This window comes from Pieris brassicae, chromosome 7 (genome assembly GCF_905147105.1).
Source record: "Pieris brassicae chromosome 7, ilPieBrab1.1, whole genome shotgun sequence".
Lineage (NCBI taxonomy): Eukaryota > Metazoa > Arthropoda > Insecta > Lepidoptera > Pieridae > Pieris > Pieris brassicae.
The window spans coordinates 20,071,704-20,186,856 of NC_059671.1; the positions used below are offsets into that span (position 1 = coordinate 20,071,704).

At 33.8% G+C, this 115,153-nt stretch overlaps 6 protein-coding genes across 8 annotated transcripts; all 6 read left to right on the top strand.

Moving 5' to 3' along the window:
* The first annotated feature begins 3,010 nt into the window (after window positions 1-3,010).
* Window positions 3,011-10,407, top strand: LOC123711918 (elongation of very long chain fatty acids protein AAEL008004-like). Its single transcript, XM_045664781.1, has 6 exons — window positions 3,011-3,108; window positions 6,664-6,854; window positions 7,970-8,050; window positions 9,131-9,293; window positions 9,584-9,720; window positions 10,178-10,407. The coding sequence occupies exons 1-6, from the start codon at window positions 3,060-3,062 to the stop codon at window positions 10,367-10,369; spliced, it is 813 nt and encodes a 270-aa protein (XP_045520737.1). The 5' UTR covers window positions 3,011-3,059; the 3' UTR covers window positions 10,370-10,407.
* A 5,237-nt stretch (window positions 10,408-15,644) lies between these two features.
* LOC123712524 (elongation of very long chain fatty acids protein 7-like) lies at window positions 15,645-23,069 on the top strand. The gene is made up of 6 exons (XM_045665656.1): window positions 15,645-15,822; window positions 15,909-16,099; window positions 17,537-17,674; window positions 18,218-18,323; window positions 20,056-20,192; window positions 21,772-23,069. The coding sequence occupies exons 1-6, from the start codon at window positions 15,762-15,764 to the stop codon at window positions 22,021-22,023; spliced, it is 885 nt and encodes a 294-aa protein (XP_045521612.1). The 5' UTR covers window positions 15,645-15,761; the 3' UTR covers window positions 22,024-23,069.
* Window positions 23,070-27,758: 4,689 nt separating this feature from the next.
* On the top strand, window positions 27,759-38,086 carry LOC123712554 (elongation of very long chain fatty acids protein AAEL008004-like). The gene is made up of 6 exons (XM_045665712.1): window positions 27,759-27,905; window positions 32,290-32,480; window positions 34,826-34,957; window positions 35,216-35,321; window positions 37,312-37,448; window positions 37,776-38,086. Exons 1-6 carry the CDS (start codon window positions 27,845-27,847, stop codon window positions 38,037-38,039), a joined length of 891 nt encoding a protein of 296 aa, XP_045521668.1. The 5' UTR covers window positions 27,759-27,844; the 3' UTR covers window positions 38,040-38,086.
* A 3,499-nt stretch (window positions 38,087-41,585) lies between these two features.
* LOC123712395 (elongation of very long chain fatty acids protein 7-like) lies at window positions 41,586-62,747 on the top strand. 3 transcript variants are annotated; one of them, XM_045665455.1, is made up of 7 exons: window positions 41,586-41,646; window positions 53,708-53,773; window positions 55,801-55,988; window positions 57,014-57,091; window positions 57,728-57,817; window positions 58,714-58,923; window positions 59,658-62,747. In XM_045665455.1, exons 2-7 carry the CDS (start codon window positions 53,719-53,721, stop codon window positions 60,000-60,002), a joined length of 966 nt encoding a protein of 321 aa, XP_045521411.1. In that variant the 5' UTR covers window positions 41,586-41,646; window positions 53,708-53,718; the 3' UTR covers window positions 60,003-62,747. The 3 variants fall into 3 exon arrangements, with proteins under 3 accessions (XP_045521411.1, XP_045521410.1, XP_045521412.1); XM_045665454.1 differs by having other exon boundaries at window positions 41,633-41,733; XM_045665456.1 differs by lacking the exon at window positions 41,586-41,646 and adding an exon at window positions 48,531-48,616.
* Window positions 62,748-66,161: 3,414 nt separating this feature from the next.
* Window positions 66,162-70,367, top strand: LOC123711857 (elongation of very long chain fatty acids protein AAEL008004-like). The gene is made up of 5 exons (XM_045664698.1): window positions 66,162-66,307; window positions 66,682-66,872; window positions 67,856-67,930; window positions 68,714-69,013; window positions 70,157-70,367. The coding sequence occupies exons 1-5, from the start codon at window positions 66,250-66,252 to the stop codon at window positions 70,343-70,345; spliced, it is 813 nt and encodes a 270-aa protein (XP_045520654.1). The 5' UTR covers window positions 66,162-66,249; the 3' UTR covers window positions 70,346-70,367.
* Window positions 70,368-76,721: 6,354 nt separating this feature from the next.
* LOC123712281 (elongation of very long chain fatty acids protein 4-like) lies at window positions 76,722-87,390 on the top strand. Its single transcript, XM_045665291.1, has 6 exons — window positions 76,722-76,808; window positions 78,867-78,931; window positions 80,485-80,729; window positions 82,544-82,618; window positions 85,708-86,007; window positions 86,887-87,390. The coding sequence occupies exons 1-6, from the start codon at window positions 76,774-76,776 to the stop codon at window positions 87,124-87,126; spliced, it is 960 nt and encodes a 319-aa protein (XP_045521247.1). The 5' UTR covers window positions 76,722-76,773; the 3' UTR covers window positions 87,127-87,390.
* Window positions 87,391-115,153: the final 27,763 nt, after the last annotated feature.

The following is a 115,153-nucleotide window of genomic DNA, read 5'->3' on the forward strand; positions in this document are numbered from 1 at the left end:
AAGTGGCTTCAGCGTGCGACTTTCATCCCTGAGGTAGTTGGTTGATTCTTCGGCTGTGTATCAATGGACTTTCTTATTATGTACGCATTTAACATTCGATCGAACGGTGAAAGAAAAAATCGTGAGGGAACCGGCTTGCTTTAGAACCAAAGTCGAAGGCGTGTTTCAGGCACACGAAGCTGATCTTTTTAGATTGATAAATGTTCTCGTGAATCACATCATGATCATTTATCAATCAAAAATCTGAAGCCGAGACCTAAAAGGTTTTAGTGTAGTGTTTTATTGTATGACCCTGGAAACCTAATTATTATCCATTGGAAAAGTACTATGTTTGTATATGTTTATTTAGGGCCAAGATGTAACCTTGTTTTTGTACTATTTTATGGTTATTTTCAACGGGAAGAGACATATGTCGGAGTAGACATGGGAACAAATTGGCTCTGCCAAAAAATATCTGGACGTGTATAAGAAAAACACCTTTTGTATGTAGATAATTAAATACAATTTAAAAAACTCTAGAAGGTATCTTCTACAGTTTTTTTAAATTGTCTTAATGTGTTATTCGATAAATGATTAAAACATATTAAACATACAAATAAATAATATTAATTTTATATTGTATAATAATAAATATGTATGACACAAATACTACAAGAATTGACTAATTGATATGACTCATAATATAACTTCTATGTAAAATTCCTTTTAATTGTAGAATATGCGAACTTTGGTAACATTTTTGTTCCATATTCTTGCAATTAGATTATTATTATTATTAAAAATAAAATAGATTAATAGTTACACCTTCATACACAAAAAAAGCCAGAAAAAAACATTGTTAATCATGTACGATTTACATCTTCGTGCGTTCGAATCTGGTTGTGTTAAATGTGGAACTGCGTCGTTCAAGTCTGCGCGAATGATTATTACATCTAATTGTCGAAATCATCTCAATCAACATCACATATTTTTACTATTATGTATAATTTCTATTATGTATAATTTCTATTATGTATAATTGATACAAATGTATTATTTCAATTTATGTACTAGAACAATTTTACAAGAACAAACCAAAATCAATATGTATATATGTCATTTGACGTCAATGTATTTTGCATTTACAGTCATTGGTATATTAAATAACTTAAACGCTAATTAGGTCGACTTTAGTACCGTATATTTGTTAGAAAATCTAATCCAATCTGTCTTTTTGTCGACGAGTATGAGTACAAACGTGTGTCTGAAGTCGAAACTTTACTACGTGGAGTCTCCGACTGGAGTAGACTAAACCTTGGCCAATTTAACCCCAAGAAGACATACGTTTGCGCGCTTCGCTTTGTTGCTACTCCTCTTTTCGAAGACATTCTTAAAGCCACGGCTAGCATCGGTATACTTTTGGTTGAGATATCGAACGACGTTCAGTTTCGCGGTCATTTGGAGGGAAAGGCTTGCTCGATAGGCTAGACGATTGCCGTTCCACAACTGAGCGTTTTTTAAGGCAGTTTTTGTCGCGCACCACCGCAATGTGGAACCGGCTGCCCACCGAAGTTTTTCCGAACTTAGGGTCCTACAATAAAAGAGCGTACCAATTGTTAAAAGGCTGGCAACGCATTCACGAGTCCTCTAGCATTGAGACTGTCCATGGGCGGCGGTATCACTTAAGACAAGGTGAGCCTCCTGCCCGTTTGGCCCCTGTTCAATAAAAACAAAAACATATTTTTTCCAATAAGTGTGCCGTATATACGTTTATTTACAAACTCGGTGTTACACTTTTTCTCTTAGAAAAATAATTCCGTGAACCTTCGAATTAATGGCATTGCATAACCTACTGTAAGCAATTATCAAGAATGTTAAAAAGTATTTCATAAATTATTAAAAAAAAAAAATTCAATAATAAGTTCTCTTACAAGAAATAAGGTACTTCTGAGTTTGACGCATATAACAAATTGTGCATAGATGGCGATCGGCTCGGGCGCACGACCACAGAGTCCGTAGTCGCGATCGCGTTGTACAATAATTTAGCAGATAAGTATTAGGATCTAAATTGAAAACTAAAACAGTTTTATTACACTGTTTAGTCTCTGTCCAATATAGAGCAAAGATAATTTGGTAGAAAATAATTAAGCTCTTTAGTTAATAGAGTGTAAGACTTAGTTTTATGAATGCATCCTTAGGCCGCTAACTCATAATCAGGAGTATGCAGTAATTAACCTTCTGTGCCTTACACACGAACACAGAAGATAGCGTTTGCGTCATTAGCCGCAGATAGCGACTGTGGCAAATATTACATAAGACAAACAAAAAAAAAACATTGACGTTTTGGCAATGTCGCCAATTTGGAAGCGCAGCCAGGACCAGATCCTGAACAACCTTTTTCTTCTTTTCGTTTTCCCTTTCTGGAACCTTCGCCAAGTGAGTGAACTGCTAAACATTTCAATACAAATTGTTTGGACATAGCCCGCACCTCGCCATGGCATCTCGGTGAGTTATCGGCTTAAGTGTTCGACTATTAGAGAGATCGGGAAGTCAATGTTTTCTTTTTCGTCTTTTGTATTCTACCGCAGCGCGGTAGATAACTATTGACGCAGACAACTTCTCTGTGCGTGTGTCAGGCACAGAAGGTTGAAGGCATAGCCTTATATGATTCGTGAAAAGGAAGAATTTCCAAAGCAATCATATCTCTGGTTAAGTGTAAATTAAGAAGGTATAAATCCTTCAAAAACATATTAGTAACTCCAATAAGCACTAAAAGGTATTTAAAATAACAATATTTCTTATGTATGTGGATTCGTCTTGTATACATTTAATCTATTAAATGTTACTTAATTTATTAATATCCCGTATATTAAACAAATTTTAATGAAATTTTAAATACGAAAGATTACAACAATTTGAATGTTAAGTTAATGAGTAAAAAGTATTTATTAATAATTCATGTACGCGATTTGTATTAATATGTAAATGTATGTATAGTATGTTTCAGCTACTATTATACTATATTATTTTGAGCGCATTGCTTGAAGGTGGTGCTTGTCTGACTTAATATCAGTTCAAATATGGATACTATAATCAGTGCTTATAAATATATTGACGAGGAACTGCCAAGTAAGTGTAAAGTAATAAATTGAAGAAAATAAAATGGTCCAACTAGTATTAAAAAAAAACTTATTTGGCCGTACAGGGTATGTTTTAGATTCAGAGACGAGATAGCGAATTATAACCGCCAAAACCTAATGCATTAAAAAAAGTACATAATTGCTAAAAGAATAACTTCAGAATTCGCCGAAAAGAAAGAAAATATGTTACAATCTATATTTACTGTTTTATTGACATAAATTCATACGTGAACGACTTATTCTTAGTCATAAACAAAATATTAAAGCCATAAAAATATATCATAAGATATCTCTATAAAGTTTTAAGGTTTGACCTTGAGAGGATCACAAAAGTTTCGCTAGTCCCGTACCTATCATTAATATCAGCTGTATGTGGCGTGTTATCATTTAGCCTACTTCTTAAATATCCCTAAGAATTGGTTTAAAATTTGACGAGTAATTATCAAAATAAGGCACTTAAATTTATTACTCGGAGACTAACTAGCGGAATGGTCGTTGCGTCACAGAATAAATAATAGCAACATTAATGACAGTTGACAAAAAACTTGACATGAGACACGTGAAAAAAATTGCGGGATCTGTCATATTTATCGGTTTTTATTTAAAATTATACAAAATTATACGAAATAATTTAACCCGGAGACTTATAATTATAAAAAAGTTCGTACGTGTTCGTACGTATGTACATGCGTTAGAAGTTATACTTCTTTGGCGTCACAAAATAAATAAAAAAATAAAAATAAAATATCTTTGGCCTTATCCTATTTGTAGAAAAAAATACTCTCATAATTTTTCCTTAAGGCGCCAAAAGAAGTAAATCTTAAAAAAAAAACTAAAATGTTCACTATAGCTAACGTCAGGGGTTTTGACAGTGTGCGCGCGCATCGTCAAAATTTACACTCATCATTTTTCCCTTACGTGCCAAAAGAAGAAAAACTTTAAAAAAAATCAGAGCCGAGCATTATAAATAATAGAAACAATCACGCACAGTTGTAATTTTACCTATAGGTGAAGCATTGCTAGTAGATTATTGAACCGAGGCATAAATACATACTAATATACTATTAAAATGTATACTAATCAATATAAATATGCATACTATTCAACAACAATTATTAAACAAGCGACCTGTGGCTTCGGACGGCAGGATTCTTTTTTAATATTTTGGATATTATATAAATGATTATAAATATGAATGTAGCAATCTAATGATAGAATATTGTTTAATCGATCCAGTAGTTTTTGCTGTTAGGTTTTGGAGTTTTTTGTACCGATGTTTTTATGTATACTGTCACTAAAGATAATAATTAATATTAACTTTATACTTGTGTAGTAATTAAATAGATTATAATAGATTTTTAATACTTTTTTTTACAGAACAAATTAAAGCAACATAAAAAGAGATTTTTCCGATTTTGCTACATTTTTAGTTAAGGTTTCTCTTTTATGTCATAGGCAAACGGGCAGGATATTAAGTGATACCGCCGCCCATGGACACTCACATTGCATATATATAAAAGTTTTGGCCCTTAATATCAGAGTACCTGTCAAAAATTTTGTATTTATTATAAGTTTAACACTTAGTTTTATAAACGATTAAAAATCACATTGTGTTAAAATGTTAATTAATAATAAAATGCTCCGTATTTTAATCGTAACGTTCTTTAACCCCTGTTCCAAAGTCCATACATATTTACTTCAATTTTCTTTAAACAGATTAACGATTCAGTGCTGTTTTATTTTTGTTATAATTTATATTAGAAGTAAATAATTCACTTGTAAATAATTCGACACTAGAATTATCGTAGATTAAGTCAATTCTCCAAACTTAAAGAACATAGTAGTAATGGACTAACTATGTTAAGCAAGTTCGACTTAACTATGTTAGACATTAAATGGTAGGTTGAAAATATATGTCCTAGTTCCCACTAAGGGTCAGTGTCCTTACTCTTTCTCTCAATAATGAAGTTAATAATTGGTTGGTGCATGGGTTTTCAGGATAATTCGAAACTGAAGACGCTCGTGTATAACAAGTTTTTTAGTCTAAGTATAGATGGCGCAATTTACAAATAAGAAATTAAAAATATAATAACATAACAAATAACTTAAAATAGTTTAAGAGTTTCTACTTTATACTCTTTATAGCTAAATTTGTTGAAAATAAATAGCATTTTTACACATTATTACAGTATTTATTTCTTATATTAGCGCCATCTATGATTCCCATTAGCTAACTTTAGAGATGTCGCCGTCTTTTCAAATTTAAAATACCAATGTTTAAGATATTGAATTCTGCTAATTATTAAGTTTATGTTTTGTTTTTTTACAACCGCCGAGAGGTTCACGTTACGGATAGGGATCACGTTCTCTAATCACGACTACATATATATATATATATATATAGAGCACTGTTCACTGTTGGCCTATTGGCTTTTGCGTGCGACTCTCATCTTAGGTCGTATTCGGTGCCGGCTGTACACTAGCGGACTTTCCCCACCACGCACTTGCCTATTAGATTGACAAATGATCATGAAACAGATTCAGAAATCTGAGGACCAGACCTAATAAAGCGCCACTGATTTTCTTACAATATAGCTTTAGGACTCGAGGATTCGTTGATCAGTTCTCTCATCGGGAATCAAACCTTGGTTTTTTCATTGTATTAACCACGGAGGCTGGAACTTTCCAGCAAGTAGCAGTATCATTGTAAAGCATGGGAGTTCATGATTTATTTCAATTAAGTTATTAAGAATATTTAAAAGAATGTCGTGTTAGCGGTAGTTGATCTAGTTCTTAGGGTAGGAAATTAAACACTTCAATGATGACTTAAATCACTATAATATACTTCACTGATTTTACGTGAACTGTATAACTTCAAACCTGCAAAGGAATAGCCCGTTCGCATGTGTCACAACCTCTTTTATAATCACAAATTCCCTACTCCGACTCGACCATCCAACTTCGAGGAAATGGTCGAGTCAATTCGTAACAATTCGTAAACAAACGAACGAGTCAAATGAATAACTATTGCACATGCGCACTTGTAGCAAGATTCTTAAGAATATGTTTCATAAAAATGTTTTGAATTTAATTAAATAAATATTAGAAGCTAACAATCGAGGCAGGATTTTCACTCAATGGTTTATACGGGAGTTGACAAATTATGAAGACGTTTATATTTTCCACCTTACTAAAGAGGATTTGAGTCAATATTTTAAGAATCGGGAGGACTGAATATATTTAGAGTAACAATTTAGGATTATCTTTAAATTATTAAGCATTCATTGTCGTTTGTATAAGGTTTAATATCAGTTTTGTTTTTTATCTATTACTGTACTTATGTTTTCTGCTTCATATATTATGTTGTTTATCAATGTAATCTGTTTTCCTTTTGTATATTGACTAAGAGTTTTCTTGTATAATATGTTTTTGTTAGATGATTTTTTTATAAATAAGTCAATCTCGAAGCGTACCCTTATAGTGGGCTAGTTTATCAACCGTGTTGTTGTGTATGACCGCAACGATTTATATGGTTTTGTTTCAGATCCTATCACAAAAGATTGGTTCCTCGCGTCCAGCTTATGGAGGGTGTTAGGCATTATACTGGTATACAACATTTTCGCAAGGAAACTCGGTCCATATTTAATGCGAAACAGAGAACCATACGACTTGAAGAATATTATCCAGCTTTACAATATAGCTCAAGTAGTTACTAGTGCATATTTAGTTTACCAGGTAAGGCTTGCATGGCATTTATACACCCAACAGCTGTAATCTGAGTAGTCTATTAAATTTAAGTATCTAAAGTACGTAATTCATTACGTAAAAAAACTGATAATTATATTATAACAATGATTTGTTAACGATTGCTTGCATTGATGAGAAGTTTTACATTGTTTACGTATAATATATAAAGACTGGATGTCTTTTCTATTAGTTTTATTTTTAATATAATGAAAAGTGGCAATCATTAACCGATCAATCATTAATCAGTATAATTTTAAAATAAAGTTTTTATTATGTATATACGGATATAATACTTATATTTACAATGAGTCAGTATGATTATTGTTTGGCTCACCAGTACTTGGGCCATGCCTTGCCTTTTGCAATTAAAAAACATTTGGGATGCAGTTCGCGTCGCTTGTCATCAGAAGATAAACGATACGTTCTGTGATAATTTAAATGGAAACGAACGTTGCGTGTGATTGTGATTGGATAACATAATGTATCGTTTCGCGTGATGACGTAGACTAAAGATGGTGATTCTTTTTTTGTTCAACAAAATTCCTATCACTTGGAATAGGAATGTGTAGCAGAAACGTGAGTTTCATTGGTTCATCTCTCGTCTCATCATAAACCACTAAATCCTTCTTTCCACTTTAGATTCCAATTACTCATGTGAACTTGGTTAATGAATCTTTAACGATTTTTACAATTCTTATATAGCATTCTATATCGAACAGACGAAAGCTACGTCAATGTAGTCTTGTGACGTTTGTTTGTGTGTTGTAAAAGCATATTTACTCGTTAGTGAGCGATAAAGTAGCATTCCAGAAACGAAAGAACTTTTGAAATCGTTAATTTTTGTATTATTTATTAGTTTAGATATTAAAATTGGATTTTATAATTTATATATATATGTGTAACGTAACTAATGTTAGGAAATATAACTCTCGTACTTTTTCCACAGGGAACAATCTTTTTAATTTGTTCTAATTTTCTTTTTGTTAGTATTACTTGGTAGGTTGTAAAAAATATTTATAGTAAATTAACAACAGTAATATAAAAAAGAATTTTACGCATTACGATATCAGCTATTCTTTGTTAATTAAATTGTCTTTTTTCAGGGTTATTTCTTCTTCTTTGTGAACAAATATAATTTTTTATGTCAAGGACTCGACGATTCTGATTTAGAAACGAGTGCGTGGGTATGTATACATTTGATTTTTTGTATCTTCTACCGCATTTAGCATCTAGTGTTCAGATTTAAACCTGCAGATGAGTTTCATAATCATTGAGGTAGAATGTATGCTTTGTGGAGCACACTTGCACCACCACTAAGTGAAACAAGCTGCCTAATAAACTATTTCCGAAACAATTCTACTTTAGGTCCTTCAAAATAAAATCGTATCAACTCTTAGGAGGCCAGCAACTGTGAGCCTTGTGGCAGAATGAGTGCCCATTAAGGGCCTATACAGTCGCCAAATTCCAAAAAAGCATTGTTTCTTTCCATTTTTTGTCATCGTTTCGTGAAGTATGGCGAAAAAATATATAGTGGAGTTGAGTAGTTTATGTATCCATTTTTAAAGATCGATACACGATTTAAATAACTTCGCTCGATAGAAAAGAAATCCAAACATAGCCAATTTTTGACACCTTAAATTTATTTTAGGACGAAAATGTATATCGAACATGATTTTGAAATTTACACGATATATATTTTATCGCAAGTCAAGTAATACATTTCAGAAAGAAAAAAAAACAGAAAGTAGTGCTGGGCCCTATCCCATAACATTTTTTTTAAATTCAACTTTTAACTGTGATGTGTGTTGTATTGTTTCATTAAGTTACTTTGATTATGAACCCCTTTTTTGAAATAACATAAAATATGTTCACTTTAAAATATATTGTACAATAGTACATATGCAGTTATAGATATATTGTGAATATAATATTTCAGTAATATTATTAAATATTATTTATTTTCACGTATGTTTTATTATTATATTAATATACGCATTTATACGTTTACATAATAATCATCTTAATTAAAGTAGCGAGTACATTTTAAGCACTACATTAAGTTAATTTAATGAAAAAAAAAAAAATAGAAACCTCATCAAATTAACCAATTGCAAGGAGCTGTAGTCATAAAATAAATTTTCTTAAACTCCATGTTTTTCGCTGACCACCATGGATACGCTTTAGAATAATATTATAAAATATAATGTAATAATATAAGTATAACAGTTTATATTTAAATTAATAGTGTATATAATTATTTCTAGATAGCGAGAAATGCATATGTTTACTACATGTTGAAGTATATTGAACTTCTCGACACGGTGTTCTTCGTACTTCGGAAGTCATTCAGACAAGTATCACCTCTCCACCTTCATCACCACAGTTTAATGCCAATCGTCTCATGGATTGCCATTAGATATATCCCTGGTACAAATCTTTATACATTTTCTTCTTTAGTATTTCTCAAAATTTTATTAAGTGTGGGTAATTAAGGCTGTATGATTTCTAATATTTTATATACAGCCCCATCCTTGTAAGTCTCTATTCAACATAGCGAATACACACTCGGACGGAACGAGAAAATAATTTTTTATGTTAGCTGTACAATAAGATTCATTTCTATATAGTCTTTGGAATAAAAGAGGCTACATGTATCTTTGTCACTTAACTAAAAATATTGTAAAATTTTGTTGTTTCATTATTAATATTATTTTCAGGTGGCCAGTGTGTTATGATTGGGGTGGTCAACAGCTTCGTTCACGTTATAATGTATGGTTACTACTTCGTCGCTGGCTTAGGTCCGCAATATAAAAAATATCTGTGGTGGAAGAAATATGTTACTGTACTACAGTTGGTATGTATTGTCACTAAGCACTAAAACGTCAACCAACTATATCGCTTGTCAAATTTATTTGTCAACTGTCAAGTCTAGTCTAGTGCATTTTATGAGCGCGTTTTTGTCTATCGCCTGATATTTTTCATTCTCATTTTCAATCCATAGTATTTTTATAATCGCTACATTGACACCTTCCATGAGCTTAGATCGGTGTTAAAAAATAGTGTCACACGTTTTTATTGCATTCAATGACGTTTTACATTGCTAAATATGTCAAACACGTATTACGTCTTATTGTCACTCAGCCCTGACGGATAGGAAATTGGCAGCGTGTGTAAACAGTCTACTTGCAACTGTACACTGCCGAGGGGGGTGTAGAGTTTGACATATGGGTGCTCGCGCTTAGAAAGCTCGTAGAAAGCTGCACGACAGAGGTGATTTTATGACATATACATATAACTTTGTTTTTTTTCAGATACAATTTACACTAATTGGTATCCACAGCGTCGTAAGTTTGTTTTTCCCCTGCTCTTATCCAGTTGTTTTCAAACTTCTAACAATTATCTATGCGTGTATATTCATAAACATGTTCGGTCAATTTTATTATAACAGCTATGTTAAAAGGAAACCCGAAAGTGGAACGGCAAATGGGAGTAAACGAAAATAAAAATGTATTATCTTAAGTAATATTATTAAAATTATTTATTGTAATTTGTCTTTATTTTCATGAGTATAACGGATATAATATATCATTTACGTAGTCCTTACTGCGTACACTGACTTCAACTTTGATTTATCTATCGGGTCCCAAGCGACCCGCCATGAGATCAGATAATTTAAGAACTCCAGTTACTCTGGAAGTACTGGTAGGTGACCTCTAAGAGGGGGTGAACAGGCAGGAGATTTATGATGTTAAGTGATACCACCCCGCTCATGGAAACTCTTAATCTCGGAGGGTTCGCGAGTGCGTTGCCGGGCTTTTAAGATTTTTTCTAAAAATTACTTCAGTGGGCAGCTGGTGGGCACATAGTGGGCGTGTGCGGCTAAAACTGCCTTAAAAAATGTTCAGATGTGGAATGACGGACGTCAAAGTATGAGTAATTTCGTATTCTGCCTTGACGTCCGATGATAACATTTGGCGGGGAGTTTCTCGCCAATGATCTCCCGATCTCCACCCTCGAAGCGAAGTAGTTTCGGAAGCGGTAGTAGCTGTAAATTTAGACCTTCCAATTACTTATTTGACGCCCAAAGTTTCCTTACCGACAGGAATCAATGAATTAAGTAACTCATAAAATGTGTTTTATTTTATCTACTAAACTAAAATCTAATTAGTTATTAATTTGCGGTAGAGGATTCGTCTGTTGTTTTCATGTAAATAGCTTGAAAATCAATTCTCTTTAAAAATGCACAGTGGAAAAACCAGTCTATTAAGAGTAACATACCTGTCGCTTTTATATTAATTTCTGTATATGTTTGAAAACCATCCGAATCAATCCGTACACTTATTTGACAAAACCAGTAACAAATCATTTTATATGTTTTCGTCCCATTTCCTTATTAATGTTAATCATCTCTATACATGTTGGAGCAATGTCATCACAAGCAACTGCCAGCGTCATCAGATGTCATACATCTCACATTACCCACCAACATTTCAAACAAATTAACCACTATTCGACAGTCAATAGTAATAGCGATTCCACCGTTATCATCATTATTAAATGCATTTTACTTTTTCAAAGCAATGGCGCCACTGTCAGCTGCCATTATCACCATGTCACGTAGCTCACAACTTCAAAGTCAAACCGTATCAAAATCGTTAATAGCTGTGGTTTATTTGATTGGTCAGTATTAATAGACCTACAACTCAACGACTATTTAAAGCATTGTATCTCGTCAAACCCTTGACACTCACACAAGGACAATCAAAGTTAAAGTCATAATTTGACACTTGCTGCAACGACCGCCATTAGACCCCATCGAGCATTATTATCTTTATTTATCCGCTGGTTCTGTTTTTAAAATTCATGTCGTGCTTTTTCGTTGTCGTTATGTTTCTCTTCATTGTACTCTTTGTCAGTTTTCCTCTTTTCCATCAATTGTCTTAATCAGTTACACTTACCTTCTATCATACATATTCACATTTTTCTACTGTATGCATGAAGTTATATTAAAGGAAGGACGTGCGCTAATAATGACTCTCGGTTTATTTTCAAAAGCAGACAGATCTTTACGACACTTAAAACAATACTTCGTACTTCTCGTGTTCTCTTTACATCAACTTTGGCCTATAAATATCTCGTTGAATCTTTCTTCGTAAGAATGATACATTCATCCAAACGATTTAAGAAATATCTTTTATATTTTGTCTAACTATCTTCTAGTTATCTCGCCACCGACTGAAATTTACGATCTGTGGCCTCTTTGTGAGATATACGTAAAAAATCATTTAGACTTTTCCCCTATTGAACTCTGGGGCCAAGTCACCACCTCGCTCTATTAGCCGTGAGCTTGCATTATTCATGCAAACGTCGTTCGCGTCGAATCACGTCATCTTACTGTGAGACTAGCTGGAAATGCGTAGTAGAATGCGTACGACTGCGCATAGCCTTGCTCCTACTGCATCGGGAAGCTGCTATAGTCTCCACCAATGAAATAACCATGAGTTTGACTACAGTATGCCTCGTCCCGAAAACATGTTACAACCTCGGACAATTGAAATTTGCGTTCTGTATGGGAAGAACAAAAATTAGGTCTTTTTAAAATATAACTTATTTAATTAATAAAAGTATGTACCATTGCTATCTATGCACTTTTGCCATCTTATTTTATCATCTTCCTAAGAATACCATTCGGACGGGAATCAATAAAATCTTTGCAGCCGGTTTCGACTGCCCCATAAGAGTTGATTTTTTTACATTGCAAGATGTTAACCTAATTTAGAAAAAAAATGGAAATCTGTTGTAGCAAGGTCCGGAAAGATATTCCAATTGAAGCTCCTCTAATTTGGTAGCAGCCCGTCGTGCTGTGTGTGATAGATCACACACCAGACCAGCCTTGGTTGTTTAGCAGCTAGCTTTTCCAAAATGGTGTGCAGTTGCTGACAATAGACATATCCCATAATCGACTGGCCAGATTAAAGAAAGTTATAGTGAACGACCCCGGCACTAGTCCACCTAATGCTCACAAGTAAGTCGTTTGGGGCACGATCAGCGCAGCGTCATAGAGAATGGCCTTTGCGTCAACTGCTCGCTTGAACTACTATAAAGGAATTTTGAATAAAGTTCTTACGGACAACGAACAATGCAATTTAGAAGCTGGTGAACGAAGCTGGCAGACAGATTCTAGGACAACAGATCCTAGGAAACGGTTGGCGGGTGCGCAGGTAGAGGATGGGTCAGCCAGTCCATTTTACCAGCGTGTAGTTTAGGCTTAGGTATAAGTTATTATTTGTATAGATTTATGCAGCCGTGCCGGACGGACGTAAGCGATAAGCTTGCTTCGACTTGTAATTTTGTTTGACCATCACTGACGTTCGATCAATAAACGGAACATTTACAACTCCCCTTCAAGATTCATTTCGAGAGTAGCGTCGGCGGTTCAGATCGATCCATCGTACGCTTTCAAAAGTTATGCTTATTATTTGAAGGTACGAAAATAATAGTCAACTGTGTGGGTAGCGGTGGAACGATCGTTATCATTGAAAATATTCATCGGAGATGTTAGAGCTGCATATAAGTTAATAAAAAGAAGCGTTTCACACTTCAGATGGTGCAAATTCTTACAGGACATGGAGCCTTTGCACATTACCTGGTTGGGTTTAGGTTAAAAATTAAGACAAGCCTAACACGTACCTGCAATAATGGCAAACAAACTGTAGAACATGTGCTTATACTTTGCCCTATACTCGCACCGTCCACGCACGACCTGGAGCAACAAAGACAGCTGATGACAGTAGACCGTAACGTCCAGGACAAAGCACAGACCGGTGGATCGGTTCTGCGACAAAATTATGAAATATTAGTATTGATTTTACATTATGTATATTTCCAGTAACAATATTACGATTATTAACCCTTTATTGCTGACATCCAGTATAATATATATTAGGTCCTTACATATGAAATTGGCGTTTTGTATGGGAGGAACGAAAAGTCGAATATTTTTAAATATAATATATTTAATTAATCAAAGTATGAACCATTGTTTTCTATGCACTTTTGCCATCTCATAGGTAGTTCATTGATCCCTTTACTAAAAAAAGCAGTCGGACGGGAATCAATAAAATCTGTGAAGGCGATTTGGACTGCCCCATCCGAGTTAAATTTTTTCCCTTGCAAGAAGTTGTCCAAATTTCGAAAAAAATGGTAATCTGTTGGAGCAAGGTCCGAGGAGTACGGAGGATGTTCTTGTCTAAGAAGACATTCCAATTGAAGCTCTTCTAATTTGGTAGCCGTCTGTTGTGCAGTGTGTGGTCTAGCGTTGTCGTGAACTAGCAGTGGCGTGGAGCGATTGACCAGCCTAGGTTGTTTAGCCGCTAGCTTTTCCATCATGGTTTGCAATTGCTGATAATAGACATCAGTCCGTAATAGTCAGAAAACTGCAATGAACAATACTGGCACTAGTCCACCAAACGCTTGCAAGTAACTTTTTTGGGGTTAATTTTCGCTTGGGGCAGAATTTGGCTGGCTGGCCAGGATCCAACCATTGCGCTGAGCGCTTCTGATTATCGTAAAGAATCCATTTTTCATCACAGGTAATGAATCGGTTTAAAATACCTTCATTATTGTGCCGGTTCAGTAATGTAACGCAGCAGTCGACGCGCGTTTGCCGGTTTGCTTCAGTCAATTCGTGAGGAACCCACCTTTCAAACTTTTTAATCTTCCTAATTTGCTTCAAGTGAATTAAAACAGTTTAATCACTAACACCGCAGCCTGCAGCTAACTCGGACGTGGTTTGCGATGGATCCGCTTCCACAATAGCCTTCAATACTTAATTATCAACTTGGGTCTCAGGCCGTCCACGGGGCTTGTTCTGCAGGTCGAAATTTCCAGAACGAAAACGTTGGAACCAAAAACGAACTGTGTTTTCTTTTGAAACATGACCGCCATACACATCATTCACCCTTCGAGTCGTTTCCGCAGCACTAGTGCCACGGCGGAACTCGTACTCGTAAATAATTCGATACTTTAAGTTTTACATTTTGTAAAATGAGTGACGCAAACAGAAAAAAACCGAAGAAAAAACAAATGAATGACGGTCATCGAAGCACAAATACATGAGTAAATAGCTGTACAAATTTGAATTTGGAATTCCTTACTAAAGAGGAGAACATCGTGATTAAAGTGGCCAGTACGAAATACGCCAATTTGATATGTAAGGACCTAATATAAACATCTGTTTTAGTTACATAACCTAAGTTAATCTAATACAACAGGTGATCAGCCTGTCCCATAGGTCTCTCCCAACAACTAACAATATTTTCTTTTCTTACCTCTTCCTTTTTGCAAACTGTAAGATCCATTGATAAATATTTCAATTGGAGTTATTTCGGATAGTATCATTAACTGCAATTTAGATGCAGTGATACTCAGCGTTATTTTTTAAGTTTTAAGGAGATAAAAACATAGATTCAATAGTAACTGATAAGCTAATAGATCAACTGTCTTGTATAGTAGAACAGAGCACTACAATTACAATATACAATTAAAAATTAATTTCTACAACTAAACAACATTTAAACAGGAATTTATTCTTAAGATACTAAAATATTGATTTTAAAGTTGTGTACATAAGCTGATCTGAATCTAAGCGATGTCTTTCACACGTGGAATACAACACCTAATAAAACCCCATTTATTGAAATTATTTAAAATGCAAATAAGTTATTATCAATTTAAATAAGGTGGCATGAAATGGGTATATCACTTGTAGTCCCTGTTTACAGTAGAATGGATGCCATGTTAATGATGGAAAATATATTCTAAAATTGTGATTAAGTTTATAATTAAAAAAATAGTGTTCGATTGTTATCAGTCTGTATAAAATTTTGGAAGAAAATGGCGACTCTAATAAGAACTATTTGGCGCGGGTATGGTTTTATCTTCGAAGAATTAGCAGGTATGATAAATTTTATAGTTTTTTATCTATAAACTCTTTATTAAGGTTTATTTTAAGCAGCGTCACTTGATAATTCAATTTTTCAGATCCAAGAACAAAATCATGGTTTCTAGTGGCGAAGCCGTATAAAGTTATGTTTGTACTCGGGCTATATCTGTTGTTTGTTCTAAAAATCGGACCGAATTGGATGAAAAACAGACAGCCATACAATATCGATAAACTTATGATAATACATAATCTTGTGCAAGTTTTGGCATGTGCTTATGTCTTTTATGAGGTGAGTAGGTCAAAGTTTGTTAGAACTTGTCTTCCTTACTATGAATAATCGATTGCAACCGATCGCCGACGCCACATCTTGGCTAGATCTTATCCATACCATATTTCTGCTTTATTCAACATATAAGCGGTTTTTTTTATATAAGTAATAAGTATGTTAAACCTGTATCATATGAGTTCAATCAATGTATATAATACATTTATTACCGTATACACATTATTTTTAAAATTCATACTACAATGTACGGTAGTACAAGCCTACCCATCTCACATTGTATATACATCCCATGGTTGGGTAATAAATCAGTATGCCCGTCAAACAATCTTTGTTTTGTGGAAGATTAAGCAATTTTATTTGCGACATTTTGTAATAGTTATTTTAATTATAAATAATACGTGTCGTTAATAGTAGTTCATAAATGAAGTTATCGAACTTATCGTTAAAAACGGGGACTCTGAGAGCTAAGTTTCGATTCTAAATCTTACACATATCGTAAGGTATGACTCCCATATGTTATATCTGACATCAATTAACTTAATAGACGACTCTGCGTAAGAAATATACCCGCAATCGGTAATATACCGTAAATAATCAAAGTCCTACCAATGACAACAGATCCTCCTTACAAGGGATTTTGTTTTTGTACAAATTCATTGCGTAGAAGATATGTTAGCCTGGTGGCTTCAGTGAGCGATTCTCATCTAGAGTCGTAGGTTGGATCCCCGGCTGTGCACCAATAGACTTTCCGTCTAAGTGAGCATTTAACTTTCGCTAGTACAGTGAATGAAAACATCGAGAGAAAATCAGCTTGCCTTGTTCAAAATGTCGACGACCTGTTGCAGTCACAGGCTGATCACCTTGCATATTGAAATAGACAAATATCTGAGGCCTAAAAGATTATGACGCCACTGGTATATAAAAATTCCAGGCCCGATTTGCCTTTCGATGGTTAAAAATCACACACCTACTGTACCTCAATTACTAAAATTAATAAATTAGTCGTCTAGTCTGTATTTCGATGAAAAAAATTAATATACAAACATAATGGAACTTGAACTCTGATCAGTTCAATTAGTTACAAATTCACATGTCATGCGCATAATTAAAATTCCTGATTGAAACGTCTTTATGTTCTATATTGTGTAATTTTTGTGATAGTTTTCCATAATGCCCAGTCATCGTTACGTTGTTGTTGGACAGAAAGCAACTGGCCTACCCATTTATTAATCACTAATGTTTAGTTAAATTATGCTTGATTCATTTCGGTGAAGGGAAACATCGTGAGGAAGCCAGCATGCCTAATATAAAGACTGCGTGAGTCACACACAGAAGACGATCAGCCTTACTTACCTACTTCTCTATTAGAAAAGTCATTACCTTTTGTTTTGAGGAATCCCAAGATTCGGGTTTTTTTTAAATTATGTTATTAAATTTTAGGCCATCATATACGCATGGGGCTGGAATTATAGATGGTTCTGCGAACCAATAGATTATAGCAATACTGAACAAGCGTTAAACGTGGCGGGAATGGTTTACCACTACTACATGCTGAAATATCTGGATTTACTTGACACGGTAATTATGTATCTTTTTTAATTTGTAATGTCCAAATGACTTTAAAGTACTAGAATAACTTACGGCGTACCATAATGGTTATATATCTAATTCATAATTATTATATGAAAATGGCTGAATGAATTAGGAAATATTTTCTCAAACATCCGTCTTTCAATAGATTTTTACAGATGTATGAAAAAATTTATGTTATTAGATTTAGTAGCTAGGGAGCTGGGGAATATGTATATGATTTTCTCGTATTTCGTATCGATAGGAATTAAATTCGGATCAATATGACAAAATTATTAGATACTTACATCTGTAGAAAAATCGATACTAAATCATCTGCTCGTGTCTGCCTCTGGGGTTAATCGTCAATCCCATTAAGATAACGAAGAAAATCCATAAGGCAGACATCCACGTCTCTGCAGTATCACAGGAGGTAGATATAAAAAAAAAATAGCTCTGCAATAGCAATGTAATTCTAGTTGAAAATGGGTCCATTCGATTTATAAGAACCGTTTATTGCTGATTATTTATACCACAATGTAATGTTTTCAGATATTCTTCGTTCTACGAAAGAAGTTCAACCAAATTTCATTTCTCCATGTTTACCACCACACAGGAATGGTGATACTGTCTTGGGGAGCATCAACATATTTCCCAGGTAATTTTAACCATATACTTGATAATGAAAATAAATGAATACGGAAATCGGGGGCTGGGCCAAATGAAAAATCACCCATCGTAGATTTGATTTTATCTAAGTGATGTTTGAATTAAGAACAATAAATACGTATTGATCCTTCACTATAATTTAACTGGTTGACTCTAATTAAAAACACAATATAAATTCCTCAATGCAAATAATCACAAAGTCACCTCTAACTTTTATATTATTTCGTTCGTATTATTGAATAATAATGTCAAGTATGGAGCCAAACAATATTATTTCATACAACAATGTTGCACATTAGTAAATATTGTATATTTCACGATTTAATGAAAAGCATTTCTTGAACTTCACTACGTTTGTTTCATTAGTCACTAGTGGGGATGAAGGGAGCGGACGGATACATTTTGCTACCCTCTACACGGGCTACAATTTTTCATAAAATATGTGGCTACATAATTGCCCACTATATCCCGAAAATACAAAAACATTTTAATACAACTAATGTCTGAAACATGAATATCTCGAAATTATTTCTCTTAAAGTATATGCCTCATTATTTTGTCTTTACACGGTCTACATACATGGCTTGGCTAGTACTTATAACCAGAATAAACAGTAACAAACACAAACGAACATAGCGCTACTCGAACGAATCGTGGCAAACTTCACGTAGCATCAAAAAGGGACGCACTTTGGCCGTATAGCGACAGGAATAATATGGCTGAGAAATATTGCAGTATTTTCGATTTCAAAGCGATCGTTTAGGCCATACCGCTGAGACACTAAACATTCATCGGACATATAAAAAACATTTAGCGATATATCTCAGCCATACTAAAAATATTACCGAGTAAATACTGGCTTATGCTACCAGCCACACCCTTCCAGCTATATATATTTGTGAACAGACGGTCTAGGTCTAGGAGCCCTTTAATGACGCCTCTGATTTTTTGTAGAATCATATATGAATTTCGGATTTTTTGAAGTGAAACTTCTTTAGCGGCGTTGTAAAAAAATTACCGTCACATTTGTCGATTACTCGTCACATTATTCCTACCACAGTTGAGTCAGTCGAAAGAGATTCGAAGCCATTAATAATAACAATCACGATAACAATGATAGTAATAACTCTATTACAATTTTTTTTTTTTTTTTTTTTTTATAAAATAGGGGGCAAACGGGCAAGAGGCTCACCTGATGTTAAGTGATACCGCCGCCCATGGACACTCTCAATGCCAGAGGGCTCGCGAGTGCGTTGCCGGCCTTTTAAGAATTTGTACGCTCTTTTCTTGAAGGACCCTAAGTCGAATTAATGAAAATTAATGAAACTCTGAATATATATGAGGTAAAATGAAATAATTGTACTATTTGTAATCATGTCTATGATAATAAAAGCCTTTTGTTAAACTTTATCTCATCTAACTTTATTTAACCAATTTCTGTGAAGTTGCATATAGTAGATCATTTGTCAAAAAATAAGGTCATAAAGAAGTTTCACTTCTTACGTGTGTACACTGGTACACGCACACATATTTTTTTAACATTTATCACTTCACAAAATATATAGATTTACTTTTCAGTTTATCGAATGCTAATAGAGTAATATACACTTACTTATGTAGAATAATTAATAAGTTCTATAAAAAACCAAATCAATTTAACATTGTTTACCTGATACCAATAACTAAATTCTCTTATCTGACACTGCTGTTTCTCATATTAGGTGGCCACGGAACTCTTATCGGCATGGTGAACTCCTTCGTGCACGTAGTAATGTATACCTACTACCTCCTGACCGTCGCGATGCCAAGTGTGAAACAGTCGTTGTGGTGGAAAAAACATATTACGCAAATACAAATTGTAAGTATGATAATATAATAGAAATTATTTTGTAAGGGGCTAATATTAGATTGTTTCCTCCAAATTCGATTTTGTTCCCTTTGGAGTAGAGACTCTTTGAGACCATAGGAAAATCCTCTGGGTTCTTTGGGACAGTCAGTGATTAGACTGGTCGACGAGGATCTATTTAGTTGAAGGAACAGTACACCATGCTTTCTCCACAAGTGATTATTGAAGTTATACTTGTCTTCGCGCGTTAGGGAAAAATTTTTAGAGTAAATTTTACGATGCGCGCGCACACCGTCACAGAAAACCTCTTAAGTTAATATGGTCAACATATTAAAATAAAAAATGTCAATTTCTTTAATTATGTAGAAATAGTTTTTTTTATATTTAAATAAACTTTATTTGACTAGATCCGTTATAATAAAACGTTCAATGTATTAAATACCTTTTTTCTATTGTTAGTGTCGTTTTTTCTGCAAACGTAGAATAAGGCGAAATATATATTTTTTTTTAAATTTTAACAGTAGGTATGTAACATTTAGATACCATTATATGCCAACCATTATAAACCAAAACATTATGAGGTTTTGGTTTGATGTGGTCAAGCGTGGTGACTTTTCGACACTGGTTAAAATTATCTGTATTATGTTATTAAGAGTATATTGATCTTGGATATTCTTAGATTTTTCAGTGCGTTTAACTGACATGGTATCAAAAACGGTTTCCTAACGGTGGTGTTTTGTCATATCCTATTTCTATACATATGTATGGCCTTTAACTATATTAGTTAATACACAAGGTGATCATAAAATACGTTTGTAATATCTAGTGACGCAGTCCGAGTGAAGTATACAGATCATTAGCAGGCTAGCTTTATACGCTTACCCTGAAACTATAAAATAAAAAATATGTTTATTATGGAATATAAGATACAGGTATCACTGATTCCACATCATTCAATTTGTATCGCAGACATACCTACTCATCGGCAGAAGACAGAGGATGTAGGCCGAGAGAAAAATCGGCGTAAAAAACTCTCGGTACTCTTTTAAAATAGCAAACACAACAATAACATTTTAAAACAAATATAGCAAAATAATTACAAGTAGCCTGTCTAGCTAGATAATCGTTAATGTTATAGTAAGGCTTTTTACACAGCTTTTCCTTCTAATACATTTCTTAAACTTATTAAAAGGCAGAGAAAAAACAGCCTCTGGGATTTTATTAAAGAAAAGTATCCCTCTTCCCAAAAATTATTACCAACTTTCGATAGTCTAGTACGCGAAAATTACAGCGTCTCTACCATTAAACGATTTTATCAGTGAAACTTTTTGTGGATATATCCAATTTGTTAATTTTATGTTTATTTTATACTTTAAGAGATGTATCCGTTTTGTTTCCTAAATGAATAAATAAATAAATAGATCGTTTATATATATTTGCTATACAATTGCTATTCAAAGCAATGGCGTTTTATATTTAGCTCCACCCAAGATTCTAACCCTAGAACTGATAATCTAATTTACTCAAAATCTAGGTAATTTCCACACGTATTCTACAGTTCATTCTTAACAATGCCATATCTTTGTTACAGATTCAGCTGGCCTGGTGCTGTTTCCATATGTTGTCCCTGGTCTTCAAGCAAGACTGCGGATACCCACGCTGGCTAGCCATTCCCTTCCTCCCTAACGATTTGTTTATGCTAACTTTATTCGTGGACTTTTACATACGTACCTATATAAAGAAACCAAAGGTCACACCTGTTCAGTCTGAAAGCAAAGAAAAGATCTTTCAAGAGTCGATCATAAGGCAACAGACTGTGGTAGACAGTCAAAAAGAATTATGATTTAAATAAATATATTTAATTGATACGGACATTTTAAATACTGTCTGTATCAATTCCATCTGATTATTAAAATCGGTCTAATTGTTTCAACTAAATACCGTATATAACTAAAGTACTACACGTCTCTTTTCCAGACCAGCCTAGATAATGTAACAGAAAGAGACGGAAGTATACTTCAATTAAAAGAGTATTTAAGGAGATATTATGAAAGATTTCTGAATAGTTATTTGGCATGATAGATTTTTAGCTGAATTCTTTTTAGTTTAAGTTTAAGTTATATTCTTCTTCTATTATATGTACGAAAAAAATAATATAATTATTTTATTTACATTACTTTGTTAATCTAACCTTTATCTAATGTATATGTCGCTGAAAACTAGCTTAATTAGCCGTTTAATTAACAGCCTTGCCGTTTGACTAGCGGCCTGAAAGACGGTCAGCCAGTTAATCGAACAGTTAGACAATTGACTTGAATCAATGACGTTTCATTACTTGCCTAGCCTGTTGACGGTTAATTTAAATTTAATTCCACGTTCAAACTCGTAACGAAACTCTTAACTTCTAACTGTCATTATGGCGTCGGTAAACCACAACTTTAATGGTGTTTTCCAATGTTTCATGAAAAACGACAAGTAAAATGGAAGAGTGTAGTGACAATAATAATGTGAATTTGACTTAAGCAAATTAATTTTAAAATAAATATTTTGTATTGTCATGTTTCATCTTGTTTATTTATGCCAAATTATTTATGTATCGTACGAATGGCCTTAACGTTAGCCAGTCCGTTTATTAAATGTTGTAACAAACGCTACGGCTGAATATGTTTCAGGCCGTTAGTTAAACGGCTTCGTTTAGTTAAAAGGCTAGACTGTTAATTGTACGGCTAATTAAGGTAGTTGATTGCGACATTTACGTGTTGTAATGTATGGCTTGTATTGGTTCTTAGTTATTTTTCAAAAACTTATGTAATAAATAATCAATGGAAATCAATCAAGTCTCATTTATTTATTATTTTATTTTTGGTTAGTCACGCACCCGCTTGTTGACTCCATAGTAATTTATATTATTTGTTTTTATTTTAATTTCTAAAACAATTTCAAAAAATAAAATTAATTATAAAAACCATATTTTTTTATTCCTCAACATTTGTTTATTATAATTTATTGCTTAAATATGTGAAGCATGTCGTAATGGTTACAAATACTTACACGGACTTTGTATAACTTGGCGATGAAAAACTGTTGAGAGATGTTGTTAGTTACTTTCGCTCTTGAATCGAGAGATGACCGTAAAAGTAAATTCAGAATAATTTATTTTTATCGACGGATCATTAGCACCTAACACTGGCTAACATCCTAAGGAAACCAACGTATCTTAAAAATGAGGAGACGATAAATCTTGATGCAATCTGAAGTCAAGAGCCATCCAGCGTTAAAGCATGCATTATTATCAAAGTTTATTATATTGTAATTTGATTTGAATGTAATAATCGTCCTACAGAATGTAATTTACGTATTACCATCACTTGCGTCTTCGAAAATGTGAGTGACAGTTAATAATAGCTACGGCATTTATGGTTGACGTAAATAATGTATTAGGTGATACGAGTCACGCCTATAATACTGAAATACAAATTTATTATTTTCAGAAATGGGCATGATAATAATTCGGTAACCGCCCGACGGTTTATCTTTGATTTATCATGCGATGATGAAATCCCTTTTGTAAAATACCGCCAAATTATGAATATAAAACGGTATGGTGTTCGTAATCATGTTTTTTTTTCAAGGTTCAAAAATGTTTCACACGGTAACCAAAACGTCAGCGCTGTATTATAATAATACTTTGGTTTAGACTTTCATAAATTATAGACCCGATAGTGTTCGCTGGATATATCGCAATGTTCTACAATCCATGAGAAAGGGCTCTTTAGGTATTGCTATTTCGGCTATCCCGTCGGAAAAACTTTAAACTTTTAACTTAACTCTAAATATAATTTAAAAAGCACACAAGGTGCTTACATTTGATCGTAGGCTATATATAAATAGAAATAGGTATGTTGTCGTCAGTCAACAGTAAGTTTAAATGTCATTACTTGTGGCGGCGTCCATGCGTCGGGTTGTCTCTCTCCCTAAAATATAGCCAGGGGGCTGATGGCTGGCCATACGTGATACTCGTGAACGGGTGCTACTTGTGGTGACTGGTAGTACTTAAATTCGTTAATGCGGTGATGTTAGCTATTTTTGACTATGTATTTGCGTGTTGTTCCCACGAGAATGGAAGTGCGTGCTCCTATTTCACCATGCCTCCTGCTGATGTCATGGGAACATGGTGTGGTGGTTGCAGCGCCTTACAAACGTTGTGTAATATATTAAAAAGAGTGGCGGAGAATTTATTGCCAGTTCTTCTCTTCCATTCTACGCCCTTGATTTGAGAACTGGCAGTAAATGTAAAATTAGATGCATTTAATGTATATTTCTTTTATTATTGACGTTCATAAGTGTATATTGTGTTACCTATATGAATAACTGATTTTTGACTTGACTTGACTTGAAGTACTTTCTTCGCCAGACGCAATATGCAAGGAGACGACATCTACTCCAACAATAACCTAAATCGACTGCCCAATACGGGTAGTATCTCACCAACTATTGAAAAAAAAAACAGTTTAAGAGTGACTTCTGATCACACCTTTCGCAGAGCTGGAGATGATAGTGAGACCTGAAATGTAGATACACGCGTGCTACGTGTGTCGTAATGATTTTTGTTAAAAATAATCAAAATGAAAAACAATTTGTTACGGAATTAACTATTAATAAGTTTATTAATGAAAAGCTGGGAACCTTTTTTTTTTGTTACTGTCAGGAAATGCTGTGACGCTTATCCCTGTAGCATATTGCTCAAGCAGGGAATATTTTAATTGGTTTTCAAGCCTACCCACTTAAACCTGACGGATGCCTTTAGCTCGCTAATGGGCGGAGGCAGGTAAGAGCTGAGCCCTATCTTTACCCCCGCAAAACTCGAATATCCACATCATGACTCCTCCCACGCACAAATCTTCAAAACTTTTTCTTAAGGCATACGTGCGAAAGCATGGCGTCGCTGCCCCGGTCGTTATTTCCTTTCTGCTGGAGCGTCTGAATTGTTTTCACGCTGACGCTCTGCATTCTCTTTCTGAGCCGTGACGGCCTCGCAAAAAGCCTTGCAGGCATTCTAGGGACCGTCACAACATTCACTCATTAAATAATTAGTGGAAACTACAGATTGCCAACATTACTATAAGGACCAAGTGAAAGCCGTCCCAAGATGGTTACTCCTTAATCCTCGCCCCCGATTCACCCAGTGTTTTAAAAAGGCACGAATAAGATCACTTCACTTAATTCGTCCCTCCATTCTTTAAAAAATAAGCTGCGATACTCCTCCTTATAGAACTACTAACTCTAGCGGTGGTAAAAATATCTCCTAAAGCCAATCCTTCCAAGTGCGAAGGCGGATTCGCGCCTATAACACATGCCGCAACATAGGGTACTGTACGGTATGCCATCGCAATATAGCAAATTTACGCTGTGACTGCCTCAGTATAACTTATCTGCCCATATCAGACACCCATAAAGAGCTTCCTGGCTATTAGCGAATATGCCATTCCTCAAAAGTACAGAAATACAGAATTCCAAATCTGTTAAATAAACCATTATTAGAGCTGCGAATTCTGACAGAGGTATTTTTTCCCAGTTTCAGGGATAGCTATATTTTACATTAATTGGTTCCCAAATCTTCATTGAATTCCATTGTTATAATGTTAACAAGTTTCCTTAGGACTTACAAACGTCTTTGCTACCAACGGATGTTAGGCTAGTTTTTATTACATAAAGTTTGTCTCAGGTCGCGTAATATATGACTAAGGACTTTTGTAACGAGACTGACAATTAAAATAAACATTAATTAGCATGCATAGTGTCTTGTCTTGGCCTTTGGCTGGCTGCCCGAGGTCTTTAGCTTCCAACACTACTTATGATGCCACTTTACATTGCTTTATACATAAAAAAAAGTTTTAGTAAATTTTTATGTAACGCGTTTTGAAATGCTGTGTTTGTTAACTAGACACTGAACGACACTTACAAGACTACTATAACAGTGAGAAATGACATCTGTCACAATCAGTTCCTTTCCACCGCTTTCCTATCAGCCGTTTCTCCGGCTGTTCGACTTTGCTCTTGTGATTAAGAAGCATGAAGTCGAGCCATACGCGGCATTCTTCACGTGCAAATTCTTGTTCTTCTTCAGTCCTTTTATTTGCAATGTTTCGAATCCTAGTTGCCGGGACGACTTTGACGGGAAAGATTCGATAAGTTTAGCTGTTCGGTGGCGGATTTTGTCTGGAGATGTTTAAATAAAGCTTTTTGTTTGAAGCTGGGTAGTAAATTTCTGGCTTAAAAAAATAGCTTATAGCTAGTACACAATTGCGACGCTAACAAAAACAATCTTGGCTTATCTAAGGGTTCATAAATCTAAATGACACCAATTATGTTATTGGACATTATCGGAAACGAAAATGTAAAAAGACAATTTATAAGTGTGGTAAAACGTAATGGACTCAATATTGGCTGCAAGTGTACGTTGATTGTTTACATTTGGTTTCCGCTTCTAATTATTACCTAAAATATTTATGTATAACTTAACTAAAGGATATATAACTCCTCTCTTCTTAAGAGAGAAGAGTTAGACTTACTGAAGACGTAGAATAAAACGCGCTTTGTCGTTGATGAACTACCAATAACTACATTACACACAAACATTATAATAAATCTAAGATAAAATTATACACAATTTCGTAGAGCTTTCTTACATAATAAGCGTATATAAGACATATCACAGGCTTTGGGAGTTACAAATTATATGCTTACCCCAAAGAAATATAACCCGATTTTAGGAATCACTTGCACTGCACTGAATTATTAAGGATACGCATGGGACAGGCTTTGGAACATATTTTATGCTTATTCCAAAGCTTTTTATGCTTATATGACCTCACTATATGAATCAGTTGCACTGCTCCATTAGCGTAACCGAGTTGTATCCACTATCACAGATTTTATGTGAAAACAAAGTTTCGTGCATCACCTTACTCCATTGCTTGATACGGTATTCCCATTCGATTTTAGAATTATGTCACCGATATTTTGATAATATGGTCCCTAATTTTAAGAAGACTTTGAGTGATGATATATCGACGCAATCTTATCGACTGCGCCAGTTAAGGTCGGTGGCGGTTTTTGTATGGAATGTTTAAATAAAACTCTTTGTTTGAAGCTAAGGTTAACAACTGACTTTAATGCTTTAAAATATGAGCTTATATAACGATAACAAAAACAAACTTGACTTATTAAAGGGTTATAAATCTAAATGACACTTTATTAATCGATATTATCGGAAACGAAAATGTTGAAAGACAATATATAAGTGTGGTAAAAACTAAAGGGTTCAATATTGGCTTCAAGTGTACGATGATTGTATACATTTGGTTTACGCTTCTAATTACTTATTATCTAAAATATTTATATGTAACTCATGTCAGTTACGTTTTGGTATATCATTTTTATATAGCCTCCATAATTTAACGTTCTGACGCCAAAAGGTATTAATAATAAATTGTTTAAAAATACACTTTTACATTTAAATCAATGACCATCGTCGAAACAATGACCGTATAAAAATGTAAATTAATCCCACAAATTGAATTCATTGTCTCTTTTTATTTAGACGTGATCGGTCGAATAAGTGTAATTGTACAAATTCATATCAATATTAGCGATATATTAAAATGGCGACTTTGATTGGGAAATTATTCAACGGGTATCATTATTTATTTGTTGAAATATCTGGTGAGTTGTAGATTTTTTTGTAACTAAGCAATTTTCTAATTTATAGGTGTAAATTTTCTTTTTTATAGCTACAAACTATTTAGATTTATTTCGCTTAGATATTGATACTGTACCAGGATAAAAGATACAATATATCAGATACTGAAACAGTTTGGGCAGCGTATATATAAAGGTCAATGTGGTTTTGAAAGTACATCATAAGTTACACCATTACATCACTTGACACCTAAAAGTATGTTCAAGAATGTGCCGAGACAGTTGACATGGTATCATTAACAAAAATAATTAACCAAAATGAATCTTCTATAGTGGTGTCTCGAAAAAAGAGATACAGTTACAAAAAAAGACATACCAAATTAGGTTTTAGGTAGAAAATGTAATGATATATAGCGTTTAAGATGTTTAAGATTTTTCAGTTTCAGTTTGATTTTACCAACCATTTAGCTAAATCTAAATTTCGTGTTCCCTATATTTGAATTGGTGTATGCGGTGATGTTATTTATTTCGACCGAGTGAATGTAAGTGCGTGCTCCAATTACGTAAGATGTCATGTGGAATATGGTTTAATGTTTGCATCTCCTTACAAATATTTTGTAGAACAAAAACCTTGGCGATTAAAGAGAGAGGTGGAGAGTTTATTACCAGATATTCTCGTCCATTCTACGCCCTTGATTTGAGAACTGGCAGTAAATGTAAAATTAGAAGCATTTAATAGGCATTTTTTTATCAACTTTCAAAAGTGTAAATTTACAATTAAATGATTTCCTAAACAAAAATTGTATACTTAATCGACTTCAGTCTGGGTTTCGACCCGGACCAGGTCGACTACTGCTCTGGTTAGAGATGCCGATGATATTCGTGAAGGCATGGACCACAAACTCAGAATCCTCACACTGCTAGATTTCAGCAACGCTTTTAATACAATAAACTTCCAAATTCTAATGGGGTTGCTTAGGTCTATTAATATTTTTTGTCATGCTGGTTACTGGTTCTCTATCTTAATGGACGCCGCCAGTGTTTTAAGACAAGCGATTTCATATCTCTGTGGAGTTTGTTTGAATCTGGCGTCTTGCAAGACGGTATACTTCTCCTCTTCTTTTTGCTATTCATATTAACGACTTAGCTTTCCGTCTTTTAACTAATTTTAATTATATACGATAATGATCTTCAAATTTACATTCAATTGATTTGAAGTTCATCATCGTAGGTCTCATGCGGGAGGCATGCCATACAATCTACTAACTATGACCTGGCAAAGATAGTTGACTGAGGTTTTGTATGTATAAGATGGAATAGAAGTTGCACATCTTCTGGTCCAGAAAGTAGCAGAAGTACGTAGGCCTCGACCTTCACCAGAATCTCTGCTATTAAGAGACTGGGTGGGCACTACCCACTTAAATTTAAGGGCTCTCGCGTTGTACCGGGACCTTAACGGTTAGTAATTGTTTCCAATGAAACTCCAGTACAGTCCCTACATAAGAGTTGGGGGCTTATATTATATATATCACCTACAAATTATTCGCATTAATATTTTAGTTCATCACTAGATCTGCAACCTTGATAATTTCAAATTTAACTGAATCAAGGGCCTTTATAACTATAAGTAAAACTGAAATGTGAAATAGAATGTAACCGCAGAGTCATTTCCTAAACTTCAGTTTTTGGATGTTAATCAATAGCAATTCATATTCAATTCAAAATAATGAATTTATACATATGTAAATTTTCTGGTCAAATGTGGTATTACAATAATTTTAATTACCAAATGAACGAATGATTGTTTCGTTTTGTTTTCAACTAAACTAACAGTTAATGGCGCTTAGTAGGCGGTTCGAGTTTTATGTTAAACTTGTCGAGCAAAACTATAGGTACGTAGGACGCTTCGACAGGGTAGACGTTGAGACCAGGGCCATACACAACAACCCACAGCTGAGATGTATCGCTTATACATACCATAAAGTCAAAAAATCAGTCCATTTGTGTTTCCACGTTACCTTAGCGATAGTCAGATTTCGTTCATTCAATTTATAGAAAATTTGTACAATGACCGCTCGGCTATCATGGTATCGAAATATCCAAATTATAGTTTAGAACATATAAATTTTAATTAAATCTAGTTCATAAAGACTAAACAATATTTAATTATTATAATAAAAACTAAAATTTATATTTTGGATCATTCGTTGAAGATTTCAGTTTACTACAAATAATTGTTCAAAATATTAATAAATAATTAGGTATGTACAACAATATCATCAGTCTCTTGTTGTTGAACTATGTTCATGAATTGTAATATTGTATTATTGACCTCTGCTTTTCAATTTTATCAATAATAATAAGCCATTTGGAAAAATTCCATTAACAATATGTTTTTAGTTAGCATGACGCCATAAACATTAAAAATGATGTCTTAAGGGTATGTTCATCTTAGGGTATAAACATATGTTTCATTGGGGTTGTTTGAAAACATTGTTCTCAATTCAGCGAGCTTGTGAGGTTTAAGCTGTAAAGAAATATATTAATATGAATTAATTAACGTATAAACTATTTTTTACAATTTAAATTAATTTATTTTTATGTTATAGTTAATTATGATTTGTTTTATTTATTTGGTTTTATATCAGCAATTCACCTTGATATAGGGTTTATATTTTTAGAAAACAAATTTGTGAAAAATACTTACCTCTCCAAAAGTAAAACAATTTGTAAAACTGTAATTATAGATCTGAAACTTTTGTAAACACCAAGACATTGATAGCTCTTATAAAAATTTAAATATATAAGTGTCAATCATCATAGCACCAAAAAACTTTACGTTTAATATATATTAAAATAATTGTCGGTTAAACTTTCCAATATGGACCATTGATATTTGAGGTTTTAGGGACTTGAGGGCTACCCCCCTGTGCCATCCCCACCCAGCGGAACCCCATGGTTGTGGAGATATTCATGGTTAAAGTTTTAAGGTTAGAATGGTAACGGTTTAGAAACCGTGGCCCGAATTTGATGATACTGATTATGTATGTGTCTCTGTACCTTGATTGGAACACCTCCAAGTGATTTTTGCTGCCAGAGTTGCGTCTTAGTATTAAAAAAAATATTTAAAATTTTGTGTAATGTATTGAAATTCGTAAACAATCCGTACATTTCCTACTTTCCTATCGGTGATTAGAGATATGACATTCTGCATAAAAATAGTTTTTTTAATTAATCGATTGTTTCGTAATTTTCGAACTTTAAAGTTTTAGAATAATAACCCCCAAACACTTTCACGCTCCAGAAACAGTTACTAAAAAAAAAAATATACTAACCTAACCTAACCGAACAATAGATAATAATTGAATTTTGGACAGCTCCGGCGCTACGGGTAATGCCCCTCCGCCATTGCGTATTATATTCAAGCATTCGGCATTTTATTCAAGCCTCCGCAGCTTCGGTTTTTTGGTCGCCTTAGGGACTCCTTAGCCGCTACGGCTTGCATAATACCTGTGCTTTGTTACAGCGGGTGGGGTTGCTCTTCCTCCGAGCCTTCGAGCTCTTATACATATATATATATAGGGGTAGGGCAGACAAGACCACGTGGATAGTAGGGTGCTCTGATTCTTTTTTTGACAAATAATGCCCTGGACGCTATTAAACAAAATAAATGGCCTAAAAACAAATTTAGTATTCCGCAAAAAGTATCGATACCTGAATAGTATCGACACTTACAAATACTTGAGTACTACCGACAAAAAAAAAATATGAGCCTGTAAATCGATGGTCCATATTGGAATGGTGATCCTAATTGTCTTATAATATCTTATTGTGATTAATGAATTATTTAAATTAATTTAATATTTTATTTATATTTATAGAAACATCTGTCGAAGCAAGTTTGACAATAAAATTTCAAAACTTATAGGAACCTCAAATAAAATTATCGTTCAGTGTCGGGAATTCAAATTCGAATACGTTTCAGTATATGGGAGATCAAAGTACGAAAAATTGCGATTGAATTTAGGAACTTACACTCATCAACTGGATCTTTAAGAAAGCACATGGTCCCCAAAAATAACTTACTAAGATTGGTTTTTAAGTAATTGTTCATTTAATAAAATTCACATAATAAGTACGATCAGGTACTAAAAGTACTAACTAAAACAAACTATGAAACGTTTTTGTTTTATTGGTCAACACCGTGTTTTGACAATACAAAGACACTCATGGTTGACCTTGGTCCTTGCTATCTGCAGAGATTGATATACATAATACATAATAATCAATTAACCAGAATCCTCTGCGAAAATTGGGAGATAATTTTCCCTAGAGAATAACTTATTATTTGAATCAATCAAATGTTATTACACTTAACTTGAACTTCATGGTTAATAATGTTTTTCAGATCCCAGAACAATACAATGGCCGCTGATTGGAAAACCTTATTTAGGACTTGGATTATTGGCATTATATCTTCTATTTGTAATGAAATGGGGACCAAACTGGATGGAGAAAAGAAAAGCCTTCAATTTAGAACGAATCCTTATTGCTTATAACGCTCTACAAGTGATACTATGTTTATATGTTTTTGTGACCGTAAGTATGACATGAAATACTTAAATACTAAGTAATAAAATTAGGGGACTGAGTCCCCCTAATTTCTCCGTTGTACAAACACGACGACAGAATTTGACAATGACCCAAAAAGGCTGAATTTTTTCTTAAAAACTTTAAAAACATAAAGGTGCGATTTTAAAATTCGCTCGAACGGTGAAGGAAACCCGTTTTGCCGTAGACTCAAACAGTCGACGGCGCGGCGTATGTCAGGCACAGAAGGCAGATCACCTACTTGCCTATTAGATCCTTAAACAGATACAGCGATCTGAGGCCAGACCTAAAAAGGTTGTAAAAGCCACAGATTTGTTTAATTTTATTGATTTCGTTTTGGTTTACTGGGGGTCAACTATGAGCTCTTTTTTTTTGTCGTGTTTATCCGCTCGTCTTCTGGGGCATACTTCGGCCAGTTTGGGCAGAGCCCCCGCTGGCTGTGTGATTATTCGTGGCCTGCTGATGCAAGACAGCACTGGGGCGGGCGAATAGCCCTTGGTGTGGAGTAGACGAGTGTTAGGCTCGACTCTTCTCAATCGTTTTCTTGGTACATCGTTGCGAGAGGTGTCGGGTAGATTAGCGGCTCGCGAGATGACCTGCGGATAAAGCTGCGTTATCAATCCTTGTCCCTGTGTCTTGTCTGGTGGTACCCACGCGTACCAGTTCGCGCGGGTACGGACGTATTACGAGTTATGAGGATGTATTGACAACCACAACTTACAATGACGTCGAAACAATCAACACGTTTAAGTTTCCATGTGACCTTAGCGATAATTAGAATTCGTTCATTCAATTTGCATAAAAATTCGTACCATCACCTCGCGACTGAACCAAAATTTTACTGATTCGCCTAATAATAAGCCATTTAAAAATATTCTAATGACAGTATTTATTTAGTTAACACTAAAAAATTTAAGATAGAAGAATATATATCATAATTATTTATATTGTATGAATTAGTTAAATTTATTTTTATATTAAAATTAAATTTTCGATATAAGTTGTTTTGTAATTGCATATCTAGAATTCACTTTGTATATCAAAATCTTTTTGGAAAACAAATTTATTTATAAGATAAACAATTTGTAAAAATATTTACAATAAAAATTAAATTTTATAAATACCAATATATATTGGTAAATTAAATGGAAATTGGATGGAAATGTTTAAAAATGTAAGTATCAAACATCTTGGCACCAGAAAACTTTACGTTTATGTATGAAAAGAATCGTTTTTAATTAAATAATGATTTAAATTAAAATATTATTGTGATTGATGACTTATTTCAAATAATGTTTAGTTTATATTTATTGTTACGGAATGAGCAAGCAAGTGTGACAGTTGTATTTCTAAACTTACATAGAAACCAAAAACAAAATTATCGTTCTTTCGTTCGGTCTTACCATTCAGGAACCTAAACTTATCAGCATGTCAACTGGATTTTAAAGACAGCTCATAGTTGGCCCCCTGTTGTTTCATAACAACCTTTTTGTGTTGACATGACATATATGACGTATATACTACAACAGTGTAACAGGAATTCTATACTTATTGCATATTTATAAGACGACATTGACCTTTAGTTTACTTTAATTAATTAAAGAGTATCACTAAAACTTTTCAGTAACAGTAATACATATATATTTAAACGTCATATTTACAGATAAATGTAAGTAAGTATTTTCTCCATCTATGATTTTTTTCAAGTGTGTTATTTCAATTTCATCAAAATTTGAAAGATTTAAGTTAGCGCCTGGTAGATAGTACCGGTGTTCCTAGAGCTGGTGCTTTCCCGCATGTGTGCCCGTGCTCCTATTTAACCATGCCTCATGCTGATAGTGGACAAATCTTTGTTTTTAATTTATTTTATTATTAGTAATAACTTAAGATGTCGTGTGGAACATGGTGTAATGGTTGCTGCTCCTTACAAACATTGTGAAATACAAAAACTTGAAGATTAAAAAAAATGGAGGAGTGTTTATAGGCAGTCCTTGTCGACCATGCTACACCCTTGATTTAAGAACTGACAGGATATGTATGATTACGTAGAGGCATTTTATATATACTACTGTTTTTGACGTTCATAAGTGTACATTGTGTTACCTATATGAATAAATGATTTTAAATTTTGAATTTTCAATGAATAAGTAAAAAATCAAGGCAATAATGCCAAGGGACCAACCTTTTTAAACTTGTTTTAATTTTCAAATAGAAATTTACAACAAAAAATTACTATGTTGGTTAAGATTATTATAAGTACTGTGGGTACAACGTGGGCTGTTGTTTTTTTATTTTTCTAAATTAAATAAACTAATAAACGTGTGATCTTTTAGGGGGTGAAAATTTGGTCTACTTATAAATTGATATGCGAGCCAACAGATTTTTCAAATTCAGAATCTGGATTGAAGGCAGCTAAAATAGTATATTGCTATTTTTTACTGAAAGTCTTTGATCTACTTGATACGGTATGTATTTTTCCTATATATTTTTGATTTTTATAGTGCAAAGGGTTATGAGCCTCACCTGTTGTTAAGTGATATCGCCGCTTCCAAATTCCGGATATATATATGATCTTTTAAGTTAGATCAAACTAAACAAACAAACAAATTTGATTGAAATCGGTTAAGTAATTTAGAAATACATAGCGGTGAAAAACGTGACGCGATTTTACTAAGGAATTGTATATTGTCATTCGAACTGTTTAATCTATTAAATTATTACAGGTATTCTTTGTTTTACGTAAGAAGTTCAATCAAGTATCTTTTCTTCACGTCTATCACCACACAGGAATGGTGATACTTACATGGGCTGCCACAACGTACTATCCAGGTATGTCCTCCTTTTTAATTCTTATGAAACTTATAACTGTTATTTCGGGGCGTCGGAACATGGAGAAATAACCTAGGTCAGAGGTGTGACTATCATTCAACCCCTTCCTAGTGGGAGTACCTTCAAGCTTCAGCCAAATGGGTAGGCCCGACCAGGGCAGTACCACTGTCTCTCAGCGATTTTCTGAGCCATGCAATAGGTTCACCTTATTGTACTCACGTTTCCGCATTTCTTTTCATTTCTTTGCAGGGATTTCTGGAACCCATTCCTCCTCCATCCCCAAGAAATATGAAAAAACAACTTTATTATGAGTTCGACAGTATTAAACAGTAAATCCAAGCATTTTCATTCAAAATGGACAATGTTTCTCTTTTGTTGGTTTTTGGTTCAAAAGGAAGCGCGTAATTCATCTGATACTTGTTTTGCTGTAATTTTTCAGTTCAGAGTTGGTGATAGACAGGTAAAAACGAAGGGTTGTGTGTTTATTCAATGCAAAAAATTACGCCTGTCTTGGTACCCTTATAATTTACCCTTAAATATCTGTTCTCAGAAATATTCACGACGTCCAAAAATTGGGAAAGACTCGAGCCTCCTAGTCTATTTCCAAAGCTGTCCAAGGGAATTTCTGTCAGCCCTCTATTCCACCACTGCATAGGGAGGATGACTCCCTGGCCCATACCACAAAAGAGAAGGCCGATCTTCTAGGCTGTCTCATTGCGTCGAATTCCACTTTGGATGATCAAGGGAAGGAACCACCGACATTATTGCGGTGTGATACTACGATGTCTGAAGTAACATTCCGGCAACGTGCTATCCGTAAAGCTTTATTTTCCTTGGACATCTTTAAGTCGAGCGGGCCTGATGGCATCCCCCCAATTGTGCTGCGTACTTGTGCTCCTGAGTTGGCTCCGGTCCTAACACGCCTTTTCCGGTACTTGTACTCCCTCAGCACTGTTCTGAAGTACTGGAAGACCGCTTCGAGACATCCGATCCCTAAAAAAGGCGATCGCTCCGATACGTCAAACTATCCCCCAATAGCTATAACCTCCTTTTTCTCCAAAATAATGAAAACCATTCTTAACGGCCAGCTCTTGAGGTATCTAGAGGGCCACCAGCTGATTAGCGATTCTCAGTACGGCTTTCGTCGTGGTCGCTCATCTAGTGACTTCCTTGTATACCTTACACATAGGTGAGCAGAGGCAATTGAGTCCAAGGGGGAGGCGCTAGCGGTAAGTTTGGACATAGCGAAAGCCTTCGATCGGGTGTGGCACAGAGCACTGCTCACGAAGCTTCCAGCCTATGGGCACAAGTTTGTGGGTTTTCCGCTAAAAAAACTCCCTTTGTCGCTACTCCCCTCTTTGAAAGCACTCTCCTTACAGCTTCAGCTAACATCGGAATACTGGGCGTTGACATATCAAATTCGGCCCCCCATGGAATACTGTTCTCACCTCTGGGCGGGAGCTCCCCAGTACCAGCTCCTTCCACTTGACCGTATTAAACGAAAAGCGATTCGAATCGTCGACGACCAATCACTTTCCGTGCGGCTTGATCCCTTGGCGTTGCGTAGAGATGCATCTTCATCTTCTACCGCATTTACCATGGGAAGTGTTCAGAAGAGTTGTTCGGTCTAATACCTGCAGCTTAGTTTCATTATCGGACGTCAAGGCGAAATACAAAATACGATCCGTATCACCTAGACCTCCGTCGTTCCAAAACTGAGCGTTTTCCAAGGCTGTTTTTGCCACGCACCACCACTTTGTGGAACCAGCTGCCCACTGAAGTATTTCCGAACCAATTCGACTTAGGGTCCTTTAAGAAAAGAGCGTACCAATTGTTGAAAGGCCGGCAACGCACTTGCGAGCCTTCTGGCAATGTGAATGTCCATGGGCGGCGGTATCACTTAACATCAGATGAGCCTCCTGCCCGTTTGCCTCCTATTACATATAAAAATCTAACCCATGTAAAATATTATACAACTCTCATATTTCAGGCGGTCACGGCACGATGGTTGGATTGCTTAATTCATTCGTACACGCCGTTATGTACTCATATTACCTGCTCACAGTGGCTTACCCAAATTTGAAGGGCTCCCTATGGTGGAAGAAGTACATCACACAACTACAAATTGTAAGGCTAAGTTTACAATAATTGTTTTAAACTGAAAATGGCTTTCTACATTTTTTTATATCAGGGCGCAAACGTGCAGGAGACTCATCTGATGTTAAGTAATACCTCCGCCCACAGACACTGACATTACCAGAGGGCACGTAAGTGCGTTACCGGCCTTTTAAGAATTGATATGCTCTTTTCATTAAAAACAGGGCAAAGTTACATAGAAAGCACGCCTGGGTTCGATTCCCGGAGTTAAGAAATTTTTATTATTGTCTTTTGTTAACACAGCTTTTACACATTTAAAGAAAACACTTTTTTACCGGATTGTTTTTTTTATTCCAGCTTCAATTCCTAATCATGGTTGTTCACATGAGTTGTATCGTGTTCATACCAGATTGTGGCTATCCTCGCTGGACCTCAGCTGTGTTCCTGCCGCAGAATCTTTTCATGCTCATTCTGTTTGTAGACTTCTATATTAAAACTTATATAAGAAAACCAAAAACAGAAACCAAGAAAGAGAAAGTTGAGAAGAAAATTGAAAATACTGAAATGCGACGCTTAATCGAATCGCGGCATGTTAAAGAAAATCTAAACTCTCGTTCGTAACAGTAAATACATGTATATTATTAAAATAAATAAAAAAATAAACGCTCCGTGACTGTATTTGGAACTAAACGAATTGACATTATCTGTGATGACTTAATGATGCGTTTGCGCTATAGGTAGTGTATCGTGTTTTATTCCTTTATTATAACCATGGTGACCTTCTATTATATATTAATAATAATTAAGCCTAATTTATACCTTAAAACTATAGAATTTACAAGAAATACACACATACCTACTCTTATACAAAACTATAACTTTTTCAATGACCTCTCAAAGAATAAAGGCCGTGCAACCGTCTCTCTGTCTTGTGGCTAACAAGCAAATGCAAGCAAATGCAAATGCAAAGCACCATGCAAAAAGCGCCTTCCCGGTACGCATTTCCATCTTGCTCCTGTTTCTTCATCAATCATGCGAGTGGTGTGGTCCACCCATTTCCACTAACGTTTTTTGGTCTGGGATGCAGCAATTATTTTTGTTTTCTTTCTTGTTTCACTTTTATTTTTATGGGACAAGAGAAAAACGAGCAAGTGGGGTTTTGAAAAAATGATAACTGAAACGTCGGGAGCTAGTGGGTATGTTGCCAACCTTTCATGAAATTTTACGCTTTATTATTGAAATCGTATCGGTTTGGAAATACCTTGTCTACTGGCAGCTGGTTCCATGAAGGTGGTGCGCGGCAGAAAATGCCTCAAAGGGCGCAGTGTTGTGTGACGCCAAGCGTCCAGATGGAATTTTGAGAAAAGCGACTTGTACCAAATCTGAACAATGTTTTCTCATACTGGACGCCAATGCCTGCCCTTTAGCCATTTGGTATCTGCCCATCGGTGAGGTAAGCTAACATAACACTAACTGAGCAACCACGGCGAAAGTCGTACTTACGGTAATCAGCTGGAGCTCCTCTAGATACCAAAGGAGCCAGCTAATTATAATGGAATCCATTATTTTATAGAACAAAGAAATGATCATTATAGGGCAGCAATTGGACGCATCAGAGCGCTTACCTTTTTAGGGATCGAAAGAATTGAGGCGATCTTCCAAGCGTTTGGGAGATGCCACCAGAGCCGAAGTACTCTGGAGCACACGTGCGCAGTACATGGAATATCATCTGGCCCGTTCTACTTATCTACGAAAAAAAGGACTTTGTGGACAGCACGGCTGCACACGTTGAGTTATCACACTGCATTAACGCCAGTGGTATATATACCGTAGTCATCAAGTGTCGAGTTAGACACAAAAATGGAGCGGATCGGCTTTCAGAATTGGTAGAAAGACTTGCAGAAGTTTTCATGCTCGGCCTTGGCAAGGAACCAGAAAGCACATATTCTTCTTCTATACTTCTTGTCTTGTTCGTCCTTTAAATTTAGTACATTACTTTCCAATCCTCCTTGACAGGGTAATTTTTTAAATCTTTGGATACATCCATGATTGGCTACCGTAAGAAATAGCGTATTTATTAAGCTTATAAGGCAAATGTTAAGCCCGTTGTGAAATGAATGAATTCTGAAACTGCATCGCGTTTATATGAAAAAATAAAGATAAGTGTTTTTTTTATATTATACCACTCAGATTGCGTTGACTTTGATTGTATAACTAAAATAAAAATTAACTTATACGATTTCTTTTAACACACTTGGTACCACTTCGAATGAACAATTCCATACTATGACCGTCCTGTGCGTCTGGCTCGGCTATATTACCCTCTGTTTTTTGGCATATTATAAAATGTGTATTAAAGATTTTTATTACCATGGTCTGAATATTTAATATTATTATTAAGCCTTTATTGCTGACACCCAGTATAATATATTAACACTTATTTAAGTTACATATAAAAAAAACTTAATCTAATACAGCACTTGACCCGTTTTGGGTAATCAGCATGACCTGTGACACATAGGCCTCTTCCAGCTGCTTCCATTCTTTTCTGATGTTAGCTATTCTTGTCCAAGTTGTGCCTCCTATTCTCTTTATATCGTCTGCCTATCTCTTGCTCTGTCTTCCTCTTTTCCTTTTTCCATCGCTTGGTTGTCGTTCTGTAATTATGTTTTGTCCATTTCAACCTGCTATCTCTCGTCATGTGCCCGGACCAGCGCCATTTCAAATGCTTCTGATCTGATCTATTCTGCTCTTTTTCGATGTCTCAGTGTTACACCCACCATGCTTCTTTCTAAAGTTGAGAACATTCCTCTTTGGCATGTTCTCAACTTTAGAAGATGTTTCTGAGATAATGCCCAAGTCTGGTAGCCGTATGTGACACATGGCAGGATACATAGATTGAACACCTTTTTCTTAGCTACCATTGGGTCTTTACTTTTAAGTAGGTACTTTCTTAAGGGACCAAAATACCTTCCAGGCGCAAGACACTCTTCTTTCTATATCAAGAAAAAAATGAAATATTTCCTATATATTATATTTAATATTCAGTTTTTTCTCCCTGACAATTTGTTTACGCTTCGTGCATAGCAATTGCAAGTATCCGCACCGCTAGCGGAGCGTTGAAAATCTGTCTGAAATTAATGTTATTTCAATTATTTTTTTCCCCTCATCAGGATGAGCTAATAATCTTAAAGTTTTGAGATAGACCAATAAAATTATTGAGTCCAAAATTTAAATCTAAATTATATTTTTAAAAGTTTTATTGTTATTTGGTTTGACGTCTGTTTTATATGTTGAACTAAATAAAATACACAAATTGCATATATGTATATAATGAATAGCCTTGAAAGAAGAGTTAGAATAGTGGAGTTGTTAAAAGCTAGGGTCACCGCTCGCCAAAAATCAATTCACGCATAATTACGGTAATTGCGGTAACAGATATTTTTTACATTGAACATCAAAGAAAAGAAAACTATCGCGTATATAGAAAATTTGTATTTTAATTCTCTTTCTCTTTCTATTCTTTATCACTCTTAAAATAATTGTAATCCTTCGTCGTCAGCTCATTAATTGAGCTGTCTATTTAAAAAAGGACATTAAGTCAATCGAATAGAATTTAATTTTTAACGAAACGTATCTTTACTGTACACGTGATAGTTTACTCAACGAACATAGTTCAAGCAATTAATCAATCTGAATGTATACATTTCTTTGCAAATAAAAGATTTATTATTATTAATAAAGCCCACGTGGAAGAAAAGTTCACATTCTTATTTAATTATAATCAAATGTATTATAAAATATTAAACTGTTAAGTATTCACTTCTGTTTTATGTTATTTCTTAATCGTACACTGTAAAAAATTTATTTTATTTATTAGTAAACAAATACTGCTTCCAAAAGTTTAATATAATATTAAAAAATACAAGTGTTTCCGAACCGATTGTCCTAACGCTTATATGGCGTAGACTGTTTTGTTTGATTTCTCTCTCAAATATGTTCGAAAAGCAAATCTGCCTATAATACGTTCGTTTAGTTATGAACAAACATTAGTCAACTCGTAAGGAAAGAGATTAGAAGCGATCCTTTCAGTAATTATATTAAAGAATTGGGTTGACTCGAAAACAAACTCGACATCGCGTGCGGTAATTTTACAGGCAGGCTGGTCGATATTGGCGCAGTGCACACCTCTATGTCTGACTGTGCGGTCCTAAGTAGGATTTATAGGGTAAGTTGTATTATATCTTGTAAATTAAGAGCCTTGTAACGAGTGAATTGTGAACAGTGAGCTTTTTTGGAAATCAAAGGCGATAAGGTTAGTAAATTACATAATCATTTAATTTACTGTTTGACGTTGGCTTGACTATTATATAAGGGTTTTCAAATAATTCAAAATAGTGAGCTTTTTAAATGTAAATTGGTTTATTATACTTTTAATATTGGTGTTGTACATGATTATTTATATTATAGCTAGTTGGTAACAACATTTTTCTTCAATAAAGTTTTGTATTATTAAAGAAATTGAAATAATAGACTATTGCACATCGGGAAGCTTTTCTCTAGCTTTGTCTAATTTAAAATAAATGTTAAGAACATATTATGACGGATATAAATATTATGTTGACTATAAAACATAACATTTGTTACGCCATTTTTTTACTTTGAAATAGAATTATTGTGAAATCTCAATTTTTTTAAACAATTGTTAATTGAGCTTTGAAAATTAAATTTCAAAAGCAATTACTTTTTTATTTAATCTAATATAAAATTAAAAAAAAAAAAACGCCTTGAGACATTATTTGCGTTACGTATTGGCAGTCATGATTAGCGAGAAAGATTTTTTTTTTATATAAATAACAACAACCTCCTTTACATGTTTATGGACTAATTTAAAAAAAAAACTGACAGTTATAGATACATTTATCTCAGGTGGTCAGATTCGTTAATTCAATTGATTAGGACTTTTAGTAATAAATATAATTTAACGTATAGAAAGCTTTAAAAGGTCTCAAAATTATATTAATCGTGAATTAGTCATGTTAAGTCTACCATTAAATAATGAACTCTGAATGCAAATGTAAAACATTGAACGTGTTTTAAAAAATCTACTCGTAGCATCTACTATAAGTGATTCGGTTTGGAGGACACAGTGGGCTAATTATATCCGTCCCATGGACAGGACGTGGTACTTCTATTTGTAAAATTAAATTTACTAAATAAAAGATAGGCCTCGTAAGGGGTTTTAAATTATGTATTTCCGGATATTTGTATTGTATGTACTTGCGTCACAAATACATTTTAATAAAGATGCACCTCAATAACAAATAAGTACCAGGTCAATGAAATCGTCGAAACAGTTTGGTGGCTTTTGTTTATGATTTCACGAGTAACCCTAGCGTATAAATAATGTATGACATGTTCTAATTTACGTGTGTATGTAACTGAACTCCTCTTAAACGGCTGGACTGATTTGAATGATTTTTTTTGTATGCGTTTGGGTGGCGCCCTGTTTAGATTCACATATCAGTACTTATTTATCTATACACCAAATAAATATCTGGTATATATATAAATCTTCTGTTCACGTGTTTGGAAGTAAACTCTGAAATGGCTATTTTGATGAAATTGTTTGTGTATTCAGTGGAGTCGATAATTATTACATTATTAGATATTTTTTTGTATGAAAGACGTGTGTCGGATCCCCTAGTACTGTATATTTTTAATCTATGTAAATAACGAGAATAATAAGTAATATTTGTAAACCTGTATTTTTATCACAGAGCAGTGTTGACCTGCGATTTTCATCGCTGAGGTCGTAGGTTCGATTCATGACAGTGCATTTGACTTTCTGTCTAGATGCACATTTTACGCCCGTAAGAGAAAACATCGTGAGGAAACCATCATGCCTTATACCCAGAAGTTGACGACGTGTATCAGGCACAGAAGGTTTATCGCCTTCTTGTCTATGTAGAAAAAAAATGATTGCGAAACAGATACGGAAATCTAGGGCCCAAATCTTGAAAGGCTGCAGCGCCACTGGCTGTTTTATCTGATGCATACTTTAAATTTATCCTAAAATTATCTGTATCTTATATATGTGTTTCAATGTGTGTTTCATGCTTGACGAACGTGTAATTACAATAATTCTAACTATGCATACTAGAAAATAAATAAATGATAATCTAAGGCCACTAATTTCTGTTATTTTTTGCTCTTTGATATCTGCATGACACTGGATTGTTTTTCCTATCGCTAGGTATCTTTGTTCAATCCCGGTATCAATTTGCTAATATTTTTACCTACCGCATTTATTTGAACAAACATAAAACCCCTATTCATAAAAATCGTCAACACAAAAAAAATGTTAAAAATGTTGTTTGTAAATTCGGAAGTTTATTAGATGTATTTTATACCTACTTAAGTTATAAGGTGACACAGCCCTTAATTGAAAAAAATGTGTATTTTACGAGTTGGCATTAAAAATATACCCTTAATTACCCCGCTTTTAACATACCCCTTTTTTAATAAACATTATCTGTACTGTAATCAACTCCCAGTGTTCTAAAAATTTATATGGCTTAATGTTTCTCTGTATACATTACGAGAATATAAGTGCATGCTCCTATTTCACCATGCCTCCTGCTGATGTCATGTGGAACATGGTGTTATGGTTGCAGCTCCTTACAAACGTTGTGTAATACAAAAACTTGGCGATTAAAAAGAGTGGCGGAGAGTTTATTGCCAGTTCTTCTCTTCCGTTCTACGGCCTTGAATTGAGAACTGGCAGTAAATGTAAAATTAGAAGCATGTAATGTATATTTCTTTTTTATTGACGTTCATAAGTGTACAGTGTGTTACCTATATGAATAAATGATTTTTGACTTTGACTTTGATTAATTTAGAACATAATCAGGACATTGTACTAAGTAGTATTTAAACTATTGTCACTAAGCAAACATTTATAGTTCATCCGTTTTATTGTCATACAGATTTCTGTCTTCTTTGTCCTGCCCTGCAAGTCATCTTGTATTTTGCAAGTAACAAGCTTACTTCAAGCCTTCTTAAGACATCCGACGCTTATCTTATCTTGATCGTAGCACGTTCTTTTACTTGCTGACAGCCTCCAAGGTCAGTTTACATTAAATTTCAGCGAGGCACATATTATTTGGTACAATAAGATTTAGTGATTTAGCCTTTTTGATTTGTGCTCATATCGTTCTTCGCGATTTGTATTTGTACCATCCTATCGGAGGAAATTAGTACTGAGGTTCAACAATTGTTGTGCTAATTAGTTATGCTTTTAAATCATAAATAAAATATTAACGAAAGAACGAGAATATTTAAACCAATTTCTTATATTAGATTAGAAGATTCTAATCATATAATAAAATGTTAGTTACGTAATAATTTTATTAAAGATTAACTATTCATTAAGCCTGAGTTCGAATGAGTTTCTCAATGAAACCCTTGTATACAACCATTTTTTATGAATGCGTAACTTTGCCTTTAAAGAAAACTGTGTCTAATATGTATTAAAAAACTAAAAGTAAGAAACAGATTTCACTCGAATAGAATTTTGGAGTTTACCGCATAAAGCTACGTCACTAAGAGTAGGTAATTAGAGAAAATTAGCGCTAATACTTTCATGTTAAAAATTTGCATTTATTGGAGAAGTCTCGACTCAGAATGTTACCCTAAGTACTGGGGAAAATTTATTATTATACCCGTGTCGTTTCAGTATGCGATTAGTAAGAAAACGTTGAACAATTTCGCAAGGTCGCGAACGCTCTAAATTCACTTAGAAAGCAAAGACTGCAATGCGGCAAATCCTTGTTGGAAACAAATTCTGTCATTTTAAATCTATCTTCAACGCCACGCAATTCACTCTGTCTCGTAAACTAGATATATATCATGAAATTCTACATACAGAGCCATGCTAATGGAATTATTAATAATTGTTATATTTATATATTTTCAGCTCGGGATGTATTCGTGTATTGTTTGAGACCGTAACTATGTTATATTTCTGTCTATTTATCAAACAAAACCGTAAAATGTTTATGCAGTCAGATATAAGCAGTCTGGACATTTCATTCATAATACCGGAGAAGTGCCAGATCTACGGCCTTTAATTAAATAAGTTAACTAGAGCGCCTTATTTAGAGCAAGTAAAAACAAATCATTATTTCAGTGAAATATAATAAAACTAAAATTAAATTTATAAATAACTATATAACTTTTTATTTTTATTGTTTTAATTATAGTATATTCTTAAATTTAGAATCTAAATGGTTACCTTCCACAGCACTTGATCAGGTTGGATTCGTTTTAATTTTGTCAGTGTTTACAGTGTAATAGAAAAAGCGAAATCATGTGTGAATCAATTTTGAGCCCTTTTGGAGCATCTTTTGGAGCGCTGATAAAAAACCCTGATTAGCCAGTAGATCAAGCGACCGAAATGGAAAAGAATAGGCCATAGACTCTGAAGAGATCCCAATCATATTCCCAAGCAGGCGCTTGATTGAACTCTCAAGGAAAGCGCAAGCGTAGTCATCCCAGGCAAACCTGGCGTCGTACAGTTGCAGATAAGGCAAAGAGAGTCAGACTTTGAGATAAACTATGAGGCTCAAGACCGAACGCGATAGAGACTCACTTTGCACGCCCTCTGCCCCATCTAGGGGTTACAGGGCAAACGGGTACTACACGCATCTGATATAAAGTGATACCACCCATGGACACTCAATCCCAGAGGCCTCGCAAGTGCGATGCCGGTTAAGAATTCGTATGATCATAATTTGAAGGACCCTGGTTCGGAAATACTTTTGTTATTATCAGACTGAATTCAATTTGCACAGCTGACTCAACGTGGATGAAATAACGGATTGCAGCTAATAATAAAATTTTATTTTATTTCTTAAATTCTTTCTAGGAATATTTTTTAAATATAATAACATAACTGAATTTAATAAAACACGAGATGAAGACGTTCGCGAATTTAAAACACTTATACCTTAGGTTGTAATAAAGTTATTAAAAAAGGACTTCATTAAGATGAATGATCAAGCATTCTCATTGTATGACACTTTAACGATCCTAATATTGGAATATAAACCCCCATTCAACGATATAAAACGCATAATTCATCAACAGTGGGTTGGAATGACCCACGAGATTTTTAGAAAACGTTTTCCTTACAATTTGTCTTTCACTGAAAAGGGAAATATTAATTGCAAACTTCGAAACTATCTGGCAAAAAATTTTTGTTCGTTTCAATTGTTCAACATAAATAAAATAGATATGTCATAAATAACTCTGAGGTTATTTAAAAATAACTTGCACGTGATAGTTCTCATTATTATAGACGCTGGCCTGGATCGCGTGTGTTATGGGAAAATTTAAATACTTGGTGAGCTATCTGTGGTGTTTTATAGACCTAATACATAACATAACAATCCTCTTGAATCACTCTTCAAATCAATGAATGCGCATTACAAAAGATTTAAGCTTTCCTGTTCTTGACCGTTCAACATCGACTCCCCAAGTATAGGTAGACTGTTTTAAAGTTCTTGATATAATTGAATAGATATAGGAGAATCTTTGCAATATACTTGTATATAAATCCGTAAATTTTCCCTAATTAAATAATATAACACTTGAATGTTTTCCCTTTTGGTCTCGTGCCATGTGGCAAATGAAAAAACGGGACGGAAAATTTGTATAATTAGATATATAGTCCGCTATACTAAACATATTTTATGAACATCTCGAAAGATTTTATACTGTTTTACAAGAGTCATTATTTAAGAGGAATGTTTATGAATAATCAAAGAGTATAAAATATAACTCGTCCGTCCATGTTATTCAATTCAAAACTTTTTAGTGCATTTTGGTGAACAATATAACCACGCTTTTCCGTTCTCGTGTATGTCCTCGCGTTTGCGTTTTCGATGTCAACAGCTGGCCATTTATTTTGTAATCTTGACGAATATTTTTTTCATATTATAATTAATCACTATGACCTTTATTAGACAAACGTTAACACACTATCTCACAATGTTCCTGTACTAGTGTATTTTCAAAAACACAAAGTCTTAATGTTAAATGTTTATAGTGAATTGTATTTTAGCTAAAAGATAGATCAATGTAAGGCCACCCTTTTAAAAATTAGCATAATGAAGCTCAACTTTGGGGTCATGCGTTCGAATAATTGTGTATTAACTGTTCGCGCGCTATAAATACTGTATACTCAAAAATCAACGACATTTGTAATTCTAATAAATCAGCGGCCTAGGTATGTAGGTACAACTGATACGCTATGGTGTATTATAATTAGTTTTGACACGGTCATTGTAAATTAATTGCCTTATTTTCAAAGAGAAATCACGCTCAAGCAATCCTTAAGACATCTTGAAATAAACGTGTCAGTATTCTCACAAGTCACGGTTATTTTGAAATCTAAATGAATACAATGGACATTGACCACTACGACCTACAATCCATCACTTGACATACAATTTGTACAGTGTAGGAGCTTGCAACTCCTTTCCTTCAATATATAATAAATAAGAATAATTTTGAAATATCTAGTACGTAATACTAGCCGTCATTGCTAATATATAAAAATGTGTGCGTGCGCGTAAAAATTGAAACTTCTTTGAATGACCTTATTTTTCGAAAAATCATCTACTATATACCTTACAGAAATTGGTTATTTAAAATTAAATTAGCTAAACTTTAACAAAAGGCTTTTATTATCATAGACATGAATACAAATAATACAATTATTTCATTTTACCTTATTACTACTAATATTCATTAATTTTAATAGAATTATTACTATCATTGTTATCGTTATTATATATTTTGTTATTAATGGCTTCGAATCTCTTGAAATCAACCGTGACTGTGACTGCATGTGCATGTGACTGTAATTTTTTTTCCAACGCCAATAAAGAAGTTTTACTTTAAAAAATGTGTTTATTCATTCCTGCAATGCATGTGTAATATTTTAGAACACTTTTAAGTAAAAAATACCTATGTCCAGCTCTTCCATAACAAATAATAGTATTTATATTTCTTTTTTCTATTAAAATTTTCTTTAAACTGTTTACAATACCCGTGAGTGCATGTGAGTGAATGAGTGAGTGTAATGTGTAACTACATGTTATGTCTCAGGAACATCTTCAACTGAGCGTAAGGTGTGTTTCATAAGCCAGTCCTTAAACTGTCTTTTTATCTGCATTATTACGTGTACTAAGTGTTAATAAGACAGTTTTTTTTTTTAAGAAGGAATCTCGCTGTTGGCCTTAAGGGCCTTTACAGCTCAGCTCGGGCTGTTTTGGCGAGCGTAGCTCGGCCAGAATGGCCGTAGCTCGGCCAGAATGGCTAATAAGACAGTACTTAATAAACGATACTAAGAGTGTACTACATTCTTAAAAGGCATATCTAGCTGAGCCCTTTGTAACCAATTAAAAATATATTGTGCAAAGATCATATTTCTGTATTAATGTTTTGGTCCACCGGCACCTGCTACTAAAGACTGTGTATTGTCTTGCCATCTGAATAATTTTTTTTCAAAGCACATTTAATAGTGTAGAAGTATATTCATATTATATGTTCTGTGCCTTTAGCTAACGCTGAATTTATCACATTCTTTTTTTAAACTTATTCTAAAGTCTCATCAAAGCAACACTAATTGGTCAGTTTGCCCAATAGACTTGTATCCAGGTTGTGGCTCAAAACTCTCTACATAAAAATATGTGTGCCATAAATAGTATGTTAAACAGAATATTATAAATTAAATGAAAATACATAATAACATAATCAAAATTGGAAAAGTCTTAAGTCGTACAAGCTGTCTAAATACATCAGTTATAAGTCATACAATTTTTTAAATTGACGGCGTTTTTATCTACATACAGCTTAGTCTAGTGGTGATACTTTAATGAGAAAATTGAGCTTTAAATTGAACAATAATATGATTGCTGATGATCTCAGCATTAACGTTATAAATACGAATCTGTCTGAGTGCTTATTTTCAATGCAGATTACATACAGATTCATTCATACTAGAATACAGATTAAAAATAATAATAATTAATGGAAAACGCAAAATCAGCCATATCGAACTAGCATGTAAATGTCTAATTATGATTAAGGGAAATTAAATTGTAAATTATGTTATTATATATATTGACATATATATTCTACTAGCGGATGCGACAGACGTTGTCCTGTACAAACGTCTTACACACAAAAAACTATCGCTATAAAATCTATAACTAAAATATCGAAGTACCTCCCTCCTGTAACCTTTTTTTTTAATTAAATTATTTTGAGCCAGGGAAGGTCCAGACATATATACATATATGTATAACGTTCATACACCGTTACCCTTATATAAACAAGTGATATTTCTAGATATTATTAAATATGTATAATTAATCTACATGTACAATCTATTACAATCTTAGTTACGATTAAAAGTCATAAGTGATTTAAAATGCCTCGCCTAAATTTTAACGGCAGTCGTCAGTTTAATATTGTCAAATATTTAGAAAAGTACATATACATTTTGACAACTGTACATGGTGTCCCAAAATAGAGCGTCAAGCGATGGTCTAAAGACCTTTAGGAGGTTTTAATTTATTTTTCTGTTTTTGGTGAATTTCCGCTTTTAAGGTGATTTACGAAATATATATAATTTTCGTAATAAATAAAAACACAACTACTTATAGCCAGATCTTCGACTATTTTATCCCTATTACTGTCTAACAGTAGAAAGCTGTTGATGGCAAATAAATTGCTTCAAATATATAATAGGGCCTTCTAAGTAACAAATGATGTTACAGTTATACGTAGTACCTGCTCTTATAATACATTACTAGGTTGGTACATAATCCGTAGCATTTCTAACATTTGGCAGTTTTGCGACAAGAATTGGGTAGCCAACAGCTAGCAAACCAAATGTGTGCAATAACAAAGATTGGTCTATAAACGGTGTTCTAATAAAATATAATATTTTGGGGACGTCCTCATGTATGTATGTGTGCGTGTTTGTGAGAGGATAGGTATGACTATCAATAAACTGTTTAATGTATATAGTTTTTGTATTATGAAATTTAAAAAATAAATATTTATACTGGATGCAAAATCTTTTTATGGAGGCGTCCCGAGAAAAGTTTTTTTTTGTTAACCAAGGAAAGAGAAGAATGTCGCCACCCAAAAGAAAATCACTGGGTAGTCAAGGTGTCCACGAAGGAGATTGTGTAATAAATATTGGTCCAGAAGGGTGCGTATATGTTGTAAAGATAGGGTATGTACCTAAAGCTATATCAGGAATAAAACAATCCGTTAGTTTTGAGCTTATAGCGTCAGACGCGGCGAGCTAGCTATATTTTATTATATGTATTATTATTCATCTTATTGATTTTGGCCTCAGATTGCATTTAATTTATTAATATGGATTTTAAGATAAGTAAGTGTCGTCATCGATTTTGAGGACTGAGACATGCCAGTTTACTCTTTGTTACCACTATCATAATAGTGACAGCTCAGATAAAATAAAATTTTGTTATCAGGGGTTGGAACACTAGACGTACACATTTTTCTTTTTCGGTCACCTCAACAAAGAGGATACTAAATTCTTCGGTCTATTTACTTTGCTGAAATCGAGATTTTTTTCCAGTTCAAACGAACTTTTTATATACAGAATGTGGAGTAATTTATAAATAATATTACTGTAGATAGAGATAGGAAAAATTTGTTTTATATTTAATAAAAGTGTTTCGGTTTTTGATATATATACACATTTAAAAAAAACAAAAACTTACACCTTTATTTTAGTACCAGGACTCCAAATAAAGTATTTTTTGTTTTTGATGTGTTTTGGGATAGTATTCCTAGATAGATTCTGGAACGTACACTTTGGTACGCAAGCATGTTCTTTAAACAAAGATCTAACTCAAATTTCATGTTTTGCTTATTTTTTTAAGTTCATCCTACCGTGGAGTACTAAAAGACATGGACGCCTCAGAGCCCAATTAAGAAAAGCCTGTTTAATTGTTATGACGAAATGGTATCATACACTGTATTTCCAGCAGCCAAAATAGCTAGGGACTAAACCGTTTTCTTTTCTCAATCATAAAAATGATTTACACCATTATTTGAAATTCACTGACAGTATGCATGAGTAACATAGGCTATAATTATTTCCAAAATATCAAATATTATCCAGTCGTGAGAAGCTGGGACGGGCTAGTAAGAGTCTATTCGATTATACACAAACAGTGAGATTTTTATCTTACTATCAATGCTTAGGATAATCTCGGATTACTTTAATGGCTTCCACTGCAATGACACGTTTTATAGATCACGCCTCTTACAGACCACTCACACTCTAGGACTTTAAAAAATTAAAGAAAATTTAAGATTTATATTATATATCTTTTAAATAATTGATTGCTTCGGTGTGCTAAAAGCGTCCTTTTTATCCAGGGATACTTTTATACTGCACTTCCAAGTTTCCAATTTAAGTTTTGAGAGCTTGAAATTGAAATAAAAAAAATATGGTTAAAAATTAATAAAAAACAAATAAGTTTGGTCCCTGTGGCGGTGTACCTTTAACGCTGGCGTCATTTCCTCGCTGTATTGTTGTAATTATTCGTTGAACGACGAAAGCACCAGCTCTGGGATCACCGGTACTATCTACCAGGCGCCAACTTAAATCTTTAATTAGCGCCTGTGCACTCCTCAAGAGTCTCTACTCGAAAGGGAACAAAATAGAAGTTGGAGGGTAAATTTACATTCGATTGTTATGATTACTAATAAACGTTATTTGAAAACAAAAAATGTTTATTTTTATACAAAACAGAATCAATTCTACCCACGCAAATTATGATCCCTGGTCTTTAAGTCGATAACATAAACGAAATGAAACTTGAAAATTCACTAAAGCCGTCATTCAATATTGCGTTTAAAATTATGACATAAAATATATTTAGAGCACCATATGACCTGAATAGCGCCGAAGCCAATGAAATCCATACAAATTGAATTCCGCGAGAAACATACTAACATGGATTCACAACGTTAATCTAATATAGGCCAATAATTATTGTGTTGATTTTTCCATTTTTCTCTCGGATTATAATTTACTTGATAGCCTTTTATCGGCTTTTATTGAATTATATTTAAACATTACAAATTTATTAGTAATCTTACAATCAACATACATATTATAAAATAAAACACTCATAAAGCACACAACAATAATAAAGCACAGACAGTGCCTGGAACGGTTCTGCGAAGAAATTCTTAAATATTTAAAGGAGGCAAACAAAACCGAAAGAGCGGGTCTCGCGAGGAATTGCGCCCAGGCTCGCCCATGAATATTGTAAATAAAAATATTACCGATGCAGCCGGGGCGTATTTCGCGACGCCTGCCATTCGCGAACTAGTAGAATTAATTAAATGTATATTGTTTTTATTTTTGGAAAAAATGTGGTATAAAAAGTCCCTGGACAATATGGCAGGGTTTATCTATTAAAAAAAAAAAACACTCAGACAAACGGTATATATGGAACAGAAAACATAAGTAAGTACATTAATACACTAAAAACATGATTGATGACAAAAACTGAAATTTAACACTAAACAAACGACAATTAATACCTAATATGTCAAAAAAAATTGCTTAACAAAGTCAAAGTCTTCAAATAATAATCTTCCCGCCTCTTCAAATATTTCCTGACATCCTCTTTGGTGACGTGGAAAGACGATATCCTCATAATTAGTGTCATAAATATATCTAACTAAAACCCGAAACATTGGCGATTTATAATTTGCAAAAAAGTTAATCTATTTTGATATCGAACTGTATTAACTTAACTCCAACACTAACACTATATAATGCTTCCTATCTCATTTTCTCCCATGTTATATTTAATGAATTTCTGTATCTGTCTCTATTTGCTGTCGCTTTTTCGTTTCATCGACATTCAAATCCCAACGATGCTAAAGTTTTCACTTCAAAAAACGTACATATAAAAATTACTTCAATTTCTGTCATATCTTCAACTTCATATCTACTTTTATCTGGCAGCTCGAAAGTTCTTTTTCTAGGAAAATATTTTTAATTTGATATAAAACCTTTTTAGTAATTTCTTCACAAACAAACTGGCCGAAAATAATGCCAGTGGGAGAAAAATAAAAATGTCAGTCTGAAAATATAATAATTTGTTGTTGAATAATTAATTTAGTGATATAGTAATTAATTTCATTATTTTCAGAAAACTTGAAGATGAACTTCATAGGGAAGATTGATAGATACCTGGACTCACTAAAAGTTGGAAAAAGTAAGTGTCTATTTTTCTTTAAAATAATTTTGTCTGTTATCTGAGAACTGTGTATGAGTTCGTAAATCTATGTCTAATAAATATTGGATATTATAGGAAACCAGAATGTTAAATTACAATTTATGAGTGTGGTAAAAACAAAAGGGCTTATATTGGCTATTATTAACTAATATATATGCAACTTAACTAATGTTAGGTTACATAACTCGCGGCTACATGTTTTTATGCAATTTAGTAACAACGATTCAAGGAATTTTTGGGTTTCCAACTAGGTCTATAGTGAACATGTAAAATGACTCAAGTAAACAATAATTCCTTATCAATATGCCGCGGCTATAATTAATATAAAAAAACAATATTTTTCTTTTACATTATCATGCAATTACCAGAAGCATTAAATCACAGTTCATCAACTTCCATGATCTTTGACATTTATAATTAAATAGGAAACAGTAATTCACTTGTTACAGAACAATAGAAGGAAAAATAGACGGTCGGTAGTTATTTAATTAAAAGAGCTTTTAATTTTTTAAATACCTAAACGATCTTCTTAATACGTTGATATAGCTCCCATTCCCTGCTAACTCACCCAGCTTAATAGTTACCATCTTCCTATTTGTTAAGCGTATGAGGGTAACTTTATAAAAATTCACTAAATTGTATAAGATTTTTATATTAAAATCTGGACACACAAAATAAAACGCGATGCTGTAAATAAATATTATTTTTTACTGAATCGAACCCAGCTAAACTGATATTGTACAGCGTAGGGGTCCCTATGTAAAGCATATATTTATTCTGCTCGGCGGACTTTAGGAAAATATTAACAAAAATCTTATATTTCGATAAAGACACACACTAGGCTTATATTAAAGCATTGTGCTTTTATAAAAACATATTTAAATTCTATAATATAATAAATTTTAGGGTGCACACGGGCTCATTTGATGTTAAGTGATACCGCTGCCCATAGACACATTGCATTGCAGACGCAAGGCGTTGCCGACCTATTAACAATTATTGTTTAAAGGCTGAATTGGAGGTTCGGAAATACTTCAGTGTTCAGTTGGTTTGCTAATTGTAGCATTAAAAACTCACGTTCAAGGCATTGTCAGTTAAGTCTGGGGTTTACACAAAAACCTGACAGCCCCGTCACGCAAATGAACGCAAGGAAAAGGTGAAAGTTTAAAAATTGAACACGCAGTGACGCGTTGTTCCCTCTTTGAACTTCTCCGTACCTAATAAAGTATGGAACCATAGGCATGAGTCATTAGGATCACCACCTTGGTAGGCTTAAAGGTCGTAGGAGAAACCGCAACATAGTTAAAGCAATATCAGCTATTTAAACGCTTCAATTAGTTTTAAACATATTATGGGACAGAGATCTGTGTTAATACATTGATGATAAAAGAAATTATGTATTCAGTGCTTTATCAAGGGGTAAAAAGTTTTTAAAAGCTTATTAATGTGTTATAGTGTTTCACAAGTGTTATGTGATTAACATATATTATAATTGTATATACAAGGGAGTAAAACTCAAATGTGTTGCAAAAACTTAAGAAACAATATTTAGAGTTTGTTATTTCAGTTGAAAATTATTTTAATTATTTTTATCCTTTTTCTTTTATACTGAATCCAAAATTTACTCACAACAAAAGCTTTGTATTCATATTAAAATGACTAACACATACATAGACAATAAAAACTAGCTCTTTTCCACAGGCTAATAAACAAAATTATGTAAACCTCTGTAAAAACAAAATAGATAATTAATAATTTAATTTAATTGCCCTCTTTTTCCTGTAATTATGTCAACTGTATTATATTACTGTTTGCAACGTTAAAGAAAATAATAAATAAATGTTTGTATGGTTATATTCTTGGAAATATTTTTTAATTAAATAATTTAAATATAATCGTAAGAAAAGGCTGTGGATTATTAATCTGTTTCATAAAAAAAACATTGTCTATACAATCTGTCATCAATTTGATTACATAAATATTAAAATCGAATACTTGTTTTTCAGGTACACTTGTAGACTCATGGTTTATGATGTCCAGTCCAATGCCAATCTTGGCAGTGGTCGTATCATACCTGTTCTTCCTCAAAATTGGAACTCGACTTATGAAAAACCGCACTCCATTGCAACTGACCACGATAGTCAGCTACTATAACGCTGGTCAAGTAGTACTTGCCACTGTACTATGTATTAAGGTAAGAATATATGTTATATTACGTACTTATAATGTCTTAAATTTGTGATTCTGATGGGCCCAATTATATAAAGAAAACTGCAATAAAATCCCTACGTCTTATACCAGAAATATGCGCCACACAAATAAAAAAAGAAAGATGGTAAATGATCTGTGCGAAGACTGTTATTCAAACAACTTTGTGAATACAAATTATAAAATATTTTTACTCAGCTCTTTATATTCGCCTCCTGAACGTGACTTAGCGGCAGGGGCAGATTCAGCCCCAACTCTCAGGAGTGCCTGTCCTCCACTACTTACAATAGCGATCCCTACCAATATATATAATACAAAACGTATGCCATTCCGGAGCAGACCTTTCAATATGTGCAACTTTAAGGTTGTGCGAAACAAAGTCTGTTTGAAGTCAAAGCAAACGAATACGTATACAGTGCGGGATTATCACATATAAATTTCTAAGGCTGTAAAGTTATTGCCGCCCTTGCCTATTACAATTGTCATGTCCTAGATTATTTTTACAACGTAACAATTTCGTTGAAATTGCACGTTAAATAGTTTTTGGCTTTGATTTTAGAGCACAAAATTTTACACACACCATTCAGTTGGCAGCCTCCAACCAGTTGTAGGACTGACATGTATAGGATGGGGAGCAAGAGGGAGGAGAAATACATTTTCTTTTTAATCATAAAATATGAGCTGAGGGCGCTGAGGTCGTTTACTGAGCGGCAAACTAGTTGTTTAAACTAGAATATGGAAATTTTCTACAACGAATGTAGTGACCGAAAGTTAGAGGGGGAGAATGTCATGGACTAAATTTGTTGTAAACTTCTATCTGTAAAACATCAGCAAACGACAAAAATCTTTTTGAACTCTATGAGGTAGCAAAAATCAGCGGTTGCTAAATTTGCCGCACAAAAAATGTGCCGCCCTGGGCTCTAGCGTACTCAGCCTGCTGGTAAATCCACAACTGTACGTACAAATCGCACTGATAAAGATTAAACCTAGCATATAATTTTACCATTGCAGGTGTTCAAGCTGAACCTTTTTAAAGATGGCATTGTGTATGCAGGGTGTCGCTATCCATCGAATACTCAAAATCCTTTGGTGAGTTGTTTTTTAAAATGATAACTTTATACAAACATTTTTATCACGCACTGTGTAAAACTGTTCAATGAACTATTTAAGAAGAATTTCCACTAAAGATTCATAGTCGATATTTAGCGTGTAATTTAATGTTTAAAGAACTTATTCTCATTATAAAATTGTATTTTATTTACATGAGAAACATTATGTATATACGAGCAAGATACACGTCCTAATTTCAGTCTAGTAGATTCACTCTGACATGTATTTTTAATGCCCCTTTGAATTTGTTAAACACTTAATTTAGCGCTTTCGACTTTGAATGTTACCGTAAGGCTGCTACAAGAAAGCTACTAATTCTAATTTGACGTGGGAGTTTATTTTTCTGGTCCGTTGCACCGGTCTTCTAAAACAGATCATGCATTTAAAATAAAATACCACGATTTATAGTAACTAACGGTAAACATAACAATATTTTTTTTAATTAATCCTCATTAATTATTTAAAACATTCACTCAAAAGATGCACTCACAATATATATGTATAATTGTGTTCCAAAAATAGGCCTCCTCCTCTTGTAAACATAGAGAAACATTGATTTTTCTTATTTAGATCTCGGCGATAGTACTCGCGTAATAAATACACATTTTGTTTCAGCTTCTGGACTTGGGCTGGTGGTATTTCTTCGCTAAATTCACAGAACTTTTGGACACCGTTTTCTTCGTTTTGAGGAAGAAAGACAAACAGGTGATTCTTTTTACCTTTTCCTATTTTTGAGTTGGAAACATTTTTAATAGGATCAGTCAGAGAATATCTCTTCTCTTAGAAGTCTCTCTTAGAAATCTCTTCTCTCTTCTCTACAGAAAAGATTATTAATAGAGCCAGATTACCACGTAATTTCAGTAGTGCAAAGATTATTCAATTACTTATTAGTTCATTGCCCTTGTTATCATGAATCCTGACCCAAATCTGCATAAAAGCTCGCCTGTCTATCATATGCCGACATCGAATTGCATCTCATTTTGGCCGCACAATGCGCAGGGGATGATGAGAACTTGAAATAACTGAGCGTTATTGGTAACACAGAAGGCAAATATCATTAATACACTGACGTGAAAGCTGGACAAAAACAGATTTTCCGCCTCAGATGTTTCTTTGCCGGCTGAAGAGAGAGATTCATGAAACAAAGACATAATTAACACTGATATTAGTTGCTGCTGAAACAACTACGCTTGCTGGCGAAGTTTAGTAAATGAATCTTAACTTCCTAAAAACAATATTCCCTTACTTTTTTTACCACCCACAATAATTAGTTTTCTTGATTTTGTAAAAATAAACCTCAATATTCGTCGTACGCGAGTGTTAAAAGCATGTAAAATCCAGTCGTTCACATGTGATACCTATAATGAAATTTAAATTTTTATTTTTATATAGGTATTTTTTCCTTTCGTAAATGTATGAAGCTTTTTGTATGTATTATGTATTCCATCTTGGCTATATCTTTAGTACAAATAAATAAATAAAGATTTCATGATTACAATTTACGAAATTCCCAAATGGCAGTACATGTACTATTTTTTTATATTTTAATTAAGATTCATTGTACCTATACAATAATAATTTGATTTCGGTTTCCCCAACAGGTGACATTCCTCCATGTATACCACCACGTTGTGATGGCTCTCTATTCTTGGAGCTATCTCAAATTCGCTGCGGGAGGTGAAGGAGCCGTCTTGGCACTTCTCAACTCGGCTGTCCACATCGTCATGTATTCATACTATTTCCTATCTGGTTTGGGTCCGAAGTTCCAGAAGTATCTGTGGTGGAAGAAATATGTGACCAAAATGCAACTGGTAAGTTTAAATTTTGCTTTGGGGGTTTTTCACAGCCATAGTTCGTTTAAGGGTTTGAATCGAGATGCACAAAGTGTAATAGTCATTAATGTTGACGTAATTCTAAGTTTTGACTGTACAAGCCCTTTTGTTGATATAAATAGAAAAATTCATTTTACATTTCACATTTAGCAGAATTTAATGCCGCTGATGTTTTTATAAAATTAGTTTGCTACGGCAAATTATAGGTGGCGCCATTTGTTTCATAAATTGAAAACTTAGATGGATAATAACAAGCCTTTATAAATCTTATTTACGTATAATTTACAAAAATAAATAAATATATAATTTAAATAATCGAAGCGGCAACCGATCGATGAAAGCCTCCATCTATTTCCACATTATAATTTTTTTTTGCCGACAACCAATTTTTGTCAGCTAGTCTTTCACACTCGTAAACCCATTGCTCTTGTGCTGTGTCCTAGAGTAGATAAATAATATAAAATACTACAGATGTTACTCTTAATAAATACAAAAATTCTTTCAAATGGCGCCTATTTATCTATTCCTATTTATCGTAAAAACCGCAGACTACAAGGTTGGCAATACATTTCTTCCTAATTATTTAGTAAAATGGTGACGAATTAGCCCATGGTACACTACCATTATTCCTTTGTTTAATCAATTATCAAGTTATATTTGGGATTAAAACGAACAATATACTATATTCTTTAAGATTTCGATTTGAATTTCAGAGCCAGTTCGTCTTAATGCTTGTGTATTGCATCTGGACATACTTTTCACCACAATGTCAATACGCGGCCGGATTCACTTACTTCATATCTTTCAACGTCATTGTCTTTTTGCTGCTTTTCGTCAATTTTTACTCAAAAAGTTATAAGAAAGATGCAAAGGAAAGCATTCAAAATGGCCACAACAAAATGAATGGTCATAATAAAATTAAAAATACAAAGATGGCTATTAATGGTACAAAGGTGCTTTATGATAAGTTTGGAGTAAAATCTGATAATGGTGTAACAAGAAGATCAGTAAAGGAGTCGAGCGGACCAGATTTTAACTTTAGGAACTTTGAAAAATGATGTGTCAGTAACGAATAATGGTGGTTATTGTTGGTCGTCACTAGATGACGCTGTTTAGGAATGCGATACAAAGTATCACAGCAGTTCAATTTGGCAGCGACGTGATCTTTTTAACTTAAAAGAATGATAACATTAATTAATATAGTATTAAAATTTAAACTATGTATCTCACTCGCACCCTTTAAAGCACTAAATTTTAAGATATTCCATTCCATTAGCTTTCAGTAGTGTTAGAATCCATAACTGAGATCAGCGCCATCTAGTGGTGCCAACATGAACTTCCTGAATCTTCTGAGACTGATGATTGTGATTTAAATGGCTTTGTTGAAATCAGAGGGTTTGTATTTAAGTTCAATGTAAATATAGATATGGTTGCCTTTCGCAGTTAAAGATTAGATAAGTACAAGTAAGTAAATGCCTGTTTGAAAAAACAATATTATAAGTAAAGAGTAGAAAATAATGGTAAATACATATCGTTTCGATTGTATCTAATTTTCAATGGACTAATAGAATGAAACATTTTAGACAATAATTTCTAAGTTGTAATGTGTGCTTAACTTTTTTTTAAGGTAGGTACGAATAATGTATGGTCCAGAAAGAATTTATTATGTTAGTTTTTAAGACTGGAAGAGCAATTTTGCTATAAGCCACCTTTGCTAATCAGTTTATATGTATTTTGCCAATTAAAATAGGTTTAAAATACAAATTTAGTTCATTAAAATTAATGTAATATAAATTGCCTGCGTAGTAACGTAACGTTTGGTTGGACACACATGACAATTTTGACAATTGACATTGAATTGGAACAAAAAAGGCGGGCTCTGTAGGTTATCCATTGCTTTACTTTTTATCACGAAGTAGACTATACGTGATAGTGAAAAAGAGCGCGAAGGTCTTTGGTCGAAAAGCTTAAGCCTGGCCACATTAAAAGGAAAGATGTCAAATGTCAATGATTTCGGTCATAATATTGATATTGCACCTCCGATTCTTATGATATTTATCAAAATAAACTACAATCTGACTATGAGGATTCCGGCCAAAATATATTTTTAAATAAGTAGCTATGTTGCAATTAATTAGGTATATCATTGCACATACTGTTTAGTTGAACTAGAAATTTGTATATAAAATGCTTAATAGGGGTTCTATTATAACATTTTAATATGGACAAACTATAGTACATTAGCGCCCTCTATATAAGACGAATAAGTTTTGTACTTTCGTCTCTTTCTTACTTAGGTGCTATTTGTAACTATGGTTACAATGTTTCTTTCGCGAATAGATTTTTACGATAATACTACTACATGGCATACTAGTACGCACTGTATTAGAAGTTTTTAGGCCGAGTTTAAACTACACTGATTTTTTTACAAAGAAAAATCATCACGTAAATATATAGCCAATATAAGAAACAGAAAACTTAAGGGAAATGAATATGTTTAAGGGACTCATAACTAGTACAGCCTTACCGACATGAACTTTTTAACTTGTTACAAAATCCTACATTTATTTTCGACTTGTACTTGCGTAAATATGCTTTTTGTTATATTACGTAAAGAATTTAGTATTTTAATATCAGAATCGGAAATAAATATTCAGAATATATAATCTGCATCCAAGAAAAAAATTCTTTGTAAACAATAAACCCTTTCCGTCAAATTAATAAACAAGTATTCTTAGCATAGACCCAAATAACAACGTCATACACTTTTGTCTGTGGTTGTTAAAATAAATCATTTAAGTCATGTATCAATCTACGACCGCATCGCATTTTTTTTCTGTAATAATGATTGCCTTTTCAATCATTGTACCTAGTTGGTCGGGCTGTACAAAGTTAGTATCAAGCATAGTAATTTTTTTGCAAAAAATCGTTGTATGTAATATTGTTAGTATATATTATACGTCTCCGAAAAACTCCAGAATATATTTGAATATACTGCGTAGCAGATAGTTTTTGTTTTCTGGGTTGAGATTAGCTTTAAGTTTGCTTTGTAATTTTTCGTAAACTTAACGAATGCGCTTTTGAAGCTCAGCTTTTTGAATTAATAATGATTTTAACGACAAATCTTCCGATTAAATATATAACTTCTTAACTAAACTAATTCTTAAAGAACGACTTCACGGGTTAGATTTACGTTCCCTTTGGCGCTAAGTTTCCCTTATGCTAAATATTTTTTTGACGCACGGGAGTAATACTTAGCATCATCTCTTGCCTTTCACACTAATCGTGGTCAGATTTTTTGATTACCCATTAGGCTTCTATGTCACAAATTTTAGTGCATTAACTTTCTATTGAATTAAAAATAGTCTTCACACACGCTTATAATAAATATTTAATTGGGTCAGTCAATACAATGAACAACATTGTATTACTATAATGGACATTCGTAATTCCGAAATCATTTTTGATTTTTGTACCGCAGGATTCCAAATATCAGCGATGTGCATATTGAGATAATTATTTTATTACTGTCTAGCTTCAAAAGCGCATTTTGCCACGACGTTATTTATTCCGGAAGGTGCTAATACAGTAGACCTTGCATTCAAAATGCTTCAAATCCTTGTAGATCTTCTGCAATAGGTTAACTTGGAGTTTATAAAAAGTAGTACAAAATTATACGAATCGATATATGCCAGTGAGAAGAAACGCTTTATATATAAATGTAAATCGCACAATAAATTTATATTAGTGAAATAATTTAGATAAGGTACGCTGAGGGCTCTGTCTTCCCGACATCTGAGTTTTCTGCGAAATAAATATTATTATTGAATTTTGTGTTTTATTATATCCGGTGCATTTTGCCCTTAGATTGTTGAACTGATTCTGATGTTTTTTAGACTTAAGCCTGCTCTGTCTGAGGCATGCAATTATTTTTGGGGGTATGCCGGATTCCTCAATAACTTCTATATTTAATGGATGATAAATACGTGTCGCAGCTAGCTAGCTTAGCCGTTCAACCAACAGTCTTCAACCAACCTCTTAACTAAACGCCGGCTCTTAACTAAAGTGCTGTTTAACATGCGGTCTGAAAGATATTCAGCCAGTTTATCAAACAGCTAAGCAAATGGCTTGTATCGATGACGTTTCATTACTTGGAGCCTACCATGAGCTCTTATTGCGAGTCTATGGACAACCTACTACAGATGCATTGCTTATTCATGCTGTGACGTCGAAACAATTAACCCGGTTGAGTTTCCATGACCTTAGCGTTAATCAGAATTCGTTCATTTGTATGAAAATTTGTACCATGACTTCCCTTCTGAACCAAAGTACGACTGTTTTGCCTTCAAGCTATACGTACAGAATGAGCGATTCTAAAAAGTTACTTTCTGTACCACTTTTTTTGTATCGAAATGTCAAACTGATACTTAAGAAAATATAACATTCAATATTTTAATTTATAAACTAGTTTATAAATTAAAAATATAAGGATGTGCTATGTTTAATATAGGAAAAACTTTATAATTTTCATATTTCGGATATTGAAGAGTTTTGTTGAATTTTCGAAGTGTGATAATGAAGTAACTATTAAAATTCGACGAATATAAAAAAAAAACGACAATCCCCTTCTATCCACTTCGAATATATCGAAGCACCAGAAAACTATACGTTTAAAATATATCAAAACTAACTGCCCCCGCGAACTTCGTTTCTCCTAAATGTGGTTTTAGTTAGCCTTAATATCGTGACACGAATGAATAATTTCACTGTATTATCGTCACTATAATTTGAATTCTATTTACACTTCGGTCTAAGTAACACTTGGTTGGCTATGCTAACACTAAAAATTAAAATAGTAGAAATAATTGAATTTCACGGTATTTCGTTTACTACAAAATAAATTTAATTTATACTTTAGCCTCAATAACACGAGGTAATCATGATATTGAATTGTAGCTTATATGACACGTTTGTCGGTTTACCATAGCAGTGCCATCTATTGATTACTTACTGAATCCAGTCGAAAAGTATCGACATCTGTTAGAATCTTTTGGAGTTAACAGATAATTGTGACTGTCAATTAATTATAGACAAATAATTTGCAATAAAATAAAATTGCCACTATAATTAAAGATCTAAGCTATCCTATCTCTTAAGTTGGACCAGACTGCTCACGGTCTGCCAATTTAATTTAAAATCGTTTAAGTAGTTTAAGAGTACATCGCGGACAAACACCGTGACAGGAGATTTATATATATTAAGATAATAGTTTTAATTCAATAATTATACCTATATACATACTTAAAAAATAACAGCGTTATTTTTAATATTTTTTACATTATTATATCGTATGTCGAATCAAGCTTGACAGTTGAATTAAAAACTTTTTTATCGTTTTTTGTCATGGAACGAAAATAAGCCATTATTTTCATATCAAAAATAAACCGACACCTCCTTGCGCCTATCGATATTTTCCACAATTGCCTTAATTAAAGAGAAAAGTGCTAAGATAGTATTTTTACCCCTTTAACCGCGCTGTTCATCATTTATAACACTGATTTTGCCTAAAAAAATAAGTTTTTCCAGCACTTTAGCTAAAGTTGGAATTGGTCGGCCCAGTGCTGTACACCATATTTACCTCAGATCTACCGCGTACCCCTGGAGTCACTATTGCAACCTATGCAGACGTCGAATGAACAACCCGAAGAAGCCACGTTCAACCTGCAGCGAAGCCTCGATGAAATAAGCAACTGATTCGATACGTGGAGAATTAGGGTGAACTAGCAAATCAGTAAAAGTGACATTCACACTGCGAAGAAACACATGCCCCCATGTAAATCTAGGAGGAAAAGAACTGCCTCAGAGTGACACAGTTAAATATCTTGGACTGCACTTGAAACGTAGATTGACATGGCAAAAAAACATTGAAACAAAACGGCGTGAGATCAACATTGAATATAAAAACCTGTACTGTTTACTGGATACTGAAACACAAAATTGTCCATCGACAACAAACTCCTTATCTACAATTCTGGTATAAAACCCGTGTGGACCTGCGGAATATAATTGTGGGGAGCTACATGCGACTCTAACAAAACAAAAATTCAAAGAACACAAAACTACATCTTTAAACAAATAAGCAACTCGCCTTGGTTCATAAGAAACGCCGAAGTACATTAACATCTGGGAGTACCTACAGTCAAGGAGGAAATAAAATTATACCCTCAGAAGTACAAGACTAGGCTGGAAAATCATCCTAACCATCTAGCTTTTAAAGTCACCTTACCCTCACCGAAGTATATTAACCGACTCAAAAGACATGGAATTAGTTAGTATTTCAGCAGCACTGACTGAGCTAGTATTATTATGGAAGATATACCTAATGAGGAATATCAGCACCCGCAAATCATCCTACAACTCATCTGCTCATAGTCAGAAGACTTATTGCACGAAGATAAGAGAGTGACCTATCAGCAGATACGGGCAAGCCAAGGCATTGGTATTTGTAAAGTTAAAAAAATATAACACTTAGGCGTCAGGAAGCTTTATACCAGATGGATTCCCCATACTTTAACCGCCGACCAGAATCACCTTCGCATGGAATGGTGAATATTTGACTAGTGTGTGTAGTAGTATGTGTAGAGAGGAATGGAGATTACTTCGAAAAGCTTAAGAGATCATACGTTTTTGCATTGGGTTTAATGATTATAGGAAATAATTTTAAAGCGTCCATATTGTGTATTAAATCTTGATCCTATAAACTCCGAGGCAAGTCCTCAGGTAGTGACTGATTTTGTAAGGCTATCATTAAAATAATTTATATTAGTGGTCTAGAGGTATATAGTTCCATGTTCTGGTAATAATAACTGCATTAAAAAAAATCAAATTATCCGTAATTATTATAACTAATATAGAAAGTAAAATAATTATTGAATCAGTCTCAATGTTACTCAATTAATTTCTTTTATCTCATTCGGTAAAATTTTGTTTATACTGCGAGGAAAAGATACATATGAGTATTAACAACGATTTATAATAATTCATCAACTCTTATAGATAACAAATTCAATTCATATAGTCGGTATAACTTAACCGTTTGAAGTTATTTTTTGCGTTAATTAAATCAATATTACAGAAATTTAAATAAATTGCGTAATTATGTTATGGTAATCTATTATATATAATTACAAAGCTTATTTTGCCATTGCAAACTGGAACGTCGAGGCTAACGTATGTAATATACGTTAGTATCGTTAGGACATATTATTTTTATATGTGTAAAGTTGAATAACAAATTAAAGGAATATGGATATTCTTAATATAACACAAGCTAATACTTCTGAATGGCAGCCAGATTCAAAAAGTGAGTAACAATATGAGCTGTAGACATGGTTTTCATTTAAAAAGTGGCAACATCAATGCTTTTGACCGTAGAGTATTTGTACCTGTTTCGTTATCATTTTATATTAGGAAATGATTCTGTACACACACCGTAGGTTCAGAGTCATGTTGGTTTCTATGCATGTCATCTTGGTTTCTTCACGATGCTTTCATTCACCGTTCGAGCGAATGTTTAATACGAACATAGAACGAAAACCCATTGGTACAGAGATGGGGATCTTTTTTTACTTTACTGAGCGAGTGTGTGTTTAATTCCTACATAGATACAGGTCAAAGTCAAAACCTCCTCGAAGGTACAACCATTTGATAGTTATATTTAATAAGTATTTGTTTCAGATGTAGATATCAACGAATGGTTCCTTATGGGATCGCCAGTACCAGTTTTATCAATTATGGCGGCTTACTGGCTGTTTGTAATTAAAGTGGGGCCATCTCTGATGAGTAAACGCTCACCATTAACTCTAAGAAATACCATGGCAGCTTATAATTTTGGACAAATAATTCTAGCAGTTACTTTATTCTCCAAGGTAAGATTAATGTAAATAACAAAAAACTAATGTTTTCAAACCAAAATATTATTCAGCGCTGAGTATCAAAACGTGTTACGCTGAGTTCGTCAACCACGGGCTTAATTTGTTAATATAATTTCTGTTATTGAATTAAAAAATATATATTTTAGGGTTCTGCTTTTATGTGGAATAATGGATTTATACAAAAAACTAATGTTTTCAAACCTAAATATTATTCAGCGCTGAGAATCAAAACGTGTTACGCTGAGTGCGTCAACCACGGGCTTAATTTGTTAATATAATTACTGTTATTGAATTAAAAAATATATATTTTAGGGTTCTGCTTTTATGTGGAATAATGGATTTATACAAAAAACTAATGTTTTCAAACCTAAATATTATTCAGCGCTGAGAATCAAAACGTGTTACGCTGAGTGCGTCAACCACGGGCTTAATTTGTTAATATAATTTCTGTTATTGAATTAAAAAATATATGTTTTAGGGTTCTGCTTTTATGTGGAATAATGGATTTATACAAATAACTAATGTTTTCAAACCTAAATATTATTCAGCGCTGAGAATCAAAACGTGTTACGCTGAGTGCGTCAACCACGGGCTTAATTTGTTAATATAATTTCTGTTATTGAATTAAAAAATATATATTTTAGGGTTCTGCTTTTATGTGGAATAATGGATTTATACAAAAAACTAATGTTTTCAAACCTAAATATTATTCAGCGCTGAGAATCAAAACGTGTTACGCTGAGTGCGTCAACCATGGGCTTAATTTGTTTATATAATTTCTGTTATTGAATTAAAAAATATATATTTTTAGGGTTCTGCTTTTATGTGGAATAATGGATTTATACAAAAAACTAATGTTTTCAAACCTAAATATTATTCAGCGCTGAGAATCAAAACGTGTTACGCTGAGTGCGTCAACCACGGGCTTAATTTGTTAATATAATTTCTGTTATTGTATTTAAAAAAATATATTTTAGGGTGCTACTTTTATGTGGAATAATGGATTCATACAAACAGAATGTATAATGGAAAATATTGAATTAAAAAATTATGTAAGTATATTCAATAACAAACACTTAAATTAAAATATTTTGCATTACTATTGTACACTGTACGTTAATTCTATAATCATGATAAATAAAGTGTATTTAAGTATTGAGAGTAATCTGCTTATAATTGATTTAAAAATAACTAGTATATAATCAGTAATTTAAAAAAAATATATTAAAATTATAGTGATTGTACCTCAGGCCTGGAGTTTAATTTCGAAGAATGTTATTGACCGAAAAGTAATAAACGTGTATTTGTGTAAACGATCATAATTAAGACGTAAAAAACTTGACGTTTGTTTACTTATACGTCATAGGATAGGTATTTGGTCTAGAGATTGTTCTTGTTATTATTCATGTTCAATTTTTAAAGCCAATACTTAACATAATTTAATATTCGATTTGTACGAACCTTGTATATATATATCAGTGGGGTTACAACCTTCTTGCTGGGCCTTAGATTTCTGTATCTGTTTCATTATAATTTATCAATCTAATGGGTAAGCAGGTGATCACTCCTATGCCTGACACACGCCATCGACATTTTACGTCTAAGGCAAGCCGGTTTCCTCGCGATGTTTTTCTTCATCGTTCGAGCGAGTTTTAAATGCGTACATAGAGAGTAAGTTAGTGCACAGCCGGGGATCGAACCTACGACCTCATGGATGAGAGACGCTGAGGTCACTAGGCCAACACTGCTCGCTTGTAGGTTGTATAGTCACTGATAAATAATCTGAATTATCATCTATCAGCAGACAGTCACAGTAATTTCATAATTTTTTGCAGGTTACGAATGGCGTCTATTTGTACTTTATAACAAAAATCACCGAGCTATCGGATACAATATTTTTCATACTTCGTAAAAAGTATAACCAAGCGAGCTTTCTTCATATATACCATCACTCTATTACAGTAATAACCACTTGGATAGCCTTAAAATACGAGCCCAATACCAACACAGCAATGTTCGTGGGTACTTTGAATTCATTCGTACATATAATCATGTACACCTATTATGCTCTGTCTGCATATCCACAATTGACAAAATATTTGTGGTGGAAGAAGTATATAACGAAATTGCAACTGGTAATTAGTTTTTTGTTTTATAGTTGTTTAGTATAAGATTAAATATACTATATGCAATGGGGGGAATTAATAAAAAATCCGCGTCGATTATATATCCGCGGTTAATGAATAATGTCGCGGAGACAGCCATAAAATGTCTAACAATTTTCTTGAATTCGTTTTATACGTCGCAGCTTAAGCAGCCGTTCAATAAACAGCCTAGCCGTTTAACTAGCGGCCTGAAAGATGTTCAGCCAGTTGATCGAACAACTAGGCAAATGAGTTGGATAGATGACGTTTCATTACTTCCCTAGGCTGCAGATCCATGTCATTTGCCTAGCTAATTAAACTGTCTGAATATCTTTCAGGCCGTCAGTTAAACGGCGCTGTTTAGTTAAGAGGCTAGGCTGTTAATTGAACGGCTTATTAAACTAGTTGGCTGCGATATATATTTCTAAAACGACAGGCTGCTTTTATTACAACTTTATTAAGCATTTGGAGCTTTCGGATACGCTAAACAAGCCCTAGTTTGAAAAATGTATGGATGATTTTTTAAAGGATTGAAAAATCTATATTTAATTTTGAAAATAGAAAATGTTTAAAATATCAATAACCTACTTTGATACTATGGATTTATTTTAATACGGATAAAGTTAAATAAAATACTACGTACTAAATAGATATTTATGAAACGTTTACTTTGTAAAGTCAGCGTAATAGATTTTTATTTATGTAAATAATTGCAAAAACAAAACGTGAACTTGTTACAGATTTTATGTCAACCGAAGAGTCGACTTCCATTAATAATTTAAATAATATTTTTATGATTAAAATCACATACTACAAACAAAAAAAAAACAAATATGGTACAATAATTGGTAGCTGTTGTTTGACATTTTAGTATTCATTCTTTTTCAATTATGTAAAGTATTTGTTTACAATACCATCAATATTTAGACATTTAAAGCTGTACACGTACAGATTGGAATTATATGAATCAATGGATCGGTCCTCTACGTAAATAGAACTAACCAAAGTCTAATTAAAAGGTCAAAGTGGAACAAGCATTCAATATTATAATTCATGAATGTCAGATGTCAACTTGCAGGAATTTTTCATGATTATGTTTTGTTAATTTTAAAATATATTTTTTATCTTTTTCAGGTACAATTCGCCGTGATGCTAGTACATTTATTAATTGAATATAATGTTACAAAATGCAAACCGTCCTACATTATAATGTCTATAATACCGTTTAATTTAGTATTTTTCTTGTATCTATTTAGTGATTTTTATTCGAAAACCTATAAAGAAACGAATGTAGCCAATAGGAAAACAAAACATGTAGATTGAGCATAGATAATAAATAATAACACATCAACAATTTTCTTTTTTACCTTTTACCTAGCCTATGTCAATATGTTCAAGCGATTGTCATGCGCCTGAGGACGAATGTATTGTACATACAATGTACGGTTTTTTCGGTCGGCATCGGAACGTTTGGGCATATCTAAGATCCAAAAAACTATGAAGTGGATTCAGTGTTATATTTTTTAAATATAATTTAGGCAAATGAGCCTACGAGACGCCCAATAAGGGAAGTCATCGCAGCCCATAGACACCAATATTTGGTGGGTGCGTTGCCGGCCGTTGAGGGAGGAGTACACTCTAATTTTGAATAGTCTTAGCTCTCTTCTCTAACACCGCAAAAGAAAATGATCGTCTGTAAAGACATTACAGTACCTTTCCTCCATGCAATGAATAATGTAATGTTAGGTTAGTTTCAACTTTTGTAATTGTTGACATACATGCTATATAAGTCCAGATACAGTACGGAGTCCAGTACCACCATACTCGTGTTCTATTCGCTGAACATCTGTTCCGTATGAACCTCATTTAAGACCTTGCGCTAAGTATACGTAAAAGCGTATTGGATTTGACACACGAATATCTTATAGTTTTTTTTATACAGAACTGGGCTGACGTTTGGCCACCTGATGTGATATATGGTTTGTTTTACTGCCGCTTAAGTGAATCCATATTATACCGTCTAGGGAAGATGGAACTCCTTTGCTATTTTTACAAGAAATGACGAACCAAATCGTGCAAATAAATATAATAAGTAAATAATATCGCTGCTTATGATCTAACTCTGAGATAGGTTGGAGAACTGGACGTTTTGCCTTCCGAACCAAGTCAGATAAGCTATTGGCAAGTATATAAATCCAATTTTCTAATAATCTTGGTTTGACCTCTCAACGATGGGTAAATCTTAAAGATGTATGACGTTTTGCTAATTTTAAATAAAATGTAATTAAAAGTTTTAAAATGTTTCTTAAGGTTAATTGCTGGATGACGAAGCAACAAACTGGCACGTGGATCGTCATACAAAGTTTTAGGTAATACATATTCATAAAGCTATACGAAAACGTAAAAACCCTTTCAAATCAATGTCGGATAATTTATCAGCTGTTATCAATTATTTTAATCCTCATTTTGTTCGATAGAACAGGGGCAAACGGGCAAGAGGCTCACCTGTTCTTAAGTGATACCGCCGCCCTTGGTGAGTCCATGGGCTCACGAGTCCATTACCGGCCTTTTAAACTTATCCAGTTCGGCCACTATTTCCGTTGGGTTCAGAAAACAATTTTAAAAAAAAGGTTGACAGCGAGCATTATTGTTGTATTTTCCAGAGCTATTCTCCCGTCTTTTATCGTATCACTTTTTGATTATTCCAACCTTAATTCATTTCTATATCAATATTTCAACAACGAGCGGTTTTAATCGTTGACTACCAATCCCTTTCTGAGCGGCTTAATCCTAGGCGTTGACTAGAGATGATGTCACTTTGCATCGTCTACCGCATTTACCACGGAGAGTTGTCAGAAGAGTTGTTTGGATTAATACCTGCAGCTGAGTTTCATAATCGGAGGTCGAGGCAGAATAGAAAAATCGCAATCGTGAGCCGCTTCTATGCTATTAGGCGAGTCTCTTGCCCGTTTGCCCCCTTCATTGTCTAGATATGTTATATATGCGTTGTTTCATCCATTCATTATGTCTGAGTAATTGTATATTTTAATACGTAGTTTTCGAGTTCTTGCGGTTACCTTATTTTATTTTTATTATTTCCTCATCGTGGTCAAATAGCCAATTCGGGTTACGTTATTCATTAAGTATCGCATTAACTACAATAACGCATTACCAAAATCAGTATAAATAGCTTAAAAGCTTGAAGACGGTTGGGCCAAAACGATATTTATTTATTATCCCTTGTAGAGTACAAAGGAGAGGATTTTTATGGAATGAAAAATTACAGAAAAAAATAGTTTTACTTAGTAAAAATCGAATTACGAAATACTAAATAGATACAATACAGGGCGAAACAAAGTTGGTGAGAGCAGATTATCACTTATAATAATTAATCTATAATTAAGTAATTGTTAATAGCGTAAAATAAAAATTAATACATTTATATGGCAGACGCTATTAACAATTAGCGATGTACAATAATATACAATATAAGTACAATAATATAAAATAATAATAATAAAAGCCTTTATTGCTGTAATTATTTATACAGGTACATAGAAATGTGAAATCCTAAAAAAATAAAACTAAAAATAAAAATAAATACTTACTAATAATGACCGTTTCATTCAAGCCGGTTAATTTTTGTTATGCAGCTTGTTCTTGGACATAGGCCTCCTCTAAGTGCTTCCTCTCTTCTCTGTTTCTAGCTTTACGCATCCACATAGGGCCAGCTACTCTTCGCACATCATCTTCCCATCTTTTTACTGGTCTTCCTCGTTTTCTTTTGTTATAACGAGGACGCCATTCCGTAACTTTCTTCGTCCATTTATCTTGATCTTCTCTCATGTCTCCTGTCCATTTCCATTTCAATCTTTTACTAGAAGTAACAGTGAGATATAGAATCTCATAATAATGAGGTTTGAGCTACAATTGACGCCTTCGCTAAGTTAAGGGATTCGTAAAAATTCAAATTCAAATCATTTTACGATCAACTTACTCAAACCAAAGTTTTTTGACTCAAAATACCAAAGTAATTTTACGACATTTGTCGTTTTATACACGTGTCTTCTGAAGGTTAGGTGCTGGGTCTAACTAAAAATCATATTAATTTAGTACTAGTAGCGCCATCTATATGCCAGCCTACGAACTTTTCAGCCCACCTACTAGATCGTCGTATTATAAAGGGAAACATCATCCACCAGCGATGAATTGCCCTGTGTGAACTTATAATGAAATATGTTGAAGGAAATAGGAATGGATCTATAAGAATTTTTTGGTCGTGATGTTAGACAAAACAATACTTCACATATATAATACATATGGGTATGTTTAGTCCATTTCTTTAAAAATTATAAAATTAAACGTTCCTCAGGAGTCACACTATTAGGATACTTTGTTTAATAATATTGTAAGTTTTGTATAAGAATAAAACACATCATATTGATTGGCTAAAAGATTTGAGAATACATTGCATCAACAATTCTCTATTGTTCACACGTCATTGGCCTAATTTGACACATTTACATCGAGTTACTTTGACACCAATGTCATTACCCCTTACAGAGCAAGGTCGTAGATATTTGTTTATTTTATGCAGAAAGGATATATACCAAACGTTTTTTAAACAACTTTTTTACACTTTGATTTTGTAACTGTGTGTAATTCCTTTGGAAACGATAATTAATTATTAAGTTAATGGATCGATTCGATTTCCAAATTCGATTATGACATAAGTTTATTTATTGCTGTCTTTTTGTCTATGAAAAGAAAAAGGTAGTCTTGTGGCTTTCATTGTAAGTTAATTTGTAGTTAATTAATTACTGGTACGACTACCTTTTTACCAACTCGACAATAAACACTGCCCACTTCCCTTTCCGGAATTTAGTCACGTTTATTCTGATCATGCCTTTTAAATATGAGCAACCCATGGGTCGTTTTACGCATTCCCTTACATTAGGTATTATTTAAAGCGTCATAACCTTTTAGAGGCCAACATAACTAAATTATATTGCATCCTGCTGTAGATACAAATGTTATATCAAACCACATAGCAAAAGGTTATACTTAAGAGAAGATACATACTTTGACCGCGGATGTACTAAATCTTATTAACAAATATTTCGTCTTGTATCAACAATAGCTCTTTGATGTTTACAGAATTACGTGAAATAAATATTGATTTTTCTAAGTATTAGTATGTGTAGAAGGATGTCATCGTACCGTGCGTAACAAGGGAATTTTGGTAAACAGCGGATATTGCCACTTATAATCATTATTTATTTGGAATGCATTGGAGAAGTTGTTTAAGCAAATTATGCTGCATTGTTAACAACAGTTTAATCAGCCTGTGCCCTCTTTTAACTACTCTTTTGTCTCTTGCTGTCAAATTTTGTTATTGCTGTGGCGAAAGAATTAGTGAACACTGATTTAGCTTTTAATAATAAATATATATGAGGAAAAATGTAGGAAAGCAAGACTCTTATATAAGATGTTTATTATCGTAGCTGGACTCAATATCACATGTGTTACTGCTCATATGATGACATCAAAAATATTTGAAAAAGTGTCGCAGCTAAGTTTTAATCGTAAAACGCGTGATCTAATTATTTAGATCCTTCTTAAGGGCCCTTCTGTCTTAGCTAACGTATCTTATCATATCAATATTAAATATATTGTATGTTTGTACGTAATACGTTGAAAGGCTGGCATGCCAACACCCAGAATACCAATGATATTGGCCGCGTCGTTTTCTTTATGTTTATTTTTTTCATTAGTAATATTTAGGGCTGAACTCGTCAACATAACATAGGAATTACTTGATGTACGGCACTCACTGCCGCAATCCATACTCTGACTGACTGACTGATACAATTTGCGCATCTATCTCCACCTATTATTCCATTTATATATTATACACAGGTACACTGATTTATTCACTGCCTGAATAATAATTCCATATATGTATGATAACAAATTCATTTTAGATGTATCTAGAAAACCAGACCGAAATTGCAAGATATTGTAAAAAAAAAAGGTTTTTCCTGATTAAAACACAAATTATATTCAAAATTTGAAGTCTCAATGACTGCTATAAGTGCCTTATACTTTTGATAATTGACAACATTGATTTTTTGGGAGCCCATAACTATAGCTTACGCTCTTCCGAAAACTATACCCTTGAAATCCCATCTCATAACTCCTCCTTTCTTGGCGATTCCTTTAAGGTCTCCGCAGTTAGGCTATGGAATTCACTTCCCGTCCCTATTCGCTTAGCTCCTTCTTTATCTTCCTTTAAATTTCTTCCGTACAAACATTACCTGTCCACATTGTATCCCTAACTTTCTTACTAACTACTAACTGACGTGAGACTTATCTTAAATTATCGTGATTTATGTGTCTTTTTACTCTTCTTTAATATTTTAATATTTTATTCCTGTTTAGTTTTGTTTTAATAACTGTGTATTACATGTATTTTGCACGACTTGCCTATCTTATTTAATACATTTATTTATTTTCTTTACTCACAGTGGTTGCCTGGAAGAGATCGCTCGTAAGCGATAAGGCCGCCAGTTGCCCTCCTTTTGATTTAATTATGTTAATTTTTATTTTTATTTTGTAGTGTAACGAAGTGTAAATAAATAAATAAAAATAAAATAACATAATGAATTTGACTATTTAATAAATTTGATGGATGCCTTATAGAATGCCTGATTGGTAACGGAAAATTACTATTAAAATTACGACGAAAATCGCGAAGAAAACGGGTTTAGACAAAAAATCTAATATTTATAATTAAGAATAATGGGAAAGCAATAAATATCAGAAGGGTATTTACCCTGCTACTTAGCAGTATGAAATAAATACATAACATTAAAATGTTTAAGTATTATTTGAGTTAATGTAAATGTAAGGATTTCATTAATTAAGAAATAAAGATTATTTATTATTATTATTATTCTTTATGTTACTTGATAAAAACTACAATTAAAATGGAACGACGCTTACTGTTTTTAACTGCAATATAAATCACAAGACAAAGTCACAATCTAAAATTTAAAATTATTCTTAACTAAAACCTCAAATATTCAAAGAAAATAGTAATAGCCGTGTCCCTGTAGCCCAAAAATAAAAACTAAATTGGCCTTGTTTCAGAAGACTTGGTACAGACAGATATACACATACGAAATAACCCGGTATCTGTATACCAGACAACTAGACCGGAATCTGGTCAGACGATATAAGAGCTGTAATATTAGGAAGTATTATGAAAATAAGCTAGTAGTAGTAGTAGTAGAGTAGGCCCATACTCAACGAGGTTCCTAACCCAACAAAATACTCAACTTCATATTATTTATATTTTTACTCAACAATGTTTTTAAGTTTGGTAATTAAATCATTATATTTAATGTTATTTTTTTATATTTACGACATGCAATGGAATACATTAAAAAATATATATTTTTAGTTTAAGTGACTTATAATTAATTGTTACGTAACGGGTATTTTGCTACACATAACGAGGCACACACACTTGTATCCGTATTTAGTTTGTACAATCCCACAGGAGCACGTCTAGGCTACAAAGTGTATTTCACCGCGATGTACAAATGTGACCTTATGATAGTTCAAACAATGCGATATGCAAATCCATCTTGAACTAACAGCTTTACATAAATAAGAATCTTTTCATAAAACGAATACAAATCTGTACAAGACGCGAAGCGATGCGCATGTAACACATTTATTTTTAAATGTGTTTGTGTTCCAGAAAATACACTATTTTTATGTAAGTATTGTGTTCATATTTAATGTAGATTAGTATTTTTTGTCTCTTAATATATGTGAAAGATATACTGTAAAATTTTATAACTAAGTCTCGACTCTTAAATGTGTTTAATATATTCGTAGTACTGATTTATAAAGTGTTTTATCGAAGACAGTTCGATGTTGGTGAAAAGTATTATGAATTATATTATAATAAGTGTAATTTGTCCTTGTTTTCTTATAGAAAATTGGAAAAACGGCTCATGTAATGTTAAGTGATACCACCGCCCATAGACACTATCACTGCAAAGGGCTCGCGAGTGCGTTGCCAGCCTTTTATTAATTGAAACGCTCTTTTTTTGAAGGACCCTAAGTCGAATAGGTTCGGAAATACTTCAGTGGGCACCGCCTCAACCCATGTTTTTGTTTGCGTGGTGAACCAAAGTGATTGTAATTAATGTGAAATTTGTAGTCATTCATTTTTCTAAGTAAACTTAACAAATGATTACCGTGTTACGCAGTTTCGATGTGGTTCTTTCGTTATCAATGGCGCTGTTGGTTATCTAATAAATTAGCCGCCGTTGCCGAATTGTCGTGGTAGTGAATTGAAAAATGTATTTTTCTTATATTTGAGCAGCGAACTCCACACATTCCATGACTATCGTTCAAGTAAGACCTTATCAGAAATATCGATAATGTTCTATTATATCATTGCACTCAACTGTATTTGTATCGATAAGTCAAGGGAGGGAAATAATTTATTATTTTGGTAATTTTTTCTTCAAGTTATAAAAGCCAGTGGAGATTTTCCTTAACATCATTATTGATCGAGTCCTATACACTTTTTCAAACATACGCGTCGTAAAATCCATGTAGTATTTTCAATTACATGCTCGGAAAATAAATGTTTAGTTTTTTGATAATGAGGCAGAATTGTCGCCATCACTAAACGCGAGTTACAAAGTTGCATAAAACTCATTTCTAACGTAATGTGTATTGGAAAACTACATCAAAGTTCATCGTAAATGTGACGGTCATATGTAACTCGTTTATCAGAAGAAAAAGCTTTCCTGAATATTTTTTGGATAAACTCTCGCCTTACGTACTATATATGTACATTATTCGCCCAATATAATGTCTGCAAGGCCGTTATTATAACACATATATAGTGATATCTCGTAACATATGGTGGTAACACATATAATCATCTTATTAAAGTATCTACATCAGTATTGGGCCCTTGTTGTTGGGACTCCTATCTCTGGGTTCGTAGCTTCGACCTGTGACTTTACTAACTAACCTTACCATTGGGCGACTTGCCACCTGCCGAAGGACTTTCTGTCTATGTGCGCACCGTCATGTTTTAGACCCAAAAAATCTACGGTGACTCAGCACAGAAGGTTGATTAGAAATTATCACGGAACACATACAGAAACCTGAACAGACCTAGCCATTGGTATTAAACCTAGAATCTTACCTAAAACCTTATTATCGTCTAAACCTCAAAAAAAAAATTATTAAAATCAAAACTGGTTTAAAAGGAATGTTTAGATTTACGTGGAAAGTACGCAATAATTATCTAATGAATTAGTTAGTACCAATTAAATTAATTACTAAAGCTATAACTGTCACTTGGTTACAGTTTGGTTCATTACTGTAATGGAAAGTTTTAAGCAGTGCGTTTAATATAACTATTATATTGTTTTTTAAATATCTTTATGGTTTAAATGTGTTAGTGCTATAACGTGCACACTGCTACTAATAAGTCTTACATCAAATTGTGCTAAACTGATGAAATAGCTGCTGCTACTACTAAGGTTTTAAGACAATAATTTCCTCAATAATTCATAGAATAACTCCCTTATTCATAAAAAGTGAATCAGTTTAACTAATCTGTTCGAAAGTAGTTGTTACACAGCGTAGACACAGTTTACAGACGGAACAAAATGTTTATTAAGTTTCAATTATGAAATTGGTTTTTATAAATAAGAGGGCAGTTTTGTTATAATTTACAATTTCTAAGTGGCGTTAATATTTTACAAAATTCACTATTACGTGTTTAATTAATATTTTATTTCAGATCGAACAAAATGACTTCTGCGTTTAGCTTAAGATTTCCCGAATGGGATCTTACAAAAAGCCAATGTGAGTATTTTTTTAATAGCCTTTTAACATACTATTTTAATGGCATATTAATATGCAACCTGTTCAACAATAATTGTTAAATTTATACAACCCTCATTTACCCATAGCGGATTGTGTACTCGGATATATGAATTCACTTAGAGCATTGGTTTGTTAATATAAATATTGATCATTATATCACGCATGCTAAGTTTTATTCGTATTTCCGATTTTAAAAATTCAAAAAGAAATTTAAATTGAATACGAACTGATTCATTACTGTAAGGAATTTGAGGCTGGGCCTCTAATTTTGACAGGTATTACGATTTTTAACAAACTGTAATATTTTAATCAGCTTTTATGTAGACGTTGATAATATCGCTTTGCTGTATTGCCAATAGTTTCCGCACCGTACGCGATATAGGGGTTTTTATTTTTCCAGACCTTGGGGATACATTTTCGAAGTTTTCACACAGATCATTAACTTCATTAAGAATAATTTTATAAATAAATACATGTTCATCAGAGATAATGTAGGTTTATAATTATGCAAGAAATTTTAAAGTCGGTCCAGTAGTTTGGAGCCTATTAAATAAATCAAACAATAGATAAGCAGCATAAATTATGCTAATCAGATATCATCTTTATTTAATTCTTATTCCAATATAGGAATATAATAGAAAAGGTCCCTTGGATCGGCTATCTATGGAAGTCAATGTTTCAATTGACGTTTTACGTGCAATTCTAATGGTTATAATGTTATAGTGTATATGTCCCTGGCATAGTATATAAGCTAATTATTTAAAACTGCTTCCAGTTTATGTTTCCACCACACCATTATTTCTATTTCAGATTATTCATACATTAAATAAATCAACTCTTTCCTTAGTATTGTCTTTTGTTAACGTAACTTTTACACATTGAAAGAAAACTCTTTTTTAGCCGGATTAGTTTTGTCTTCGCACGCACACTGTAAAGCACGCGAAACGTCGGAAAAATTTAATTTTAAAATTATGTCAAATAATTATAAGTTTATAACAATACAAATAGCTTTAATCAGGTTAAAAAAGTGTTTTCTTTCAACTCTTTCCTTTATAATATTTGGTTAGACCAACCATCTTTATGGTATTGCCCTTTCATTAGCGCATCGTAAAAATCAGCCAATGACAGTGAAAATGCTACTCGTTTACGCGTTGCTTTCTTGTGAAATCATTATATTCAATTAAAATTTTAAACTATTATTTTATGGTTAAACCGCTAATGTTCAAGTAGCTTTATAACCACAACGATGAATCATTTTTCTACGAAGTATAAACAATTATGGCAGTGTCTTTCACACATTATGGTGTTTGTTTTGCATACAATGTTGGGTCAATATAAGTTCACAACAGGTATTGGTATAGGATAATTATTATTTATGTTATCTTAGACAGTTAAATTTATAGTGTCGTTAATATTAGAATACTAGAAATGTATTTTGTTTTGAACCCGGAATGTGGAAAAGATATGCAATAATTATAAAATATAGTATTAATCTATATTATATACTTACAAAAGTAATTTTCATATTACAGTCAAAGAGTTAGATGAACTACCTTTAATGGAAACTCCAGGGCCGATACTTATGATCCTGGCAGCGTATCTTCTCTTCGTATTGAAAATAGGACCAGCACTTATGACCAAACGAGAACCTTATAAGTTGACAACAGTCCTTCTGCTATATAACTTCCTCCAAGTCGTATTGTCGGCGTTCATGGTATACAGGGTGAGTGAAAATAGTTCTAATAATACTTCGTCTAAGCAGTTAGAAGTAGTGTTGGTCTACTGACTGCGTGCTTAGCCCTTAAGTTATTCGATCCCCGACTGTGCACCAATAAGATTTCTCTATCTATCTGCGCGTCCGAACATCACTCGTACGATAAAGGAAAACATCGTGAAACTCCAACGTCAGAAAGATGGCTGGTCTATGAAATTATCAAATGAAATGATGCATTCTTAGGCCAAGACCCATTGAGGGTTACAGCGCCGCAAATATTTATCCAACTCTGCTTAAACGCGTTTCATTTCTGTATGTTCTATTTATAATGTGTAAACCTAGTACAAATAGAGACACTGTACTTTAGTCGAAACCTTCAAAATGTGATATGTAACACGAGTGTTATAGGGTGAGTGTTTAGAAGAGTTGTTCGCACCCGCAGCTGAGTTTCATTATCGGATGTTGAGGCAGAATACGAAATTCCACCCTTATCACCTCGACATCCACTGTTCCACAACTTAGCGTTTTAGGGCAGTTTCTGCTGCGCGTAACACTGCAAAGAATCCCCACTGAAGTATTTCCCACTTAGGGTCCTTCAAGAAAATAGCGTACCAATTTTTTAAAGGCCGGCAACGTCCTCGCTGGCTCTCTTGCATTAAGATTGTCCATGGGCAGCGGTTACACGTAACATCCTCCTCCTGCCTATTGGCCCCGTTCTATTAAAAAATCTTTGCAAATACATAAACTGTAATTTTGTTAAAACAAAAAATTCAATGTTTCAACCATATTTTCATAAGTTACTTTTCTATAAGCTTCAGTGCAAATAACACTATAGTGTCGAATGTAAACGAAAGCTGTGATATTTTTAGCTGATAATGTCGTCAGTAAGGCTGTAATACCTATAGATAGGGCTAAAGAGGCCCGCGATTATCATTGGTCGGTTAAATATCTTATAATGCTGAGATAGGGCCAGTTGAAAGGCAACGCCCTTGCGGGCCTTCTGGCAACGTGAATGTGCATTGGGGGGTATCACTTCACATCAGGTAAGCCTCTTCACCGTTGGCCTCCTATTACATAAAAAAAATAAAAAAGTTACGACCACAGCGTTACACATTACACTCTTTTTTATTTCCATAATTTTTTGTTATTTTTCTTTTTTGATTATTATTATTTTGTGTGTTTTGGGTGTGAGTGCTTCGTTAGTAATATATCTTATGTCTCTCTGTCTGTGTCACATTCAGCAAACGTTTTAGAATAAAACATTTAATTTTTTACGACATTCCTATGTTTTTAATATCTTTACAGACAGATAGAACTGTGATGAAAGATGACTCGTTTGACATTTTCAACAACTCAATTCTGAGTCTCTGATTAATTTTAGAAAGCTTGCTCTGTGACCTTTAATTAGTATTAGTTACAGATAATTATTTATTTAAATTATTTATTCGTGGATGCTTGGTGGGCCTATGAAACTTCTTCGAAAAAGTCGCCTCGTGAGTTGTGTGCTGCGTTATTGCAGGTTACTCGATTGTGAATAAGTTGCATTTATCTGGTTTGCACTGCTTAAGTTCTCATGTCATTTTCACACATGTATATCCTTACTATAACTTATTGATGTGAAACTTCCTTATCGGCGTTGGAAAAAAATATACCGTCACATTTTTGGGTTACGCGTTACATATTTCCGTTACGTGCCATCTTTTTCTTGTCCCTCCTCCAACCACGGTTGAATCGAAGCCATTAATAACAAAAATATATAATAAAAATAACAATGATAGTAATTATTCTATTACAATTGATGAAATTCTTTAATAATCCTATTAGTAATAAGGTAAAATGAATATAATAAGTATTGCATATGTAATTTAACTTTTCAGTACGCCAGTATGATGTCTGAAAACGGAATTGCACCAACCACATGTCACACGCATAATACATCTACAAGAGAAAGGGTATGTAACGTTTCAATAAAAATAATAATAATAATAACATAGTTGCACATACTATTGTCTTTTGTAAACATAGCTTTTACTCGTTTATGGAAAACACTTTTCTACCGGATTGGAGCTATGTATAGCTATTAAACGTCGGAAAAATTAAAAATTATGTAAAATAATTGTATAATTAATAAACATACATAAGTTTATAATAACCCATATATAGCTTATATATATATATATATAAGCTATGTATATATTCAATCCGGTAAATAAGTGTTTTCTTTAGATAACATAGTTTTATAATTACCGCTAAGTATCTAAATCTTACTTGGCCTATCTATTAATAATAATAAAAAAGATTAAGGAACTTTATTCATGACAAAAGACAATGACACTAGGGAGAGACTGTTGTGGGTAACAAATTGTCAGTGGTACATGTTTAAAACAGTTTTAGAAAGAGATGAGACTAATCAAACACATGATTATAAGACATAAAGTATGTGTGTGTGCGCGTGTGTAAGCTAACAGTTGTTATAAGCGTGCGCTGTGTCTGTGTTAGTTTATGACACTTCAGGGTTATGCTTTAGCTTAATAATTTTTCTTTGTTGGCAAATGGCTGAACACATCAGCAATTGACGCGCTCATTTCAAGATATTTTCCTTTCCTGTTTGAGCATTGACAGAAGTGTCCATTAGTGTTCGCACAGGGCCTCGAATCGGGATTAAGATGTTCCTTAAAAACATACATATATTTAAACTACACTAATGTATATCGAAGTATTGATACATCCGTGGATTTTAAACGATAAATTTTCAATTTGGACTGTAATTACTGGGAGGGAATGCGACATTTGAAATTACAAACATTATAACATAGTCATTTATTAAGGTTATTTGAGACGGCAACAGCGTCATACCACAAATACGAAATACACACATGACCAAGGATAAAATGATATTTAACTGATTTTGACGTCAACTTGTCTAAATATTTTTCTTAATTTGGCATATTATTTTTTATAAAGATAAACAAATTTTTTTTACTACATCATAAAATAAACAAGCTAACAATTAGGTAAAAGATAAGAGTTCTTTAGTTAAATGAGATTTAGGAAATAGGGGAACGAAATTAAATTGTAACAGAAACCGATCGAATTAACACGAGTAAATCGCGGGAAGCACCTAATGTAATCTTGTTTTCTTTAATATTTTAGACAAGATACCTATTAACTTCAACAGGATTACTTTTAGATAATTTTGGCCAGATTTTGGAAGGTTTTTATTAGAAGGTTATAAACATACTATTAACATAAATTATTTTTATAAAATCCTTATTATCAATGGTTTTTTAAAAAAATAAATGCAATACATAATTTTTTGAATAAAACTAAACACCTTACTATGCAAATATTAATGTCAGTACAACTAATTACTATCGGTGATGCAGTAGGTATAAACGAAATATTCGGAATATCGGACATACTTTTCTTACTTCAGACAAATCCTACTTCCAAAACCAAGGCTATGAAATCTTCATACACCCTCATACGTAAAAAAACTAATATCATTTCATTATATTAATTCCAAAGTAACATAAGATTAAAAAAAATATTGACATTTTGTTTCGTGATTTTTAATTATTTCTTGCTTTATTATCATTATTGTATTAATTCATCTTTTTATGTAATTCTACAACTAACATAATTAATATATATCCTCTTCTTATCTGATACACTCTTCACAGAGCTGTCGTGATCGCTATGTAGTAGTGGTAGTAGTATTAGAAGGGGCAGATGTGATGCTCTTCACGACGTTTCGCCATCGTTGCCTATTAGAGGTCATCCTGCTGCACTCATTTAATGAACCCCCTAATTTAAATTATATATGTCGCAGATTCAACGTGATTAATAATTGCAAAATTGGTGTTACTACCGTCGTCCGACATAACACAGTCAGTGCGCACGTCCGGCGCAGGCGACGTTCGAAACTCAAGTGACTAAAGAATTCACTTACTGCCACGAAACAGTCGCGCCACTGACATTTGGTAGATCACACAGACTAGGCATTGACAATTGTCAACGTTGACAGTCTTTCTTAACATACCACACCGCATTCTACGTCTAACTTCAGAGTGGCGGGAATTTTAAAATATTCAATCTGCGACATATATAACAAAACTATTTAAACTAAAGATATAGCCAAAGGAATGCATAATATTCACAGGAAAAAGGTTCAAACATTTATAAAAGGAAAAATTACTAAAAATAATTTAATAAATTCTGCTGTATTGTATGATGGTGTAAAAGTGGCGACATGTACATGATGATCTATATGTGGGGTGTGCTCATGCAGGTGTTTTAGCGCTATGGATATTCTAAAGATGGTAATACCTCTTTAAAGTATATCCCGCTATTAGCTTAAATAAATCTATATTAAAATATTGGTCGTTGTATGTCCGGGCTGCGCGTTACAAAACGTAATATGTTGCATTATGTAATTGCGGTGTTGATGTAAGGAACGTATATTATATATAATCTGTATTTTTGCCTAATCATGCATATTACATATAAACGCTACTGGCATACGCGTTTCATTCCAAAACACGGTGTGTTTTAATAATTTAGGACATTGAAAATACGTTAATTTTCTTAAGAATTCTATCATATTTGCTTAGACAGTGTCAAAAAAAAAATACAGTAAACATTAACTGACCCCATCCCTATAACAAACAAATCACTCTTATTACATCAAACAAGACAAGACAAATGAGCACTTTAGTTAGGAGAATTGCATTAAAAGTTATTACATACATTACATATATTGTAAAAAACATCATTGTATAGCTGATTATTCTTATGGATAGAAATATAATATAATAGTTCGATTGATGGGAGAAGAAAACATTATTTAATAACGGTCTTGTTTGTGAAACAATTACCTGATCACACATAAAAAATAAATACATCGGGATGGATTCCGACCAATATTTACATGCTTAAAATTTCGTTCTGTTAATTAATTATGTTAAAATTCAAAACTTGCATAACATGTTAGATTTTAAGAGAGCTATTTCTTTAAACTAACAAAAGCAATTTCTTACAGATACTATTTGATATTTGGATTTACTTCGCTGCAAAAGTTACAGAATTATTGGACACGATATTCTTCGTTTTACGAAAGAAAGATAGACAAGTGACATTCCTACATTTGTACCATCATTCTGTGATGATGATCGGTACATGGATGTACTTAAAATATTGGCCGTCATACACATTGTTTTTTATTGGTTTTATGAACGCGCTGGTCCACGTATTCATGTATACGTACTATGGGTTAGCAGCATTAGGCCCTCAAGTTACCAAATACATCTTTTGGAAGAAGTATATGACAAAACTACAATTGGTAAGGTTTTTCATTACATTATATAAACTTTCTCGCTATTTGAGATGAACATATACGTAAATAATAATGAATAATCCAGTGTAGGGCCCTACAGCCCACTTTTGCAAATCTTTAATAAATTAAAATCTTTATTTATGTTTCTTATTACTCTGAATAGTCACAGTCACAGACTACCACACGGGTTATAAAATGTTCGGCCACAGAGTATAGGATGGTTGCACAAAGAACAAACATTGTAACCATAGACAATGCAAATAAAGTTGCAAAAAATTAGCTAATTGCTTAAATAATCACTCCACGTATATTTGATCTAAGTGTGATGTTTAAATTAAAAACAATAAAAGTGTATTGTTCTTTGATTGAACTCGTAAAGTATTCCATAATTCATAAAATTTTTAGTGACATCTCTCGACCAAATTAACGTGCTGTAATTCATAATTTCTGACCCCATAATACTCGCCATGATTGAACAATAACGCAATTAGGCAAAAGCGTTGCCTTTGCGATATTTTTTTTGTATCAAGGAGTTTATATTGTAAGGTGATTTTAATTTGAGTCAAGCATAAAAATTATAGTGAATTATCAAAACATATTTATTGTTTTTAATTTAAATGTCACACACTAAGATCAAATCAAATCTACGATGAGTAATTTTGATCATAAGCGGCCGTTCTTAAGTGAATACATTAATACCGACGCGTTTGACCTGAAATTAAAAAAAAAATCGCAGTTCTGCATTATTCGTCAATCATGCTCTAGATACAATTGCTGACTACTAGGGTCTAGTACATCAATAAAATGTTATTTCTCTTCAATTCTTATTCCTACCTACCTACCATGGTATCACAAAATTAAATACCGGTTTTATTTTTTTTACAGCTGCAGTTCTTCTGCATAATAGTTCACTATATAGTGGCAATCAACAAGACTGAGTGTCCGCCGTCAAAGGGAGTTGCAATTTTCGTTGGCGGAAATACACTCTTCATTGCTTTTCTCTTCCTCAACTTCTATTTCCAAAACTACAGAAGTCGTAACCTTGTTAAGAATAAGACGTTAGAAAAGCTGAAGAGGTCCAAAGTAATAGATGACGAGAACAGTGAAAAAGTGAAGAGTGACTAAAAATACATAATCGAATACGTGAAGGAAATAATAAGAATATTTCAAACTTATCTCGTTGTAATAAGCTTTAATGTACAAAATCTGATGTAAAAAATAGTAATTTCGGATGGATGGATGGTGTTAAATGAATTAGTTAAGTTTGATGCCGATCACTAGACGGCGGTTGTTGCGGTGTATATACTGGTGAGTGGTAACTGTTCGTGATATAACAATTAGATTAGGGTAAAAAAACCGCCTTGTAGCCGTCTCGTGAGCGACCATCCCGCGACGTTAGCGAAGTTAGTGATATTACAAAGCAGATATCATAATCTTTAATATTGTTTGCAGCGAATTGATCTTACCAAATATTGTACTCATCGTTGTATATAAGTGTCTTTTGTAAATTATTTTTAAGAGTGTTTAAAATGTGATTTAACGGATAAACTATAAGGTAAAATCGGGACCTATTGACTCACGTATACAGGACGGTATAAAGCCACACACTGCAAGATTTGCAATCAATGTTTTTAATATTATTTTAAGTAAATTGTTAATATGTGGTTTGTAATAAAAATTACCTGTGCCGATACTCTGTAACTTTTAATATCCAAAGCATTGAAGATAGGATCCTAATTGCTATCACTGTTGGTAGTTACATAATACAGGCGCTAGAGAACGATTAATTTATGCGAACAAATTTTAAGAGAATACCAAATCAGATGTAAAAAAATCTTTGCTGTAACAGCGTCGCTTATGCCTGTCACCCTACTAGAAAATAACAAGAAATTTGTGATATATTAAAATGATTATCAATACTACAGGTTTTATTTTATTTATTCTTAGTTGGGAACAATCGTCAACAACATTTAATTTATATAATATAATATATTTTAAATACAAAGCGTATTTAAAATAACGTGTAAGCGTAATATAAATAAGTTCGCAAAATGAGCAATGTTGTTCTAGTAGCACGATATTCAAACTCAAACTTAAAATATATTGATTCATATAGGTAAACAAGTACAATTATGAACGTCGAAAAGAAGGAAAATTAATTGTAAATTTACATTTACTACCAGTTCGCAAGTTAAGGGCGTAGAGCGGGTAAGAAGAACTGACAAGAAACTTTCCGTCACTCTTTTTGATCGCCAAGTATTGAGTCATACAAATTGTTTGAACTGGAGCAAATCAATCCCATTCAACTCTTAGGTTCGTGCTTTCGAATTCCTATTCGTAATTAACCTTTGATTTTACGTCGTATTGTAGAGCCAGTGGGCAATTTTTATTTATTTAACAGTATGTACATCACAAAGGCTAAGTGACTAATTGAAATATTGATATTGCTGATGAAGATACGTGGTAAGCTTCCTTAAATTTTGTTGATAAATTAAAGTCTAAATAACTTCAAAAATGTCTGGGAGTGAAAGGCAACAGGAAACCACAACTCCTAAATTCCCTAGTCGGCATGAAAGGTGATTTAGTTAATAAAGAAATATTACTGCTGCTGGAACAAAATAAGATTACCAATTTGCCACATGAATTAATTAAAAAACTTTGGCTCTGTGCCAAACTTGAAATTAGAACGGAAATTACTAAATATAAAAAATAAGAGGCAATTGGTGAATTTAAAAATTGAAAAAATAGCTTAAACTTTATTATATTGTAATATATGTTGGAGCAATAGCATTACTGACAGCTGCCAATTTCATTATATGAAGAGGTGGAACGGCGAATAGTACGGTTGATCGGTTCGATCTCTTTTTCTACTCACTCGGTCATGACTGTACCTGCTTTTACAGCGCGTAAAATTGAACACAAGAGACAGGACTGGAGGGTCTCGAGAGCAAATCCGACAATTTTACGTACTCATTAGAGGCATAGAAAGAGTCACATCTCACTGAACTTGAGACGTCATGACCATATGTAATATACGAAGTCGGTCCCAAAGTTCTGTCATAAATGAAAATAATTATAAAAACAAAAGTACTGATCAGTTTTCAATGAGTGATATATCAATTTATAGAACTTTAATTAAGGAACAAGAAAAAGAAATAATATAAATAATTAATATATTTTTTTTAATACAGGCAGTCGTCTATCTCAGCACGCACAATATTGATGTCGATTTCAGTGACTGCTTTTTTTTAAGATGACTTCAGACTCTCCACATTTTTATAGGGTTTATCACAGACTTCCTCTCTAAAACCTGCTAAGGAAGGCTAATCCTCAAGTCTAATTAAGTTGATATTTTGACGCTCAAACCCGGCTCGAGTGCTCTTGGCTTTGTGTGCAGGCGCAGAGTCCTGCTGGAACACGAAGTGATGTCCTGCAAATAGCGTGCTGGGCAGGTCGATTTAAAACCGTATCTTGGTACCTTCACTTTTGCACCAAGTTCTTTTCTTGTCCTCGACACTGGAGACTTCATTATACATAACAATAGTACGCAAACCTAAGCATTATTTTCAACACACAGTAGTGTCTACAGCGTTGCAACGCAATAACAGCTATTCCGATTTCTTTTAATGTCCACTTCATCGTCAAAAATTACAGAAACATTAAAAAATAGAAGGCAATAATTTTAAAATTTTAAAATAATGTGCCAGTGACAGAACTTTGGGACTAACTACGTTCGAACCACTAGACCAAAGTAGTTGGGATTCCCGGCGACTGCCTCACGTCAAAGTTCTTCCATTCCTTCGAATTCATTCGAATCTTACTTCCATTCTTACACTACCATGGCGTACAAGATTCCAATGCACATTAGAGTTAGCCGACAAGTCAGGTGTTAAATCAAAAGCTAGTAAACAGTACCCATTTGAATATTGCTCCCTCGATATTCCATTACCTGCGTTAAGAAAATGTATACCGGTGCCTGAGTACAGGGTGTGGTATGCGCTAGTAAATACATCGTTTGGAAATGATGGTTGTAACGCATTTGAAGGTATCTGTTGACCATCTATACATAGGCTAAATGAGCAAATACCAAAATTTTCAAAGTTGAAAGGATTTTTACCATAACTACCGTTGAATGCTGTATTATTCACAAAACCTATAATACATCTCTTAGGAACCTGTCCTAAAAATATATTGTCCAGTGTTTTACCCTGCACACCAGATGGTATGGTCAGGACTTCTTTCACTTCACCTCTTGTTATAGGATATTTAGCCGTAGTAGTGGCAAGAACCTTTTGATGAGCTATTAGTATTGATGGATTAATTTTTGCTCTGCGTATTATTAAAGTTGCATCTGTTATACAGACTTTGTACTTATTATCTGCATTCTGTGACATGAGGTTAAATGTTTCTCTCGATCTAACTAATTTTATAGATAATTCGACCCCGTTAATGAGGAATTTATCTTGATTGAATATATCCCCATGTAAATGCCCAATCATTTCAACATCCTTACCATCCTTTGAAAGTTGTTGTCTTTTGTAAAAGCCCTTGTTTGCCTCATTAGTTTCATTCATTTTACCAGCTGTATCCTCGTACCACAAACCACATGTCAAATGTGATTGTTTGGCGGATGATGAATAATTTAATAGAGTTTCTATGAAAGCACGATATGCATAAGTATTATTTGGGGGTGACACAAGTTTTTGGTTTAGGTAAACATCCAATTGCTTAAATAAAGAATGTAACCAATTATTGACTGGTGCCACTACATTAGCTGCATTAACTGCAGAACCGTCTTGATTTTTAATTTGAGCCTTGAGATGGAGTAGAGTATGCGAAAGGTCTATTTAATCATCTCCTGTACCAGGTACTTGGAATTCGATGGGTCCATCATCACTTAATGAAGAAATTGATTTGTAATGTATCCAGTGTCCATATTCGATACTTGTTTGTGTGGAAGTAAGAGCAAACAGATCCAATTCAGATTTAACGCACTCACATGAATGATTATGAATAAATGACATTATGATTAGTTTGAAAATATATCCTTGGAAATATTAATATTTTTACTCGAATGAGCTCATTACAATATTTTCGTCTCTTATTAACACCCGATCCAGTCATAAGTTTATCAATTTTGGTATCAACTTTGCGTTTAAGGTTAGAACTAGCCTCTATCAATCGATTTTTAATGGATTCTTTAATGGGACGACTAGCTACAACATCTGACAAAAGCCCAATACCGCTGTTAAGTGCTTCTTTTCCAATCACCTTAGCACCACTAGTGAGTAAAGTGAGAGAAGTGTGCTACACACTTCGAAATAACCCCCCAAGAAAACTTCCGATACCATGACCACGTTGATGTAAGGCTCCTTTGAAGATTACATTTATACTAGACCCAGCTTGTTGCGAATAATAATGTTCATAAGGACATATAAGAGTTTCTTGAGGTGTATACATTTTAAAAAGGAAATGTAGATTATATTTTTTTTAAATGAAGTTTCACACACGATGTACCGTATTGAAATGGTACCGCATTTCCCGTGGTTGTTCTTATATCTATCTCAATAACATCAAATTCTCTTCTCATTACCGGTAAATAATGTGGTGGTGAAAATATATGCATTTTATTTGAACCATATTTAGCAGGATCTAAGGGTATATATTCTCAATAGGGGTGTCATGACATCACCAACAATTTGTGGTTCTATAATATCGCAATACACAAATAATTGTGATGGTAACCCCAAATGTAGATTAGCAGGGCGTTTACCGATATTATGATTTACTAAATTGGTATCTGGCTCAAATCCAAGTTGAAAGCTCAAATTAGGTGATAGAGATAGTGAAGTTATTGATGGATCCTTTACTGCAACAGAGACAAACTTTGACACGGTGTCCTGGCGAAAACTAACTTTCTCTTTCGAATTTAAAGCAATAAGAATATTTTGTATATTATCATAGTTGGTGGCTGGTATATGGTTCTTATACATTAGTGTGGTCTCTTCGTTATTGATGGTAGTTTTTTTTACTTATGTATATGATATTTTCATGATCTTGCACGGAGAACATAGTAGAGGGATATTGAAACTCAACTATACCTACCATCCATTCTCCTTCTAATGTAATGGCTTTAGGTAGTTTTGTAGAAAAAATTGAAGTTATATTTCCCGGGAAATATTGTGTGGAACTATTGCTGAGTAAAGTTAAATAGAAACTTTCCTTCATTGTAGATTTTTAATATTCGACAGTAAGACCCAAGAATTAAATTTGTTAGGATATCCTTTCCATTTAACTAATACTTCCTTTCTAATACCGCTTTTACGTGATCTGATGATTTTAACAATTTTATATTCGGAAGTGGGGGAAAAAGTTATTTTTTGTAGTTCTTTCTCATAAAAAGTTCCTGTTATTGATTCATTTTCTAAATCGTTTAAAGTGTATACAACCCACGGGGAACGATCTATAATCGAAGTAATGATAAAAATTTCATTACTCCAATTACTTTCATAACCTTTTTGAAAAACATGTTTGTATTTTGTAATTCTTACATAGTCACCAACGTTAAACTTAGGTACTTTGTTTAAACTTGAAATATAAGTCTTTTCATCATAATATAAATTCCGCCAAACTTCCATAATGTTTTCCATTTTAACATCACATGGTCTCATCTTGATACTAGAGTGCACACTGTGATTATAAGAACTAACCAAATCTTGTAAAATATCTGTATAGCGATAAGTATTCTTATGTGTAAAATAACGCCACATTTTCATTTTCAATGTTCTCTGAAATCGTTCTACTATACTTGCCTTTATATCTGGATTATTTGTAGTGTAATAATTTATATTTTTACGTTTTAAATAAGTTTGGACATCCTTAGATACAAATTCCGTACCCTTATCTGATTGAATATGTCTAGGAACAGTTTTAGCTTCATCAAAGATGCTAGTAAAACACGTTTTTATTGTGCATGAATCCTTCTTTTTCATGGCTCTAACATAAGCATACTTACTAAAGGCGTCAATAACACACAAAATATATTTATATCCATCATTATATTGTATGTAAGTTCTTAAATCACCTAAATCAGCTTGCCACAATTCATTAATATTTGATAAAATATATTTATTACGCGGGATTTTTTTTATAACCGGTTTATGTAATGTATATGTTTCTTGAGACTGCAACCATTTCGAAACATCACTTTTTGAGATTTTTCCCTTCATTGCCTTTGTTAACTTATTGACACTGCTGTAACCGGCTGGATGTGATATATCGTAATAGATGCGATGTAACTCTAATACGGGGTCTATTTCTCCCAATCACTTTTGTTTCTCAATTTGTTGATGTGTTTAGATTGTGTTGGAGTTGAAAAAACCTCAGTTGGTGATTCTTGAATCAATGTTTTATCTTTACTATAAAGGTCAGATATATATTTGATTCTTTTCAGATTACCAATGTATGTTAGCGGTGTATTTATATCATTTAAAAACTTGGCGAATATTTCCCAAACGATTGGATCGGATCTCTTGGAGGGTCGTAAGATGTCATTCACTAAATCTATAATATTACTCCCTGGTATCTCTTGTCCACTAATGAAAACTGTTCCAATTTTATTCCATTGCAATTGATCTGTTTTATTTACTATTGTATCCATCAATAATTCACCCCTCCTCATATAAGTTTTAGGAATTAATTTTAATATTTCTTTTGGTTGTAACCCATATGCGATGTCTTCACCCGTTGGGGATTGTTTAACATTTAGCATTTTTTCATTTTCACTAGTAGTTATATTATTGATGTTACGGTTTTCGTTAGTATTATCATTTATTACCTTTTCAGTTATTGTTATTTCCTGAGGTTGACGTTCTTCCATGGAGTAATGTAAGTATCTTTGTAAAATTTGTAGATAAAGCGCCCATTTTTCGCGATCATCTAATTTACTTGATATAATTTTTTCCATTTCTAAATCCAATCTACTTTGTGGTGTTGCTTTATTTTCATTTTGATGTTTCAGTTTATCAATAAAGTCTTGCTCAACAAGAAGCATTTTTTTTGTGTTCATTGTGATTTATTAAAACAACTTACGAGGGTGCTTAGAATTGTACCCAAAATTATTGGAAGAAAGGACTCTCTTTTTGTATTAATATATTTTTCCTGTATTCAAAACTTTTTCCTTTACTGATCAGATTACGTAAGAGATTTTTAACTTTTTTTAATTTTGTTTTTGTATTCTCTTTTAAAGGTACTCTTCCTTGTAAAACATTGTGAATACATTCACATAGACAGTTAATTTCTTGATTATTACAAGACTTCAATAATATCCTACGATGTTTGGGTTTTAATTTATGTAAAGCTGATAACAATTCCTTATGCGTTGTTATTCGTTGATACATGGCTCATTACTGACTTAGAGTGGCTGTTTACAAAGATACTTATACCTTTTCATAGGAACATATATTGTACAAAAATTACTAGATTCAAATATTTTAGATTTTATGCGGTGAGCATCATCAGTGTTTTGTTTTAAATCAATCATTAAATAACGATAAGCTTCTTTAGTAGCATCGGTATATGAATCTTCAATAAACTTGGTATCTTCCGGTGAAACTTGTCTAGCTAAAAATCGTATTTGTGTTTTGTCACGGGGATTTTTAAAATAAATAATATAACTTGAATTAAGTGAAATGTCGCGCTGTCCTCTTCCTTGATGAAATAAGTTTTAGGTTATGTAAAAAACACTCAAATTTCTATGGTCACTACCTTTTGTAAATATATCAACAACTCGACCATCAGATTCCCTCATTAAGTCATATATTATAATCAAATGTGGATTTTTACCATCAAACATATGCAATTCCGGTAGTCCTTGGTGGTAATTTACTCCGGGTATATTATATAGCGGCTACATTTCATCATAACACCATGTTATTTCTAAAAAAATCTCATTACATATACTACTTTTATGCTTAATGAAATTTACAACAAAGTTAGATTTTCCACACCCACTAGATCCTGCTACGATGGCAGCAAAGGGATGAATAAAATGAATCATTATTTTTTGACTTCTGTCTTCTTCAGGGAAAGGCATAAAACTAAGTTGATATTTTAAAAACAATTTATTTATATGAAATATACAAAAAATGATGGACCCATCGAATTCCAAGTACCTGGTACAGGAGATGATTACATAGACCTTTCGCATACTCTACTCCATCTCAAGGCTCAAATTAAAAATCAAGACGGTTCTGCAGTTAATGCAGCTAATGTAGTGGCACCAGTCAATAATTGGTTACATTCTTTATTTAAGCAATTGGATGTTTACCTAAACCAAAAACTTGTGTCACCCCCAAATAATACTTATGCATATCGTGCTTTCATAGAAACTCTATTAAATTATTCATCATCCGCCAAACAATCACATTTGACATGTGGTTTGTGGTACGAGGATACAGCTGGTAAAATGAATGAAACTAATGAGGCAAACAAGGGCTTTTACAAAAGACAACAACTTTCAAAGGATGGTAAGGATGTTGAAATGATTGGGCATTTACATGGGGATATATTCAATCAAGATAAATTCCTCATTAACGGGGTCGAATTATCTATAAAATTAGTTAGATCGAGAGAAACATTTAACCTCATGTCACAGAATGCAGATAATAAGTACAAAGTCTGTATAACAGATGCAACTTTAATAATACGCAGAGCAAAAATTAATCCATCAATACTAATAGCTCATCAAAAGGTTCTTGCCACTACTACGGCTAAATATCCTATAACAAGAGGTGAAGTGAAAGAAGTCCTGACCATACCATCTGGTGTGCAGGGTAAAACACTGGACAATATATTTTTAGGACAGGTTCCTAAGAGATGTATTATAGGTTTTGTGAATAATACAGCATTCAACGGTAGTTATGGTAAAAATCCTTTCAACTTTGAAAATTTTGGTATTTGCTCATTTAGCCTATGTATAGATGGTCAACAGATACCTTCAAAAGCGTTACAACCATCATTTCCAAACGATGTATTTACTAGCGCATACCACACCCTGTACTCAGGCACCGGTATACATTTTCTTAACGCAGGTAATGGAATATCGAGGGAGCAATATTCAAATGGGTACTGTTTACTAGCTTTTGATTTAACACCTGACTTGTCGGCTAACTCTAATGTGCATTGGAATCTTGTACGCCATGGTAGTGTAAGAATGGAAGTAAGATTCGAGAGCGCATTGACTGAAACAATTAACTGTATAGTTTACGCAGAGTTTTCAAATATTATAGAAATAGATAAGAACAGAAATGTATGTGTGTGTATTATAGTAGTTAAGCAATCACTTATGTAATTATTATGATATTAAGAATAATAAAATATAATGTAATCGAATATGACATGGTTTTTATTTACCTTCATTACTTTTTTACAAAGAGACTCATTACTTTTGTTGAGATCATATTATGTGTGTTTAAATACATTGGTACAAATATGAATTGATAGTAATAAATTTAGTCAGTAAAAGAGTGAAAGAGTAGGGGAGTAAACGCGTATTAAAGTATGAACACACTAGAAGTGCAAATGAGTCTTCGTAGAATACATCCTAGCCTCCAGAGCAATGTATATCCTTCAAATCGATTGCCGATGTATGATCAGGTGCCAGCACTTATCATATGCAATCTTGACCCTGATTCACAGCCGGGGTCTCATTGGGTGGCTATTCATATAAACGTTGAAAGAGTTGGGGAATACTTTGATTCGTTTGGACGTAAACCTATTGGAGCAATAGAAGGATTTTTAAGGAGGAATTGTTGCATGTGGAGATACAATAGCCTTACGGTTCAGGATTACCTATCGGCGGTGTGCGGAGAGTACTGTTTGGTATACATATATTAAAAGTTCAGGGGGATGAGATTAGAAGACTTCCTTAGTCATTTTACGTGTGACTCAGAGAACAATGATACGGTGCTAGTAAATTTGTATAGAAATATAATGGACATATAAATAAAAGAATAATACCTGGAATAAAAATGTTTTATTTAAATATGTAACCCTTACATCTAATTTTATTATAGATAATGGTGTTAATGTAGGTTAGGTATATTTATTGTTGTTTGCTTAGACCCGTAGGTTAGGTTAGGTTAGGTTAGACATAGTTTATTCTATTTTTCTTTTAGAGCCATAGATCGGGTTAGTGAATGTAGGAAAGTAGATAACGATGCATTCGTACTGAGTCATTAAGTAATTAGATAATGAGTGGGAATTTTCGTGCAGGAAATAGTAGCTGACAAGGTGGTGATTAGTAAGTAATTAGCAAGGGTTTTGGAAAAGCTATCTCTGGAACGGTTAGAGCTATCACTTCAGGAGTGAGTGCATTCGACTCCACACGGCCTGTTTAGTGGGGGTAGAGTACAGATTTTTTTTTAAAGGTTTGGCCAACCATGGTTTTTACGTTTTTGGGGAACTTTCACGTGAGGCAGTCGCCGGGAATCCCAACTACTGACCAAAGAGGATACCTTACTTATTATGACAGCCATAGATATTCTAGAGAACAATTAAAGGCGCGGAAACACACTAACGAGCCTTCTAGCAAGTCGAGTGTGTATGGGCATTATCACTTAACATCTGCTGAGCCTCCGGCCCGGTTGCCCCATTTTATAAAAAAATCTTTCCGGAATATGTAAAATTAAGCTTACATTAATCAACCGAAATACCTAAATCGAAGCATTTGCTCTTAACGTAAGTTCACAGTAGATATAGGTACCAATTTGACAACTTTAATCTAACTCACACAAACACTCATGGACCTCCTATCTATTTCAAAATTAATGGTTGGTGTTGGGACACCTGATACAGCACTACTAGAAAATTGAACGACCATATTGCGCACAGGCCTCCCCAGGACTAGAGAGATGGGGTTCAAACAGTGATATCAACGCCTTCTTCTCTCGGCCTACACCCTCTTGTCATCTTTGCCGATGAGTAGGAATGTCTACGATACAAATATAATGACGTGGAATAGATGATACCTGTATCTTAATAAACATATTTTATTTTTTACCAAACTATAAATTTTGATATTGAAAACCCAAAAGTTTTTGTTTTACTCTAGGTTTACACAAATAACCTCTTATTTCAAATATGCTACCAACATCGGTACATTCAACTAGTAGGTATAATTCCGATCTTGGTGTATTTTCGCTTTCTGATATTCTATTATAATCGATTGGATTTATATTTAGTTTATTGGTTCTAGGGCGAGTAAAGTAAGTAGTCTATACATTGTTTAGAAACAAAATCTTATAAAAAATACTCTTAAATAAGTGTACCTCCTAAAAACCACCTCGATTCCCTATAAATTTGGAGGGAAAACCCCCAAGTTCTTCACTTTGTTGAAGAGAAGTGCGAGGGTGGTAGAGAGCTGAGCATCAGTGCCACAATTACGTGAATTTGGTCTAACACAAAGGTTGCGGCTTTCGGCATTACAAAGAGCCGTTTGTCCACACCGCGCGGCGCGGGCGACGGTCGGCATTGTATCAACGTTTGTTTACTTTTATTCCTTTCTAAAAAGAGTTGAATTGACGTCAAAATGCATTTAAAGTTTATACTTTAAATATGTTATCATATTTCTATTGATTGCTATTGTATTAACAAGAGACTATTATTATTAGCTTTCTGGAAGTGTCCATGGGCAGATCAGATGAGCCTGACCGTTTCATATAAAAATAACTTATTCTTGAAATTTAAACCTCAAAGGCAAACGGAGAAACGGTCTCCGTAGATTCCTATACGCCTCTTGAATGAATCTAGTGGCGCGGCGTTGTGGCAGATTTAGGCAACTCGTTGGCGTTTCGCGCGCGATCAGCTGTACGGTTTACGTTATTCAACCAGTTGAATGCTAAAAAGTGCTCTCAAAAAAGAAAATAGAGTTGGGAAGTTGACAAAAGAAATAATGGCTAAAAGCTATCAGAAGAATGTAAAAAAATCGAAACCAACATGCAGAATGTTAATCGTGATTAATTATAAATCATGCATTTTTTAGAGTTACGTGCAAGTTATGAAATTATTTCATTGTTTTAGTATCTATAATATATTCTAGATGCAAAACGACAAAATAATAAATAAGTAAATAAATGAAACTATTATCGGTTCCACATTTTCGAAGAATACTTCCTTCTTAGAAGAATAAGCCTTCAATAATCTTCATTTTCCTTTTTTAAATTGCATGGATGGTTGAAAAGTTGCTGAGAATATATTTGTTTAGATTATTACTCAACTGTGAATTCATTTTATTATTAATACATACCTCCAGTTTCACGTGGTACGGTCGATTACTTACTCTGGCCTGTGGTATTACTTTTCCACGGATGATTCCTTCTCCATCATCACGGATTTCGACGACCTCCTGAATATGATGGCTTTGGAAAAGTAGATGCCCTATATTTTTTGAAATAAATTGAACATTTAACAAAAGTAACGAAAGGAGTATTATTAGTAATACGATAATCTATCTTACAATCAAATAAATACGAAGTAAAAATGATATATGCAGTGAATTTGAAAGAATATTTCATGGTCCGTGTAATTACTTACCTTTCGCCACAGATTTTCCGCGAAAAATGTCTGCGTAAATATTTTGAAATCCACACTTAATAATAGGCTTTGGCTCATCGTTTGGATATCGATTATTCTGATATAATACACAAACATCCAAAATGTGCAGTGACTTTTATGCGAATCATAATATTGTTACGAAGACGGGTCGACTACAATGTTTCTAGATTTTTCCACTAGTTAGAGAACTTTTCAGCAGGCTGAAATATGATTTCTGAGCGTTTCAGGAGAGGCTCAATCACATATTAGTTAATTGTAATTTCTATAATGTTACCCTAGTTTTCAGGAAGCTGAAACATTTTTTCAGTCAGTTTCAGAACATGTGTAGTCGAGTGGTGCAGTTTTCAGGAGACCCGTTTTCAGGCGTTTTCAGGCCTAGTTATACCCCTTTGATGAAGGAATATTCTAGACCGAACTTTCTAGGTGTGAGACAAGGACGAAATGATACGAGAGAGAGAGAGAGAAGATCAGAACTTTCTCGAAACTAGACGAGCCCTCTAGAACGCCGTACGACAAGGACGGAGCAACGTGCGAAAGAGACAAAGAGTGCGAACGTTCTAGAATTGTGCAATCGCTACTCAGTAGCAAGCCCGCCTAGAAAGTTCTCGAATATTGTTTAGAATTATTCCCAGGGATATATAAGCGAGCCGAAACGCGACTAGTCACTTAGTTTTGAATGCGATTACACGAGAGAAACACCGAAGCGATAAAGTGCGAATAAAGTGAATATAAGTGATAAAGTATTGTGTGAAGTGTGCATAAGTGAAGTAATTAGTGACTGTGTTTTTGCGTGCAATTAGTGCATCTCTGCAATTAATTAGTGCCCATAAATTCCTCATTGATTTATCAAGAAATAAACCCTTGAATAAATCTACGGCATTTTCTATCCGATCCCCTAGCTCGTAACAATATGTTCACGTCTATGAGAAAAGCGACCTCGAGTTGCCGCCGTTCACCGACCGATAGCGTTGCCGTAGCTTCGCCACGATATCCACGAGGCGTATAGCGATCCCGACTTTGCTGATATGGACGTTTTGTACCCGATTTAAATTTAATTATTGATACGGCATGTTTCATAAACACGCACATTGCATAATAAATAAATGTCGAAGTCTGGAGCGTTGGGAGTTACAGTGTACCCCAGTAATGTCGAATTTGATCTGTCCCGGACTCCTCGTAGGTAACTGCTCAGTGTAACAAAGTTTGCTAATATAATATAGAGCTCTGTTACAGCTCTACGGCAACGGCGACGCTTAGTTGATTCAATTCATTTAGTGAATTGTCAACATAAACCCATTTTATGAGAGTAGTTCTAATCGTATTCCAGAAACAAAAATATACGAAGAAAGCCATATTGACTTTAATCATCTGAAATCCGTTAGTTAATTTTATTGACTTTTTTTGTATTTTATTTACATGAGAAATTTAATATGTATATATAAACAAGATACAAGTCGTCATCAGCCGTCCCAATTTTAGTTTACAAGGCTCATTTTGATATGTTTCTTTAATGCCCTTTTGAATTGATTAAACGCGTTAATATTACGAATGTTAGACGGTGATTGATTAAATAATTGCACACCCTCATACTTAATAGACTTCTTCAAATAATTTTGTACGCGGCTTCTGCAATATAGGCAAACTCGCCAGATAAGCTACTTTTCTCTCACTATAGCTAATATACACCACACTGGGTCATAGGTGGTGGATAGTTTTACGCCCATTTGTAAATAGGATAGCTAAGAATTATGGGAAACCCGAATAAGCAGTCACGGACCAGACACCTAAGACCTCTCAAAGAATGGTTCAGGTACTCTCGGGAAATGCCACAATTTGTACAACGGCTCCACAATATGGCCGCCATTACATTAGTGCTACCCTAGCATATAAAGCCTCGTGGCTCATGGAATGTCTAGAGGAAGAGAAGAGCTGAGAGATACATTCACAATAAGCAGGGATGGAATCCACCCAAGTGGTTGACGTACTGCGATTGTTAATCTGCCGTTGCTGACGTGGGAATTTGGCCGTGGCCTTTTCTTCCCCTCCATCAACTATTACAGTACAAACACAATATCGATCCCGTATTCCCAGCGCCTTGTCGGCCCCCAATTCGACCAGTGGATAAGACAGGGCAGTGCGACAGGTAATCCCTGGGCGACGACAAACTGCCGTAAACCTCTGTACGTGACCACATTCAATTTCAGGGCGATTGCTTTTGCTTGACCATCTGGATGATTTTAAATGACCAAGCCATGAATACACACTTATTTGCCTCTTTTTCCTTGATTAACTTTTCAAACTAATTTGATATATAAGATAGAATAGTAAAATAATAGATTGCTCCGCATTGTGTTTGACAACGCCAATTTTCTCGCCATTTTTTTTCGGGAGTCAGCCTTGTCAATTTTTATAAGGAGACAACTGTCAAATGTGAATTTTATCACAAACTTCCATATTTAAAAATACAAAATGAATTGACAATGCACTGTTCTAATTACATTCATTATTCACGCCCCGCGAAGCGTTTACTCTGAATTTGCATCTGTATCCAGTAACTTTGGCTGGACGTGAACTGTCAAAGACCACAATTTGCATAATCTACAAGTGTGGGAGTTTCGGGAATTTACTCTTGCTTTAAGTAAATAACTTTAGTAGGTCGAGTCCATTAAATCAACATTGTGTAGCAAATTATTCGTATATGTGTGTTTAATTATTTTTTTATTTGTCTAACAGTGGTCAGTCTCCCAAATAGTACCGTTTCGTAATCCACAGAGTACATAACGTAATTACTAAAACTTATACATATAAACTAAATCTCTTTGGATGTTTTTAACTAAAATTCACCATCACTATCCATCAAATTATGTTTTCCCTGTGATGGATAGAGAAGATAATTATTATAAAGAACAGGGAGTGAACGGGCAGGAGGCTCGTCTGATGTTAAGTGATAGCGATGGGTGGCGCTATGACTCACTAAATGCCAGAGGGAGAGAGGAGAGTGTGGGTTGCCGGCCTTTTAAAAGTACCGCTTTTTTTCTTGAAGGCCCCTAGTGGGCAGCTGGTTCCACATAGTGGTGGTGTGTGGCGGAAACTGCCTTAAAAACGCTCAGTTGTGGAACTGCAGACATCGATGATAAGGATGATTTTAAATTCTGTCACTACGTCCATGGTTAAACTCATTCACTCAAACATTAAACTAATTTAGTTTTATGAATTAATGAATCAGACAACCGATAGAGCCACTGAGACGATGTATATTTTTAATAAATAAAATAATTGATTATGATTAAAACCCTCTTGATAATAATCTTGGTAAGCTACAACCCTATATCCAGATATATGCTTCAACATCACCTTGATGGTTAGAAGTCTTCCACAGTCCATTTTAACATGCACAATCTCTTGCAAAGTAGCGAACTTTAAAATCGACTCCCGGTGGGGTCTTCCATCAAGGCCAGTACCACAAAAAATTGGGTGTCCAAGGTCTGTGATGACTGCCCTTTTTGGTCGTCCCGTAAAATCAGTTATATTAAACTATACCCTCGGAATTTCATTATAATACATAGCTCATTAATCAGCTGTCTGTTAGAACAAAAGAGTAAATTGCCAAGATCCTTAAGGCTTTTGTCTGCATTCGGGACACTTCATCTATCTTTCATCTCAAGCCTAGGCGTCATGAATACAGTAAAATGGCTAATTAAACTGCAACAATGGACATGTACATATGAACTAATTTCCTGTTAAACAAAATGGGGCTTACGTATAAAATAATAAAATTTATTAAAAATAAATGCTGCATATGACTCCTCTTATAGAACACGACAACACTGTGTTATCTCCTCAATCTATTAAGAGTAAGCTAATTAAACTAATTGTAGAATTTTAATTTTAAAGAGAAGAATTTTAATAAATTCAAAATTTACATTTTCTACTAGTTCGCAAGTCATGAACGTAGAGAGGGCAAGTTAATATTAGCTACAAGCTCTTTCGGTCTGGACCTCAGATTTCTAGTATTCTCTTTTGTTAAAATAGCTTTTACACATTAAGAAAAACACTTTTTGAACGGATTAAAGCTATGTATTATTATTAAAAACTTATAATTATTTACATAATTCTAAATTTTATTTTTTTTCCGGCGTTTCGCGTGCTTTCCTGCGTGCGTGGTCACGGTGACTGGAGACAAAAGGTGTTAAATGTCAAAAGTATCACAGCTGCAGAGAAAGTAGTGTTATCTGTATTTATTGCCCCGAAGTTGATATCGACTAAAAGATGACGGGTTTTTTGCAAAAAAGACTCACGGTGTCCGCTGTTTTCGCGGATTGTTTGTCTTGGGGTTTTAATTTGGATATTATTGGATCCCAGGTGTTTGATAATTTTAGGCCGCCTTCTCTATTGAAATTTGTTTGTTGTTGTTGTTTTTTTTTATTTCAATGGCTTCGCGTACCAATCTTGGAAACGTCGGAAAAAAATTAAAATTTAGAATTATGTAAATAATTATAAGTTTTTAATAATAATACATAGCTTTACTCAAACTTATTAAACTTAATAAACTTAACAAATTTTAATCATACTTCAAAAAGTGTTTTTCCTCAGATTTCTGTTTCTTTTTCATGATCATTTATTTCTATTAAGAGACAGGTAGAAGATAAGCGCTAACACACGCCGTAGACTTTGTATAATTTGGGCAAGCTGATTACCTCACGATGTTTTTCTGTACCGCTGGAGCAAATTTTAAATGCATACAGTCGGAAAGTCCGTTAGTGCACAGCTGAGGATCGAACCTACGACTTTAGGGATGAAAATCCCACGCTGAAGCCACTACACCAACATAAGCTAATTTAAATAACATTATGTTATTATTTTTAGTAAATTAGCCTAGACTTAAATTGCTTTTTAATCCTATATCCAAGAATGTCGCATGTAAGACACACACATACCAATACAAATGCTAGATGTAGATTAACAAAAACTGGTGAGTTAAAAGTTATTTTGACTTATTCAATCTAGGCATGTCGAAAACTCAAATTTTATCTAAAGATTTCATAGTTCCCAGGCAGTTTACCTCATTGTTTAATTTAGTTTATTATTGTTAATCTAATAAAGAATCTTTGAAATTGAATTGGTCGGTTAAAAAAATATACCTTTATAATATTACAAAGATACTTATACAACCTTCTAACCCTTTCGATGTCGGATTTATATGCAAAGGTCGTTTGGGTTGAATTAATCCGGATCCGGAACTTTATAATACATATCAATAAAACTCGACAATATAATTCAGTAATATTAAGAAATTATTACTTTGTGATACACGGTTAGACAAAGCATCGAAAATATTTTTTTTAAAGCTAATTCAAATTTGCTTGCATATACAGGGTCATCAATTTATTATTAAGTGGATATAAATGTATAAGTCAGATTGCAACTCAGAGAAATTGAATTCCTGATTATTGAGTTTTCTTAAAGTATACTAGCCTGTTAGTGGATTTATTAAGCCAATCTATCGTTGTTTAGGTAGAAAAATAATATATACAGAATACCTATCATCATTTTTACCAACGTATTTCATATCCAGAATTGTGTTGATATCTCAAGTAACAAACCACTGAAACAATTTTAATAAATTACTGTTCCTGACTGAAGACAAATTAAGAGAAGAGAAATAGATGGAAATTAGGTGTTGCAGGCGGATGCTTACGGAAATAAACGTGTATATTTACACTTACAGTAAAAAAAATGTCTTTTGACACTCTGTAACCAACACATCCATATTTTGGACATGTAGCATGCTGAGATCAATAAATCAATAAACTCATCGTGACTGGCAAAGAAATTGAGGCTGATCCCCTATTCTGAGGCTTGCCAAAGACTGGAGGAAGTTGTGCGGCACCATTACGGCGACCTTTCGAAATGAAGTGAGACTGAAGAGAAAGATTAATTATTTTGAATCATACATTCATTTCGAAATTGAGCACATTAAAAGCCTAAATACATTGTTTTGAAATATTATCCAAATCCGACAAAAAAAGACAAACATCCTTTTTTGAATACGGTTACAATTTGGTTAATCATATTAATTCCAAAAACTCTAACTTATGTTAATAAGTTCTTGAATAATGTAATCCTTCATTTAAATAATATTGTAATTAGCACGCACTGAAATTAAAGTTCAGTAGAAAGTTGTTAAACATATCCAATTATCAAAAAGTAATTATAGTCTGGTTTAATTAAGAGATTATGAAACGATTTTATCTTCTCATTTCCCAAATCCACAGTGCAATGTGTAATTCATAACTTACCTTTCAAACTTTGAAACCAACTTCTTTGCAGTTTTCTTTAAAATACTTTGTATTATCTATAGGCAATAATAATTATTTTTTTATCTTTATCAACCAGTGTCCCGCCATTTTGGTCAGTTAGATCTTTTTGACTACTTATTGTTTTTACGCGAACAGCGATGCGTACGCGTTTTCAATAACTATAGTAGGTTTAAGTTAGTAGGTGACGCTAATACCCTTTATTTGTACTTTGTAAGATGCAATGTTTAGTGGGACCTCAAGGTTGCAACATCAGCGCAACTTGGGTTCCAGTGATAAAGCCTTACTATTAAAGTCTTGATCCTAATCGCTATTGTAGAGACTCTTTACTAGAGACTACCAGTGATGACCTCTGTTTGCATTTCGTTGATAATTTAGGCGCCCTTGTTACACCAGGATTGGGCTTGGGATTCAAACGCACTTCAATTCAAACTGAGTATTGAGTATCGCTCTTTTAACTGCTGTTCTATAACTATACTTAGTCTGGCCATAAATACTGTTAAAATTGAAAATTAACAAAATATTACATTTAAATTTAGAATCTGCGCCAATACAATGTACAATATTTTGAGATCTTAAAATGGAGTGTGGTGGTGAAGAGAACCGAATCGCCGTGATTGCATAACACAAAGTAGCCGAATGCAATTTTTAAACTCCATTTCTCCATACGCTTGGTATTAGTAAAATGTTCGTGTCCCGGGCTATTAAAAGGTACAACGAGACATCTGTTTGTGATAGAAAAAGATCTGGCCGCCCTAGTAGTGTTCGTACGAAAAGGGTGGTCAAAATAATAAGTGAAAGACTTCGAAGATATCCTGTCCGAAAGCAAAAATTTGTATCTCGGGATGTGGATAGCACCTAGAACCATGTCGCGTATATTATAAGATTACTTAGGACTTGAAGACGATATAGAGACGAGACCCATAAGAGACGTACTGGTAATTTCTTAACTGATAATTTAAAAAAGAATAGGGTGCTAAAATCGAAACAGCGGTACGCAAAGGAAGATCACAGAAAAATTTTGTTTACGGATGAGAATTTTTTTTACTAAAGTTTACATGGCACTATCAGACTTCAGTGATGATTTTGTGGGGTATTAGCTAAGGAGTGACTGGGCCATACATTTGTGAAAAAGGTATCAAAACATCGGCACAAATTTATCAAGATTCCTATCTTGAAAGGGTAATGAACCCCTTAACATCAACAACACCATGATCAATAACCGAGAATGGTCCATCCAGCAAGACTAGGCGTCGGGTCATAAAGCTCGGTCTACGTAGTCTTGGTTGGAAACAAACGTTTCGGACTTCATCAGAGCTGAAGACTGGCCGTCATCTAGTCCCGATCTTAATCCGCTGGATTATGATTTATGGTCAGTTTGAGAGAGTACGGTTTGCTTTAAACGCCATGTCAATTTGGAGTCCCTAACACAATCCGTACGAATGACAGTAAATAATTTTCCCATGGAAAGAGTGCGTACTTCCTATCGATATCTCGTCTAAACGTGTAAAGGACTGTATTTCAGTCAATGGAGACCACTTCGAATTGGCTTTTTATATTTAAAATTGTTTATATGTATGTATTAAACTAATACATTGTAAAAGTGATATTTTTTTACTTTGTTTCAGTATTTCTGGCTAGACTAGGTATATATATACGTTTATGTTATAAATGCGCTGTGAAGGATTCCTTAAATAGAATTTGGTATTGATTTTAACTGGCTTTCATCCAAAAAGTTCCCTAGTAGGTCAAAACATTTGCTACGAGTTTACGTTTCAAGTTTAAGAATTGGATTATAATAAATTTGTAGACTGGTTTCGTATTATTATTTGTAGCCCGTTATAGACAGGCCAGAAAGAAAGGGAAAAGATAGGTGAAAAAAAACGGGAATGTGACGAGCGAGAGGTAAGCGACATAGAACGTCTGCACAAAACAAAGGACTTTTCTACAATAAAGTGAATTGTGGGAGAACAGAATCCAAACCTAGGACTACTGCGTGACGTAACAAAGACAGTGAAATTGTAAATGACCTCGATGGTATACTGAAAAGATGGGCCGAGCACTGCAATGAACTGCTAAATGGAACTACTACCAATGCAAATATTATATCTGACCAAGATGACTCGACACTTGACACTAAGCGGAGAGATGACGAATTCTTACCAACGGCTGAAGAAACTGCATCTGCTATACAATGTCTTAAGAACCAAAGGTCTCCAGAATACGATGGTATACCATCAGAACTCTTAAAACAGGGTGGCCCCAGCCTTGTTCGTTCCACACGCTTATAGAGAGAGTGTGGATGAGACTATACCAGAACATTGGAACTCGGGAGTAATCATACCCTTTCATAAGAAAGGTGACACTTTATACTGCCATACTTACAGAGGAATCTCGCTACTTAATAACGCTTAAGTTATCTCTAACCTAATCTATCGTAAGCTTCAGCCATATGTCGAGAATAGAATTGGTCAGTATCAACGTGGTTTGCGTCTCAACAGATCTACTATGGGCCAAGTTTTCACACTCAGGACGATATTAGAAAAGATGACGGAATTCGGAATACCCACACACCATCTGTTTATAGATTTTAAATCAGCTTAGGATTGCGTTCTACGTCCTAAAGTTTACGAGGCGATGACTGAATTCAATATTCCCTTAAAGTTTTAAGGGATATTTCAATACGGCTCGCTTCAATACTTATACGGCTGACTAAAATGTCGATGGCTAATACCACTATTTTTTATTTTTTTTTATTTTTTATTAAATAGGGGGCAAACGGGCAGGAGGCTCACCTGATGTTAAGTGATACCGCCGCCCATGGACACTCTCAATGGCAGAGGGCTCGCGAGTGCGTTGCCGGCCTTTTAAGAATTTGTACGCTCTTTTCTTGAAGGACAATAAGTCGAATTGGTTCGGAAATACTTCAGTGGGCAGCTGGTTCCACATAGCGGTGGTGCGCGGCAAAAATTGCCTTGAAAAACGCTCAGTCGTGGAACGGCGGACGTCGAGGTGATACGGGTGGAATTTTGTATTCTGCCTCGACGTCCGATGATGAAACTCAGCTGCAGGTATTATTCGAACAACTCCTATGAACACTCTCCATGGTAAATGCGGTAGAAGATGCAGAGTGACCCCACATCTCTACGCAACGCCAAAGGATCGAGCCGCTCGGAGAGGGATTGGTCATTGACAATTTGAACCGCTCTTCGTTGGATACGGTCAAGTGGAAGGAGCTGGTACTGGGGAGACCCCGCCCAGAGGTGAGAACAGTATTCCATGTGGGGCCGTATTTGCGCTTTATAGAGTTGCAAGCGGTGGCCCGGAGTGAAGTACCGTCTCGCCTTGCTGAGCACACCAAGCGTTTTGGAGGCAAATTTAGCCTTTCCCTCCAAATGACCGCGAAACTGAACGTCGTTCGATATGTCAACGCCAAGTATTCCGATGCTGGCTGTGGCTTCAAGAAGAGTGTTTTCGAAAAGAGGATTAGCGACAAAGGGTATTTTTTTCGCGGAAAACGCGCAACTTGATTCCATTAGATATGCCGAACTAGAAGTTAGAGGTACTATATTTTATAAGTCTACACAAATACTGGGGTACGCAGACGACCTGGATCTAGTCACGCGAAACAAAAACCAATTAGCGGAATGTTTTAAAAGCCTCCGAAAAGCAGCCAGTTCTATGGGCCTGTCGGTAAATGTGGATAAAACAAAGTATATGACGACAACACTATTAGGAACTAGAAATCCCTTTGTCGTGGACGACGTAAGCTTTGAACAATTTGAGGCGTTTGTTTATTTAGACTCAATGGTGTCTAGTGATAATAATCCCAGCCGCGAGATCAGTAGACGCATCATGATGCCAGAGTGTTCATTATATCACTTAATATTAGTGGTTGCCCATTTGTTCCCTATTCTATAAAAAATATGAGTCTCTCAATCAAAATGAAATCATGTTTCTTTCACTACGTGATTTAAAGAAAACATTTCTATAAATAACCAAAGAATCAAGAGAAAAATACATATTTATTATTAAAACGATAATAAGGTAATTTAAGACATTCCAAGTATAATACAACAGCAATAACTTTCGCCTGCGCTTTATTACAGACACTTACGCGTGATGCGAGCATTATACGCAGCGGTTAAACTTATTATCATAAACTTGGTTAAGGATACTTAGCCCTAAGTATGTCTAAATCGTACTGAATTCACTTTATTTCGTATAGCACCTCATACGAAATAAAGGTTTACTCTATATGGCAGGGTTCTGACGGTCAATAAATATCGCGATCCAATATTACGATACCTGTCTCAATATATATTGAATCAACTCGTCGTACTACACGTTCAATATATATTGACTTCAATATCGTCAGTAGTCAGAAGATCATTCTTCGGAGTCTTTCGTAATATTGGGACGATAAAAGTAAAACCTGTAATACCATAATATTGGCATTAAATGTGAGTAAATCAAAGAGAAATATCGTTGAATAAAACGCGGGTAGTGCGCGGTAAATATACACATTAGAATTTACTGTAAGAAATCAAGATTTCGGACTGAAGATTACAAAAAATACTTTCGTATGTTTGATATTCTTTTCGAAAGATTATTAAATATGAATTGGTCATTAATAACCAAGCAAGATACACCTACTCACACGAGAAATTTCATAACTGCGAGAGAAAAATTAACAGTCACTTTACGATATTTTGCTACAGATATTGATGGATCACAAAAAATCCAAATTTTATGTCAATGTGCTCAATATTTATTTCTGACGCGTTTACGCATCAATAAAATCAATAAATATTGATGAGATCTTAAGGCGCCTGTTACACGTAAAGTGTTTACTGTGTTTCGCCAATAAATACTCATGTATCATGCTATTTGTTGAACGTGTCGGGACGTGAATGTCAAAATGTAATCCCGGATTTCTAGATTTCTGGATTTCGTATTGACGGTCCGTCAGAATGTGATAAATATTAAACGTTTCATCTCGCGACAATATTGAAGTCCCTTCCTGTTGATAAGTAATGCATAGTTATTGGTAATTTTTCTCTTGGAGTAAATTGGGACCATTGTTAGCAGTAATCATCCATTACGCCATGACATTTAAATGGGTACACCCATTCCTCTTCTCTTTTTAGGTATCAGTTTTTCGACCATCATCTTCCCTTAACTTTTTTTAAAGAAATTGCTAAACTAATAGACACATCAACATAATTTTAACCTCTGTGTCCATTTAACGTGTATTCAGCAAAAATCCTAAAAGGATTATATACTGACGTAATAAATATTGAACGTCTCTAGTGTATTAGTCCATCATTAAAAGCAAACTTCCATCTATCAACATATACTGAACTGACGAACGTAAATAATTTAGTCAAAGTCGAGAATCATTCATTCATATAGGTAACACAATGAACGTCAAAAAATAAATATACATTAAATGCTTCTAATTTTGTATTTACTGCCAGTTCTTAAATCAAGGGCATAAAACGGAAGAGAAGAACTGGCAATAAACTCTCCGCCACTCTTTTTCATCGCCAAGTTTTTTTTTGTATTACACAACGTTTGTAAGGAGTTCCACATGACATCAGGAGGAGGCATGGTCACGTCATATAAGTGTCACTATACATATTGGCCGTCTAAAGCTATGTCAAAATCGTTTTTAGATACGCGCTGTACGAGCCAAGGCTGTACATTTTGCTCACTCAGGCTTTCTTAATTTATAAGCGTGATGATCCCTATGTACGTGCCAAGGTTCGTACATTCTTGCTCATTTACAAGCATGACACATTCCTATGTTTGTACATGCCATGGCTGTACATATCGATCACTTATAAGCGTGACGATTTCCCAAATCGTCGGAGTTACACCCCGAGAGCATAGCCAGACGTAGGCACTCTCTTTGACTGTTAAATTGTATTCATTCGGTATATAGCAATTAGCACGTCATTATTTCGCTCATATTCTATTGTAACACGCGAGTGGTAAATATAGAGTAAATCAATAAATCTCTATTATTTGAAACATCCCGTTGACCCAGGAATCGTACACGCGCCATCAATTAAACCATAATATTAAATGTGAAAATAAACAAGTTACGAAACCTGATGGGGTAATAAATATACACTTTTCTGTGTCTGTTTCATTGATACTTTTTCTTTATGAATAATAATAATAACCGAGGGTGGTATCCCCTGGGTTATTAAGACATGGGTCTTGTAAATTTCTTCCGTTTTTTTTTTTAATTGTTATTTTCTACTTTACTATACAAGTTGGTATAAGCTATGTCGTCGATTTTCGGATTTGGGATATTATAGCAACTTTGGACCACTGTGCACAGCGGGAGTCGAACCTACGACCTCAGAGCTAGAGAGGCTGAAGCCAACTTAGGCTACTTTTTTATACTTCGGAAAATGCATTGCGCATATCGCAGCGCGACTGCTAAGTGCGGGAGGGCTACGTACGACTCACGATTGTGCTTGCCCACTAAAACACCAAAGTAACATCGTCTTAGGCGGGATGCGGAGCAGAGACTTTTGAGCTTCCCAAACATAGGCTACTAGACCAACATTTTTCTTTATGAAGACTTTATAATCGGGACTTCTGTTTTAAAAATTTTACGTTAACTACTTCCTATATACTGACATCGTCTAGTTACATAACAGTAATAACTACAAATAAATACGCCAAAAGAAAGATTTGTTTTGACATAGCCATTTTGTATTAGTCATTAATTTGTTTATGTTTATCAGTTAGCATAACAGGATCATAGTTTCTTAGGCTAGTTAGTCAAATTCGCCATATAAATAATATGTTGACGAACCAATATTATTAAGGAATATAAACACAGTTATTGTGCTTCTAAAATATAGTCATGCCTTACTTAATAGACTATTTATGTTTTATTAATATCATCTTAGAATAGGGTACATCATCCTACATACACATCATCCTTGTTCGCAGATGCACGGAGTTATCTATTGATTTCCTTGTTGCCTAGTTGTTTAAGGTGTTGCATTTAAAAATTCTCTGCCAAAATCTGACGTCAGTTTGATTGGCGAAGAAAAAATAGTTAAAATAAAATATTGGCATATCGTCTTTTAAAGATTGCATACAAATGTGTGTAGCATTTAAATATGGTTTTATTAAAAATATGTCTATTTGTTTATACTGTATAAGCTGTCGATTTGTCAAAAAAGCGTCAAACGATGTCACGGCATCAGATCCACATATTATATCAGGACGAATATTACCAAATCACGTACCTTTGAGTTAGGTTCCAACTTTGACGAGGGTCAGATCGTAAGATGAAACATGTTTCACTGAAAATAGAACGTGTGATTTGAAATAACTGCTAACTGTAAAGAATAAAACATTATATTATTATAGAATATTACTACTATAAATGGAAATTTATTAGAAAATCATTTACTTTACAACATACAATGCTGTCCAAGCGTCGATTTATGTAAATAATGAAATAATTTTAATTTTAAATCCAATCCAGAAGGTTTATTGAAATATATGTTATTTTTATTTTGAACTAACTTTTTATATTATCTAAATAAAGGTTATTCGACGAATAGCGGTTCGAATCGGCGTTGACTAATCCGTCTACAAGCGTGTGTCTGTGAAGTCATGCTGCATCATCTACCACATTTGTCATGGAGAGTGCTTAGAGGAGTAGTTCGGATTAAAACCTGCAGCTGAGTTTCAACATCGGGCGTTAAGGCATAATACAAAATTCCACCCATCACCACGCCGTTCGTCCTTCCACAACTATGGGTTCCTTAAGGCTGTTTGGAGCCAGCTGCCTTCTGAAGTATTTCCGAACCAATTCTACTTAGGGTCCTTCAAGAGAAGACCGTAGCAATTCTTAAAATGCCGGTAATGCACTCGCGAGCCCTACAGCATTGAGAGTCCATGGGCGACGGGTCGGTATCACTTAACATCAGTTCTATAAAAAATAAGACTATCTTATACTGCAATGAAAAGGTACTATAGTATTTAGATAGCTGGTTATTTCAATTTTATACTGGGCAGATGTTTGACCGCATTTCCCCTGATGTTAAGTGAGATGCGAATCCAAATAGTGCATCGCAATTGGCAACAATGCAGGGGTGAAACTCCAGCGAACTTCTATAGAATACTAAAAGCCAAACAACTGAACGGCGATGTTTAAGATTCAAGGTCATTTCATTCGTTCTCTATATTCGTTTACCTCGCCTGTCAATACCATTCAAAATACTTGGCAGCACAGGTGACTATACTCCACACACGAACGGACTTCAATCAAAATTAATAGAAATCGTTTGATATTTTATTTATTATACAAATTGTTTGTGGCAAATTATATTTGCAATACTTGATTGCCTTGAAGTAAGTGATTAGCTTAAATCCTAACAATAATGTAGGATTACCCAATGTGTGCGTTTGAGGCTCTATGAAGCGTTACAAGACTTAATGTCCTACTTAGCAATATATCGTTTAGGATTTCTTGTCAAATTAATAGTTTATTACTAATCATAACAATCAAATAAGTATATAGTATTTATTTAGATGGTAAAAAAAAAACAAATGTAAAAAGTTGGATCCCTGTGGCAGTGTACCGCTAAAGCTGACAGCATTTCCTGGCTTCATTAAGATACTTATTCGTTGAGCGAGGAAACCACCATATCTGGGGTCACCTGTACTATCTACCAGGAATATATATATATATATAAATTATAATGATTTCATTTAGGAAATATTTTTGTAAAAGGAAATCAAATTAAGTTTAGTGCGTAACCACCAGGAGCGCAGATAAATCCCTTTCACCCTATTTAGTTTTACTGGACAACCTCTAAAGCTAGGTTTAAACATAGGTTTTAATGCTCCGCATCGATTTTTTCTTTAACATACAACAGGACGTATGCCTGTTCATACGCCAGAAAAGCTTTGCATTTTTCTACAAAATATTTTTACAAACATAAGCTCAGGAAATTATACATAGTATATAGTCTTCAAAGAATGCCTAATTTGCTAGTTAGGACTAGTCTAACATCGGTAAACCGAGAATTTACGGTGTCAGCATCATAACGGTAGCTAAGACAGGAGATTTAGCCTAATGTACATGTACAATATTTAGTACGTAATTAAACGCTAATTAATAGGATTTCCACCGTCCTTTCATCATGAAAACATCAATCCAATTTTCTTATCTATTGACA

Bases quoted from the DNA above. Each gene is read 5' to 3' on its own strand.
- LOC123712554 (XM_045665712.1), top strand. From the start codon at position 27,845: ATGGCGACTTTGATTGGGAAATTATTCAACGGGTATCATTATTTATTT. The intron at 27,906-32,289 runs GTGAGTTGTAGA...AATGTTTTTCAG, and splicing joins TTTATTTGTTGAAATATCTG to ATCCCAGAACAATACAATGG. The intron at 32,481-34,825 runs GTAAGTATGACA...GTGATCTTTTAG, and splicing joins GTTTATATGTTTTTGTGACC to GGGGTGAAAATTTGGTCTAC.
- LOC123711857 (XM_045664698.1), top strand. From the start codon at position 66,250: ATGGATATTCTTAATATAACACAAGCTAATACTTCTGAATGGCAGCCA. The intron at 66,308-66,681 runs GTGAGTAACAAT...TATTTGTTTCAG, and splicing joins ATGGCAGCCAGATTCAAAAA to ATGTAGATATCAACGAATGG. The intron at 66,873-67,855 runs GTAAGATTAATG...AATATATTTTAG, and splicing joins CAGTTACTTTATTCTCCAAG to GGTGCTACTTTTATGTGGAA.
- LOC123712524 (XM_045665656.1), top strand. From the start codon at position 15,762: ATGGCGACTCTAATAAGAACTATTTGGCGCGGGTATGGTTTTATCTTC. The intron at 15,823-15,908 runs GTATGATAAATT...TCAATTTTTCAG, and splicing joins TATCTTCGAAGAATTAGCAG to ATCCAAGAACAAAATCATGG. The intron at 17,675-18,217 runs GTAATTATGTAT...TAATGTTTTCAG, and splicing joins ATCTGGATTTACTTGACACG to ATATTCTTCGTTCTACGAAA.
- LOC123712281 (XM_045665291.1), top strand. From the start codon at position 76,774: ATGTGTTTGTGTTCCAGAAAATACACTATTTTTAT. The intron at 80,730-82,543 runs GTCTACTGACTG...TTAACTTTTCAG, and splicing joins AGCAGTTAGAAGTAGTGTTG to TACGCCAGTATGATGTCTGA. The intron at 86,008-86,886 runs GTAAGGTTTTTC...TTTTTTTTACAG, and splicing joins ATATGACAAAACTACAATTG to CTGCAGTTCTTCTGCATAAT.
- LOC123712395 (XM_045665455.1), top strand. From the start codon at position 53,719: ATGAACTTCATAGGGAAGATTGATAGATACCTGGACTCACTAAAAGTT. The intron at 53,774-55,800 runs GTAAGTGTCTAT...CTTGTTTTTCAG, and splicing joins CTCACTAAAAGTTGGAAAAA to GTACACTTGTAGACTCATGG. The intron at 58,924-59,657 runs GTAAGTTTAAAT...TTTGAATTTCAG, and splicing joins ATGTGACCAAAATGCAACTG to AGCCAGTTCGTCTTAATGCT.
- LOC123711918 (XM_045664781.1), top strand. From the start codon at position 3,060: ATGGATACTATAATCAGTGCTTATAAATATATTGACGAGGAACTGCCA. The intron at 8,051-9,130 runs GTATGTATACAT...AATTATTTCTAG, and splicing joins ATTTAGAAACGAGTGCGTGG to ATAGCGAGAAATGCATATGT. The intron at 9,721-10,177 runs GTATGTATTGTC...GTTTTTTTTCAG, and splicing joins ATGTTACTGTACTACAGTTG to ATACAATTTACACTAATTGG.